The sequence below is a fragment of the Camelus bactrianus genome, chromosome 19 (genome assembly GCF_048773025.1).
Source record: "Camelus bactrianus isolate YW-2024 breed Bactrian camel chromosome 19, ASM4877302v1, whole genome shotgun sequence".
In the NCBI taxonomy this organism is placed as follows: Eukaryota; Metazoa; Chordata; class Mammalia; order Artiodactyla; family Camelidae; genus Camelus; species Camelus bactrianus.
Genome location: NC_133557.1, coordinates 46,692,606 through 46,836,784, shown reverse-complemented (window position 1 = coordinate 46,836,784; position 144,179 = coordinate 46,692,606). Strand labels below are relative to the sequence as shown.

The 144,179-nt window shown below is 43.1% G+C and overlaps 1 protein-coding gene across 11 annotated transcripts; it reads right to left on the bottom strand.

Annotated features, from left to right (window-relative positions):
• Positions 1-38,136: 38,136 nt before the first annotated feature.
• Positions 38,137-97,192, bottom strand: LOC141574108 (trafficking protein particle complex subunit 9-like). Of its 11 annotated transcripts, none has more exons than XM_074347878.1 (6): positions 97,054-97,192; positions 96,436-96,542; positions 91,791-92,362; positions 66,190-66,414; positions 59,457-59,577; positions 38,137-42,370 (listed from the first exon to the last, which is right to left on the bottom strand). In XM_074347878.1, the coding sequence occupies exons 5-6, from the start codon at positions 59,568-59,570 to the stop codon at positions 42,092-42,094; spliced, it is 393 nt and encodes a 130-aa protein (XP_074203979.1). In that variant the 5' UTR covers positions 59,571-59,577; positions 66,190-66,414; positions 91,791-92,362; positions 96,436-96,542; positions 97,054-97,192; the 3' UTR covers positions 38,137-42,091. The 11 variants fall into 11 exon arrangements, 10 of the variants coding, with proteins under 10 accessions (XP_074203979.1, XP_074203982.1, XP_074203978.1 ...); XM_074347881.1 differs by having other exon boundaries at positions 91,791-92,000; XM_074347877.1 differs by adding an exon at positions 59,881-60,053 and having other exon boundaries at positions 96,436-97,182.
• Between the last annotated feature and the right edge of the window lie 46,987 nt (positions 97,193-144,179).

Sequence of the window (144,179 nt, the reverse complement as noted above, 5' to 3'; positions counted from 1 at the left end):
CCGTGGGGGATGCAGGGCTCTGAGCCCTGGAGGAGTCATCAGCGCAGGTACTTCTCCAAGAAACTGGACTTTAAAGGGAAGAAGAAAGTGTAGAAAGTATCAGAGAGCAATACAGGGCCGTGAGAGAGGGTTGGGCGAGGGTTAGTTTTGTTTTACAGTGGGGGTTTCTGGCCTTGCTGAGTTGTTAGGCCTTTGCTCTTTTTGGTCTTTGTTCCAAAAGCTTTTAAGAAAGTTCTTCTCACATAAATATCTGAACAGATTAAATCATGTTGGGTTATTTCTGGTGTTTTATTTTTTAACTAAAAAATTATCTGGAATTTATTTTAATGTCAAAAGTGAGGACACTGTACCAGGTCTTCCAATGATTTAGCTAATTACTCCAGTACTTGAATCCACTGACTTGAAGTGTCAGTTTTATAATATTACTAACATCTCATAAATATCCATGTCTATTCTTGAAATGGATTCTATTTCATTCATACTCTCAGTGCACTATTTCTATACTGTTTCCATGACCATAGATTAATACCTCCTAGACTTGGTCCTATTTTATCCTTTTCCAGAATGTCCCTAATACTACAAATTCAAACATCCCTCTTCATTATTTTATTTCTATATTTGTGTGTATATCTGGAAGAACTTTAGGATCACCTTTCAGATTTTTTTCTTAAATCCATTTGGGATTATTAACTAAATTTGCATTCAGATTCTAAATTTATTTTGGAGAAAACATGTTCTATGTCCCCCAAACTTGAGTCTGCCCAGTGAAGAATATGCTGCATTCTACTGTTCATTCAATCATCATTTTTTTTCTTTTATTAAGTTATATATCAGAATCACCTTAACATTTATCATTAATTTATTTCTGAATAGTCTATGCCTTTGTTGTCATTATAAATGATATCTTTTCTGGGTTTTGAACTGAGTTGATTGCTAATAAAGTCTTAATTTCTGGCTTCTCTTGAATAAGAAGATCTGACAGTGTGGGGCCCTTTTTCCAATATGGTGACTGTGAGCAGTGCGTTTCCTTAGGATGTCCACTTGCCAATTTGCCAGTGGCTGCACCCACTCCACACATTTCTGCTACTTACCTGCCCCCTGTAGGCAGATGAGCTCGTGTAGGGTTAGGTGGGTTATGGACACAGGTACTGACATCACTGCTGCCACGCTGCTGACCCTGTGGCGTCACTAACTCTGGTTCTTGCTCTCTGACCTCACTGAATATGACAGCTACTTTTGGGCTGTGGAACTGCTGCGTCTCTCCAGCACTGTCTGCTTTTCTGCAACACACCCCTGCCTCTCAGGTCAGAAGCAAATGTCAGCTTCTCCTACCCATCAACCCCATCCACAGTCTTGCCATTCCTGGACAGAGTGGTCCCTATCCCTCGACTGATCTGTAACCCTAAAGGGAGTATAAATTTGCCTCTCATCCACTGTCTTAGTTACATACCTGTGCTAGTTTACTTTAAAGGTCTGCCAGTTAGGAGGGGTGGGTCTAAAAGTCTTTTAGATCTCTGGCCTTATCATTTCTAACCTCTCTCCCACACCATGGAACAGCTTACCGCGGATCTCTGCTGCCCCATCTGTAGCAATGCCCTGTAAGTTACAGGCAGAGAGACAAGAACTTCTAAGCCACCACCATAACTTTGACTTCCTGTGACCACACAGACCATAGAAATATCAAGATAAAAATTCCTGAAGAAGGATATTTTCCTTATGAAGACACTTTAATTGCATACCTTTCTGTGACTTGTAATAACTTCATAGACCCTCTGAATGGGCTGCATTCACCTTCCCAGACTCAAGGGAGCTTGCTCACTTGCTTATTTTCAGTGTATTTCCTCCAACATTCTCTATGCATAGCTTTCCCAAAGGTACATTTCTTATTTCTATTTAAATTGTTAGATACATCTACAATATTATTTTTTTAATCCTCAATTACAAATTATCTTCCACGATTGTGTATTTTCAACGCTGAGAGTGAATAATATGCTTCAAGATTCGCAAGTTTATTACCAGCAAATAACTATGGTTGGTTAAAGATTTTTAAGTATGTTATTCCTACTAAGGGTATATACGTGAAAGAAACAGGTTGTAATTAGTCTTCTTCCCAGAGATTTTATATTTGCCTTTTGTTTTGATTATTTCACTGTTGAACATTATTATTACCATGAATGTCTTTTCTCTTTGGGATTTAGTTCGCCATTTGCCCCTCTCTCTTTACAGGAGTAAAGGAATTTATGTTGTCCTTCCATCCACCCACCACTCCGTGTTGTGTGTCCATTTCTTCAACAGGTATTCAGTTTGGGTTCACCACCTTATTTGTGGCCTCTTTCCAGTGGCCCCTCTGTTGGCTCTGGAGAACAATATATTGGAAATCAGAGTGGATACGTGGAAACTTGAATACCCAGTATAGACGCATGGTGCCAGAAAAAGCCCAGGACATCCCAGCGTGGCAGCCCACCATGCAAGGAACAGCAATTCTGGCTGTGGTGGACCAATGCGAGTAAAAAGGCTTCATGGGGTGAAGACCTTGAAAAGTCCAAAAATGCATTAGCGTTGCTTCCTAAGGTATCCAGGGTTGGGTATTGTTTAATATGAGAGGGAGATGCTAACACGGTCATCATTATCAACAACATAGTTGTTGTAACTGTAATTGTTATTATTTTTAATGTATTTTCTTTATAATTGTTATTTGTGACTTACAAGAGCTCTTAAAGAGGCAGTTGTTAAGAAGTGCGGCCATTATACTGTTGCTGAAGTGTTAATTCAGTAGAAGCATGGTAATAGTATTAATAACTACTCACTCTTTTGATCCTCACATGACTGTAAAGGTTACCCAGCAGTGCTTGTATAATGGAGATAGAAATCTATCCGTTTAAGAGTTTGTAGAACCTAAAATAAGAGCAGTCATTCCACCGTATTTTACCATATATTCCAGACTATCAGTTTAAAGTAGGAACTACCTGATGAGGCCATATAAACCCTTTGTGGATCCCCAATTATTCATTACCTTCCTGGTCCCCTGGGGCAGAAGTTCTTCCAGAAGGCGGTCCCATCTCTCCTCCCCACCCCACTCTTGGCCTTTGCTACACACTGTTGGTCATTAGCTAAGCATCCTCATGTCCTGCATGTGTCTGAGCTGTGAGGGAACAGAACTCAGCTGTTTACAAACTGTATTGACTATGATCAGTCTGAACAGCCTCTCTCCTTCCCTGCCCACACCCACACAGGGCAACAGGGGGCTCACAACAACAGCGATTCCCATGCCAGCCCATCAGGGAACCTTCTTCCCTAGAAATATTCTTACAACCAGGGCTGTTTCCTCCCTTACTTCACTGCCAGTTTCACTCCCAGGTTACAGTCCCCAACAAACGGCTATCCCAGTTTGAATTACTTAATCAAGTCACATTGACCCTGAGTACCTGGCATTTTCCTATGAGCACTCATAGAAACAGAACAGGGCCTGGCAGTGGCTGTGGGCCAAGTTCCTTGGTGAGGGGACTTGCTGGGTCCTTCAGGTTCTGGAGTCAGGCCCGAGCTTAGCTCCCAGCACGGCGCCTTCCCATCTCCATTATTTCGGGCCAGTCTTCAACAGTTCAGAGATTCTTTTAATCATCTGCAAACAGAATAATTCCCTGCCGCATATTTTAAGACTGTTATGTACCACAAAGGGTTCTTAGGGAATTCAGTGAGTCAATGCACAGAAGTCACACAACCTGGTCCTCAGGGAATGTTAGTTATCTTCATTATGCACCATCGATAAAATTGGCTGCACAGACTTGGCCAGGTATCAAAGCTACAGGCACAAGAATTTGACAATGTGTCACTGTCTGGATCATAGTCACAATTTTACACAGTAAAACAAGCTACCTGGGACCACCCAGCTGTCAGCCCACCCGACTCCCCACCCCAAGAACCCTCAATTTATCTGATTTGCTTGCTACCCCTACTTTTTGAAGAAAGTTGGCAAATCACACACAGTCAATGACTGCTAGGTTATGTCCATTCCCATTCACTCAAATTGCCCCATTTTCAGTATCCACTGTGCTGCAAAACATAAACTAATGTTCAGAAATATGACAACAAGGCCTTTCCCGTTCCACGGTCAGAGAAGTATGAATCTGTCATGTTTAATATGCCATATGACACTAAGCAAGGCAGGAAAAAAGGCTCCTGTGCTTTAAGAAAATTTTTAGCAATGACGTTTGAAACTAAAAGTGTTTTTGTTTGACCTTCAGCTAACCAGAAAATTCAATTGACACCTATTACCCATTACTCAGGTGTCCTGTTTTGATGGTATTAGGCACTTTTTCCTCATCTCCCCAGTATGGTTTGCTCCATCAGCACAGATGGAGTGTCTCCAAGGCTGCACTGTGTGCTGGGGCGTGTGTGTGCACACATGTGCCCCCACTGATTGGTGCCACTGATTCATATCCAGGAGTTGTTCTGCCTTATAACTCAAGCATTGCTTTATTATATCCTAGAAAACTGCTTTTAGATCATTGATTGAACTATAGACCATCCTCTTGCCCACATTAGGAAGTGACATCTTCCAAGACACAGGTCCTGTGTGCTTGTATATATGTATAAGTAAGAATAAAATATGTATGTCATCCCCACACATATTTAATTTGTGCCTTCCCAATTGAATGTGCACAGTAAAGGCTAACTTCCCATAACAGGAGAACTTTTAGGAAGAAAGAAGAAGGAATTAGCCACCAGGGAGAAGACAGGACATCAAGCAGGAGTTTGGTATAAAATCATTTATTCTAAAGCTGCTCTGGTTCAATAAATAAGTGGAATTGACATTGTTGTATCATGCCAGAGCCTCTGCTATTGAAGACCGGTTTTAATTTATTTGATATAAGTGGAAAATTGTGTCAGAACAGCATGGGAAATGAAGCACACTGCATCTATCTTTACTCCTGAAGTGTGTCTCAGAGCTGATCAGTTTTGAGGAAAATTATCTTGTCTGGAGACAATAGAATTATTTTTATTGTTGGAATTTTTTTAGCTTCCAGAAGCACATCTGCAGGTGATTCTGTAAAAGTCTAGAGTTGACTTAAATAGCAGGAAATTTTAGCCTATTGAAATCAGGAGAAGTGAAATATTTTTGCCTACCGCCACCACCACCACCACCACCAGGCAAGCACGTGTACACCCAGAGAGATTTCACATCAGAGGGAATGACAAAGCTGGTCCTGTTACCGAGGCCAAACTTGTTCTGCTCAGTGAACAACAGTGATAAATAAATAAATCAGGAGATGAGGTTTTGGGGCAAGGAATAGTAACTTTATTCAGAAAGCTGGCAGACCAAGAAGATGGGGGACTAATGTCCTGGAGAATCATCTTGCCCAAGTCAGAATTCAGGCTCCTTTTAAACTAAAAAGGGGAGGGGGTGTGGTTTGCTGTGCCAACTTCTTGCTGCAGGCATTCTTTGTTCTTGCAGCCATCCATGTGTGTCAGGTCATGTTGTCCCTGTAAACCTCCAACAAAACAAAAGTTATTCTCTGTTTTGCAACTTGCCATCCCTGCAGAAGTGCAGAAGTGCTAACATCCTTAAAGGTCAGAGCCCCGAGAGTAGGCTTTCCTGTAGGTTTTAGGCTAAAGGCAACGTTGTTTTACAAAAGGTGCAGAGCCAGGAAGATTAAGCCTGGAAAACAGGGCACAGTGCTTCAAACTGAAGGAACAGATCCAATGTGGCGTCAGATTTGTTTTCTATTACAGTTCGAGTTTGGGGAAATTTTGCAGTAGAAAATCCCCTCAGTTGTTTTTCTTGCTTTTCCTGAGATCGTGTTTGTTGGCTTAAGGTCTCACGGTGTCTTAACCGTATGTTCAGATGAATACTATTAAAATCGTATGGAGCAGAAAACATATCTGTTCTGCTTCAAAAAATGACTGAAACATTTAGCTTTGTTTATTCCCATAGAATTTGGATTGAATCTATTCTCGACTTTCTTCTTTCTTCAAACCAGTTTTTTACTGGAGGGTTTAAAGCCCAAAATAAAGAATTTTGGAGAAGACTCATGTAATTCATAAAAGCTTTACATCCGAATTTAAGACTGACCCATATTTATACTTTTAATCAAGGAACACAATAAACTTTGTTAGTCGATCATTTATGACGATTTTAACTTTGTCCATGTAATCTTTTAGAAGTTGAGAGGCTTAGACACTTGATCTAACAAAACAGGTATCATTGCTTGACTCTGTGAATGAAACAATCCCAGTATAGATTCCTGCTAGTATATTTTATTAAAAATAATAAAGAATCCTTGCTCTCCAATAAAGCAACAGACAGAAGCACATACTGAGTGTTTAAAATAAATCAGACTATGGGTTAACTTATCTAAACAAGTCAAGATAGTATAGGGAAAAAACTATGAACATGAAGGAAAATATATATTCTGCAATTAGTATTCTATTTTTAAGAAGTAAGTGATAAAATAACCCTTAATTTTTAAATCATTTATCTACAAAGGAGTTATATAAAGCCAACATATTTTCATAAGTGTCAAATATACAAAAGGGCTATATAAATCTACATTATTCAAGATTAAATTATACCAAATAGATCTCCAAGGTTGATTGATTTTCATGATATTTCTAATTTCTGAAAATATAATTTACATATAACATATCCAAGCAGCTCTTGATTTATGCACAGTACCCTCGTCTACAGTTATTCTTACTGAACATAAAAAATGTAATAGGCAAGGTTCAGGCCCTTGCTTTTGAACTGCCACTAGATTTCTGGATATTCCCTTAGGTTAAAGACCAAAAGTACAGTAACTATTCTACTTTAAAGCAGTTGCTCAAAGACTTAAAAATATTCAATATCTATATCCAGTTACAGGAAAGAATTAAGTTTTCTGAATCTTAAAAAAAAAAGAAATATAATGGTTAAAATGAAATTCTGTCATGTCTGTGGACTATAAATATAAAGGCTCTAAATTAATGCTCCCTTTGGTGTATTCATCCCAGCATAGGCAATGATCATCGCTTTCACATTCCCTTTATGCTGGATAAACGAACGCCTCCGCACATGCTCAATTCTGAGAGTTGAATGTGCATGAAAGCCATCAATCACTTAGCTTGTTGGGAACACACTGCTTAGTTTCAGTGGGAATTTACAATACATACATATATATGGGGAGGTACTAGCTGCAACTCAGTTTTTCAGTGAAAACTGCATGAACTTCAAACTGGCACTAGGAAACATACTGAGAAATCAGTGTAAGTGTTTCAAGTGATATCTATTCTCTTTATGTTAGATGAACGAACGTCTCTACACATGCACAATTCTGAGAGTTAAGTGTGTGTGAAAGCCGTCAATCACCTAGTTTGTTGGGAACACACAGTTTCTTTTCATTGGGAAACTATAATACATACATATATAAAGGGAAGTACTAACTCCAACTCGATTTTACTTTGAAAACTGCATGAAATTCAAACCGGCTCTAGGAAAGTTACTGAGAAAACTGAATAAGTGATTCTATTGCAACCCATTCTCTTGAAGCTTTATGATCGAACGCCTCTACACATGCTCAGTTCTGTGATCTGCATGTGTGTGAAATCCATCAGTCACATAGCTTGCTATGAACAGTTTCTTTTGAGGGGGAACTACACCACATACATATATATGGGGAGGTACTAGCTCCAACTCGGTTTTACCGTGAAAACTGGATGAACTTCAAGCCGGCACTAGGAAATATACTGAGAAACGAGAGCAAGTGTTTCTGCTAAGACCAATTTCCTTTATGCCAAATGAACGAACACCTCCTCAGATGTTCAGTTCTTAGGGATGAGTGTGTGTGAAAGACTTCTATCAATTAGCTTGTAGGGAACACACAGTTTCTTTGAGAGGGGAACTACACTACATATATATATATATGGGGAGGTACAAGCTCCATCACAGTTTAAACCGGCAGTAGGAAACATACTGAGAAATCAAAGTGTTTCTAGTGCTTCCTATTCCCTTTATGCTAGATGAACGAACGTCTCTCCACATGCTCAGTTCTGAGAGTTAAGTGTGTGTGTTAGAGGTTATTCACCTAGATTGTTGGGAACACACAGATACTTTTCAGCAGGAAACTACAATACATACATATATATGATGAAGTGCTCCCTCCAAAAATGTTTTACAGTGAAAACTGCATGAAATTCAAACCGGCACTAGGAAACAAACTGAGAAATCAGAGCATGTGTTTCTACTGCAAACCATTTCCTTTATGCTAGATGAAAGAACGTCTCTCCATATGCTCAGTTCTGAGACTTGAATGTGTGCAAAAGCCAACTATCACTTAACTTGTAGGAAACACACAGTTTATTTTGATTTGGGAACTACACTACACACATATATATGGGGAAGTACTAGCCCCACTCGGTTTTACAGTGGAAACTGCATGAAATACAAACAGGCGCTAGGAAACATTCTGAGAAATCAGAGTAAGTGTTACAAGTACTTCCTATTCTCTTTATGCTAGATAAACGAAACTCTCTTCACATGAAAAATTCTGAGAGTTAAATGTGGTGAATGCCGTCAAACACCTAGCATGTTGGGAACACACAGTTTCTTTTGAGTGGGAAACTACACTACATACATATATAAGGGGATGTACTAGCTCAAACTCGGTTTTACAGTGAAAACTGCATGAATTTCAACCCGGCACTAGGAAATATAGTGAGAAACCAGAATATGTGTTTCTTCTGTAATCCATCACCTTTATGCTTGATGAAAAAAGTCTCTCCACATGCTAGGTTCTGAGAGTTGAATGTGTGCAAAATCCAACTATCACTTAACTTGTAGGAAACACACAGTTTCTTTTGAGTGGGGTACTTCAATACACACATATATATGAGGAGGATCTTGTTCCAAATGGGTTTTACATTGAAAACCGCATGAATATCTAACCGGCACTAGGAAACATATTGAGAAATCAGAGTAAGTGTTTCTAGTGCTCCCTATTCTCTTTTTGCTAGATGAACGTTCGTCTCTCCACTTGCTCAATTTGAGGGTTAGTTGTGTGTGAAAGACTTCAATCATTTAGCTTCTTCGGAACACAGTTTCCTCTCAGTGTGAAACTACACTGCATACATATATATGGTGAGTTACTAGCTCCAACTCGGTATTACATTGAAAACTGCATAAACTTAAAACCGGCTCTAGGAAATATACTGAGAAACTAGAGTAAGTAATTCTACAGCAACCCATTCCCTTTCTGCTAGATGAATGAACGTCTCAACACAAGTTCAGTTCTATGAGTTGAATGTGCGCGAAAGCCATCCATCAATAAGCTTGTAGGGAAAACACAGTTTCTTTTGAGTGGGTAACTACACTACATCCCGATATATGGGGAGGTAGTAGCTCCAACTCGGTTTTACAGTGAAGAATGCATGAACTTCAAACCGGCACTAGGAAACATACAGAGAAATCAGAGTAAGTGTTTCTAGTGCTATCTATACTCCTTATGCTAGATGAAAGATCGTCTCTCCACTTGCTCAATTTGAGGGTTAGTTGTGTGTGAAAGACACCAATCATCAAGCTTCTATGGTACACACACTTTCTTTTCAGTGGGAAACTACACAACATACATATATATGGGGAGGTACAAGCTCCACTCGGTTTTACATTGAAGTCTGCATGAATTTCAAAACGGCACTAGGAAACATACAGGGAATCAGAGTAAATATTTCTAGTGCTAGTTATTCTTTTTTATGCTAGATGAACAAACTCACTCCTCATGATCAATTCTGAGATTCAAGTGATTTTGAAAGCCCAATCACCTAGCTTGTTGGGAACACACAGTTTCTTTTCAGTGGGAAAATACACTACATTCATTCATAAGGTAAGGTACTAGCTCCAAATCTGTTTTACAATAAAAACTGCATGAACTTGAAACCTGCCTTAGGAAACATACTGAGAAACCAGAGAAAGTGTTTCTAATGCAAACCAAACCTTTATGCTAGATGAACGAACGCTTTTCCACATGCTCAGTTCTGAGAGTTGAATGTGTGCAAAAGCTATCTATCAATTATCCTATAGGGAACACACAGTTTGTTTTGAATGGGGAAGTACACTACATACATATAAATGGGGAGGTACTAGCTCCAACTGGGGTTTACAGTGAAAATTGCATGAACTTCAAACCCGCACTAGGAAACATACTGAAAAATCCGAGTAAGTGATTCTAGTGCTAACTATTCTCTTTGTGCTAGATGAACGAATGTCTCTCCACATGCTGTATTCTATGAGTCGAATGTGTGTGAAAGCCTTCAATCACCAAACTTGCTGGGAACACAGAGCTTCTTTTCAGTGGGAAACTACACTACATAAATATATATGGGGAGGAGTAGCTCCAAAATTGTTTAACTGTGATAAATGCATGAAATTCAAACAGGCACTAGGAAACATACTGAGAAAGCAGATTAAGCCATTCTGCTGTAACCCATTCACTTTATGCCAGATGAAAGAATGTCTCTCCACATGTTCAATTCTGTGAGTTTAATGTGGGCAAAAGCCATTTATCACTTATCTTGAAGGAAACAGAGAGTTTCTTTTGAGTGGGGAATAACACTATATGCATATATAAGAGGAGGTACTAGTTCCAAATCTGTTTTACAGTGAAAACTGCCTGAACTTCAAACCGGCACTAGGAAACATACTGGGAAATCAGAGTAAGTGTTTCTAGTGCTCCCTATTCTCTTTTTGCTAGATGAACGAATGACTCTCCATATGCTTAATTCTTAGTTAAGTGAGTGTGAAAGCTCATTCACGTGGCTTGTTTGGAACACACATATTATTTTCAGTTGCAAACTACACTACATACATATATATGGTAACATACTAGCTCCAACTCGTGTTTACAGTGAAAACAGCATGAACTTTGAAACGGTACAAGGAAAATTACTGAGAAACCAGAGTAAGTGTTTCTACTGCAACCCATCCCTTTTATGCTAGATGAGCAAACGTCTCTCCACATGCTCAGTTCTGAGAGTAAAGTGTGTGTGAAAGCCGTCAATCACCTAGCTTGTTGTGAACACACAGTGTATTTTATGTGGGAAACTACATTACATACATATATATTGGTTGGAACTAGCTTCAACTCGGTTTTACAGTGAAAACTGCATGAAATTCAAACCGGCACTAGGAAATATACTGAGAAACCAGAGTAAGTGTTTCTACTGCAACCCATTCCTTTTATGCTAGATGAGCAAACGTCTCTCCACTTGCTCAATTCTGAGAGTTGAATATGTGTTAAACCCGTCAATCAAAAAAATTGATGGGAACACACAGCTTTTATTCAGTGGGTAACTACAATACATACATATATATATGGGGAAGTACTAGCTCCAACTCGGTTTTACATTGAAAACTGCATGAATATCAAAACGGCACTAGAAAAAATACTTAGAAACCGGAGTAAGTGTTTCTACTGCAACCTTTCCTTTTATGCTAGCTGAACGAACGCCTCTCCCTATGCTCAATTCTGAGAGTTGAATGTGTGCAAAAGCCGTAAATCACCTAGCCTGCAGGGAACACACAGTCTCCTTTCAGTGGGAAAACACACTACATACATTTATATGAGGAGGTACTAGCTCTAATTCAGTTTTACAGTGAAAACTGCATGAACATCAAACCGGAGCTAGAAAACATACTGAGATATCGGAGAAAGTGTTACTAGTGCTAAGATTTCTCTTTATGCTAAATGAACGAATCTCTCTACATGCTCAATTCTGAGAGTAAAGTTTTTGAGAAAGCCTTCAATCATAAAGCTCGTTGGGAAAACACAGTTTCCTGTCAGTGGGAAACTGCTCTACATATATATTTATGATGAGGTACTAATTCCAACTCGGTTTTACAGTGAAAACTGCATGAAATTCAAACCGGGACTAGGAAACATACAGAGAAATCAGAGTAAGTGTTTCAACTGCAACCCATTCCCTTTATGCTAGATGATAGAACGCCTCTCCACATGCTCAATAGTGAGAGTTGAATGTGTGCTAAAGCCATCTATCATTTAGCTTGAAGGTAACACACAGTGTCTTCTAAGTGGGGAACTTCACTGTATACCTATATATGGGAAGTTACAAGCTCCAACTCGTTTTAACTGTGAAAACTGCATGAACTTAAAACCAGCACTAAGAAACATACTAAGAAATCGGTGTAAGTGTTTCTACTTCTAGCCATATCATTTATGCTTGATGAGAGAACGTCTCTACACATGCTCAATTCTGATAGTTGAATGTGTGGGAAAGCCCTCAATCACTTAACTTGCTGGGACCACACAGCTTCTTTTCAGTGGGAAACTATACTACACACATATAAATTGGGATGTAATAGCTCCAATTCTATTTTAATTTGAAAAATGCATGAACTTCAAACCGGCACTAGAAAGCATACTGATAAGCCAGAGTAAGTGTTTCTACTACATTAAATTGCCTTTATGCGAGATTAAAGAACGTCTCTCCACATGCTCAATTGTGAGGAATGAATGTGTGCAAAAGCCAACTATCACTTATCTTCTAAGGAACACACAGTATCTCTTGAGTGGGGAACTAAAGTACATATATATATATGAGGAAGTACAAACACCAACTCGGTTTTACTATTAAAACTGCATGAAATTCAAACCGGCACTAGGAAACATACTGAGAAATCAGAGTAACTGTTTCTAATACAATTCATTCCCTTTATGCTGAATGAAGGAACGCCTCGCCAGATGCTTAGTTCTGAGAGTTGAATGTGTCCGAATGCCATCTATCGATTACCTTGAAGGGTACACACAGTTCTTTAGAGTGGGGAACTACCCTACATACATATATATGGGGAGGTACTAGCTCCAAATCGATTTTACACTGGAAACTGCATGAACCTCAAAAAGGCACTAGGAAACATACTGACAAACCAGAGTAAATGTTTCTACTGCTAGCCATTCCATTTATGCCAGATGATTGAACGTCTCTACGCATGCTCAATTCGGAGAGTTGAATGTGTGTGAAAGCCGTCAATCACCTAACTTGCTGGGAACACACATATTCTTATCAGTGGGAAACTACAATACATATATATATATGGGGAGGGACAAGCTCCAACTGTTTCACAGTGAAAACTGCATGAACTTCTTACCAGCATTAGGAAACATACTGAGATCCGAGTAAGTGTTTCTATTGCAAACCATTCCCTTTATGCTAGATTAACGAACGCCTATACACATGCTCATTTCTGAGAGTTGATTGGGTACGAAAGCCACCTATCGCCTAGCTTGCAGGGAACACATAGTTTATTTTGTGGGGAACTGCACCACATACGTTTATATGGGGAGGAACTAGCTCCAACTCAGTTTTTCAGTGAAAATATCATGAACTTCAAACCGGCACTAGGAAACTTACTAAGATAGCAGAGTAAGTGTTTCTAATGCAACCCATTCCCTTTATGCTAGATGAATGAGCGCCACTCACATGCTCAGTTCTGAGAGTTGGAAGTGTGCAAAAGCCATTTATCACTTAGTTGTAGGGAACACATAGTTTCTTTTGAGTGGGGAACTACGCTATAAATATATAAGGGGAGGTACTAGCTCCAAATCTGCTTTACAGTGAAAACTGAATGAACTTCAAACCGGCACTAGGAAACTTACAGAGAAATCAGAGTAAGTGTATTTACTGCTAGCCATTCCATTTATGCTTAATGAAAGAACATCTCTCCACATGCTCAATTCTGAGAGATGAATTTGTGTCAAAGCCATCAATCACCAAACTTGCTAGGAACACACAGGTTCTATTCAGTGGGAAACTACACTACATACACTTATATGGGCAGGTACTCGCTCCAACTCAGTTTTACATTGAAAACTGCATGAACATCAAACTGGCACTAGGAAACATACTGAGAAACCAGAGTATGTGTTTCTACTGCATACCTTTCCCTCTATGCTAGATGAACGAACATCTCCCCATATGCTATATTCTGAGAATTGAATGGGTGTGAAAGCCATCTCTCACTTAGCTTGTAGGGAAAACACAGTTTCTTTTCAGTGGGGAACTACTTTACATATATATATAGGCTGAGGTACTATCTAAAACTCGGTTTTACAGTAAAAACTGCATGAAGTTCAAACTGGCACTAGGAAACATACTGAGAAACCAGAGTAAATGATTCTATTGCAACAAATTCCCTTTATGCTAGATGAATAAACGCCTCTCCTCATGCTCAGTTCTGAGAGTTGAATGTGTGCAAAAGCCACTTATAAATTAACTTGTAGAGAACACACTGATTCTTTTGAGGGGGGAACTACAGTACATAAATATAAATGGGGAATTTCTAGCTCCAACTCGGTTTTACAGTGAAAACTTCATGTGCTTCAAACCACACTAGGAAACATACTGAAATATCAGAGTGTTTCAAGCGCTAACCATTCTCATTATGCTAGATGAACCAAAATATCTACACATGATAAATTCTGATAGTTAAGTGTGGGTGAAAGCCGTCAATAATTTAGATTATTGGGAACACAGATTTTCTTTCCATTGGGAAACAACACTACATACGTTTACATGGGGATGTTCTAACTCTAACTCATTTTGACAGTGAAAACTGCATGAACTTCAAACCGGCACTAGGAAACATACCTAGAAATGAGAGTAATTGTCTCTGATGCTACCTATTCTCTTTAGGCAAGATGCAAGAACGATCACCACATGCTCAATTCTGAGAGTTAAATGTGTGTAAAAGCCATTAATCACCTAGCTTGTTGGGAACACACAGTTTATTTTGAGTGGGGAAATAAAATACATACACATATATCGGGAGATACAAGCTCCAATAAGGTTTTACAGTGAAAATTGCTTGAACTTCAAACCGGCACTAGAAAACACACTGAGAAACCAGAGTAAGTATTTCTTCTGCAACCCATACCTTTTATACTAGAGGAACGAACGCCTCTCCACATGCTCAGTTCTGAGAGTTGAATGTGTGTGAAAGCCATCTATCACTTAGCTTGTAGGGAACACACAGTTTCTTTAGAGAGGGGAAATACCCTACATACATTTATATGATGAGGTACTAGGTCCAACTCGGTTTTACAGTGAAAATTGCATGAACTTCAAAACGTCACTAGGAAACAAACTGGAAATCAGAGTAAGTGTTTCTTGTGCAACCTATTCTCTTTTTGCCGATGAATGAACGTCTCTCCACATGCCCAGTTCTGAAAGTTGAATGTGTGTGAAAGCCATCTGTCAATTAGCTTGTAGGGAACACACAGTTTGTTTTGAGTTGGGAACTACACTACTTTCATATATATGGGGAGGTACTAGCTTCAACTCGATTTTACGGTGAAAACTGCATGAGCTTCAAACCGGCACTAGGAAACATACTGAGAAACCAGAGTAAGTGTTTCTATTGCTTCACATTCCCTTTATGCTAGATAAAAGAACACCTCTCCTCATGCTCAGTTCTGAGGGTTGAATGTCTGTGAAAGCCGTCAATCACATTGCTTGCTGGGAACACACAGTTGCTTTTCTGTGGGAAACTACACTACACACATATATATGGTGAGGTACTAGCTCCACTCGGTTTTACAGGGAAAACTTCATGAAATTCAAACCGGCACTAAAAAACACTGAGAAACCAGAATAAGTGTTTCTACTGCAACCCATTCCGTTTATACTATTTGAACGAAATCCTCTCCATATTCACACTTCTGAGAGTTGAATGTTTGTGAAACCATCTATCACTAAGCTTGCAGGAAACACACAGATTCTTTTGAGCGGGGATCTACACTACATACATATATGTAGGGAAGTACTAGCCCTTACTCAGTTTTAAATTGACAACTGCATGAAATTCAAACCAACACTAGGAAACATAGTGAGATATCAGAGTAAATGTTTCTAGTGCTACCTATACGCTTTATGCTAAATGAACGAACGTCTCTCCACTTGCTGAAATCTGACGGTTATGTGTGTGTGAAAGCCGTCATTCACCTTGCTTGTTGGTATCACACAGTTTCTTTTAAGTGGAAAACTACACTAAATAAATATATATGGGAAGGTACTAGCTCCAACTCGGTTTTACAGTGAAAATTGCATGACCTTCAAGCGGCACTAGGAGACATACTGAGAAATCAGAGTAAGTGTTTCTAGTGCTAACTATTTTCTTTATGCTAGATGAACGATAGTCTCTCCACCTGCTCAATTCTGAGAGATAAGTGTGTGTGAAAGCCATCAATCACCTAGCTTCTTGGAAACACTGTTTCTTTTCATTTGGGAACTACACTATATACAAATATATGGGAAAGAAATAGCTCCAATTCAGTTTTACTGTTAAAACTGCGTGAAATCCATAACCGCAGTAGGAAACATTCTGAGAAAGCAGAGTAAGTGTTTCGAATGCAAACCATTTCTTTATGCTAGATGAACGAAAGTCTTTCCACATGCTCAATTCTGAGACTTCAATGTGTGTGAAGACTGTTAATCACATAGCTTGTTGGGAACACACAGTTTCTTTTGACTGTGTAGTTACAGTACTTACATATATATTGGGAGGTACTAGCTCCTATTTGGTTTTACAGTGAAAACTTTGTGAACATCAAATCGGCACTAGGAATCATAGTGAGTAACCACAGTAAGTGTTTCTATTTCTACATATTCCCTTTTTGCCAGATGAATGAATAACTATGTGTTCCCTAAAAGATAAATTTTAGATGGCTTTTGCAAACATTAAACTCTCAGAACTCAGCAAGTGGAGAGGCGTTCGTTCACCTAGCATGAAGGGAATGGGTTGCAGTAGAAACGCTTACTCTGGTTTCTCAGTTTGTTTCCTAGTGCCGATTTGAAGTTAATGCAGTTTTCATTGTAAAATCGAGTTGGAGATAATACCTCACTATATATATATATATGTAGTGTACTTTCACACAGAAAACAAATACTGTGTTCCCAACAAGCTATAAGATTGACTGATTTCACACACTTAACACTTAAAATTGAGCATGTGAAGAGACCTTCGTTCATTTAGCACAATTAAATGCATTGAAGTATAAACACATACTCTGGTTCTCAGAATGTTTCCTACGACCAGTTTGAAGTTCATGCAGTTTTCACTGTAAAACCGAGTTCGAGCAAGTACTTCCCCATATATATGTATGTACTGTACTTCCCACTCAAAGAAACTGTGTGTACCCTACAAACTAAGTTATAGATGGCTTTGTACACTTTCAACTCTCAGAACTGAGCATGAAAAGAGACGTTCATTCACCCAGGATGAATGGAATGGTTTGCATTAGAAACACTTACTCTGGTATCTCAGTATGTTTCCTAGTGCCAGTTTGAATTTCATGCAATTTTCACTGTAAAACATATTTTCGGCTAGTACCTCCCCATATATATGTATGTGGTGTAGTTTCCCACTGAAAAGAAACTGTGTGTTCCCAACGAGCTAGGTGATGGACGGATTTCACACAAACTTAACCCTCAGAATTGAGCATGTGGAGAGACGTTCGTTTATCTAGCATAGAGAAAAATAAGTAATAGAGACACTTACTCTGATTTCTCATTATATTTCCTAGTGCCGGTTTGAAGTTCATGCAGTTTTCAGTGTAAAACCGAGCTGGAGCTAGTACCTCCCCCTATATATGTATTTAGTGTATTTCCCCACTCAAAAGAACCTGGGTGTTCCCTACAAGCTATGGTAGTGTTGGCGTTTGCACACATTTATCCATCAGAATTGAGCATGTGGAGAGATGTAAGTTCATCTAGCAGAAAGGAAATGGGTTGCAGTAGAAACACTTACACTGTTTTCTCAGTATGTGACATAGTGCTGGCTTGAATTTCTTGCAGTTTTCACTGTAAAAATGAGCTGGAGCTTGTACCTATCCACATATACTTTTGTAGTGTAGTTTCCCACTGAAAAGAAACTGTGTTTCCAACAAGCTAGGAGATTGACGGCTTTCACACACACTTAAATCTCAGAATTGAGCCCATGGAGAGACTATCTTTCTTGTATCATAAAGAGAATAGTTACCACTAGAAACACAATGGTTTCTCAGTATGGTTCCTAGTGCCGGTTTGAAGTTCATGCAGTTTTCAGTGTAAAACCGAGCTGGAGCTAGTAACTCCCCATTTATATGTATGTAGTGTAATTCCCACTTAAAAGAAACTGTGTTTTCCCAACAAGCTAGTTGATTGATGGCTTTCACACACATTCAACCCTCAGAACTAAGCATGTGTAGAGGCGTTCGTTAATCTAGAATAAAGGGAATGGTATGGAATAGAAGCAGTTTCTCTGATTTCTCAGTATGTTTCCTTGTGATGGTTTGAAGTTCATGCAGTTTTCTCTGTAAAACCGAGATGGGGCATTTACCTCCCCATATATATATGTGGTGTAGTTCCCCACTCAAAAGAAACTTTGTGTACCCTACAAGCTAAGTGATAGGTGGCTTTCAAACACATTCAAATCTCAGAACTGTGCATGTGGAGAGGCTTTCGTTCATCTATCATAAATATGGGAATTGTTTGCAGTGGAAACACTTACTCTGCTTTACAGTATGTTTCTTTCTGAGGGTTTGAAGTTTATGCAGTTTTCACTGTAAAACCTTGTTGGAGCTTGTGCATCCCCATAAATATTTTTGTATGGTAGTTCCCCACTCAAAAGACACTATGTGTTCCCAACAAGCTAGGTGATTGACAGCTTTCACACACACTTAAATCTCAAAATTGAACATGTGGAGAGACTTTTATTAATCTAGCTTAAAGAAAAGAGGTAGCACTAGAAACACTTACTCTGATTTCTCAGTATGCTTCCTATGCCAGTTTGAAGTTCATGCAGTTTTTACTGTAAAATCGAGTTGAAGCTAGTACCTCCAAATAAATATTTATGCAGTGTAATTCTCCACTGAAAAGAAATTTTCTGTTCCCAAAAAGCTAGGTGATTAACGTCTTTCACACTCACTCAACACTCAGAATTGAATATGAGTTGAGTCGTTCTTTCATCCAGCATAAATAGAAAACTTAGCAGTTGAAACACTTACTCAGATTTCTCAGTATTTTTCCTAGAGCCTGTTTGAAGCTCATACACTTATCAATTCAAAACACAATTGGAGTTAGTACCTCCCCATATATATGTATGTAGTGTAGTTCCCCACTCAAATAAATCTGTGTGTTCCCTACAAGTTAATTGATATATGGCTTTTGCACACATTCAACTCTCATAACTGAGGATGTGGATAGGCTTTCATTCATCGAGCACAAAGGGAATGGCTGGCAGTAGAAACACTTACTCTGGTTTCTCAGTATGTTTCCTAGTGCTGATTTGAAGTTCATACAATTTTCACTGTATAACCGAGTTGGAGCTAGTACCTCCCCATAAATATGTATGTAGTGTATTTTCCCACTGAACAGAAACTGTGTTTTCCCAACAAGACAGGTAATTGATGACTTTCACACAGTTAACTCTCAGAATGGAGCATGTGGAGAGACGTACATCTTCTAGCTTAAAGGGATTGTTTTGCATTAGGAACAATTACACTGGTTTCTCAGTATGTTTCCAAGTTCCGGTTTGAAGTTCATGCAGGTTTCACTGTAAATCCGAGTTAGAGCTAGTACCTCCCCATATATATTTAATTAGTATAATTCCACACAAAACAATCTGTGTGTTCAAACCAGGCAGGTGATTGACGGCTTTCACACACACTTAACTCTCAGAATTGAGCATGTTGAGAGACGTTCTTTCATCTAGCATAAAGGGAAAGGGTTGCAGTAGAAACACTTTCTCTGATTTCACAGTATATTTCCCTCTGCCGGTTTGAAGTTCATCCAGTTTTCACCACAAAATCGAGTTGGAGTTTATTCCTCCCCATATATATGTATGTAGTGTTTTTGCCCACTTAAAAGTAACTGTCTGTGTCCAAAAAGCTAGGTGATTGAAGGCTTTAACCCTCTCTTTACTCTCAGAATTGAGCATGTGGAGAGACGTTCTTTCATCTAGCATAAAGGGAATGGGTTGCATTACAAACACTGACTCTGGTTTCTCAGCATGTTTCCTAGAGCCGGTTGAAGTTATTGCAGTTTTCACTGTAAATTCATAGAGCTTGTACCTCCCCACATATATGTGAGTAGTGTAGGTTCCCACTGAAAAGGAACTGTGTTTTCCCAACAAGCTAGGTTATTGACAGCTTTCACGCACACTTAAATCTCAGAATTAAGCACGTGGAGAGACGTTCGTTCACCTAGCATAAAGGGAATTGGTAGCAGTAGAAACACTTACTCTGCTTTCTCTGTATGTTTCCTAGTGAAGGTTTGAAATTCATGCAGGTTTCACTGTAAATCCGAGTTAGAGCTAGTACCTCCCCATATATATTTAATTAATATAATTCCACACAAAACAATCTGTGTGTTCAAACCAGATAGGTGATTGACGGCTTTCACACACACTTAACTCTCAGAAGTGAGCATGTTGAGAGACGTTCTTTCATCTAACATAAAGGGAAAGAGTTGCAGTAGAAACACTTTCTCCTATTTCACAGTTTATTTCTTTCTGCCGGTTTGAAGTTCATCCAGTTTTCACCATAAAACCGAGTTGGTCTAGTACCTCCCCATATATATGTATGCAGTGTAGTTTCCCACTGAAAGAAGCTGTGTATTCCCAACAAGCTTGTGATTGATGACTGTTACACACACTTAACTCTCAGAGTTGAGCATGTGGGGAGGCGTTGATTTATCTAACATAAAGGGAATGGGTGGCAGTAGAAACAATTACTCTGGTTTCTCAATATGTTTCCTAATGCAAGTTTGAAGTTGATGCAGTTTTGACTGTAAAATCGCGTTGGAGCTTGTACCTCACTATATATATGTATGTGCTGTAGTTTCCCACTAATAAGAAACTGCCTCTTCCCAACAACCTAGGTGATTAACGGCTTTCACACACACTTAACCCTCAGAATTAAGCAGGTGGTGAGATGTTCGTTCATCTAGCATAAAGGGAATGGGATGCAGTAGAAACACTTACGCTGGTTCCTCAGTATGTTTCCTAGTGCAGGTTTTAAATTCTTGCAGTTTTCACTGTAAAATCAAGTTGGACAAGTACCTCCCCATATATATGTAAGTAGTGCAGTTTCCCACAGAAAAGAAACTGTGTGTTCCCAACAAGCCAGGTGATTGTCGAATTTCACACACACTTAAATCTCAGAATAGAGCACGTGAAGTGACGTACGTTCATCTAGCATAAACGGAATGGATTGCAGTAGAAACACTTACTCTCGTTTCTCATGTTAAAAGTGGTGTGCTGTGGTTAACTGTGTAGGAGCAGTGCCTCCTCTTAGATATGTAAGAAGCGTAGTTTGCCTAGGCCCGAAATTCAGGGTTCCCAACAATTTAGGTGAAGTACGGCTCGAACACACTTTCAGGACTAAGAAGAGAGCGTGTGGAGTTGCGTTCTTTCATCCAGCATAAAAGGTTAACTGACATATAGATAAACATACTCTGATTTCTCAGCTGGTTTCTCAAAGCCTGTTTCAAATAAAAGCGGTTTACAGTACAGAACCTTGTAGGAGCGAGTACCGAGAACCTCCCCTTAGATATGTAGGTAGCTTTGTTCCCCTAGGCAAGAAACTCTGTATTCTCAATACGTTAGGTGACAGACAGCTCCAACACACATTCAGCTCTCAGAACTGTGCGTGTGGGGAGGCGATCTTTCATGCAGCATAAAAGGTTAAGAGACTTATACAAACACTTCTTCTGATTCCTCAGCATGTTTCTCAAAGCTTATTTCAATTAAAAGCGGTTTGCAGTGGAAAACCGCGTTGCTGCTAGTGCGTCCATATAGATTTGTATGTAGCGTAGTTAACCTTGGCCAGAAATTCTGGTTTCTCAAAAATCTAGTTGAAGGAAGGCTACCACACACATACAGTTCTGAAAACTCATCATGTGGAGAGGCGTTCTTTCATCCAGCATCAAAAGTAGAGGGACTTGTAGAAACACTTACTGTGATTTCTCAGCATGTTTCCTAAAGCCGTTTTCAAAGTAAAAGTGGTTTGCAGTTGAAAACCATGTTGGTGCTAGTGCATCCCATTAGATATATAAGTAGCGTAGCTCCACTAGCTCAGAAACTCTGGGTTCCCAACTACTTATTAGAAGAATGGATCCAACACACATTCAGATCTCAGAAGTGAGCATGTGGAGAGGGGTTGTTTCATTCAGCATAAAAGGTTAAATGACATACAGAACAATTACTCTGATCCCTCAGCATGTTCCTCAAAGCCAGTTTCAATTAAAATCGGTTTGCAGTGGAAAGTCGTCTTGGTGCTAGAGCTTTCCCATAGATATGTCTGTACTGTAGTTTCCCTAGTCCAGAAATTCTGGGTTCCCAGCAAGCTAGGTGAAGGACGGCTTCAATACACATAGATTTCTTAAAATTGAGCATGGGGCAGGTGTTCTTTCATCCAGCATAAAAGGTAGAGGGACTTCAAGAAACTTTTCCTCTGATTCCTCAGCATGTTTCTCAAAGCCGGTTTCAATTAAAACCGATTTGCAGTGGTAAGTCGTCTTGGTACTAGTGCGTCCCCATAGATATGTATGTAGTGCAGTTTCCCTAAGCCAGAATTTCTGGATTCCCAACAAGCTAAGTGAAGGATGTCTTCCACACATATACAGTTCTGTAAATTGAGCCTTTGGAGAGGCGTTCTTTCATCCAGCATAAAAGGTAGAGGGGCTTCTACAAACATTTCCTCTGATTTAACAGTATTTTTCCTTAAGCCGGTTTCAAACTAAAAGCGGTGTGCCGTGGAAAACCGTGTTGGAGCAGTGCCTCCCCTTAGATATGTAAGAAGTGTATTTCCCCTAGGCCAGAAATTCAGGATTCCCAACAATTTAGGTGAAGTACGGCTCGAACACTCAGGACTCAGAAGGGAGCGTGTGGAGATGCGTTCTTTCATCCAGCATAAAAGGTTAACTGACATATAGAAAAACTTACTCTGATTTCTCAGCTAGTTTCTCAAAGCCTGTTTCAAGTAAAAGTGGTTTGCAGTGGAGAACCGTGTTGGAGCGAGAACCGAGAACCTCCACTTCGATATGTAGGTAGCGTAGTTCCCCTAGGCAAGAAACTCTGTATTCTCAATAAGTTATGTGAATGACTGCTCCAACACACATTCAGCTTTCAAAACTGTGCGTGCGGTGAGGCATTCTTTCATGCAGCATAAAAGGTTAAGTGACATATAGAAACACTTGTTCTGATTCCTCAGCATGTTTCTCAAAGCCGATTTCAAGTAAAGGCTATTTGCAGTGGAAAACCGTGTTGCTGCTAGTGCGCCCATATAGATATGTAAGCAGCGTAGTTACTCTCGGCCTTAAATTCTGGTTTCCCAAGAAGCTACTTGAAGGAAGGCTACCTCACACATATAGTTCTGAAAACTGATCACGTGGAGATGCGTTCTTTCATCCAGCATCAAAGGTAGAGGGACTTCTAGAAACACTTTCTGTGATTACTCAGCATGTTTCCTAAAGCCGTTTTCAAAGTAAAAGCGGTTTTCATTGGAAAGCCATTTTAGAGCAAGCGCCTACCGTAGATATGTACTTAGAGTATTTCCCCTAGGCCAGAAACACTGGGTTCCAAACAATTTAGCTGTAGTACAGATCGAACACACTTTCAGAACTAAGAAGTGAGCATGTGGAGATATGTTCTTTCATCCAGCATTAAAGGTAGAAGGATTTCTACAAACACATTCTCTGATTTCTCAGCATGTTTCCAAAAGCTGGTATCAAAGTAAAAGCGGTTTGCATTGGAATAAAGTGTTGGAGCATAATCCTCCCCTTACATATGTAAGTAGCGTTGTTTCCCTAGGCCAGAAACTGTGGTTCCCAACAAGTTAGGTGGAGGACGGCTCCAACACACATTCAAATCACGGAAGTGAGCCAGTGGAGAGGTGTTCTTTCATCCAGCATAAAAGGTTAAGTGACATATAGAACACTTACTCTGATTCCTCAGCATATTTCTCAAAGCCTGTTTCAAGTAAAAGCGGTTTGCTGTGGAAAACCATGTTGGTGCTAGTGCGTCCCCATAGATATGTCAGTAGCATATTTTCCCTTGGCCAGAAATTCTGCATTCCCAACAAGCTAAGTGAAGGATGGCTTCCGCACACATACAGTTCTGAAAATTGAGCATGTGGAGAGGCGTTCTATCATCCAGCATAAAAGGTAGAGGGACTTCTAGAAACATTTATTCTCATTCCTCAGCATGTTTCTCAAAGCCGGTTTCAAGTAAAAGTGGTTTGCACTGGAAAACCGTGTTTGTGCTAATGAGTCCCCTTTGATATGTAAGTAGCGTAGGTCCCCTAGGCCAGAAACTCTGGGTTTCCAACAAGCTAGGTGAAGGACGGCTCCAACATGTTTTCAGAACTTAGAAGGGAGCATGTGGAGAGGCATTCTTTCATCAAGCATAAAAGGTTAAGTGACATATAGAAACACTTATTTTGATTCCTCAGCATGTTTCTCTAAACTTGTTTGACGTAAAAACTGTTTGCAGTGTAAAACGCTGTTGGAGCAACTGCCTCCCCTTATATATATAGGTAGTTTAGTGACCCCAAAACAGAAAATCTGTGTTCCCAACAAGGTAGGTAAAGGATGGCTTCCACACACATTCCGTTCCCATGATTGAACATGTGTAGGAGCGTTCCTTTATGTAACCTAAACAGCAAGGCTACATCTCAAGAAATTACCATGATTTCTCAGCATGTTTTCTTGAGTAGGTTTAAAGCTAAAAGCATTTTTCACTCAAAAACCTGGTTAGAGCTTCTTCCTGATGTTATATATATTGGTCGGTAGTGCCCCTAACAACCAAAACTCTGTATTTCCAACAGGGTTGGTCAAGGCTGGCTTCCACACACATTCGGTTTTCTATCCTCCTCACTCTTCTGCTAAGGGAACCATTCAGGTTGTGTATTGTGGAAGCCAAGGAAATTTTTCTCACTTAGGATCAGCCTTGGAGAAAACTGAGGCCTGCTCCTACTTCTTTTCCCTGCTAGATTTCCTCTTGGTGCATTTCCAGATCCTCACGAGTGAGTTCCTTTAACCAAGTAATTATTTCAAACAAAATGAGCAGGTTTCCATAGGGCCATTACTTCTTTTATATTCTTGCTTTTTAATACCTCTCTTCCATCTCTTTATCTCCAGGTGTCTTATTTCTATGTCCTTTGGTTGGGGCTGATGGCTAATCAGCATTAGTGTAGAAATTGTTGCTTGATATTACTGATCTATATTCTTTCCATGGATATTTGATTTATCATTGGACTTTAGGGAACAATGTTTCTTTAAAAAAATTCTGGTAAGTATCTTGTGGGGGATCCTGATTCTCTTGGCCTAGAATTATAATGCTTAATTTCTGACTAAGAGATACTTTCATAGAGCTCAAAATTCCAAAGGTTTGAGTGCCACCACTGTCCTGAAGCCTTTCAAACTTTTCCTTGTGGGCACTCAGAACTCTGTGTGTGTGTGTGTGTGTGTGTGTCCTTCTGGAGTTAGTTTAGTCTGAAATGAGCAAAGGCAAGTACCCACCATTTTACACAAACAACAGACGACTTTCACAATTTTATACCTTTTAAAAATATATGAACTGTAATATTGTAGAATTTTACAAGAGGCAGTGACTTGCAGGACAGTCAGCAATGGAAGCAGAACAGTTGGAGGGACAGCAGGTGCTTTTGCTCAGTGGCTGAAGTCACACAACATCCACGGCCACCTCTGGTTACTCATACATAGTTGGTGCTGTCTGCAGGCTTTCAGGGCTGTGCCCCCTCCCCACCAAATATATATATTAAGAAAAGTGGTGAGCTTCAGTATGAGAAACAATAAAGAATTAGTAGGGGAAATTGAGTTTATTGTTTTTAAGAAGAAAAATTAGCATCCAGGTAGTTTAATTTCAGATCCTAATAGACCGATGTGATGACATTGACAAGGATGTGTAAACATCTGCAAGATCATGGGGCAGGACCGGAGACTCTGAAGCAGCAAGCACCACACACAAACTTCACTGCTGTCCTTGACAGCCTTATAGAATTACTTGATTAAAAAAGGGCCATAGATGTTAAATATTATCATTTAGAGAAAGCAGTTCTTTTGAAATCTTATATACTAATGTAACTGAATTGGATAAAGAAATGGTAAATGTGTAATAAAGTATCCAAAGAGGTAATGATTACTGAAAACACCACAAATTGAAGAGGATCACAGGATAATGTGCTTATATATTTTAATGATCTGGAAGAATCAGCTCAGCAGTGTATTCAAGACATCTAGAGATGATGTCAAATGGGGGTGTCTATGGATAGCATTTTGTGACTGTTAGAGTGAAGGCAATGTCAAGCACGCAAGTTTTGTTTAAAAGCAAAAGGTGAAACAGGGTTCTTTTCAAAAAACTATTGTGTCTGGGGAGAAATCATCAAATCCATGGGTTAAGGAAAGGAAAAAAAACCTAGTGACCACGTGACTGTTTCAGGAGCTGGTAGTAAAATGATAGTTGACAATTGTGTAAATTAGATATGATCCTGATGTCCAACTGACCCAAAGATTTTTAGTCCATGTGCCAAAAATATATCAAGGAATAAACATTGTTCTATGTTTTGTCAGCTCTGTTATCCCCCCATCAACCCTGCATTGTGATTGGGAAACTAAGAACTTCTACTGCAGGGAGGGGGATTTTCAAAAAATGAGTGTCCCCGAACAGAGAAAATAAAGAAAAAGTAGATGTACACTGTAGAGGCACAGGGAGATCTGTTGAGCCAGATGACACTTGCTTTACTGTCAATTATTAGGAGGCGCAGCTTTTTGATGAGTTGGATACCATGTTGCTGCCTTCCTCAAGGTATTGCCCACGGCTCTTGAGAAGGGATGAAGTGGAGCCAAGGAATGAGCCTCCGAATGCCCTTTGCCATGGATGTTGTCTCTATTTTCTACTCTTATGCTTTAGCTTAGACAAGTTGCAGTGTCTTGCCAAGTGAGCTACAGACAGTAAGTGCCTCTTGAAGCACACGGCTCTTTCCTGCTCACTGCAGCAGAGAACCTCTGCATTGGAGCATCCTGAGATGTTATCGGTGGTCATTTTTCATGTTAGGAATCAGTAAGGATGCTATGTCCACATGGATGAGGATGGTAAGATTTCAGTCTCTAAAGTGGTAATGATGGGTTTACCTTTTCACTTAAATAGTCTCACAACAACAAATGCGTGTCTGTTCTGGACCAAGAAGAAACAAGTGTTTGAAAAAGAATAGCTTGAAAGGTCAGTGGGACATGTCAGGCATCCACTTCATGTCTTCAAGTTAGGGTATCAAATATGAGTTTCCTATTTTGATGATACTGACAATTTGTCATGCTCTGTGCCTCATGTATACCAAAGGCTTTCCTAAATAAAATATTTAGAAATGGTATCATTATTGATTTCTGTTAAACAGGGGGAGATGAAGGATTAAAATTAGTCCCTAATGTGCATTGACTTTTTTTAAAGACATCAAATTTATAGAAACATTTTTTAACATTTTTTATTGATTTATAATAATTTTACAATGTTGTGTCAAATTCCAGTGTTCAGCACAATTTTTCAGACATTCATGGACATATACACACTCGTCACATTTTTTTCTCTGTGAATTATCATAACATTTTGTGTATATTTCCCTGTGCTATACAGTGTAATCTTGTTTATCTATTCTACAATTTTGAAATCCCAGTCTATCCCTTCCCACCCTCCACCTCCCTGGCAACCATAAGTCTGTATTCTCTGTCTGTGAGTCTATTTCTGTCCTGTATTTATGCTTTGTTTTTGTTTTTTAGATTCCACATATGAGCGATCTCATATGGTATTTTTCTTTCTCTTTCTGGCTTACTTCACTTAGAATGACATTCTCCAGGAGCATCCATGTTGCTGCAAATGGCATTATGTTGTCGGTTTTTATGGCTGAGTAGTATTCCATTGAATAAATATACCACATCTTCTATATCCAGTCACCTGTTGATGAACATTTAGGCTGTTTCCATGTTTTGGCTATTGTAAATAGTGCTCCTATGAATATTGGGGTGCAGGTGTCATCCTGAAGTAGATTTCCTTCTGGATACAAGCCCAGGAGTGGGATTCCTGGGTCATATGATAAGTCTATTCCTAGTCTTTTGAGGAATCTCCACACTGCTTTCCATAGTGGCTGCAGCAAACTGCATTCCCACCAGCAGTGTAGGAGGGTTCCCCTTTCTCCACAGCCTCTCCAGCATTTGTCATTTGTGAATTTTTGAATGACAGCCATTCAGACTGGTGTGTGATGATACCTCATTGTAGTTTTGATTTGCATTTCTCTGATAATTAGTGATATTGAGCATTTTTTATGTGCTTTTTGATCATTTGTATGTCTAACTTTTGAAGAGTTAAAGTGACAGAAAATTGCAAAGCACCTTCTCCTTATGGTAGGAAAGTGTTGTGTTTTCCTTTTTTGATGAGTGTAACATAGAATCAGTACTAATATTGTTTGTATTGTACTTAGTGTTTACAGAGTGATTCACAGATATTCTCCTATTTCATCTGTACAATGACCTCTGGAAGATAAGATTTCCTAGTTATGCTTTTTAATGTCTATTTCTTAACTCTGTCTAAAAGCAGACTGATTGAGCTCCATTTCCTCAATTTAGAAGGCTGGAGTGATTAATTGTGTCAGAACATTCCAGGAGGCAGAGGAAAGGAAGAGACAGGGGTTCTACACAATGGAAGCCGCTCCTGAAATGATTTGACCAGCAGTCTTATCCATTTTTCCCAAGGCTGGAAACAAAACACAACCCAAGACAAGGAAAATAGGAAGCCCATGTGACTCCAGCCTTGGCAAGTAGAGTCAAGGCTGTCCTCCTGTGCCTTGGAGAGGAGGATGCTATGGGTCTCTGTTCTACAAACTCTGTTTTGCTTTTTCTCCACATTGTCTTGTTTTACTGGCATATGCTGAAACTTGATTTACATTTCATAGCATTAAAACAAAAATCAAGATCTCTTTATCATTTATTAACTATTTGGTAAATAGTTTTTGGTGAATCTTTAACTTTATTATTAGGACTTACCATGGCAATGTACAACCCCTAGTTCCCCAGATAACAGCAGTGGCTTACACATGCTAAAATTGTATTTGCCTCTTACATAAAGAAGTCCAAAAATCGGTACCCCAGGGCCGGTTTGCATGATGGCCCCAGGGTCAGAGAATCAGATTCCTGTTATCTTCAGCCCATCAACATAATGGCCCAAAGTGGCTGCCTGAGGGTCAACCATCAGGTCCACATTCCAGGCAGCAGAGAGGAGGGAAGAAAGGTGCTTCATTTCCTTTTTGGGGTGGTTCTGTGAAGTCACAGGTAGCTTTCCTGCTTTTATCTTGCTTTAGAACAGAGGGCTGAGAGATAGCTTGCTATGAGGTAAGCTCAGCTCAAGACCAGCCATCTCCCTCGAGGGGAGGGGAGGGAGGGGGCGGGGAGAGGCCTCTCATCCTGCACAAGGTATAAGACACCACGATGGGCCACCGGGGGCCTCTGCAGTCTGTCCATTGCTTCAGGCTGCACTGAGCGTTTGGTAACGGTTGAGATTTTCACGTAGAGGTGCGTGTATGCTGGAACAATTGCTCGGTTCATTTAAACTAGTGGCTACCAGAGCACGTTGGAGAACACATTTGTTCTCACCTTCTAGCCAGTGACCCTCCTGCCAGGTTTCTGTCCTGCTGTTCATTTCAACATTATTTTCCAAGACTTCCAGAGGAAATGTAAGCAGCCTGATTCTCAAATGCTTTTCTGTGTGATTCCCTCCTTGTTCTTTGAAGGAACAACAAATTGCCTAGAGAACAGTGGACGAGATGCCAACCCCCATTTCTTTAAAGTTCTGAGATTTGGTGTTATAAAATAGAAGAAAATTCCAGAAACACCCTTAAGAAACTTATTATTTCCTTCAAATGTGATTAGGAACAGCAAAGGACAATATATTTTATAGCACAAATTTTAAGACAACTGAATTGGCAGTAAGTTCACATAATGAAACTTCCAACAAGTCTTTATATTTCTCCTGGAAATTCCTTGGTTCTTGGTGCAAATTTTTAATAATTAATATCAGCTTTCTATTCTTTCTCTTCCTGTAGTTGTTGAGTTAATGTGAAAATAGCTAGTTGTGTCACTGAGAAAGCCTCCTGGTCAGCATTCTAGCTAAACAGCTAGTGTGCGTTTTGGTGGCAGGTGTGCTAAATAGTAGATTTAAGGCACTTGAGGGATGCCCATCACACCAGCACTGTGGGAGCCTATTTCTCACCCACGACCAGGTGAGACTCTCCTTTCCTCCGCTGCCTCACCCAGGCCCCCGCATTCTGGTTCTTTCTCATGACCCATTTTCATAAGGTTCAGCCCTGCACCAGGAGAGCAAGTCTTGGTTTCTCAAAGACCAGGATCTTAGTTCTAGGTTTTCTGTTAAAGGACAGTGTATAAAATCAGGCAAATTGATAGGACTTTTGAGGCCTCAGGATCTCTGCATTTAAAACAAGAACTTAAATTACAATACAATTCTTTTCCACTTTTGAAATTCTAAAGGTCCACAATAGCTTTTTTTAAATTAGCTGAAATTTTTTTTGAATATGTTTTCCTAATATTCACAAATATATCTTAATTTATATTTAAGGTTGCTATATTTAAGAAATGTAATAATTATTTACCTTTAAAAAGGAATTTAAGTCAAGAAATGTTTGATACTGAATGTTTACTATGAGTTCAAGTATGTAAGCTTATTTTTGTGGTACTGTCGATAAACCACACAACGTGAGATTTGTGGGTTAAATTTTATCTGGGGCAAAATGAGGACCAGAGCCCAGGAGTCAGCATCTCAGAGAGCTCAGAAGAACTGCTCTGAAGAGGAGGGGGAGCTCAGCATTATATGTGATTTCAGTGAAGGGGGGATGTGCGATCCAGTACATGTTTAGGCAGAGGCTGCTGCTAGTCGAGGAGCAGGTGTCTCTGTTAATGATTTTAGTGCTTTTCTAGATATGAGGAGATGCAAGAATTTGGGCTCATAAAATTTCCTGAAAATGTCTAACTATCTGAAGCCTTTTCTGCCCAATTTCCCAGAGCACAGAGCGCCCCATTCCTGATGTCCACACTTAACTACTTTCAGAGGGTGTTGAAGGTCAGCAGCTACAGTGGCTCATGACTTAATCAAATCAGAGGCAGATGACAAGTGCCAATTTTTAGTTGACAATATGTATATATTGTAGGAAAAAAATGTTACTTTCCAACCCTACCCGTGTTCTAGTTTTAGTTAGAGATCAACTGATAACTGTTAGATGACTTAGGTCAGACGAGGGGGTGAAGGAGTCATCTCACGAGGCGGCCAGTGCTCTATGCCAGCCTCCTTGATCACATTCAGTTTTCTTTCTTTTCAAACAGCATGCATCTGATTTTATGAAGTTTGGAGCCTGTCCTGAGCACCTGGGGTCTGGAGGTGGCCCTGTTCCTGTGATCTTTGTTTATTCTGTGAATTATGGTGTTAATCTTTATGTGCCCAAGCTTCATCATCATTTCAAAATTAAAGGATTTAAATATGGGAGATGGAAGCCAAGTTCTGGGAATAGATTTTCAGGATAACAGCCAGGATTGGTAAAAAGTAGGGAGAATGGATACAGCCTTTAAAAAAGAAGTTATTTTACAATTTCTGGCAGATAAATTAAAGTGCTTGTTGGGATTCTATCAGGAATGTTTAATTGGGAGACTTACCTCCCATTTTCATGAAATAAAATAATTTTTTTATGTGTTTAGTGCGTACTGTCTGGCAAATAAGTAGCCACTTTGCATATAGTTTTGCCATTTAATCTGTACAAAAATTCCCAGGAGAACACACGTGTCACTGGTGAGGGAACCAAGATCATCCAGGGTAAGTGGCAGGAAGGCAGATGGGCTGGAGGGCTTACCCTCCTTCAGGCTGAGACAGAGACACCAGGGTTTATTGACAAGCATGTTGCTGAAGTGGTTTATTTAATACTTTGCTTCCTTGATGAAGTGGATCTCTTGAAATTGTTTATGTCTGGCTTATCTTCCAGTCTCTCCTCTGCTTCAGGCCTTCTCCTCGTAAGTAGTATGAATTCAGCCTGAACTGATTCAGGAAAATCAGAAAATAAAAAATTTAGCCCACACAAATTTCTAATTAGTACTTGTAATTCAGTACTTCCTAAAACTCTTAGAAAGGCAAGGAAGGTGTGTTACCTCCGGGACTGAGTGCATTTGAAGAGTGAGTAATGTGTGATCTGGTAAAAGCACAGGCTGTATAGACAGAGATCCAGGTTTGGATCCTGGCTCCACGAAGTACTGGAAACATGACCACCCAGAGCCTCAGTTTCTTCATGTGTTAAATGGGCTAAAAGATCTCACCACCAAGCGGTCAGGTCAAAATGAGATGGTACAAGTGACTCTCAGGCAGAATGCTTGGCAAAGAGCTAGTTGTTCTTGCTGCTTTATAATGTCTTCTTAGGTAATTCCATTGTCCATTGGCTTGCAAATACCTCCTCATTTGATTTAAGAAAAATAGCATGCCTTAAGAATTTTAAAAATAAGGAATGAAGATTTACTGAATAATGCTGAGTGTATATTTAGAGGTCATTTATTTAAAAAAAAAGTAGTTCTCTAAATAAGATTTATTCAGTGTGCCTAGAACATGATTCAGCTAAAATTGATTTTCATTTAAATTCTTTTCAGCAATTTTCTGTGATTTTTTTTTTTTTGAATAGTAGTTGAAGTTTTCTGAGAAGGTGTTACATTGTGAAAAGTTTGTTCTAGTAACAATTGATACATTAAATAAATGATTCATATCCCTGGACAGCATAAAGCCCTGCCTATATTATTTTAATATATATAATTTGTGGGGTTAGTTCAATGAAATTATATTGGGTAGAAGTATTTCCCATTTTCATTTTACAGGCAAATAAGATGAGTCATAAGATACTCATTATACAAGAGCAACAGAGGCTGATTAATTCGGGCAAAGGAGGAAAAGGGTGTGGAGAAAAAGTCCTTGATTCTCCAACTGGACACATTATGCGGTGCTGTGCAGCTGAAAGGGTGTTTATTTTGCTTCTAGGTTTTCCTAGGGTTCAGTGAATGTGACTGGAAAGGTCTCTCGGGCAAAGATGTTAATTTAAGAAGGTTGTCATTCTAAATGCTCTTAAGAGGATTAAACAAACTCCACAGCAAGTAAATTAATATGTTTGGAAGGTTTTCCACCCTCATGTAATTTCCAGAAAACAGACATGATTCACTTGCTAAACCAAACACACAGGTATATTAATGAGCCTGGCTCACATGACTGGAAGCACGGAGGGAGCCTCATCTATTGGCGTGGGTTCCGCTGCAGGAACCGCACCTGAAATTTTAATTAGAATTTATTTCCAGCGAGTGCTGCTCCCACGTTTTTCTCCCCAAATTAAAGAAGCGCCTTCCTTGCCTGGCCGTTACTGTGCAGAGCCCCGCGGCTCACACACTTCCCTGCTCATCAGGAGGAAGATGGAGCCAGTTTGCTTAGACACGCTTAGCTACACTCGCAGCGGGGATCATCAGTCTCTTCCGTGTGTTCACCTCCACGTGCAGGGGAGAAAATCGAGTTTTACTGGCGAGAAACGCTAATTGACCACCAGTTGTTTCAGAGGGACTATGATGTTGAAAACTGGAGTCCCTTGCATTTTTATATGTTGGATTCAGACAAACTGCACGGCGACACCACCACTTTAAGTACACCCACCAGGGAGGGTGTCGGAATTTGGATCTGCGTGTTTTAGTTTTCTGATCATGGCACTGGACAGCTTACAGTGTTCTCGCTGGGTTTGGGAGACTGTTTCGGTTGCGATTTATTTGGTTTCCAATAAATTTGCACAGCCGTCACTTTTAGTCGAGTTCTGATGAGTTCAGTTGGGAGGGGCATGTGAAATTGGGGCGGGCAGAGAGGTGCAATGAAAACTAGCCACCGTCTGGTTACCTCTCATTTTTTATGGGCCAAAAATGCTTGTCTGGTTTTCTTTTCTCCTCCATCCATCCCTTCAGGTCAGGGAGTCGTCTTCAAGAATTTCTTCCTAAAATGTAAAGTAATGATGAAGACAGTGTGTTTCTGTGGTTGATTTCATTTGACTTGGGTTCATTTTTCAAGATTTTCTGGTGAGGTTCTTATGAGCTCTTAAAAGTTGGAAGAGCAGCACAACCAAGGAGAGAAAGTCAGAGAAACGAGTCAGTGGCCCCTGTGAGGTCTGGGGGACGAGGGCAGGAGGTGGGGCTGAGGCAGCAACATGGCCTCCCCTGCAGCCCTGAGGGCAACATGTGCATGTAAAGCCAGCGTCTCTTGTCACCTTATATTCTACCAGGACTCCCACTAAAGGAATGCGTGGAGATTTGGGGAGGCCTTACCTATTACCCTCTTGTCAAACATCTTTAATGCTGACTGTATTTATTCAAGATGACACAGAGATCATCTGCAGAGCTTGAGGGAGTGGTGCTTGCTTCCTGTCTTGCCTGCCCCAGGCTCACTCATCAGGCACCTGATTCTTGCAGGCACTGCAGTGCCCTTGGGGGGCGCTCTGCTCCTGGGGGGGTCTCTGCTCCTGTGGGGGGTGCTCTGCTCCTCGGGGAGCTGGGCACGGGAGTGCCCACATTGGAGCCGGTCGCACCAGCGCTGATCCCAATCCACGTGGTGAGCCCTTTGTGTAAATAGTAGAGGTGGGATCCAGAGTCTTCCTTTTTCTACGGAGTTCTCCAGTAAAGCCAACTTGGAGGAAGGAAAGAAAATGCCTACTCTTCCATGGCTGTGTGGTAAGGGTTTAAAGATCACTGGGGAGCACACGTGAGATCTCATCCAGTAAATACTCTGGGGTCTTGATTCTGACTTGTCATGAATTTGGCATTCTCATAATGTAATTTCTCTTAAAATACGTCTAATCAATCATTTTTGTGTGATGGTTATGTGTGCATAAATGTCCTGAAGAAACTGTTGTGGATGGAAATGTGGGCATCAGTGATACCAGAAGGGCTGGTGGCCCTGGGGCCTGCCCGAGCTCCACACCATTTGTTACCAGCAGTCTTTCAGATTGCATCTTATTCCAGAGCTCACCAGGGCTCCCATCTCTCACTATGTGTCTTGAGAGAACATTTGTTCATAGGGGAGGGGACGGGGTGCTTCAAATTCTGGGTTCTGGGGTAACCTGTCCAAAGGTGACACTGGAACAAATCCTTTATTCATGGAGTAATGAAGACCCCCAGTCTCGTGGCTAATTGGGCCTCCCTGTCCTTCTTCATCTGAGGAGCCGGAGGGCCTTGGTAAGGCCCCCAAACCTGTTTTCGGTGAGCTTTCATCCCTATCACACCACCTGGGTTGTCCCGTCTCAGTCACATTACTTTGATTTTTGCAGGTAGGTGTGAATCCTGGACAGTGCCTGGGACTTCCAGGTTTCCCCTACAGTAGGGACACTGAAGAATGTTCACCCCACAAGGTGTGTTCGTGGGCCTCGAGGACAAGTAGGGACTCACAGACAGATGTCTTCATGGGTGGCGTTCAGGCTTGAGTCTTGGAAGAACAGAGATTCCGTTTCTGATGTAACCGTGAACTTGAGGGAGGAATTCGGGAAGGTCTGATGCAATTGAGGTTAAAAATATTATATGGTTTTTATTGTTAGCAGTACTGGTTTTTCACCCTTAGACCCAGTCCCCCTGTTTATAATAAATATTTTGTAACCTTCCTTTTTTGGTGCCCGGAAGTGAACATCATAGAAAATGTAACCTAACTATAAATATGATAAACAAATAGACAGGTTGATGGAAAGATGGAGTACCTAAATTCTTATATTATGGGGTATTTTATATTCTATGCTAATTAGTGACCTCTCAGGACAAAAGGCACATACAAAGGAAGTCACTTCTAATAAACTATTTTTCCAAGCCTTACCTAACTGGGAAACAAGTGGCTTCACAATGTTAGAGCACCTCCCAGGTCCCCGGGGAAAACTCCTTGTCAGAGTTACACTTGCTGAGGGTGTCCTGTGCCAAGTGCAAGCAAATGCGGTTCGGAAGCTGCCCGGGGGGGGGCTGACTCCTGGTATTCCTTCTCCGTCGCAGCTGTGAGGGAGCCTTGCCTTTCCTGACCACAACCAGAGAGGCGATTTTGAATCTCTGAAAACGGCCATACCAGTGTATATCACAACCCCCACAAGATATGTTGAATAAAGTAGAAAACTTTAAGTGTCTCCTTTAGGATGGAAATAGGATATAAGACAAATCATGAATTAAAAAATTCTAATGCCCGAATAAGTGCTACATTACACTGGCTGCATTATTAGGTTAGGCAACTTCATTTCCACTTTTCATAACACATCTTATAGTTAGATTTTATTTATCTTTTTTTTTCCCTAAAGAAAAAAAAAAATCATTTGATGAGTTCTTCTGTCAGAGGTGACGAGCAGAGAACAAGTGTAAAACCGGGAATCGTGTTGCTGGTCAGTCTAAGATCAGCTCCGTCTCTGCACAGATCTTCTTAACTCATTTTACTGCACTTTTTGGAATTACCTTCTCACTTGGAAAAACCCCTGTGTCAGTTAGATTTGTTAGTAAAACAATTATTTTTCATACCTAGAGCATCAGTGATGTTTTCAAGATGATAAAAAAAAATGTGCCCATGGCATTTAAACAGTTGCTTGTTCTCGTAATTCATGGCTCACGGTCTCGTATTTGTCACAGCTGGAGAACTGTGTTTTCTTTGTGCAAATTCTCATTGCTTTGGTGACGCAGGGACACGTGTCCTTACTGGATGGAGTATGATAGTAGTTGTTTGCATTCTCTCCCTAAATCTGGAGACCTGTGTTATGTTTCCTGTTAACTTAAAAAATAGGAATATTGTTATTTACCTAAATAGCTAACCTCGCAGCAGTGATGCATATCAAATTGGTCCAAATAGGAATTCCAATATTAAATGAGACAGTAATTTCACAACCCACTGTTCCAAAAATTTGGATTGATGGTTCAATTATACCAGGGACATTAGCTGTTTTGATTGAATCAATCATTGCTTTCTTCAATAAAAGTTTCCATTCCATCTGCTCTTTTGTTTTATTTTTCTTCAAAGTTTCATTTGCTTTCCTTCCCAAATATATATGATTTTTGATTTTGTCTTTGAAAATCATTGCTGGTTTTGCTACCCCATGCTGGAGAGGAAGCCTTGTGACTGTTTTATAATCACTGGTTTCAAGGTTGTATGAGTGCTTAATGCCACCTTGCAGGTGTGTGGAGACCTAATGAAGTGTGTACATAAAGGTCTTAGTCTATACTGAGTGCAGGGTTAGTGTTAGCAGCTGTCATCAGTATCATAATTAATCCATTACAATCATCCTCTGTTTATCAGTGTTATCTTCCTAACGTCTCCAGGAGAGGAAACGTAGTATTCTAAAAGCAAATCTTTGCCAAACTTTTAGTCAGTTCAACACATTTAAAGCTTTGCTGTAATAGGACTGTGTGCCTGGTATCCCTACTTCTGCTCCTTCTGACCCAGGATGCAGTCTCCACGGCTGATGATCCACAAGACACTGGATTCTTGATCCCATGGCTCTGTGTGTTCTGGGACATCTGGGGACTTCAGCACTGTTTTAGGGGCTTTAGGTCCCACCTCTTCATAGCATTGCTGAGATGAGATCTGTGGGTTCACCTTCATTCTTGAGTGTACGGTGCATTTTTTCTAGAACCAACACACGCCACCGTGGCAGCACTGCTTTGACCAAGTGCTGGGACAGCGAGTGCTTGTCAATTCTTGGGTTTAAAATTTTCTGTTCTAATTTCTAAAATGGGGTATATTGACAGATACACTCCATGTAAATAGAAGCAACTTGAAAACTGGGGTTTTCAGCAACTTCTAAGAGCATAAATATTCCTGAGGCAGCTAACCTTCCTCCCAACAAGTGAGGAGCAAGCAGACAAGTCCTGGGTGCCCGTGGGGGCCAAGCTCTGCAGCCCAGGCTGCTCACTGAGGAGCAAGGAGAAAAACTTAAAAACCTACTTCCATGTGGTCTTTCACAGAATCTCAGAACTGAACGATTTAATATCTAAAGAGGGGTGATTATTTTTTAATAAATTATGTTAATTTTTTCCTTTTTCAGTTTTATTAGGTAGAATTATTACAGTTCAACTCCACATATACGTATTACATTTAAATACATGTATACAGTATACTGTATTTGTTTAGTTTACATATATGTACTAATTATTGTTTCTAAGAACAGATTAGAGCTTTATATTTTTAAACTTACATAGTTACCAGGGGAATAAAGCCAACTGCAAAATAATAATAAACAGAATATGGTAATCCAATCACAAAGAACAGTCAGATGTGCTTACACATATTCAAGAAATCAAAATAATAATTGGCTCATTTGTGGCCTTATTATTATTGCCATATTTAGATTCCTCATAAATGAAGTCATATGGCATTTTTCTTTCTCTTTCCACCACACTTCACTTAGAATGACAGTCTTCAGGTCCATCCATGCTGCTGCAAATGGCATCTTTTATGGCTGAGTAGTATTCCACATATGTATGTATCACCTCTTCTTTATCCAGTCACGTGCTGATGGACATTTGTGTTGTTTCCATGTTTCTTGTTCTATGTCCCTTCTGGCAACAATTACTAATTTTAAATATTTTCCACCTTAAAATCCTTCCTGAAGGAGATGTGGTAACAGGAATCAAAAACAGTTACAGCACAGGGTTGTGTGTGATGGGCCCTGGGGGCTTGGTAGAAAGGTTGGCAGAAAGGATTTCAGATTCTGATCAAAAGATTCCTCTGCTTGTAGCCCTGCTGACCGCCTCTCTCACTGCCTGCCCTATAAGTCTGACCAGGCCTGTGAATCCCACTGTATTCTGCACAAATTTTGTCCAATTGGTGTCATCCAGCAGGTACCTTACGTGAGGCACCTAAGCCCCTGTGTTGGTTTCTTCCATCCTTAACTTCCTTGGGAGCCAGGGCTGTCTCATTGCCCCAAGGATCCCTAATGCCTAGTGAGATGCCTGATACAGCTGGTACTTAATGAGCACATGAGTCAAATGGAAAAAGCTGATAAAAGAAAAGGCCCCCATTTTTCAGACATGCCTACTTGAGTACATAGGGCAAAATGAAATGACTTCTGGGATTGCTGTAAAGTACTTTAACAAAGGACAAATAAAAGAAAAAAGGTCTCAATAAACGAAATATGGAAAAGTTTGTGAAGTCCTTAATCTGGGTGATGGGCTTATTGTACTATACTTATTGATGTATACTTAAGTTATTATATAATTTTACTATCATTAGCTGAATAGCAAGTATTAATATGTATTAATTGAAATCCTTAGAGCTGACCAAACTTACCCCACACAAAAAACTTAAAGTCCTAGTAGTCTGTCTTACAGAAATCTTTTCCCACAAAGACAGGAAAAACGGAAAAGACAGATCCGTGAAGTATTTCCACGTTGTCAAAAGACCAAAGACCGACACAAAAGAGATGGTAAAAGATAAAGAGGATGAAATCAATGTCCGGAAAACCTAGCTAACAATCCTAAATGGCCCAACTTAACTAACCTCATCACTGCTGCATCAAGAATGGGGCAAATAGCACCTAGTGGACTTTTTTTAAATAAATAAATAATGATCCAGTTCCTACCACAGGAAATTATGATAAGACTGGGTATAAGTTCTAACACCAAATAGTGTGCAAATCATAATTTCTACTTGATTCAAACTGCTTCTTCTGAATCTGAATCTTTTAATTCTTAAGACACATTTTTGGCATATGACCTAGTGATAAAATTTTCAACTCTCTTGTATTCAAAAAGTTCACCAATGTGAGAGTTTATTACATCAACTATTGCTTTTTGGGAAACCCATGTGCCTTGTTACTCTTTTTTGTAAGATTTCCTGTGGAAAATTCAATCCTTCATTCAGGAAAAGACTGAGCAAAAGGTCTGATGGAAAACCTTCATACACTGCAACACAACAAAATGAAAATGATAGTGAGCAGGACGTGAAGCCGTCAGACACACACAGTGCATGGTTGTGTTCCTGCCTCGAGATTCTGTAATCAGCGGGGAAAATGTGCATTTCCAGAAATAGACATAAACAATTTTCAGGTCCTGAGAACACAATTTTCCTTTCAGGGTTTAATGGGCTTCCATTTAATTCTAAGAGATATGTTTAAAACAACAGAACAACAGCTGAGATAGGGTTTACAGTAACTTTTATGTCTTAGTGAAAGAAAAGGCAGCTGATAGTTATCATTTTTACTTTATTTGATCTCACTCTCTTACTTTACCTCCCCAACCTCTTCCGCAAAATGATGGTGAACATCCCCTCCTGGGTCAGAAGGCTAAGTAGAAAGTACCAATCATATGGAGGTGTGCTTTGTTGTTTTATTTTTCAACAGAAACATGTTTCATTCATGTGATTTAATAATTAAGATCAAGAAACAAACTCTATTCAATAAATGGTAACCAACACATGTTGTCAGATTTGCTCATCAGGTTTGGCCCCATGTTACACACATTTACATGGACATCTGCCATGTGCTGTCATGGGACATGGTGAGTGGGGACAGGGTCTCTGCTCTCACAGGGCACACAGCCTGGTGGGTGAGGCGGTGTTCAATCTTTGCCCTTTTTTTTAATGTACTTACAAATTATGGGAAATGCTATTTAAAAAGAACAAAATGAGTCAATGAAAGTGAAAAATACAAGGACTGTATTTAGGCTGAAGGAAGACAGGGAACCTCTTTGAAGAGCTGACACCCCACTGAGACCCAAAGAACAGCTCCGGTGCTGCAGGTGAAGGGCAGGGACACACTGATAAAGGGCTGATATCCAGAATATACCAAACTCTTTTTAACTCAACAAGAAGAATGTATAACCTGATTAAAAAATGAGCAAAATGCCTGAACACACACCTCATCAAAGAAGAAATCTGGATGCCAAAGAAGTCTATGGAAAGATGCTCCACAGCATCTTGTCATCAAGGGGATGCAGACTGAAACAGTGAGGTACCACTGCATACCTGTCAGAACTATCAAAACGCAGAACACTGACAATACTGAATGCTGGTGAGGATGTGGAGCGACAAGAATTCTCATGCATTGCTGGTGGGAATGTAAAATGACCCAGATACATTGGAAAACGGTCTGGCAATTTTTTACAAAACTAAACGTACTCCTAACATATGATCCGGCAACTGTGCTAATTGGTGTTTACTCGACGAAATGGAAACATTTCCACACACAAATCTGCATACAGATGTTAATAGCATCTTTATTCATAATCACCAGAACTCAGAAGCAACTAAGCTGTTCTTCAATAGGTGAGTGGATAAATAAACTGTGGTCCAGCCAGAAAATGGACTATTATTTTGTGCTAAAATGAAATGAGCTATCAAGGCATGGAAAGACATGGAGGAACCTTAAATGCATATTACTAAGTGAAAGAAGCCATTCTGGGAAGGTTCTGCAACTGTCTGATTCCAACTGTATGGTGTTCTGGGAAAGGCAAAACCACAGAGACTAAAAGATCAGTGGCTGTCAGAGGCTAGAGGGAAAGGAGCAATGAATGAGGTGCAGCACAGAGCATTTTTAGGGTCACTAAGACAGACTACTCTGTATGATGCTGTGCCGGTGGATACGTGTCATTGTAAATCTGTCCAAACCCACAGAGTGCACACCACCAAGTGTGAATCCTAGTGTCAAGTATGGGCTCTGGGTGACGATGACGTGTCAGTGCAGGATCACCCATTGTCAAAAATGCACGCTCTGGTGCAGGTGTCAATAGTGAGGAGGCTGTGGGGACAAACTGCAGTTCATACACACAATCCGGCCCCAGCCACCTCTGTGAATAAAGCTCTGTGGGTGTGTGGATTGTCCGGCTGCTCTGGCGTCTGAACAGCAGAGCTGAGCAGCTGCACCAGAGATCAGGATGCTTGCAGACCCTGAAATATTTACTCCCAAGCCCTTGACAGAAAAAGTCTGCTGAGCCCTGTTCTACACGAATCAGAATTCACCCTGATGAGACAGGACAGCAGGGCCCAAACCAGGCATTGTTAACTGGACTGAAGCGATGTTTTAGTTCCAACACCTTTGCTGAATTCCTGCAGATCCAGCGACAGAATGTAGCCAGGAAGCGTCTGCAGAAGGAGTCGGGAGCAGGCCTTCCCGCCAGGCTCCGGGATGCCGGGGGCCGCGCGCTGCACGGGGGCCACCCGCTTGAAGAAGGCGGACTTGCAGTGGCAGCCGATCAACTCATAGAGCTCGGAGAGGATGCTGCACCGCTGAATTCTCTCCTCGGAACGCTGAAGCACAGGGAGAAATGCAGCAAGCGTCTGAACGAAACATGTAAGTGAAAAAAGACACGTAAAAAAGGTTTTCCCGTAAAACAGAGACCTGATGACACAGGAAGGAAGAGGAAGGCTGACTTAGTGCACTGACGGGACCGCATGCAGAAACGCAGGGAAGCAGCGCTGTGAAGAGGCTCCAGACCCCCTCTGGGCCCCACCTCTCCACGTTCAGCCTGTCCTTCTACTAGAAAGACCCGTGTTCCCTGAAACAGAGGAATCTGCTATCTAAACATGAGACACAGAGAAGGGAAAGAGGAAAAGGAAGGGAAAGTAAAGGAACAACAGTTCATCTAGACCCTAGGGTTTGGGTGGGACTTTCACCAAACACACAACTTCTCAAAGCACAGAGCACACAGTGAGAGGCTGACAGAGTGACTGCGACTTCTGCTCCTTAAGCACCAGCTACCTGCCAGCACATGCTGCGCCCCTTACTGAATCATTACAATCATCTCAGAAACTATTACTACCCCGGCTCACAGGCAAGGAAATCTGAAACTCGGGGAGGAATTATTATCATCCTGTACAAATCCCACGGCCCAGAAGTGTCAGAGCCTCCGGCAGACCCTGGACTAAAATGCTCCTCATCACCACGTGCCCTGAGCTTCAGGCTGAGGCCACGTCAGGTCTGCCTTGGCCCAGAGCACGAATCTGTGGGAGTGCTCCCACTCGAAGTGCCAGGCCAAGACCCTCAGGAACCTATGAAAAGAAACCAAATCCCCAAACTCATTTCCAACCCACTGCCCTGTCTGGAAGGACTGCTCGGCACATCTGCACTGTCACCTGTGCACAGGCTGAGCAAGGGGCCCAGACAGTGACGTGACGTCCCAGTGGAAGTGGCTCGGAGACCGATTCATCACAGGACAGACTCTCCCGTCTTCCAACGTTAACTCTCCATTCCACTTCCAACTGGAAAGTAAGTTTATACTTGTTTTCCTCTCCAAGAAACAAAGAGAGTGGTAACATCAGCAGGAAACTCAAGATAGAGGAAGAGTCTCCTGGCCATTTGGAAGGATAGGCCGGGGAGGGAACAGAGATAGGAATCAGGAAGACCCGTGTTCCAGTCCAAAGTCTGCACGTCACTCGCTTTGACACCTTCCTTATTAATACAGGTGATAAAATCTAATTATGATTGTTGGGAAAATTAAGTGAAATAACGAATACCATTAGCATAGGTCTAAAATCCTCCATGAGTGTTCAAGAAATGGACGTAATCATGGTTAGTTACTGTCTGCCAAGTCTTGGGTGCTAAGCCCACATCAGCCAGCCAGAGATGTGCCAGAGAATGCCTCAGCAGCCAGCAGCCTTCTCCAACTTGGGAACTCAGTTCTGAAGAACAGGCAGTGGTGGATGCTTTAGAACACTCTGGAGGTAGCACTCCAGTGATGACTTTAAAAAGCTGGGGAGAATTTTGGGGACCATACATTTCAAGTACAGAAAACACACTCTGTGTTTACCCACATTCATCTCTAGCCATGATGACTCAGAGAGGAAATACATATTCAAATGTACACCAATTTCCCACATAAGTGCATCAAAACAATTTGGAAAGAATGTAACTTTCTTCTCTAGATCACACAGCAGGGATTACAAGGTTTGTACTGACAGCCCTACTTGTGAAACATCTGCTAACATAACTGGGTCCACTATCAGTCATCATCATTCAAAGAGAAGGATTGAAAAGAACAAAGCCAAGCTGATACCCTCTGGTCTTTTGATGGGTTATGATGTCACAGAGGAGACGGACAGGTCAACAAGGAAACACTCTGCCGTGATCACGGAGCCGGGGAACGGGAGGGGCGGCAAGATGTATGATGCAACCGCAGCTGTGCCCTCACTTCTAGGCAGGTACATAAAGTCACCTCGGCAAGGTGTCAAACGCTTGTGCCCACGTCCTCATCACATGACATGTATTAAAGAGAAATTAAAACCTATAAACAGCCAATACCCTTGGTGGGTACACCGTCCAAAGAGCAAAGTCACAGTTTGACAACTGGCCATCTCGGTTCCCTGGGATTCATTCTTGGAGAACCTTAAAAACCACTCTTCTGTCCTCAAGAAGTGCTGCCTAATTGTCCTATATTTGGCTCAGGGTTGGAGCACTTTCATGTGGACTTCAACGTCTGCACACATTTGACTGTCTTTCTCCAGGTTCACTTGTCCATTCTGAAGAGGCCTGAGCTAAGTCCATCCTCCTTAAGATCCATTCCCTCCAGTGACAACTCATTGAGCCTGCAATTAAAAGCCAACTGAACAAGACTGTCTTCAGCTAAAAATGTCACCCACCCTTCACTGCTTTCTTAATCTCCTCTCCTGGCTAATTGCAACAGACTAACACCTCCCCCCATCAAGCTCCCCAACTATGTCAGTGTGTCTCCCCAAACAGAAAGTAAGGTCCATAAAAGAGGAGACAACTCCATAGTCACCTCTGAATTCCTAGCATATAATAATATCAATAAATAGAACTATGATTATGGCTTCTTTCCTTTAAAACCTTTTTGGCAAGTTAAATGAGACCTTGGAAGAGAGGTGTTTGCGGTTCAGTATCTTGATCCACAAGACTGTGGAGGCCTTTTTTGGAATGGCTGTTCACTGATTCATTCAAAACACAACTTCTCATTCCAGGAGGAGCTGTGCTTTTCTGCCAGGAGTTTGTGGTCATTCTCATGCCAGAACAGCTTTAAACTAAATCCTTACTTTGAACTTGTTATTTTTCCCCTCTTCCAACAAAATGGACTTTCCTCACTTTCTTGCCTTGAGGAATGTTTTTCTTTTTTGTTTTCCAATTCACCCTTTGGTAAAGCAGGCTTCTCAGGATGGGCTTGGCCTTACATAGGATCAGCCACCCAACTCCCAGTGTGAGAGGCCTGGGGCTCACCTCCTGCCCTCCTGTCAGGGCAACTGAAACTCAGTTCAGGAGACAACCGGCCCCCCAGGGCTTCTAAGGCTTGCTTACCTCCCAGAATCCCTGCTTTCTGGTTTGTCTTGGCTTCTGAGGATTTCCCCTCACTTTCTTGACAATTAGCTGAGCAGCTTGAAAGATGAGGAAGGAAGGTTTCATTTCTTAATCATCATTTTAAGGAATTTGTGTAATGAAGGTTTTCACGAGATTCTAGAACCCTCCATTGCCGAGACAGAAAACACACTAGATATTTCCTAAATTTAAGTATCATGTGCATTTTTTCTTTCCTTTTGTTTTCTTAACTGCTAACAGACATTTTTTCTTAATTAACAAAAAAATAAGGCCCCAAATAGGATAGAGCCTTGCAGGGGCATACAAAATTAAAGGGCAAAGACAGAAAAATGATCAATACTCTACAGAGTAAATAAAATACATACACTATGGATCAGATCAGCAATTCTCAGTAACAGCTAATTGAAACATGACCATGAGGTAAAATGTCTCTCCTGTCAGGAGATGGCCAACCGAAAATAGAATTAAAACAACGAACTAAAATTCTAAGTCTGGCAAGGTATAGAAGGCTACCAGCTAAATGTGTCTTCTTCTGGAAAAGAGGGAGGCTCACCAGCCCTTTTACTGTGGAGCCTGAGCCCAGGGGAGGGCGGTGAAGTGAGCTCTGTAAGTACCCAATTAGCAAAGTAAGTGATGAATTAAGAGACGTGAGCTTTGATGACAGAGATGATACTAGTATTCACTTGTCCTGTAAAGTATGTCTTCACGTTCAGTGATCAATACCTCGGGGTCCTCAGGGATTGAGATTATAGGAAAATGCACAGCCTGGGCCAAGACCTCCTCTGTGTGCTCGTGACATTGCACTTAGATGTCTCATGGGCACCTCCAACTCTACCTGCACAGAGCTGACTTCACGGTGCTCCTCCCATAGCCGTCCTGCCCAGGGCCCCTGGTCTGGGCAAGGTCTCCCTGCTTCTCCCAGCTCAGGCCCATCACTCACAGATGTGAATGGACCCCTCCTTCAGGGCTCAGATTTCCTCAGTCACCGAGTCTCACCAACCACACCTACACTACCAGGTACTCACTGGCACTCACTCAGCACTGACTCTGTGCTGGGGACCACGCTGCACACTGTGCACACGTTATCTCACTGGATCTCCACAGCAGTCCTGGGAAGTCGGTACATCACTGCTTTAATTGATTAGATAAATTGTTTCACTTCCTTGAGTGCGTCATCCAAAGTGAAACGGCTACTGAGCCACAAACATGGGACTGAAAACCACTTGAAAATTGAACACTGCTACACCTCGCAGCCACCCTACTCTGACTCATCACATCACCTCCTGCCGAGCCTTCTAAATGTTTCCAAGTATTCTACAAGACAAAAGTGATTTACGAGAGCAAACCACTCCCCTACTTAAAATCTGTCAATGACGGTCCACTGCCCTTAGGAGAAAGCCCCACCGGGCCTGAGCACAGCCCAACGGCCCAGCATCCTCGTTCCCTGTGCAGCCGCACTGCCTCACCCACCACGTAACTCTACACGTGCCATGTCCAGGACAGGGATGCTGACTCCGTACAACCCAGGGCTCATCTCAATCGAACAATGATCACCCTCTTCAGTGGTCACCCTCTTCATTGCTGACTCTCAGAAAAATGTTTTCTCTGGATAAATCAATATCTTTTTCCTTACAACTTCCAGTCATTGATAATAAGCTCCCCCCGAAAGAGAGAAGACCTAATTCTCTGTCTCCTTATCTATAAAGTGAGAATAACAAGGAAATATGTGAAGTTTTAAGAGAAATAATATTCATGTGAGGCTGAGGGACAATTCTCAACATACAGTAAGCACTCAATATGTGCTTACTTAATATTAATAAGAATAGATTCCATTCCAGCAACCTTAAATCAATGCTTTATGGCTTTGTCCAACAGACTACAAACTGTTGGACGAACCCCTTTGAGCAGATCAGCACAAGCACACTGGGAGAGGTAAGCGCTGGCTCCAGTTACAGCTGCAGCCAACCAGCACTACGGGGCGGGGGCAGTTTGCTCAAACTCTTACACGTTGTTTGAGCATTTAGTTGTAGTAATTGATTAAAGATAGGTGTTCTTTATTCAAAGCTCCTGAAACATAAATCTTCAATGATTGATGGAAATTAGGTTTCAAGTACAACACTCTCACTAGAAATTATTTGAAAATGAGTCTTAGCTCCTCTGCACATCAAAAGGGCATGCTCTCAATGTATCTGACTAAATACACCGAAAGTGTTATTTAAAAGAAATTAAGATGAAACCATCCTGAATAAGCTCTCAGTATCATCTGCACAAAGCCCCACCCAAGGGTCTCATTTCTCACTTCCACATACTTGTTCAGGTAGCTTAACCTCAGTCTTGGTTTCTTATAACATGGGGGTGGGAAGAGTTGTGGATAGATTTATGTAGCAAATATAAACCTAGGGTATTTGCTGTGTAGGAATCCTAGAAATAAACAAATTGATATATAGTCCCACCCTTAAGAAACTCAGCCTTTCCATTTACAACAGCATTAAAAGTAAAATGAGAGATACATTAAATAAAAATTTACAAGATTTGTGCATTTAACATTTTGAAGTATCACCAAAAAACTTAAAAGATCTACATATATGGAAGACATCCCATGTTCATGGAATGGTAGACAATATTGTTAAAAACGTTAAAACTCCCCAAAGTGATCTACAAATTCAATGGAATCCCTATCAAAATTCAAGCTGACTTCTTTGGAAAAATTGAAAAACTGATCCCAAAATTCATATGGAAATGCAAGGGACCCAGGTCAGCCAAAACAATCTTGAAAAAGAAGAGCAAAGTTGGAGGACTCACTTTAAAGGTTACTACAAATCTATAGTACTCAAGTCAGTATGGTACTGGCATAAGGTTGGATACATAAACCTATGAGACACAATAAAAAATCCAGGGGAAAAAAAACTTACATTTACAGTCAGTTTTCCACAAGGGTGCCAAAAACACTCCATTGAAAGAATAGTCTATTCAACAAATGGTGAAGGGACACCTGGGTATCTGCAGGCAAAAGAATGAATCTGGAATCTGGACCCCCTCCCATTATCTATAACAAATAAAAATTAATTCAAAATTGATCACAGACAATAATGTAAAAACTAAACCTATAAACTTTCTAAAAGTAGGCAGTATAAATCTTTGTGGTCCTAAGATAATATATTGTTTCCTAGATACAATAACAAGAACACAAGTAATAGAAAAGAAAAACAGATAAACTGGACTTCATGAAAATTAAAACCTTTTTATTGCAAAGGACATCACTAAGAAAGTGAAATGACAGGGGAAGGGGGTAGCTCAAGTGATAGACTGCGTGCTTGCGGGGAGCTGCCTCAAAACTGAGGGTCGAGCACTCAGGGGTTAACAACCCTGTTTGCAAGACATAGCCCTGGGAAACTTGCTCTGCAAGGATTCCCTGTCCCGCCACCCCACCTTAAAGATTGTAGATTAACAGGTGTTTGTCCTGGAAGAGGATCTGGACTTTGTTCCTTGCCCAAGGAAGACAAGATAAGGAAAGCATGACATCTTAACTTTATGACTACAATAAATATGTCCAAAACTGCATTGTAAAAGATCCTGAGGCACACTATGTAATCCTCCTTGGTATCCAATGTTTTTTCTCCTTAAGCATTATAAAAAGGATTGCTGAATAAACCACGGCGGCGGCGGTGTCTGGTCTTTGCCTCGGCAAGATGCAAGACCCGTCCCTCTCGATCCCATTCTTTGTGTGTGTGTCTGTTCTTTTTTCCTAGTTGTGGTGACCGCGTCTTCGGACCTGTTCATTTTGCCGGCTGGCTCCGGCACGTGCTTAGCAAAAAAATAAAATAAATGAATAAATCTAATTACCTCCCCTATAAAGAAATTGTTTTAATGTTTAAAAAAAGTAAAGTGAAATGACAATCTGCAGAATAGGAGAAAAATCTTGCAATGCATGTATCTAATAAGAGACTAGAATCCAGGATATATAACAAATGCTTACAACTGAACAATACAAAGAAAATCTACCCAATTTTTAAATTTGCCAAGGATTTAAATAGATACACAATTGGCCAATAAGCATATGAAAAGATGCTCAGCATCACTACCCAAATCAAAATCAAAGTGAAATCTCATTTGACACCCACTAGGATGGTTATAATCAAAACATGGACAATAACAAGTGTCAGTCAGGAGGCAGAGAAATGGGAACCCTCATGTGCAGCCAGTGGAAAGGGACAATTGTGCCAGTTCTTTGGAAAAGTCTGGTGTTTCCTCAGAAGGTTAGAATTATCATTTGGCTCAGCAATTCCACTCTTACATATACAGTCATCCCTCAGTATCCTCGGGGGGGTTGGTTTCAGGAACCCACCACCCTGGATTCCATAATCCAAGGATGTTCGAGTCCCTTTACAACCAGCCATCTGGATCCATGAAGTGGAAACTACAGATATGGCGGGCCAACTGTACAGCCAACAGAATGAAAACATATTCTCACAAAAACTTGCACATCAATATTCATAGCAGTATTATTCAGAGTAGCTAAACAATATCCATCCATCAATGAATGGATAAACAAAATTATTAAGAACTGTCCCACAAACTTTTGGTCATTGAATCTTTGACAAAGGAGGTGAGAACATAAAATGGAGTAAAGACAGCCTCTTCTGCAAATGGTGTAGGGAAAGCTGGACAGCTGCATGTAAATCAATGAAGTTAGACTACTCCCTCACAGCATAAACAAAAATAAATTCAAAATGGCTTAAAGACTTAAACATGTAGACAAGACACTATAAACCTCTTAGAAGAAAACATAGGCAAAACATCTGACATACATCTCAACAATGTTTTCCAAGAGCAGTCTACCCAAGCAATAGAAATAAAAGCAAAAATATACAAGTGGGATCTAATTAAACTTACAAGATTTTGCACAGCAAAGGAAACAATAAGCAAAACAAAAAGACAACCTATGGAATGGGAGAAAATATTTGCAATAAATGAGACTGACAAGGGCTTAATTCCCAGAATATATAAACAGCTTTTACACTTAATAAGAAAGAAAAACACACAATTGAATCCAAAAATGGGCAGAAGACCTAAACAAACATTTCTCCAATGGAGACATACAAATGGCCAATAGGCACATGAAAAAATGCTCAATATCATTATCAGAGAAATGCAAATCAAAACTACAATCAAGTATCACCTGACACCAGTCAGAATAGCCATCATTCAGAAGTTCACAAACAATAAATGCTGGAGAGGATGTGGAGAAAATGGAATCCTCCTACACTGTGGTGGGAATGCAGTTTGGTGGAGCCATTGTGAAAAACAGTATGAAGATTCCTCAAACACAGTATGGAGATTCCTCAAAAGGCAAAAAATTGACTTCAGACATGACCCAGCAATCCCACTCCTGGGCATATATACAGAAGGAACCCTAATTCAATAATACACCTGCGCCCCAATGTTCAAAGCAGCACTATTTACAATAGCCAAGACATGGAGACAACATAAATGTCCACTGACAGATGACTGGATAAAGAGGTTATAGTATATTTATACAATAGACTATTACTCAGTCATAAAAAATAATAAAATAATGCCATTTGCAGCAACATGAATGGACCTGGAGAATGTCACTCTAAGAGAAGTAAGCCAAAAAGAGGAAGAAAAATACCATATGAGATCACTTATATGTGGAATCTAAAAAAAAAATAAATAAATAAAAAATAAAGACAAACTTATTTACAGAACAGAAACAGACACAGAGACATAGAAAGCAAACTATAGTTACCAGAGGGGAGAGGGTGGGGGAAAGGGATAAATTGGGAGTTCAAGATTTGCAGATACTGACTATGTATAGAATAAACAGCAAGTTTATACTGTATAGCACAGGGAAATATATTTAATATCTTATAGTAACATGTTTAAAAAGAATATGAAAGTGAATACATGTATGTTCCTATATAACTGAAGTGTGCTATACACAAGAAACTGATGCAACATTATAAACTGACTAGACTTCAATGAAAATATTTTTAAATAGACCAACAATGAAAAAAAAAAGAAAAAGGATAATTATCAAACCAAAAGAATAAAGTACTGATTCAGGCTACAACATGGATGAACCTTGAAACATTATGCTAAAATAAGCCAGACAGAAAAGGGCAAATACTGCCGTTTTAAGTGAAGTGTATCTAAGCATTCATTGTACTAGTCCTGTAAATTTTCCAGAGATTTGAAGTCTATGAAAATAAAAATAAAGTGTATTATTCATTAAAAAACATAAAACAATTCCTCACAGGAGGGCTTTAATTATTAAATGCAGAAATGCATGTAAAACTCTTGGAACAACACTTTGCATGGCCACAGACAGTCACTGCTGTCACTGCCACTCAAGGTTGTGCCAGCGCTGATGAGAGCTGTCTCCACTCGCTCCCCTGCAGACAGGAGTGAGGGCCTGGGCTCTGACAGGCAGGGTGACTGTGAATCTGGGTCAGACACAGCCACGCCCCAGACTCTGCGATACCCAACATTCTTATACAAACTGCTCCATGTAACATAAACACGCTACAGGGATGTATCTTACAACACAGGGAATATAGCCAATGTTTTACAATAACTATAAATGGAGCATAACATTAAAAATTGTGAATCTATTGTACACCTGAAACATATCATATTGTAAATCAGCTATACCTTTATAAAAAATCAAAAAATAATTTAAAATTGTTATCACTTTAGTATTCAATTCGGTTTTTAAGTAACTACTAAACAGCTTAGAATGTATAAGAGCATTTAAGTGTGACAAGTTTGTTTACATATTTATTTACTTTCAGCCTCCTGCTAAAAGAGAAATTAAACAAATTTTTAAACACAGCTTAGCAACCGTAACAACAAAAAGACAAATGTGAGAGTGAAGAGAAAATAGAGATTCAATACTTAGATGAAACCAGGGGGAGGTAAAGTTATAAAAATGTATGCCTTGAAGTCAGGGTAAGTGTTAAAGGCCGACTAGAAATTCAGCTGTAAGATTCTTGGCAGTTAAAGCAAAAAGATGATGGGGTGGGTGGTAGAGCTCGGTGGTGGAGCCTGTGTTAAGGTGCACGGAGTCCTGGGTTCAAGCCCCAGAGCCTCCACTAACAGATAAATGCACCTAATTACCTACCCCCCCAAAAGAACTCCAAAGAAAAGAAAAAGAGAAATTTCTTTCCTAAAAAGAACCTGATATTAAATGTAGATTAAATACTTTAAAAAAAAGAAAAATAGAAAAAGACGAGTGACAGAAGCCATAACGCCCATGAGATTAATCTGCGGTGGCTGCTGGCACGTCCCCATGTCCCACATGGGAGAATCTGAAACATCCTTCTCACCACTCAGAGTCATCCTCAGCCCACCCCACCCCTCCCCCTGCTAAATAAGGAGCACAGGCAGGGCCCAGCTTTGCTCTCTCTGTGTCATCACAGTGAGAAAGGACAGAAAGGGGCAGAGCACAGCCATTCAAGGAAGGCCACAGCAATTAACATCAAAATGGTGAAGGATTCAACCCCCAATAGGCCTTGAGGCTCAGGATGAAGAGATTTAATTTCTAGCAGATCTTGAGCTTCACTATACACCCATTGTACTAGTAACATGGTGAATAACATGCCCCCAGGCACCATGGCCGTCCCAAGGCTAGCCACAAAAGGTCAAAGGGTGGGAAATGGCCAACTCTCTGGGAATCCCAGCCCCTTCCACTTAGGCTGGTCCTTCTACTTATTAGCATATGAAGCCACCAAGCCCATGAAAACAAGCAACACAGCGCCGCCTCACAGTCACCCCTCTCTTTCCCTCTTTGGAGAAGGCCCAAACTCTGTGGAGTGTGTACCTACTTTTAATCTGAGCACCCAAACCCCACACCATGTGGCCTTTCTCTTGCCTTTCAACGTATCTCTCTGAATAAATCTACCTTTACTCAACAGTGGCTTGCTCTTGAATTCTTTCCTGCACGAAGCCAAGGACCCACATCTGGTGGAGCACATCCCAGGGTCTCAACCAAAGCCTGGGACACAGCCCTTCTCATGCCCCACGTTTTTTTTTCTTGTATGAACAGGACTGGGTTGTGAAGGGAGCTCTGAGGCCCCAGCTAAGGGACAGAAGCAGCCCCCAGGGCTCGAATTGGCTGGCAGCCACTCCCACAGCAGGGGCCTGGGGTCTGCCCTGTTCTCTGTGGTTCCCTGTTGTGCTGACTCCCCAAAAAGAGAGCGTTCTCCCTAGGCCTGTCCCCACAAAACCCTTCACTCCAAAATACAAGCACATCATGTCACATTCCTTTTGTTCAACCAGGAAATTTTCAGCCCACTTTTTCCTTCCCCAGTAAAGAACCTAAATGTCCTCCCTCCCATCCCACCACTTCTTTCTTTGTGAGAACTCTGCACTCCCCACACACCATCCTGAACGCTGGTGCTTTGCTGGCTGGGACCGAGATATTTCAGTCTCACACAGCCTGCGTCCTTTCACTTTCCCCTTTCTACCTTAAAAAAGCCTTTCCTGAGTCTCCCACCCCTCTGATTCTGAACTTCACAAAGTGCTGAGTTTGCAGTCACTGTGTGCATACCTCCCAGTTTTGGCTAGGTTTCCTTCACAAGATCTTCATTAAGGAGCTGCATCAAGAAGTTTAAAGAGGCTATTACATCTGAGAGGAGGAGCCTGAATGATATTTAAATGGCTTTGAAGAGTTAACCAGTGATAGAGAGGTCGCAGGTTCTAGTCAACAGTGTCATAAGGCAAAATGTCCTTCAAAGGCTCAGAGTGGTTTCTGAACACATAGTCGGCAGGGAGGAGGTGCCAGGCAGTGAGTGGGGTGAGTGACACAGGGTACGCTCCCCCAGCTGGGGAAGTATTGGATTTTTTTCTAGTTTTCCAAATAATTTCTTAGTACCTTTTTCTCCTATTGTCACATACCATTTCCTATGAATTAAGAAAATCAATGTCGGTCATTTGGGCCACTTGGGAGAAGCTACACGATGCCATTCACAGGGCTGGGACATGAGAGCCACACCAGTCTAGGTTGAAAGACCAGTGGGGGTATTTCCAAGGTAATCACGGGCATGCAGCAAACTCCCAAGCTTCAATGACCTCATCTCAAAGGTGGGGCCAGTAAAACTACCGAGCAAAGTGCGTGATGACTATGGCTGACATCTGTTTATTAGGTAAGTGCCAGTGACAGCTGCCGCTTAATGGGGAATGAGTATGATCAACGAGGCCCAGTCTACCTGGTCACACGCGCCCTGCCTTCCTGCCTTGGTGCAGCAGCAGAGCTTGCTTAGCTGAGATGAACGCCCCCAGAGCAGCCCTGAAGGGAAAGCTCCCAGCTCTGCATGGTGAGGCGTGTTCCTTTCCTTGTCAGAGCTGATCACATCTTGCAGTTGTCTGTTTTTATGTTTATCCCTTTAGTACCTGCCTCCCCTCCGGAGTTTTGCTAAAGCAGCACAGGGCCAGGTGTTTCTTGCTGCCTACTGGATATTCTGGGCTGGGAGACAGTCGAACCCACGGCTGGCTCTGGGGCTGAATGGAGAGGGCAGAGACCCCAGGGGCCCATGGTGAACCGAGGCCCCTGCACCCAAAATTATGGTCTGACTTTGGGCAAATTACACAGTCTTCTTTACCTTGAGATTCCTCATCTGTCCATGAAAATAACTGCCCATGGCACACAGAGTTACAAGGATTAAAGGAAATCACCAAATTCACAACCTGTTCAAGGGGCTACCAGTGCGTCCTCAACAGACACTTGCTGCCTTTATGGCTCTGACACACGCCAAGAGGGGCGGCCGCACACAGTGAACACTGCTAAGTGCCAGTGTGTTAAGTGCTTCATGTGTTTTATAGTACTGTTTACAACTTACAACAGACCCAGGAAGAAACGAACATTATCATGCCCATTTCACAGATTCACCAACAGGTTAAGGGAGGTTACATACTAGTCCAAAGCCCTATGGTGAGGAAATGGCGATATAAACCTGAATCTGGGCCCAGGCCTGGGCTCCATCTCTCTCCCATCAGCCTGACCACTTGCCTATGAAATCCACCTGTCCAATCCACAAGTTTGCAGCAGGCCAGCTCTTAAATGCAATGTGTGACACCTCTTGTCAATGTTGGTTAATTACCATAAACTGCTCTCAGAAAGTGCTACAGAAAAGACAGGTGGACCCACATCACTGCCCACAAAGAAGAGGAATTCTGCCTTGCCTTCTCCTGTAATGTGCAGAACCCCTTCCCTACACCACCAAATCATTTTGTATGCTTCACCTGTGTTTATGTTTGCACATGGCTTATTAAAGTAGAAGGTACCTGCAGTAATTCCATCTCGGTTCCTTTCCAAGTTCCCAGATTATCCATAATCAGTCTGTGAACGAAAATACTACAATGTGAATGAAAATACTACAACCATGTCAGTAAAAAAAGAATGCTGAAACCAAGTCATCAGTGGCTGCCGCCACACCCCAGCGAGGACAAGCCTGCAGCCCAGCCTCTCAGCCACTCACAGTGGTGCCCTCTGAGCAGACTCAGAATAAGAAAGGACAGGATACTTGCCCTAGATAGCTAGGTGCTTGTCAAAGGAATGAATTCAATGACCTAAATGTTTGCTTCCTCCCATACATAGAAAAACACTAAATTCTTGAACTTGAGATACCTGTCTTTCTTTAGATAACAAGCAATATTTTATTGTTCCAACTACCTGGTCTTTGTTGTAAAGCTCCTATATATCCTAGCTCCTCCCCTACGTCTTGGGAGCAGTCCCTCAGAGTGATCTGAGAGGCTGTCATCCCGGATCGAGTCCTCCCGCCAAATAAAACATAACTCTTAACTGTTAGGCTGCACGTTTATTTCAATCAAGTCCCAGAATAGACACAACTCATCAATTCTGTAATGGAACACACTGGATCAGGAACCAAAAGCGTGTTCTAGTGCAGAAAAACTACAGGTCCCTCTTTCTTCCTGTCATTATAAAATCCCACCGGAACTCATTACTTTGCTGTCTACTCACCTGGCAACCAAACTCAGAGAAGAGTCACCTCAGCTGATTGCCCTGCTGGGGAGGAAACCCTGCAGCAGCATGGGCGGGCTGTCTGCCCTCCCACATGCTCTGCTGACCTCTAGTGTCCTCCGTGGAGACCAGGCCAACAGAGCTGTTCCCAACAGCTGCAAACTCCCATATATTAAATAAAAGCATTTTATTTTATACGGTATGTTACGTATATACCCATCTCTGAAAACAGCTTCGCCAGAAGCCCAAATTTCAACATTAATCTGCAAAGGCAATTCCAGTCACCAAGGGAAAGCAAGTCTTAAGAGGATGCTAAGTCCTCCAAAGTCCTTTCCACGAAGACCGTCAACCAAACTGCCTGCAGCTCTGCAGCTGCAGGCGGCTACATGTCTGTTTTTAAAGCAACCCCTTCCTGCCCTCGGGCGCTACAATGTCCCTCTACGCCCTCCCATCTCAGGTTAAGAGCAGCCGCTGCAGAACCTTGCAGGGCAGCACTGACAGGACTGGACACAGAGGATCAGAGCTAAACTAAGCCTTCTGATGACACGAGCTTGTCACTCTGTCACTTTACAGATGAACATATATATAGAGAGAGGTGGGGTGATATTGCTCAAAGTCACACAGCTAATAAGTGGCAAAGTCTATAACTCTGCTCATCCCTCCGGCGTGAAGTCCCAGCTGGGACGCCCACAGGGTTCTCTTATGCCTGCCTGACCAGTCCTTTCCTGTCACTCATGACCCACCACAGAGTCTGACCCTAGCCTCCATTTTCAGCATGTTTTCCCTCCAGTTTCTCGGAACAAGACTGCTCGGACCACTGTATGACTTCTGGCTCCCCGAACCCTCCGTGATCAGGCTGGTCTTGCCTGTGCATCCAGCACCCTGCTCAGAGGCTCTTCCTCCCCTGCAGGAGGACGTTTCCACTCTCCGCAGTGACACCCCCTCAGGGGAGCCCTCCTCTCGCCCTCAGCATGGCAGGTGTCCCAGGCCACATCCCGAGCTGCCCCATTAGGACTGCGTGTTCCCAGGTCTGCTAGTCAGACCAGCAGCCTCAGAAACAGGGATTATGCCCAGGTCACCCTGCAAACCTACTGCCCGCCTCACAGCCCCCAGCCAGCAGGTCACCTGGAAGTCACACCAAGTGCCCCACCCAATCCAGAAGTCTCTTCATTTGCCAGCACCGCTGATGACTGGTTTCCAACCTTTGGTATCTTTCGCACAAAACAGCAGCTTCCACTGTGAAGCGGGGGGTTTTTGCTTCTGCTCCCCATCCTTACTGGAAACATCAAGGGAAACCAAAAGGCCTTTTCTTAACTCATTTCTGATGACACCTTCCCACCCACAATACTCACATGCTCAAGAGCTTTGGGTCCACTTGGTTTTGTTTCCCTTATGCTAAGTGGCTCAAAACACTGCGGGATTCTGTCTCTTTTGAGGGTATTTGTTGTACTCAGTTTATCGGCTTTAATCTGATTTTGTCTCTCTCCTCAGTATCCCTAGCAGTTGCCACTTCTTACTCCCTTCAGCTGCAACACTCCCAACATCTAGTCTAGGAAATCAGCTGTGATGAGGAGCCCGGGGGCAGTCACAGAAGATGGAACTAAGGCACAGAGAGGCGAAATAATTTGCCCAAGAAGATCAGCTACAACCCCAACAGTGTATGTCACGTCCCTCTGTTTAACGCTTATGCTAAACAAGTTAACTTTTTATAGATTATAGTTATAAACGGATGAGGTATCAAAATACATACAAGGACACACATCAACACTAAGATGTTCATTAACTCCACTATTTTGTTTCTATTTATTCTATTTCTATTAAAAAAATTAAGAACCTCTGCAGTCAATATAGAAAAATGTTCATGGGTTTTAAATCCAGAATATAGAGGTGTAAGTGTATCATTACTCATACTTATTTGTATGTTCACAAGACAAAATTATTTGAAGGTCTCTCTCCCCTCCCCCTACTCACTACTGGCTCTCACCTGAGCTCCCAGACCACACATCTAACAGCCTTTCACTTTACCCACGGCTGAACTCATCAGTTTTCCCCCAGATCTCCCTCTGCAGCTTTCCCTCCTCAGAGCACAGCAGGACCATCATTTACCTCATTAATCCACCCAGAAACCTGGGCCTTACTCCATCCTACCTTCACAGACATCATTCATCCTTTCCTTTTTACCATCTAAACATGCCTTCAATCTGTTCGCTTTTTCCCACTGACCGTCCCAACGCTCAGGTGGAAGCCACCAACACTGCCCACCTGGACTCACGAGTCTCCCAAGTGGCCCCACAGCCGCTCTCCCCTACTTGAGACAAATGGGATTGTGTCACTCCCCTGCTTTTAAGGCTCTTTTCAAACCCACTCTTCTTAGAATTCCAAGTTCTTCACCTGGTGAAGGTGTTTGCCATGAAACTGTCAGCTCACGGAGGGCAGGATCTACCCTCTCCCCTCGACCCTGCCCTCTGGCACAGCGCCAGCTCGGGAGGACCTGCTGAGCAACACCAACCTGTATTCTAACCCTGGTCTTGAGTTCTTAGCAAACTGCTTCACCTATCCATACAAATCCAAGGTAGATTAGAAAGATTTTAGATGTTGAGCAAGAATTTTGATTTGGGTATTTTGCACTAGCAACCTGCAAGTACATGTTCTAATGATTCTGTCTTCTTAAAACCACACTCAGATTTAAGTAGTATTTGTGGAATGTCTTCGGAGTAAAAGGGACTGTACTTTTACAGACTTTATGTTTTATAACATGAACAACCCGGACACGGTCACAAATGGAACCACCCCACAAGTGACAGAAGACAGGTGAGAGGCATAAAGCAACAGGTCAGAAAGATGGTAAGAGCAAAGTTGTTTCTCCAACCCTCCAAAAAATTCCTGAACGAACCGAAAATTCTGAATTTTGAAAGTAAAAGACTATCATATAAAGAAATAAAATAAATAATCCTCTTCATCAGGGTTTCAAGATCTGACTCCAGAATGTTTAGCATGCCATACTGAATCCTAGCACAGAAAAATCAGATGGACTAGTGGTGAGTAAGCTCCAGGAAAACTGCAGTAATTCCTCCACTTGTAAAAGGACATACACTCACCTGTCGAAGGTGAAAGTAAACCGCATTCTGGAGAAATTCGGAAGCTTCCAGGCTCCGCTTCCAGGATGACAAGGACACGGACAGCTTCAAAGCATGCTTCTGAGTCACCGGCATTCTTACACTGCAGGGGGAAAAGGAGGCCCCCAGTCAAGAACAGAGATGTTCCTGTCATGTCTCACAGGCCGTGCCTCGGGGACTCAGTGCCCTGCAGCAACCCGACCCCAGGTGAGGACCCGCAGCGTGGCCCACCCAAGCAGGAGGGGCACTGTGCTTGAGAAAGCCCATCCCCGATGGGGGCAAGAGGTGCTGGTGGGGTTGTGTGAACCTATAAATGCTCACAGAATTACACCTGCGTACATTCAAGTGATACAATCAAGAGTAGCAGGCTATTTCACAAAATTTAAATTGTCAGTGGAAATGTTACCATTCCTTTCCGCTTGTCCCCTGCACTCTGAGACAGGCTTAGGCTCTCTCACACTTGCACCTCTGATGCAATAGCTGTGAATTTATTTTACTTTGTTGCAAGTGTCCTCTCTTAACACAGTCGGATGTCTTCCTGAATCTCTCCCTGAGTTCCTTGCTCCTGCTCCTCAGATCCTAAGATAAAGGACAAGTGAATACACATGACCAGAAAAGGCACTGTGGACTTGACCGAAGTCCTTAGTGAGTGCTGATGTGAGTGCTGCCCACCCCTTACCTTTGATTCTCAAATTTCTGCCCATGGTGACATCCAGAGAGGAGAGCGTCCTGGGCCAATTAAAAGCTGTGTGGCTTGGGCGCGGGGACAGGTGCAGGAGCTGTTTCCGGAGCCGGGTCCCTCCCCACCTCTGCTCCCCTCTCTCCCGAGGCCCCGATGCCAAGCCCCCAGGCTACTTGATCTTCTCTCCTTCTCTCCTACTCTACTCCAAACCCTTTTCCTCTTCCTTTTTTCCCTAATTATCCCCAGCTGCAGTGAGTTTTCAATCACAGTATCTGAAAAAATTTCCTGTAGCTGAAAAAGGGGTCTCCAGAGGTCAATGCCCATATGCTGGTTCCTGCAGAGAGCCTCTGGCTAGGGGGACCCTCACCAACACTCACAGGGCATCAGACATGTTGCAGGGTCGGCCACCCCCAACAAGAGTTTGCTGTGACCCCAAGGCCAGCACAGCATCCCTGCTTATAAAAATATAGTCTGCCCACTTATCAGTTATTAAGAAGCAAAAAATACAAAATTGCTCATGTTTCTTACTAAAATTATTTATGAAGCGGAAAAAGAAATTGTAATAGAAAAGAACAAATTTGTCCCCATGTTAGATCTATTCCCTTGGCTCTAAATCTGTACCCTGTTTTCTAGGCTCAGACTCGCTAGCTTTGCACGATTTGTAAAAGAAAGTTGCCTTTAGCCTGAAATCTACAGAAGAGCCTATTCTCCGGGCCCTGACCTTTAAGGATGTTAGCTCTTCTGCACTTATGTAGAGATGACAAGTTGCAAAATACAGAATAACCTTTGTTTTCTTGGAGATTTTACAGGGGCACCATGATTTGACCCACATGGACAGCTGCAAGAACAGAGGGTTCCAAGGACAAACAATTCATACAGCAAGAAGTTTGCAACAACCAACCACACCACCGCCCCTTTTTAGTATAAAAGGAGACTGAATTCTGACTTGGGGAACAGGTTTCTCCAGGACATCAGTCTGCCATCTTCTGGGTCTACCAGCTTTGCAAATAAAGTCACTATTCCTTCCTCCAACACCTCATCTCCCGATTTATTGGCCTGCCATGCGGCGAGCAGAACGAATTTGGACTCGGTAACAAAATGACTGCATTGGAGGTAGTATGTCACCACTGTTTCCAATATGTAACATGTACATCATTTATGATCTAGTGCAAATAATTCATCAAAGACAACCACAAAAAGAAACTATACTCACCTAGCTATCAACAACCTGTCAATTTTATATGCTGTTTAACAACACAACTGAAAAACCTACATAGGGAGTTGATTCCATGGAAATAAAATTATTTCTACTCCTTCAAAACTTTTTCTTTTCTTTTCTATTTTATTTCATTTTGTTTATTGAAAGGAAAATAAAAGTCAAATCATTTTATTTCACGTATTTTGTTATAGCTACATATTTTAAATACTACAAAGGGATTAAAATTGCAATAAAAATTGTTCATATATTACTACAAAGATATATACACAATCAATGGGGATTAGGAAAGGAATGGACATTTACTAAAAATCCACTGCACATCCACTGCACAGTCTTTTACCAGCATATTCTGGAATATAAGCTCTATGATCAAGGGGGCCCCACCCCCATTCTCACTGCCAAGTCCCTTAGTAATCAACTACCAAAGCACCAGCATAGAACCATGCAATCAGTATTTTAGGAACAAATGAGGGAACTAGCTCATTCAATTCTAAAACAAAAACCATAAAATAAATACTGAAATTATTTACAGATAAAGAAGATTGGACCCCAAAAAAGTAAAGTTTCTTCCCCAATGTCACAAAGCTAATAACTGGTAAAGGCAAGATTTGAACTCATCTGCCTGATTCTAAAACCAAAGGTGGAAATCCCATTCGACTGTGGAGGGTCCAGCAGCACAGCCTATCACCCTATCTTTGTCCAGATCTAGCCTTAGATAGCCTGAGACAGCACCCCATTCCTATGGAACTCGAGGGCAAATGATAACAATAAGGATTTTATATCCAGTAGTTTCTTAGATCTCATTTATATAAAGTGTCAGCAGAAAAACTCTGGGAAATATGAGTGGGTCCAGAGCTTTTTGCTGATTAGAAACTCAATCTATCAGGACAGAGTGACCTTCCCATGAGAGGCCACATGGACATAAACTAAAGTGAGCAATTAAAACTAGCAAGATCCTGGAATTCAAGTAAGAAGGATCCCTGCCATCCCCCACCCAGTTGTCTCTTCATCTGCATGGACACGAAGACAGAAGACCAAGGTTCTTGTCCACGTTACACTATCATGGATTCTCACCCATAAAAAGTTACGACTCTATGCTGTCTTAAGTCCTTTCCAACTCAAATATGATGACACCAATATCTTAGCAGAATATCTATGTCTCCACTTCCTCTCTTCTAATAGGAGAATATTTCTATGGACACAAAGCAGAAATCCAACTAAAAAAAACCATGCACGAAGCCAGGCGAAATTCTGCTTAAGAGACTTTGCTCTCACGCTCAGTGAATGAAAACTCAGAAAAAGTGGTCCTTCTCCCTCAGCAAGTGGGAGGTAGCCTGATTGTGTGTGTGTGTGTGTGTGTGTAAATCAAATATATTCAAGTCTGGGATGTGTACATATTTTTTTTTAATGTCACTGTCATTTCATGGGGATGAGTCAACGTTTAAAGTAATTTGAATCTAGTGTTCTGAGAGAGTCTCAGACTCTTTTGGTGGAGGAGGTGAAAGGGGAAAGTAAAGGAGGAAAGAGGTAAATGAAGCAAAGGAGTAAGAATACTGCTAGGGAAAGGCAAGACATTAATTTTGTTCCTACTTGCAGCACATACAAATTAGGGACTGGCTTTCCCCCGATGTCTTGTCGAGCACTGAGTTGCAGAAGAGGCAACAGCCCATTTCTCACTGAGCTTGTGACTGTATGTGGCATTTTATGTACAAGTCATTTACCCTGATCAAACACTCTAGCAGCAGGCTGTAATTCTCCTGTTTTGAGAGACAAGAAAACAGGAGTTCAAAGAGGGTGTATAACTTGATAAAAGTCAGAGGACCAGTAAACAAAAAAGGATGAATTCAAACTCAGATCTGAATGCAGAGTCTGCTCTTCCCATTCCGAGGACTGGAAAATCCTTAACACACAGGCTCCCCAGCTCCCCTGCAGTGTTCCTGACACCAAGCATTTCCCATGGCAGTGGTCTCCAGTTCTCACAGACACAGCGCTCTGTGCAGCCAATGACCTTCATCGGACCTTGATCATCTACCTGCCACGCCCACCAGGCTTCACCATACAGGCAGGAAAGCTGGCTTTCAAGTGCATACAAAGCCACCCCTGGGCTAACCTGGGCTCTTCTGGGGCTTCTCTAGCCTAAAGGCAGCCATGAAACTGCTCACAGTTTGTACATGAGCCACACTACCTCTCTCCATCTGTCTCCCAACCTATACTACTTAGCTATGACCATTTTGATAATCTTGGAAACAAATTTTTAAAAACAGAAAAGAAAGGATTCTGGAACAAGTACTTAATACTTACGATTTTAAGTGACAAGTTACAAAGTGAGTATTTACAAACCGAATCTGTCTTTCTAGATGTCAGTTTTAAGCAATTAAAAAGTAGCAAAAAAATTCTCACTTACAAAATTAACAAAAACATAAACAATAATCTGGAATAAATTCAAAAATAATGCCCATGTTCTAAATGGAGAAACTACAGGACTGTACTGAGGGGTAAAGTAAGAGGTGTGAATGTAGAGACATCAACATATTGCACGGAGGAAAGCAGTTTTGTATGATGTAAGTTCTCCTAAGAATAATTAAAAACTTACTAAAACATTCCATAAAAACGCCAATGTGATTTTTTTTAACTTGAACAAAATATTTTAGAATTCTTCAGGAATAATAAAGTCATAATACTAGCCAAGAAAATTTGGTATGGAAGAAAAGAATCAAAAAAAAAAATCAGACTGCCAGTTATTAAATAAACTTTTACAATATGTAAGATATGTTGCTGGAGTAAGAAAGGGAGATTGACAGAAGGGAACCATGAGCTCAAAAAGAGACTCTAGTGTATGTAAGTATTTTGTACAGGTGGGATTTCAACTCAAAGAGAAAAGTATGACTTCAATAATTGTCCTGGGACAATCAGAGAATCACCTGGAAAGAATAAATTCTATTCCTGTCATAATGACCACAAGATAAATTAGACAGTGATGTAAATATTAAAAAGTACTAATAACAGCAAATACAACTCTTTGCTCATATTAACTCAACTTACCCTCACTATAACAAGTACTATTATCATCTCCATCTTAGAGATTAAAAAAACCTACAGAAGAGATTTATTCCATTATAAAAAAAAGTATTTCTAAGAATAATGCCAAAGATAAAACCCATAAGGAAGACATTTACTATCTTAAGAATATTTTGGGCCACAACAAAAATAAAAAACCTACTGAACAAGATGAAAGGCAAGAAATGACAAGAAAAAGCTCTGTGATACATATTGATGAAGACAAGAAGTTAATATTCATAACATACAAAGAGCTGTCACAAAGCAACCAGAAGCTTCCTCACTTAAATGTGTGCAAAGGACAAAAGGGATCATTCATTTTTAAGAAGTCAAATGGCTAATGAGTGAAAAATGCTCAATACCTCACTGGTCATCAAATGCAAACTAAAACAATGAAAAAGCACTTTTGCTCATCATATTGGCAAATATTTTTAAACAATATTCTAGCTAGTGTCCATCTGTGGGAGAACAAACTGTGAGGGACCTTTTCAGAGGACGACATGTCAATGGATATGTAAACTCTGGAACACGTGTGTACACACTGACTCAACTCCACTTCTAGGAATCGTTTCCTTTAGAAAAAAAAAAAATCAGTCCAAAAAGATGTACCCATCAGGGCATTCACACAGCACTGTTTACAATGGTGGGAAGAAAAACTGAAGTGAAATCATATCCAGCGATAGAGAATTGGTTACATAAGTAATTCTGCATCTTCTCATTCCACACTGGAGAAGGAATTTCTAGAGTCACTTTAAAGGAACCTGTGATGAATGTAAATGTCACATCCAGGGACTAATATTCCAGAAGTCTTAACTAAAGGAACACTCATACAAGATCACAGGAATGTCTGTACAAGAAGGATGCCAGTCAAACTTCCTTTCTGACAGTGGAAAATGGAGAAAACCTAAGTGTCCACCATCAAGACAATGATGCGGTAAATCACAGCGAGCTGCAGGCTCTGAGGGAGCCTGCGTTTTGCCGTGGTCCAGGGCCTTGTCCACAGCACTTTCCCACCAAAGGTGTCAGTGGACAAGAGACCACACCCGCACATCAGGAGACCCCTCCACTCTATCTGAAAGGACCGGGTGAGTCTGGAGTGGGAGGACGTCTATGATATACCTCTGAGTGAATAAAGTGAGCTGCAGAAAAACATATAGTATCGTCTCATTTTTCAATAAAGCATATGTACACACATGTATACATAGATTTCTCAAATATGTGTATATATATATGTCTGTCATGGGCATAAAGGTCATGAAATATATACACCAAATTTTCAACAGCTTTTACTCTCAGGAAATAAGGGGAAGGGAGGTAGGGCTCTTTCGGTACCACCACAGTTCTCTTTTCAGTATTTCAGTTAAGTATACTTGGAATTTAAAAGTTTATTTAAGTCTGAAGTAAAATGGACGATGCCTCCACAAGACAGAATGCTATACCGCTCATTAAAAATCATGCCAGGGGAGATTGAATATTGTAGAAATACATGCAATAAGCCGAATGGAAAATGGAGGTCTCCACACAGTAAACAGGCACAGAGTGCTCGCTGCTTTTTATGACAGAGGTGATACAACTGACGAAAAGAACAGAAAAAAGATGTTAAATTGTTAATTATTATCTCTGAGTAGCGGGACCAGAATAGCCTCTTTTGCCCCTTTTTTCAGAGTTATTATATTAAGTACACATTATTTTTCATCTGATAAAACATTTTTAGGAAAGTAGTACCACGCATTGGAGGATAATACATGAATACTTACAGAAACAAATAACTAGGGGACACCGCAGCAGCGTCACACAATGTAGAACGGGCGATCCTGAATAACACCGCGCAGTTGCATAAGGACCCACAAAGTGAGAGCACCTGCTGTAACAGGGCATGGCCCGCTTCTATTTATCAGTTGTGTCTTCAGGGCTGAGGGAGTTCTGAGCACGGCCAGTGTCAGTGCTTGTGTCTGGGTGGATGCCACTGGAGGTGAGGGCGCCTGCAAGCCGAGAGGAAGAACAGAAATCATCCTCTGCCTTTTCTGTCTTGTTTCTTTGTTACTTTAAAAGAGAGGCATAAATAAGATAAACTGTGTATCTTCCCTACTGAAATTTCAGTAATGAAACCGTTGTTAAAGCCCTCACAGCTTATATTCTGCCTATAACTGTATTTTCAACAAAGCATCATATTTATTAAATGTTAATTAACTCAGTTAATTAACTCCCTGTTGAAACCTTCTATCAAAGAACATGAAATGCCCTACGGAAAAACACCACGCCTGCAGTGACTAGCTCATGTGTCTTGAAGGCAGTGCAGTCACCCCCACCGTCCCGTGGCCCTGAGCTCCTGATGCTGGTAAGAGACCTCGCTGCCACCTCAGATGGAGAGAAACTCTGAAAGCATTTTCTGAAATCTACAGCACTGACAAAACATAACTGACAAATCCCAGGCTCCTTTGAGGCTGTCATTTTCTGTTTCTGGCCAATCCCCGCCAATGAGCAGAAACACCCCATTCCCGAGCCATGGGACTCACGTGGGAAGGAGTTTTGGAGAAATTTCCAGGTATAGAATGTAACCAACTATACGTAGAACTGTGACAAAAGAAAAGATGAAATACTCTGATTTTGGAAGACACTCAAAATATTCTCCTAAGCCTTAGTAGCTGGAAAGGCTGGGCTTCTCCTAAGCCACTTATTTATTTCACAGCCAGTGAGCATCTCCCACAAAACCTGTTTCCCTGTATCTGCTGGGAGACTCAGGCACACTCTTGCTGTCGATCTTGTAACTCACGGGGCAGAGACGTGTGTCTCACGCCTGCAACCCTCACACAGGCTTGCCTCCTGGCCTCACTGTCCGAACTTGGCCCCATTCTCTCACCTGTTTATTTGGTATCTGTTCTTCTGTAAGCTGCCGAACATGCTTTTTGGAACAAGTCAGAAGAATGAGTGGGTAGATAAATGGACAGATAAACAGGTGAGAGATGGGCAGACAGACTGAGAGACTCCAAGAAAATGGGAACAAAGAAAATTTCCTATGCAAAACCCTCTTCTAGTCAGGGAAGAAAACCACCACAGAGAAGTATGAGAGGCAGGTAGCTTAGGACTGTTTCCTGGATTCCATGAAAAATCACACCAAGAGATGAGAGGGTAGAAATATAAATAATAAAAGAAAAAAGCATGCATGCTTGAAAAATATATCTACAATATGTACTTTCTAAAGAATAGATTCAAATCACCAGGGCTCAATAACATAATCCTTGGGTATTTACAGAAGTGAGAATCCCATCTCCAAACCACAAGGCAGCCTTTTGGAGCACTGAGCGTCTATACCGGGCGGTCATAAAGCCGTCACCGCAAAAGCTATGATATCCTGCACTTTCGAGGAACGAGCAGCTGTGCTCGGGCTGCCCATGCGCGTCATTTACACCCCACAGCACCTCTACGGGGGGGGGACGCCTAGCGAGCCCCGTCTCTGCAGGACAGAAAACAAGTCCTGGAGAGGCTAAGCCGACATACCAGTTCTCCATCTCACAGGACTGGTCACTTCAGAGCAGGACTCGAACTCGGACCCACGTTTGTAACCACGGTATTACCATGATTTGTGTGCTTTTTGTGTGTATAATACATTTGTTTCTGGCATGAAAGGATATTTAATAAATGATCTGTTGTCTTGTCTATCTCATTATCTCACAATCAATCTTTATACTGTTGAATTGTACTCTTTTCCCCTGGAGAAAGGAACAGAAAGAGCGGGGGTCAGAATGAGGTGGGGCTCCATTTTTATCTGATACCTCACTTCTACCAAGTCCCCAACCAGGGAGAAGGAGCAAATGTTCTCTTCATCTTTTAAAGAGAGGTCTCCACTGATGGTGACTTACTCAACTCCAAAACCAAGACTGGGGGTAGGGCACATGCAGCAACCAGAGCAGTATCACCTATAGGAAGGCGAAAAGAGCTCACGGGAAGGCTCATGGTGTCAGCCTGATTTAATTTCATTCGATAAAGCAATACCACACTCTAAAAACACAAGCATACAATGGATTTGCTCTTTCTTGACATCTAGCAAGTTTCCACAGCCCACATGTAACATTATCGTGAACCAGTGAAAGGAAGTCTACAGACAGGGAAAATCAATGCCACAGGCTGGCAGTTTAAGAAGGGAAAGGGCATAGTTAAGAAGTGGGGAAAGGCTGGCAAAATCAATCATCACAAGGACTCTCAAGCATCATCCAACAATCATATAATCATTCATTCGAGAGAGTTACTGAGGTCCTATTTTGTGCAAGATTGTACAGAGGGCGAAGCAAGAGCACAGTGACCATGATGGCAGCAAGTGGCGGGGCTCAAACACTTCTGATCCCGGTACCTTGCACACTTGTCCTCAGTATAAAGTCAAAGGAAAAAAAAAGTAAAATAATACTCTGTAAACTCAAGGCATTGTTGAAAAAATTTATAGAAGACCTAAATACCTGGACAGACACACCACGCACATTCCTGGATGAGAAGACAGCGCTCTTGGAATGGCAGTGCTCCACAGAGCGATCCGTATATTCAACTAGGTCTCGATCACAGTCCCAGCGGGCTTCCCTGCAGAAACTGACTAGCTGCTGCTACAATTCATATGGGAATTCGAGGGTCTCAGTAACCATAACGTATTTGAAAAAGAAGAACAACGTGAGAGGACTTGTAATTCTCAGTTTCAAACCTTACAACTGTATCTACAGGTGAGATTAGAGGCCATTTTTAAGTTATTACTGTGTTTATCCTTATTTTCTAAATTCTCTACAATGAATATAACTGTTACAATAAGAAAAATAAAAAGTAAGTTATCTTTTAAAACATGCACACCAATTCATTCATTGGGAAAAAAATATTTTAACTATAAGGAGGTAAACAAATGTCTAGTGAAAAAGAACTTCTTAAAAACAAGAGTGCATTTACATTTTTCATAAGTTGAAAACTGAAAAGCATGAACACATCAAGTTTCTAGGGAGACTGATGCAATTTATTAATAGTAATTTTCAAAAATTCTAATTTAACAATGAAAACTCAAGAAAGGGAAAATCATGATTGACAGCCAACTGCAAACACATGGAGAGCAAAGGCCTAGAAATCACAGTTCCTTTAACTCTGCTACTAACTCAATAGGAGAGGAAATTCCTCACTGAGGGGACAGTGGAACCCCATGCATAAGACAGCATACACAGTACAAACTGCACTAGACACGGGGGTGATTTTCTTAGAATTCTAAAGTTACAACATTGCTGTAAAACTATAAAAACACTGACAGACAGATTAAAACACACAGTCATATATATTATATATAAATATATGAAGTCTGCTCCCATGTTGCATAGAAATACAAACAGATTTGTTCATTTATGGGCACTGATTACTTTATCCCAGGTAGAATATTTCAACTAAAACAAATAATCAATAATACACTCCTCTTGTCAAATCTAGTTGATAAGTTTCTCTGCTATGTAACCATAATGTGTCTAAGATAGATCTAAAATTAGTGAAAAAAATCTTTGTATGGTTTGTTGAACTCTTCTCAAAATTCTAAGCTTAAGTTTAAAATAGATCTGAGCAGTATTTCTATATTATCTTTTCCCTCGTGAAATGAACAACACAGTCTGTTGTCAAAATTCTGTCCTTACAATGATTCACAAGCACCGTATCCTAACAAACTGCTGGACAGCAAGGTACTATCCAGACACTGTGACCAAACAAATGAAACACAAGGAAGACAGTGACCCTATTCTGGAGGGCTTATAATCTGTGTCAACTCCGGGGTTTTTATTTGATTGATTTGATTGGTTAGCAAAATAAAATCAATCAAGTACTTTCTTCTTTGAGCATTCTGTAAGTCATGACTCTGTTTTTAGTGTCATGAGCAGGAAAGACTTAAGCATGACTTGATTAGGTCAATTAGCAACAATCATCACTGGAGAGTGAGTAATAAAGAAGTAAACTGATAGCAATGCTTCTGCCTGCATGAGACCTAAAATAAACCTACGCTGACCTCTGCAAGGAAAATGAGGAGATGAGGTCCCCAATGAGAAAAAAAAAAAAAAAAAAAAACAAGGAATCTAAAAAGGAAAGACTTTTTCATTAACGATTGCAGAAAGGAGTGAAGCATGGTGGGGAAGACCACAGACGCTGGGGACAAACATGAGGGTCTGAACTCCCACAGCACTGGGTAGCTGTGACACTGATAAGTCAGTGAAATTTTCTGGATCTCAGTCTCCTATCCATAGACTGGGGTCAACAACAGCACCCATCTCCTAGAACGGTCCTAAGAATTAAGTTATTTTATATATAAAAGTTTAAATAAAATACCTCAGATTTTAAATATTACCCCAAAAGCACAAGGAACAAAGAAAACAGAGATAAATTGGAGTTCATCAAAATTTAAAACTTTGCTTCAAAGGACACCATCCAGAAAGTGAAAAAAACAACACACAGAAGAAAAATTTTTTCAAATCATTTATCTGATTAGGAATTTGTATCTCCAAATTAAAAGAAAAATTCCTACAACTCAACAATAAAAAGGCAAGTCAATTAAAAAATGAATAAAGGATCTGAAAAGATATTTTTCAGGGAAAATATACAAATGGCCAATAAGCACAGTGAAACGATGTTCAATATCATTAGCTGTAATTGAAATCAAGTCAAAACCACTAGGAGAAACCGCTTCACACTCACTACAATAGGTTATAATCAAAAAAAGAGTAACAAGCACTAATGAGGACACAGAGGAAGAAGAGCACGCAGCCCTTGCTGGTGAGGATGTAACATAGCGTTGCCAATTTGGAAAACAACCTGGCAGGTCCTCAGAGAGTTGAACACTTGGTTTCTGAATGACACAGAAATTCTGCTTACTGGGCACACACGTAAGAGAACTGAAAACAAATGTCCACATTAAAACTCCTACAGGAATGTTCACGGCACCATTACTCATCACAGCCAAAAAGCAGAAAGAACCCAAATGTGAAATGTTACAGAAACGACAGGCCAGTCAAGAAACAAGCACCACTCGGAGGGTTGGAGTACTCAGATGTATTACGCCGGCGTGCTCTGAGAGGCTTCTGCTCCGAAGCTCTGAGCACCTTCAACACAAGTGCATGAGCTTTTATACAGTAAAGTACAATCTCGGGGTATTCGGCCAATAGGCATGGAACAGCTTTAGCAGCATTATCATCACAAAGGTGGAGGCAGGGAGGCAGCAAACCAACATTCCAAAGCCAGATATGTATCTTTGAAAACCCAGCTGGATAGCAAAAATCATGAACAGCTAACCAACACTAATTAACCTAGATTTACAAGTTAGTCTAGCAGAACTCATATCAGTATTCCAATACTTAGATTTGTGAGTTATATTGTTAGCCCAGCCCAGCCTCTCCTTCACATTCCTAGACCTGTGAGTTATCTTGTTAGACCAGCCCAGCTTTTCCTTCACACTATCACCTGATGAATGGGTAAACAGAAGGGCCCATCCATGCAGTGGAATATTATTCAGCAATAGCAAAGCATACAGTACTTTCCCAGGCCACAACATGGACAAACACTGAAAATGTTACTCCGTGTGAAAGAAATCAGTCACAATAGATGGTTACATTTACATGTAATGTCCAGCACAGGCAAATCCACAGAGAGAGATGAGTGGCTCCCTGGGGCTGGGGGAGGATGGGGAAGATGGGAATGACTGCTTATGGGTACGGGGCTTCCTGTTGGGGGGATGAAAATGTTCTAAGATTGACTGGGATGCACAATTCTCGGCATAGAGTAAAAACCGCTGTACATTTTAATGGGTGAATTGCATTAAAACTGTTAAGAACAAAAGCACCTCGGGCCAATACCTTCCCATAGTAAATGCAAATTGCTAACTTTTATTACAGGAAGAAGAAACTGCCCTCAGCACAAAAGCAGGAGATCAGCAAATATGAGTTAACTGAAATTGGACAAGAGCACTTCACTTGAAACACTTGCTGAGTGTACACGAAATATTCAGAAATGACAAGGAAAATCAGTGTGACATCACGAAGAAACATTCTGCTTCAAATGTAGATCAAGGATTCGGCAAGTCCCGCTGCTAAAAATGACCAGATAAGAAACCTGGTTCTTAAAACAAGCACCAGAGCCAACAAAGAAATGGTGGTGAGGAAAGCAGGCAGCCGAAAATCTGGAACACTTTGCAACAAATAATTTCTCCACTGAAAATTAAAAATAAGATGAAAGTGATGCAATGCTGTGTTGACCTCACGTGAATGGGCTTCCTCTGGTGCTCGACAGTTCTGTAACCCTGAATGAGAGACTCAGAAGAATCAGCATGGCTCCTGGGAGTCCCCAGGTGACTGCCCACCAGCACTCTGACCACCATCATATCTGCCAGGGCTGAACTGCAGAGAAGAGACCAACTTCTGAAAGGCAGAGGAAATGTTGACAAGGGAGAAAAGGCTGTGGTCAGTCCTGGGACAGAGGCCCTGTGAGCAGAGGCCAGAAGGCTGCAGGTGAACTGGATTGGCCCTGGAGCAGGAAGGGACCATGGGGGAGCAGATCTCAATTCTCTTCTCTCTCTCCCTCTGGTAGGAGAGATAAAGCCTGCATCCTTCTCACCTGGAACTGTGGGTTCTGGCTGGCAGAAATCTTGCCGACACGGAATGAATTACTCAAGACTGTGGAAAAAGTCAAGAAAGCGAGAGGGAGTAGGGAGCCAGCTCCACAATCCTCTCAAATGCTCCCATATTTATTGTGTATAATCAAAGGAAAAAGTCATGAACAGTTGTGTGATAGTAAACAGGAACTTGGGGAAAGACAGGATGAGACAGAGATTGTAGAATCCACAATGAGTATAAAGGCTTAGTTTACCTTTAGGGAAGTCATGGGGAGAGGGAACAAGATACATCCTTTAGATATGTTCATTACAAAGCAGACCACCAGACCAGCCAGGTCCTTGTTTTGGGGATAATAGACTATCTAACAGCACGCACGCCCAGCGTTTATAGCTGATGGCCTGGGTCATTGCTTTGCAATGAGCAGAGTGCTATCTAAAACCTCAACTATGCAAGCAAGGCATTGTCTCTGCATTTTACAGCAAGGAGACAAGAGTGAGGATGCACAGGTGCCTGCTTGCAAAGCAGTTACTAAGCACATTTTTCTTCTTAAAGTTGACAGGAGGCTGGGTTCTGTTACAATTTGTTAACCCAATCATGGACTCCCACATGGAACCATTATGGAGGACACCCTAGGATGACAAATCCTGGCTCTGGGTCTTTTCCTGCCAGCTTCAGCCACTCTAGCAGGGTCTAGACACATCCCTGAATAACGATCCCACAGAACCACCCACACTCTTAATTCCTGGCGCTTGAAAGTTAATTTTAACTCTACACAACTTAACGCAGAAAACTTTCAGAAATAAAAGATATAATATTCTTTTTATATCTCATCATAGGACTGATTTTTCTGATTGCTCTAAGCTGCTTCTACTTGGTAAAGCACCTAATTCTGCAGGTGAATTCAGTACTTTCCATTGGGCATAACTAGCCAGTCTGGGCTCTCTGACTTCTATTGGTCAAATACCGATACATCTAATTGATTTCATTGTTCATCGGTTTCAGCCTGGAGGTGAGGGAGTTTCACTCTGTTCCTCAGCCCACCCTCAACTCTTTTCTCATCAGCAGCTCATGCCTCCTGAAAACAAAACAAAGCATTTGTTTCCCTTCTACACTTTCCACAAACCCAACAGGAAACAACAGCCTAGAGAAAGAATTCGACACAAATGTTAAAACAAAAATCTACAAACCTGAAGCAACTCCATCTCCAAATCATGATACACAATGACATGAAAGTAAGGGTGTCAGGCACAAAGCATGCGTGAGCCTGACCACCTGATTTCTATTCTTCAAAGGAAGGAAGGTTTTCATATTTTTTATTATCACTCTTTTTCATTGTTTCTGATTAAGACAAAAAATAGTTTATGAAATAATTAAGCACTGCAATAAGAGATTTTTGCTGTATTATTTACAGAAGGCATTCAGAGAGGATAGGAAAACCCAACTCTGTAAAAAATGCAAAATTTATTCCCCTGTTAAGAACATGTATACAAAATGCAACCGAGAATTCAAATTCATGTGGAGAGGAGCAAAAGGCACAGAATCAAAGCAAAGTCATTACTATGAGTCAATTCAAAATTCACTGGACAAACATGATCAATTCACTCAAAGAATTTTAAAGGCACACTGCAAACCATTCACTTAATGATCTGCAGGCTAGAGGAAGAATTTCCCTCTTTAACAGACAACATAAATCAATAGGGTGCCCCACCAAACAAGAACCAAACAACAATCAGTTTTTTAACAGTTCTGATAAATCAGCATGTTCTAAAGATCAAAATCCAGAAATTTTAAACATTCATTCACAACACAATGAAACAAGCATTTAAAAAAAAAAAAAAAACCCCAAAGAAACTAAGCACATTGATCATGTACATTAGATCAATGAGAACTTCTTGTACCGCTGGAAGAAATAACAGGCTTTGACCTTTTATTTGAAAAATAAAACTACTTTTAAAGATAACTGCTAAAACATTTCATCATTCATATTGCCTTGAAAAATCTGAGGCACTTGTATCTGATCAGAAAAGCAATTCTGAGTAATAGTATGTTACAATTCAGTGCCAGTTTGCATTAGAAGAAAAAAGAAAAGCTACTGTTTCTCATATCCTGCACAAAGTGTGAAGGGCCTCCCTGCCGCTTTCTCCTCCCATTTTCTAAGCTCATGCTCCCCAACACTTCTGAAACAAGTATGAGAACCTCATATTCCCACCAATATGCCAAATGACAAAAGAATATCAATTTATTTGTGTAAATATATGCCTACACCTTGAACTGGAGGAGAAAGGAATCAGAAGCCTATATGGAACTTATTTCTACTTTCCTGAAATCACACACACACACACAGACAGACACATACACACTGAATTGCTGGGCACTTCACAAGCTTGGGACTTCAGCTTCTAGAAGATAACTCTGTAGTTAGTTTAAAATACAAAACTGTCAGCTTTTGAAAGACTTGATCATCTGCTAACCCATCCAAATATCAACGAGACCCAATTAGCCTTCTCTGCAGAATGTAATTTCCCATGATGGCAAAACAGACCCTAAGAAATACTGGATCCAAGACTCGTGTTTATCAATAGCTATGATCGTTTTTAAGTACATTAACAGATTCAGAAATGTATGTCCCAACAATTATTCTTATAGAAATAGCATATGTATTCAATTGTCTATACAGAAAATAGGTCCCAGGATGGTGTTTAAGAGCTATTTTGTGTATTGCAATATTTATTTTTAAGTGCAGACAAGGAGGGTGGGTATTACTCAGTTGTAGAGCACCTGTTTAGCATGCACAAGGTCCTGTCTTCAATCCCCAGTACCTTCAAAAAATAAATTAAAATAAGTGCTTATTTAAAAATAAGAATAAAGTTATAAAAAGAAATGAATGCAGACTAAAAACCACTACAATTTAGGAGACAAAATTATAATAAAAAAGAAGAGTTTCTATCAAATATTGACTATATGCCAAACACAGTGACAACCACAAATCACACCTGACAACCATCACGTGTGATTCTCAGCAACCCTATTAAGTAGACACGGATGAGGAACCCTGCACTGCGGATGAGGAGACGGAGCTCGGAGGAGCAGGGGACGCTGACCGTCCTGCTCCCCGTGACACCACGTCAGCCCAGGGCAAGCGCTGACAGTGCTGCACTGAGGGGACACCCAGCTGCATGGAACCTTGGGGGACTGGGGAGACCCAGAAAACACTCAAAACTATTCACTGAAAAACCAGCTCAAATATATTACATTGTGCCACATCCTTTAAACAGGGAACATGACTGAGACCTTTCTGATGCCTCCGTGTCCTTTCTGCCATCATCAATTATTTGCCCTCTCAGTGCGACCAGTAATGAACTGGACCCCAAATGAAGTGCACTGAGATTGCAGAGCTTTTAAAGCTGCTTTATGAAGTTTGTAAGACTCTGTCTATGCCTCACACAGACGGTCATCCATCACTTCTCACCGGTGTGGATGTACCACCTGAAATCACTCCTTTCTGCTTTTTAAAATCCCTTCATCTAATCCAGACTTTTCAACAGCAAAGAAGCAGCTCAACCAGAAACAGTGGACAGCTTTTCACCAAACGGACTTGAACAGCCCTTCGGAATACCTGGAAGCCCTTTTCTTCTATTAAACCCATTTCTAGGTACTTCATCGTTTTCTGATTGGTGGACTTGGCCTCTGACTGCCCTACTCAAAGAGCTCCCAGCCTCACATCCGGGGGTGGGAGAGGACCCTGCTGTTGGAGGAAATCAGTGAGGAAGGCGGACATCCTCCAGCCAGGTCTGCACGGGTAGAATTGCCACAACGTGCTCAGAAATTATACTGTCAGCACCCCTGGGCTCCCATGGACTGGTTTCACATTAACCAAACTCATGAGAGACTGATGCAAGAAAACCAGAAATTTAATTTATTAATGTAACAGGAGAAATGAAACTATGAACCAGACTGAAATATCAGAGTTCAACCATGAGTACATTTTCTCCTCAACGGCCCAACCACGGGCAGGCAGTCACATGGCAAGCGTGGACAGAAGCAGAGCAGGAAGGGTTTCTAGATTAACTCAATGGACTAAATTTCTGTTATATGAACAGATCTGCTGCCTGGAAGACAATTAAAGCCAATCACTGTTCACTCTCCATGGACAGTGGCTGAGACATGACTGTGAGCACCTGTATAACTCTCCTTTCCCTGTCCTTTCTGGGCTAACTGATGCACAGAAGTACAGAGATCCAGGGATGCAGATACCTCTAAACACCCAAAGCCCATCCATGGGAGCCTGGAAACCAGACAGCCAGGGTTTAAATACCAGCTCTGCCACTTACTAGTTCTGTGACCTTGGCCAACTTACTTACCCTCTGTGTGCCTCAATTTCGACACTGTAAAACTGGGATAACAATCAAACCTTCCTTACTCACTTGTTGTGAAGATTGAAGGATTCATTTCCGTAAAACGCTCAGAAAAGAGTGTAGCAAATTTTTGGTGCTCAACAAATGTCAATTTAATATGAAAGTGATTTACAAGTCTCCCTTCTAATCATCTTCTGTGTTTCCTGGCTAGTCTAAGTCCCAAAGGAAATCCTTATTTCCCCTTTTATAAATTCTTGGGGAGCACCTTTCTGTTCCATCCCACTACCTGTTTAAACTGAGGGAGGGGATGCCTCCTCCCCACTCCTCTGGGCCATGGAGAGTGCTTCTCCCTTCACACCCCTGACCCCTGGCCCATGGCAAGCCCTCCTCACACTAACAGATTGAGGTGTGAGTCCGGGGAGACAAGCAGGGCATATGAAACCTTTCCTTTCCCTCTATTGTTGGCCACCCTTGGGAAGCATCCGGGATACTCAGCTCCATGGCAGGACAGCCCTGTGCATGATGGGGCTGATCCTCTCAAGGTAAGGCTCTCTGTGGCCCAGAGCTACCTGGGACTGTGTGAGTCTCTACTTCTGAGACACAGTATAATGACACCAATTTTCCCACAGCCCTGAATTTCATTGAGAACGTGGCTTCATCAGTAATAAGGGAGACATTTATTGCCTGCCTGCTCTTCTGTGTCATCTCAGTTGGCTGCTGGAGAAAACATGTGTATAAGTATTGGGTCCCCTTAAGCCCCAACATATATGAAGTAACAAAAAATTCTGTGGCTTAACATTGGTTCAGGGACACTGTGTAACGGTCCTGACTTCTGATGCTAAATTATGTGTAGAGGAACTACGGAAACTCCTAAAATATCTTTCATCATAAAACCATCTTTTCTTATTTTCCTGTTTCTTAGTAATTGCCAAAGACTGTAAAGTGATGGCTTCATAAAAAACAGGAGCTAAAGTTTATGAGCCCTCTTGACATACCCATTGTACTAAACACTTTACATAATTTTTAATTCTCACAATTCTACAAAGCAGATATGAGTGTCCCCATCTCACAGACGAGGGAAAAACTCAGAAGAAACTGACTCAGGCTCACGTGGCTCAGTGGCAACAAGTTCACGCAAACCCAAGTCAAAAAACTACACCCCTTCCTATATGTACCAAATCACCTCCCACCAATTAATACACAGCGGCGGGGTCAATACTCAGAGAACTCAGTACACTTTTCAGCTTTAAGGTGCTCCAGAGGCCGCTTCTAGGTCTTTTATAAAATCCTGGCTCACTGGTTTCTAATACTGGAAGAAAAGTCCGATTTTGCCATTGTTTGCACAGCAAGTCTGAAATGTTCACACGAGATGACAGAATAAAATCAAGATATAAGCAGAATAATTTTTCCAGTTAGACAGACATAATGGACATTTTGCTATCCTGAAGCATTAAACAAAGGAATCAAAATAAAATAATGTTGTTTAAGCCTTCTTTTACAAACAGGAAAATTAAGACTGTAAGAAGGTGCAACAGCGCCACCTATGGCTAAAAAGACCTTCCAGGCTGCCGGGAAAGATGCAACACAAAAATTGCCTGTTGGATCAGAAACAATAATCAGGTAACTAAAAGCTTACATAGCACATACTGCACTTTGCTTCGGGGAAGGGAGGTGTATTCAGTATTTAATCTGATATTGCTAATACTCCTGAGTATAAAGAAAATACATAGGCTCATGGAAACTCATCTTAGAAGAGGAAAGAATCCAGTCCAGCCACTTCATTTTACAGGAGAGGAGACTGAGACCTGGGAACTGTCCTCCTGGCAATCAGAAGCAAAGCTCTCCTAGGCCTCATGTCTTGCACTGTAGCAAAAGCCAACAGATCTGTACTAGGCCTATATTCATAAAAGTCACGCCTGTATTTTTCCAACAGTAGGTAATCTAAGTATCTTGCAAAATACTTCTCAAAGAGCCCGGAAATCATACATTTATTGAAATAAAAAAAATCACTAATTTACATATTAAAACAGCATGAGCTTTATTCTCTCTATTAAAAAAGTGACATGTCAAATCAATGTTTTGATATTTTGAAACCTATTAAAAGTGCAGAAAAAAAGTCAAAATTTTCTTTAATCACAAAAGAGAGAAGCTTATTCCCTGAAAATGATAAATGGATTTTTCTAAACTTAATGGTTCTGGTCAGATTCCTACGAATTTAAATGTCTGAGTGGATGGTTACACAGCAACATGAATTCTGAGTTGTAACAACACACATTCTGTGTAAATAATCTTCAAGGCCGTCTGCTTAAGGCAATTTATCTAGTCCCTATCTCACTAGAATGATACAGATTTCATTAAAACTTCATACTGCACACACACACACACACAAAAAACCCTGAATCCCTTTTACTTTAAGACATATTCATATATTCATATATATACACATTGAATATGCATCAGAAATAAGCCACCCTCTTTAGTATTCAGAGTTCATCCTTCTAAACTATCTGTTATTGTGAAAGCACATTTTTATTAAGAACCTCTTGGGTGCTTTGTATACAAGGAGTCTAACACTCACAGTCAGACATGGTAAATGGCATCACTCAAACTTCACAAATGAGGAAATGTACTTAAGCCATGAAAACAACTTACATATTCATCATCAGGAAAGAAAAGAGTAAAGATTTTACATTCAATATTTACTGACAAACTTTTCCTCCATACTAAGACTACATAAAACCACTTCAGTCTGTAGAATTTTCAGTCAATAAGCACCACTAGAGAAAACCAGGCAACATCATTAGCAATGGCTGGAATTTCAAAGCCCACTCCTCTTTTGCACTATAATCATTTTTAATGTTTTGTTTTTAGTGCTTACACAGCACTAAAATAAAGAAAATATAAACTTTTTAAGTCATTACCTGAGAATGAAACATTTGTGAAAATGTACAATTTTAATTTATGCCACTCTGTCTCACATTCTCACTGGTGTCTCTCCTTTGAAGGCCTCATCAGGCTGAGGTCACTAAAATCGGTCATTTACGGACTCACAGGTGTCCAGGAAACCACTCAACGGGAGGCTGATTAGAGGAGCAATTGAGAATGCATCCTGTGCAGCCTGGGTTCCAGCCCTGAGCCTGCCGCCACCAGCTGCGTGTGATTTGGGACAAGCTGCCCCATGTCTCAATCCCTCAGCTGCAAAAAAGGAGACACTGTTACCTACCCTCAAACACCTGCTATGAAGTAAAATATGAGGAAAGCATTTTAGTCTTTGGTAGGTGCCCACTCAGAGCAAGCTTCGTCATTATGATGATGAGGATTACTTTTAATTAATTAAGCTAGACCAAAAAGTAGAAATCACCATAAAGGAGAAACATTTTAAGTCAATGAGCATTTCCTTTTGGATGGATTGCAGAATATTCTATTGATTTTTTTAATAAACCAAGTTTTGTCCATTAATTATAGATTTACAGGTTCATGGACAAGTCTCCAGAAAAAGAATTAGAGCCCTCTAACCTCTGAATACTAAGAAAGTAAAGTTTAAAAAAAAATTATGGGGGAAATTATACCTCAGTTGGGAGAGTATGTGCTCAGCATCCATGAGACCCTCAGTTCACTCCCCAGTAACTCCATTTAAAAACTTTTTTTTTTTTTTAAGAAATGGAGAATTAAAGCAGAAAGATGGAGGACTACAGAATTTTTTTATTTAGAGACTCAACTCAGATTTAAGATGGGGAAAAAAATATCCATTTCTCAGAGGAAATCTTGAGAACAATGTAAATCGGATCTGAGATGTCTAGTCTTTTAACATTATTCATGAATTCATATTACCAAGTCTTAAAACTACCTGATAACCCACAGTGGTGATAGTGATCGTAACAGCTGCCAACACGGATCGAGCTCTGGCTAGGACTGCTCTGTTCTGACATCTCTGCCCCTGAGGCCTCACCAGGCTGAGAGCACTAAATCTGGTCATTCATGAGCATCTCGTGTAAGTCCTCACTTTGTTCTTCTCACTCCCCCCTCACCAGCCCCTCTGAGGGAAGCACTGTTATCATTTTCCCCACCCGCAGATAAGGCCACTGAGGCACAGAAACTAAACCTGCTCCAGGTCACATTGGCATTAAAGGACGTAGTATTTCTGCTGTTTTGCTATTGACAAAGGAATCTGAGATATCAATTCAAGAAAGACTGTTAAATAATCAAGTCTGTCTGGTCTTCACCTCAAAGAGCAGATCCTATAAATTCCTGATGTAGGATGAGGCTGCCGCCACAAACTGACTCAGGTTGAAATTAATATCCAAGATGAAGCAGCGGATACACGTAAATATTCACGATTGTCAACTCCGCTCACTGGTCTGGGCCCTTCACTGCCTGAATGGGGGTGAAATCCCCACCCATGTCAGGGAGGGAAGAGCGGTTCTTCCAGGTCTCACCCAGGCTTCACGGGCTATTTCCCCCCACAGACTGTCCTCAATGATTAAAAAGCTGTCAAGATTTTTACACCATGCAAAACTAAAAGACATTTCTGCAGATGGAGCACTTTCTCAGGCTTAAACCTTTTTTGCCTACACTCAGCAAGGGGGGAAAAAAGATACATGACTCTGCAAAGTCTCTGAGCCTCACCACTCACAGGAGTAGAATGGCCTCAGCACAAGATGACTCTTCACATTGCAGGGTGAGAACAAAATTAAGCCGCCCCCAACAACAGGCACTCCCAGAGACAGCGCTCAGCAGTCTTCTGCACACTCACAGTTGTGCAGCCCTCACCACCATATATTTTTCAGAACACTTCAGCACCCCAAAAGAACACCTCTGTCACTAGCAGTCACTCCCCAACCCCCCTCCACCCAGCCCCTTGCAACCATCACCTGCTCTCTGCCTCTGCATGTGCCTATTCTGGGCATTTCAGATCACTGAAGTCAACAATATGTGGCCGTTTGTGTCTGCTTCCTTTCACTTAACATGCTGTTGTCAAGGCTTGTCCATGCTGAAGTGGTATCAGCATCTCTTTTTTTTTTTTTTTTTTTTTTTTGAAAATGTGAAAGTTTATTAGAAGGTGGTAAATACTATCAAAAAGAGTAGAGAGGAGTATAAGGGATTGGGTTTCAAAGGAAAAAGGGCCCGTTGAGCAGTTAGGGTGGACTTCCAAGAGCAGGTGGCCATTTTCATCTTCCCCTTTATTTTTTTCTTTTTTATTCACTCTTAACTCTGAATAATGTTCCACTACATGGGGATACTACATTCTATTCACCCATTCAGCAGCTATGTATGGACGAGGTCCAGAAGAATGAGTGTAAGAGGTCACTAGCAGGGATGGCATTTAAGCAAAGGGCAAGATGTGCTTTAAAAAAAAAGCCAACAAACAGAGGCACAAGGAAATTCAGAGCATTTCTGAGAAAGTGCATGCTTGCCTCAGCAGGACTGCCGTGCAGGGCTGGGGGGGAGATTGACAGGAGACACAGTGAGGGAGTCACCTGAGAAGATTCCCCACTGCAAGCAGTTCAGCCAATTCTCCTCCCTCATCCTGTATTTTAGAGCCATTTTTTTCTAGGTTTTCTCTTATTTCAAGTAACAGTACTTTAACTAAACATCTGATCATCTGCATCAGATCACCTTACCTCCAAGCAACAGAAAGTCATTCACTGACCGGAGCAGATCCAAGACATAACGGTGATGGTTCAGGGAGTCCTGCAGCATCTTGGCCTGCAGGCACAAACCCCCACATGTGCCCTCATGATGTCCGGAAAGTAAAATGCATGGAAATATCTCACTGCTGGTGCATGACATCTTCCCCAAAATTGCCCCAAAATCATGCTGGCAAAGCACTACTCAACCCTCTCACTACAAAACAATAAAAAAATAAAAAAACTAAGAAGGCAAATTTAGGCTCTTCCATTGAAAACCGGCAACCATCAATGCCAGTATCTGAGCTGGAATTGTCCTGACTTCAAAAACCACTGCGCAGTTACTTTTCAAACGTGATAGACATATATGTATTTCACGTAGATGATATTACAATGGGATTTTTCTTTTCAAAATTTCCAGTTGTAACAGCACAAGAAAGTTTACGTTTCAGCTTTAAAAAAAAAATCAATTATCTTCCACTTTCTTAATTTTGAACCTATTATTATTTTATTAAGGGAGCTATGCTCCATATTATAAACAACTGTTTGGCTTCTGCAAACAAGACTTTTATGACTTCATTATTTCAGAGCAAGCTTTAATGATGCTTTGAGAAGTGGGGCCTGGGGCACTCACTAATAGCTCTTTAAATACTGACAAGGATGTGCTATTAAGTAATGCAAAGGCTCTAACTCCACATCAACTCAGAAACCAAAGAAACTACACCAAAACCTTACTTTATCATTTTTAAATATTCCTATTCTTTTGAATATTAAATTTCTTAAAAGATAAGATTTTTTTTTTTTGAGAAAGCAGCTGTATTAAATTTCCTCTCACCAAGAAAGCAATCTTTATCAAGAATAAAAACCCCTATGGAAACCCAAAAGACGGGACGTTTCTAGCTAAGTGAACATGCAGATCTCAACACAAACATAAATCCTATCAGATCTCACTCGAACGAGCTCAACAAAGTTCTGGGCTACCCTGGAACTTAGCTCTTCTGTTCCATATGTTGGCTGAGCTAAGGTCATCACACAAGGCAGGGAAGGAGAGAAAAGTCCACCTGTCTGCCTCCACCTGTTTTCTTCCAGCCACAAGGCGCCGCTAGAGCGACCCCGCTAACAAGCCCTCCCCATAAGTAAATCCGTCATCCACACTGCCCCTGCCGTCCCCAAGCAGCCCCGATGCCCCTCTCCCACTGGTCACCTCCCAGCCTGTGAAAGGTCTTCTAATGACCCTCCCAGTTGGTGGCACCCTCCCCCTCTTCCCCGCTACACACATGCGCGCACGCGCACACATACACACAGAGCCAGGGCAGCCTTCCCAAAGCACAAATTTGATTACATCACCCCACTTCAAACTCTTCATAGGCCCCCTGGTAGAGTTCTAGCCCCACCCCCAACCCTGCTTGCCCAGCCTCACCTTAGTACCCAGGTCCTCTGTGACCTTAGGGGCTCCCTGACCTGCTGCTACTTCCCACTTGCCTCCAGGCTCCTTTTGACTGTTTCTCAAGGAAGCCTCCCTTCCCTCCAACCTCCGCACTTTGGGTTAGGTGCCCCTGCTGTGTTCCTAGAACATTCTACGCTAAGTCAACTTCTGACACTGCTAAGCTGTCAAGAAGCAAGTACATTTTGCTTACAACTGTGGGTCCACCCCCTCTCCCCTAGACACTCAGAAATGCGTGTGTTATAAAATAAATGAAGGGGTGGGTCTCAAAGGGACAGACAGAGCTGCTCTCGCCCATCCCAACCCCTTCTTTCTGTAGAACATCAGAAGCAAAACCAGGAGTACCTCTCCTGAGGGTCACTTCCTGCTGACACCCTTTACTGCTTCCTCAGTGTCAGTTCTAGTAAAAACCAAACTCCTCCAAAGCCCTCCACCCCCAGGCCCTCTCCAGTGTCCTCCCCGATTCCACACCCCACAAGCCTCTAGACCTCTGCCCGGGCTGCTCCTGCCACCTGAGCCACCCTCTTGACTCCTTCTCCTGGCTGACTCTTACTCTGTCCTCAGGACTGATAATGTCCTTTAGGTCTAGGCTGGGCTCCCTCTACAGCAGCACTGCAAGGCGACCAACTGTTATTTCTCCACCCACTCCTTTGAGACCATGACCTCTTGGAGGCCACATGGGAAAAAGGAGTGAGATGACAAGAGGGGTGGGAAGACCAAAAAGCAAAATCACAGCCCAAGTCCCAAATTCAAGGATTCTGTCTCGGAAAAAATAATAAAATGTTTCATACGTGTGTCATTTGGCTATGATTTTTGTGGCTCATGGAAAGCAAGAGCTTGCTGTTCTACTCCTAAAACCAAGTTACATGCAAAGAAATGTGTATATTCATATCCAAGGGAAACCAGAGCTGCTCAGCAACAGTTTGCAGTTAGAATCCAAAGGAACTTTGATAAAGGCAATCTCTCTCTCTCCTTTTTTTTTTTTTTTTTTTTTGGTATATAGTTTTAGAAGTATCTGTATAACTAAGTGATGGCTACAGCCTATGATTCTGCACTGGAGTGTTTGGGGCTGAGAAAGCCCAGATTACATGCACTGTGTAAATACAACCACACCAACACACTGATAGGCGCCCTAGTGGCTGAGCTGACGTTCCAAAGCAGACAACCTTACTTTGGAAGACAACTCTCAGTAGAAAGTAAGAAATGCAGTGTTCTGTACTCAATTTTATACGTTATATGGGCCATTAACTAATAGTGCATCTTGTCTAATGAAATCCAAAAATAAATTGTCAATGTCGATTATCTCCATCTGACCGTTTTATGCTACCTTTGGATACCAAACCCTCACTCCATACGGAAAGCTCAGGCCTACGCTGCAGCAGAGTTACATCCCACGGAAGAAAGCCGATCAAGGGAGAACTGGAGGGTTTCCCTTCAGAAGCTGCTAAATCTGGTTTTGCACCTGGACATCATTTGCAACCACGTCATCGTCAAAGGAGTAAGACCTTACATCTGTGGGGTGTAAAGCACTGCGGTGCTTCCGAACCATCAAAGAACACTGAGCTTTGTGAAACAGTCCTGAGGCACTTAAATCGCACTTTTTCTGAAAGGCTCCAAAACTGACCCACTTCACCATTCCACGTACAACAGGGAGGTACCGGAATTAGTAGAGAGAACATGCCCTTGAAGTCTGACAAGGCCCTGCTTGAATCCTGCTACAGCATTTACTAGCCGCTAAACGGACCAATTCCTTAACCCCTCTGAGAAGGCTTCCCAATCTGCAAAAGGGGGCTGCCACCGCCCAGCTGGGAGGCATGCTGTGAATGCAACACCCAAGTAGGGCTGCTGACTGGTACCTGACACAGGGTCTGGCTAGTTTCCCTCGGCTGCCCTTCTCCCCCTTTAAACTTGCACTGTTCCCCCTGGTAAGGGTCAAGGCCCCGGGACAGACTGCCCGATTATTCTGTGTATCCCCGGATACATGCCTTACCTTAGGAGGCCAGAAAAAGAACTTTCTCCTCCCCAGTCACTATCAATGTTCTTAAGAATCTGGGTTTTTTAATTCTATTTTGCAGGGAGACTATTTCAGAACTGTCCAACCACCATTCTCCAGGTTGGCTCCTCTCCCAGCTCCCATCCCTTCTCACCTCAAATCTTCTGTCTGATTGCCTTTTGTTCATGGGAAAGTGAGTCCACTAGGGTGGGGACGCCCTAGGCTTCCCTCCCTCCCTCTCTCACAGGTGAGTGTGACTACCTTCTCCCCGCTCCCCACTCCGACTCCAGCTCCTGAGGAGTCTCCCCTCCAGGACCCTGCAGCCTCTGCATCGTCCCAAGACACGCACACGTGGCCACAACCCTCCCTTCAGATTTCTTCCTGGGTGGCCCTGCCCACCCCCCGGCCCCTTAAGGATAAATGGCATTGCTCTGAAAATCCCAAACGTCGCTGACTGACACACCAAAGCTGCATGGTCTGGGCTTTCCTCCAACCCAGGCACAGCCCTGCCCCCCTCAGCCTCAGTCTGCACCTCTCAAGATGAGCTCATCCACCTACACGGCTGTGAACACCAGCTAAAAATGACGACTCCCAACGTGTATCTGTAGTCCGGCTCCTTCACCTGAGCCCCAGGCTCATAGACCCGAGTGCCTCTTTGAAGTCCTAACTTGGATGACAAATGGCATCTTAAAGATGCCTAATGCCCACCATTTACTCTGGAATTCGATTCCTGACAGGTACCTCCCAGGCTCCCCAATTTAGTAACAGCCCCAGCACCTACCTAGGTGTTTGAGGTCACATTCAATTTCCCCTCTTCCCTCCCCCCAGCCCTGCCCTGGAATCAGTCTTGTCATTTCCGTCTCTAAGACCATCTCAAGTCTGGCTCCGCAGGGACCACGACCGGAATGCCATAAGCTCACAACAAGGTGCAGTGAGTCACAGTCCTCCGAAGGGTGCTCCCTGGAGGGGGAGGCATCTCCTGGCACGGGTCACCTCAGAAGGCACTGGATTCTCACAAAGGAGGCCCAGGAGATGGGATTAAATGTTCTCCCGTGGTCTGAACTTCGAATGGCCTGAGGTCTGGGGGAGCTCCTGGTTAGCAGACACACATGTCAGTGAGCAGGTGAGGATGGAGGAACCCAGGCAAAGCTGTCCTCACTCCAACCCCTGGGCTCTCGGGAGCCACGGGAAAGGCCTGTGTCCAGGGCACAGCCCAGCCATCACAGATCCCAGCCTGCATTTGCCAACCCGGACAGCCTTGACCCCTTCTACCTGCGACACTTACTTCTGTGCTGTTCCCCCTGAGAATGTGATGGAGTCTTTCAGAATGTCTGGCCTGTCTCAAGCGAGACCAAGTCAGTGAAGGATGAAGTGTCCACATTTGGACCAGAGCATGAAAGGAGAAACAAGGTCTCATGACCAGCATGATGGTGGTGGCCAAACCCTTCCCCCGGGTGAGATGAAGCAGGGTGGGGGTGAGAATCCAAGGTCCTAGGTCGGTCAAAGCATCTCCCTTCACGGCTGACTGGGGTGTTGGAGTCTCACCACCACAAACTAACGACACGGCCGTCAGTGGTGGACGTCAGCTACAACAGACACACAGTCAGCTATTTACAGCCAACGTGGGTTAAAAGTAAAGGATGGTGCAGGGAGGCCTGCACGGCTGCTGAGGCAAACCACAGACCGGGCTCTGAACGCCCACTGGCTGAAGCAGAGAGGAAGATAAGGTCCTCGTCAGCGGTCCCTGTGTCCACCAGATCCAAGTGAGCCAGGTACTTAGAAGAAGGCCATGTTGTCCTAATACTCAGAAAAAAACAGCCTCGTAAAGGGAACAAAAGAGTGGCATGGATTTTAGACCCGCTTCTGCCCCTTTATGAAGGCAAAGTAAAGTAAATGGCATGGGGAAGGCGAATGCAAAAGAAAACCTGGTGACTGCTTCCTCCAACAGCGCCCCCTGTGGGCTTCTCACCCCCCCAGACGTCCTCGTCCTCCCGGGGACAGCAGACCAGGAAGCACAGTCACGCACATCATACAGCGACGGCCAGGAACCGCGTACCAAGTACAGTTGTGTAAAAGCCAGAATCAAGCAAGGTGCTGCAGACTTTGACTTTCCAAGTGAAAATACCCCATGAAAAAAATCCCTCAGCAGCCGCCTAAATCAATTCGCATCTCAATTCCTCAACAAACAAAATTAATAAGGGCGCATTTGTCACCAAATATAAGGAGGACCAAACAGGTTCCTCAAAACAAGGCTTTTAACATGTATCAAACACCAGTGGATGATGTGCTAACAAAGCAAAAACTCCAAAAAATTAGAAAATAAAAAGATGACTAGGATAATACATGGATGAAGGCAGCTGTTAAGTTTTGCTTTTTAAAGAGATGGAGACAGCACGGAGGGCGATCTGGCTATTTCCAATGCAGGCTGTGCACAGCCCACCTTTTCAGACCCAATGACGTGCTCACAGGGCAGTACAAGAGAAAAAGGAAAAAAGAAAAAGGAAAAGAGGAACAAACAAAAATTAGAAACACACAGGAACAAAAACAACTTCAACAGCATGTACAAGAATTTACGTGAGTGTGATGAGGACAGGGACGCGGGGAAGGTGAGACCCACCCTCACCTCCTGCTCCAGGGAAGGCAGGGGCCTGAGGGGAGCGGCGCTGCCATGGGGACCCCAACGTGGTCAGTGCCCCAAACCAAAACTCCACCTACATGCGTCTAGACAGATTTTGAGCTACAAAATGTGGTCGCATTTCAGGCTGGACATGTTTTCTCACTCCCACCAAAAGTAGCAGGAGAGAATTATGCTCTGCTCCTGCACCAAAGCATTGTTATAAAAATTAATGACCATGGAATAGTAAAAGAAACAATACAGTAAAAGTGACTGGAGGAGAAGGTGTTTGACCCGAGCTCACTGGCCGCATTATCTCACTGACGTTCAGATGCTGGCTGAGCACTTAAGGTACCAGAACAGACAGAATGACCAGGAGAGAGGCTTAATGCGCTGCTGTATTTTGATGCTGAGAGCCATGCCTGGTACACGAGGTTCTGGGTAAACAATGGTGACAGTGTCAACCACTATGCAATAAGCACACTGTCCTGAAATTAGCTACTCAGTCAAATCCCAAGGACAGACTTCAAAAGGCAAAAGCAACCTGGCATTCTCCGGTGAGTCTGCAGACTAAGAGCCAAGCAGTTGCTGAGCAAAAATGTCACCAGTGTCTCCTATGACAAAAGAGGAGGCAATGGCCAGGGGGCTGGGGCAGCGCTCCAGGCTTCCACCGCTCACCCACCAGTCTGTCCAGGGGTAGGTGTTCCCTGCAGACGCTGCAGGTGCTGTGAGCACGTGCAGCCCCACCTTGGTGCATCACCGAGGCACCTAACTCTCCTGATGCTTGGGGCTCAGCAGGAGGTGACAGGTGAACAGAGCCAGCCTGGGAGTGACCCGGTGCTGGCAACTGTGCCCTTGGCAGTGCCCAGGCACCTAAACCTGCCACCTCATCTCCAAGGAGCAGAAGGGGAGCACGGGTGTGTAGATCACAGAGCCCTGTGAGGACAAATATAGTGGCAAGGACATGCCTTGCCCTTTCCTTAAGCCATAGAGGCATGTCTGGTGAGGAAGTGAAAATTCATCCAGAGCCCGCCAGGTACCACACTCAGGTGGGACTCGGGTCCCCTGTGCCTGTCACTCACAGGGTTGGCCTGGACTTTATTTTTGTCAATTCTCTGGTGTCTCCTCCTCCAACTTACCAACAACCAGAAAGTAGGGTCTGACCTTAGGTAAGTTCAAGAATCTCGGAGCACAGCCTCCACAGCGGGCCCGGCAGCACGTGCCAGGTCCTCTGACCGTCACCTGTGAGACCGCCATGAGTGCTCTCCAGCAAGAGGAAAGCAGGCTCAGGTCCTGAGGCTTGAGGCCTTGGTGACACAGCTTCCCTCACGCTCCCCAGCAAAGGGGACCACCTCTCGGCAAAGGCATCTCGCCCTCTTCTGCCCGAGGGACGGCACGAGGGCTACTCAGGGAAACAGAGCAGAGGGTGGGGGAGGTAGAAAGCCCAGAAGAGCTCGTCTGCAATTCCAAGGCAAAGTGGGGCCGTTGACCTAATCACAAGGACAAAGTGACAGCGAACCTTTCCCTGCTCTGTCCCATAATCCGTGACATGCTTTCGCCTGCATAAGGAGCTCATTCGGAAGTCCCTGGCGGTGTTTCTGATGTCCTAACCTGGCATGGTGGCTGTCAGGCAGGGAGAGAGGGACTGAGCCGTGCAGGTGCTGGGCCTGGGAGGCAGGAGACACCGGCTCCACCCACAGCTCAACCAGCACCTCGTTCTGCATCTCGGGATTCAGCATCTCATCTATAAGCAAAGGGATGAGACTGTCCCAGGACAGGCAGTCCAACAGGAATGAAATGATAGCCATGTAAAGAAAGTTTCCCAGTTTCCACATTTAAAAAGGTAAAACAACAACAACAACAACAACAACAACAAAACTAGACACTGATTCTAAGAACAGATCTTAATCTACTGTATGTAAAATACTATCATTTTGACATGTAATCAATATAGAAAGTAACAAGAAAGTGAAGTAGCCAGAAAGAGAAAGAAAATACCCTATGAGATCACTCATATGTGGAATCTAAAAAACAAAAAATAAAACAAACAAACAAACAAAAACAAAGCGTAAATAAAGGACAGAATTAGACTCACAGACAGAGAATACAGACTTGTGGTTACCAGGGGGGTGGAGGGTGGGAAGGGATAGACTGGGATTTCATAATTGTAGAATAGACTACACTGTATAGCACAGGGAAATATACACAAAATGTTATGATAACTCACAGAGAAAAAAATATGACAATGAGTGTGTATATGTCCATGAATAACTGAAAAATTGTGCTGAACACTGGAATTTGACACAACATTGTAAAATGATTATAAATCAATAAAAAATGTTAAAAAAAAAAGAAAGTAACAAGATAGCTTACATTCTTTTTTGTAAACAAGTCTCAGCGTCTGATTTGCATTTGACCTACAACACATCTCAGCTCAGACCAGCCTCCTCCCCAGGGCTCCTAGCGTCAGTGGCTGTGGCTACTTATTGGACAGCAACTCCAGGGGTCCCACCAGGGGTCCTGGCTGAAAAGGGGAAGTGTCCACACTAACCCTAAAAGGATCTCTCTGAACCAAAGGCAGATTCATTTTTAAAAGTCTGAAAACCGGCGGGCTGCACCTCCCTCCTTGGCTGCAAGGCAGCCTTCCTCCTTGCTGATCCCTTTCTGGATGTAGGGAAGGAACCTAGCACACAGCCAGGGCGGATGGGCCTCCAGGTAGACTTACCTGCTGTCTGTGTCCAGTCCCACGAAGTCCTCCTTCTCAAACAGGATGCAGAGGAGGGAGATCTTGTCCCCAGACTTGTCAGGGGCCCCGTCCAGCCACTTGGACTTGAGCGAGATGAAGAGTGACTCAGTGAAGTCCTCAATCCTCTTCTCCACCACCCTTCAGTCCTCGTAGATTGAAGGCCACGTCAGTGTGCGGCTGCTCAGCCACCTCCCCATGCAGCATAAAGACAAAGAGCTGAGAGTCATAGAGCGTGGTGCCATACAGCTCCTCTGCACATGGAGCTTCTAGAATATCTTGGCCAAGAGGTAGTCGGTAATGGTGACAAGGCCCACGACCTTGCGGTGGGTCTGGAAGCCGCTCCACCCATTCTCGGGTGCATAGTGGTGCCTGTAGTGGATACAGAGTGCCCACTGGGAGCCGCACGGGCTGATCTGGCTCACCAAGGATATTCCCTTATAGATGAAAAAGAAATTCTCTCTGAGATGATTCCCACAGGTTGGACCACCACTGGGAGAGTCTGGTGGTTCTCAGCACACTGCATATAGTCAGGGATGATCCTGTTTCAGGCCCTGCCGAGAGGGTAGAGGAGACCAAGGTAGACAATGTGCTGTGGGCTGCGGGCCCCTCTGGGATGAGGTGACCTGGTGTGTACCAGTCAGAAGGCAGGGGAAGCCCAAGCAAAGCCAAGGGTACAGTTTGTCCTCAGAGTCTGCACATGGCTACCATAGCTCAGATCACATTACCCAGCTCTTGATCTAGGCTTCCAGCCCCTGAAGAAAAGGACCATTTCTTGTTTTCTGTTTCCAACACCTAGCCAGGCCCTGATGCAAAGTCAGTGCTCAAAAAATGCTGAATAAAGGAATTAATAAAGGAACTGCTTCCCCAACAATATAATGAAAAGAACCACAGTGGGATCAAAAGACCTGGATTTCAACTTAATTTACTTGAACTCCTAAGCTGCAGAATAATGGATAAGAAAACTTGCCTTGGGGAGGAGGGTACAGTTCAGTGGTAGAGCACATGCTTAGCATGCATGAGGTCCTTGTTTCAATCCCCAGTACCTCCATTTAAAAAAATGAAACAAATAAATAAATCTAATTACCCCCCTCAAAAAATAATTTTTAATTCAATATTCAAAAAACCACCTTGCAATTGACACAAAATTGTAAACTTGACTATACTCCAATTAAAAAAAAAATCCTTGCCTTACAAGAATATATCTGGATTATGGAAGTTTGCAAATGTAAAATGCCTAGGGTACCACCCACATAAAAAGGGGGGTCTGTACAAGTCCCTCCTTTATAAGCTATATTTCCTTTGGGGGGTTTTATAACCTCAAGCTAATTTTCTCAGGTTAAAAAAAGAAAACATTACCTGATTCTCAGTACTGCTGAAGAATTAGATAGCCCTATGAAAGCATCTGACCTGCAGAAGTTACTCAATAAATGTTTATTGAATGAATGAATAAACAAGCAAGTGAATGCTTCCCCCTGCCACAGACCACCATAATGGTACTGCCTGGAAATCTCAAGCCCATGTTCCACTCCTGGACTCTACACTAACCGTGTGGGTGACCTGGGCAGGCCTATGTGATTCTCGAAACCCCAGTTTAATCATGAATAGAAATAAGGGTAATTACACAAACCTCAAAATGTTAGTGAGTCAATCATAAATTGTACCCCAACTTTGCAAGTTGAAACCATTAAGGAAAATTGGGCAGAGTCTCTTTCCATATTATCAGTTACAACTGCATGGTGATCTACATTACATCTCAAAATAAAAAGTCTAATTATTTTTAAAGAGGCTATTGAGATTAAATGAGCTCACTGTCTCAAATAAGGAACACACAGTAAAAATAGGACAATGCCCAGCCCATGAGATACACTCAGTAAAATTCCCAGTGAACCCACTGGTCCCTCCAACTTCACAGCACATGGATGGGTACTCGTGGCCAGAGGCCACTGCACCTGAAGCTAACAAAGCTAATGGTGCCCACTTCCAAGAGCCCCTGCCATGGCCCTGGGTCTAATTTTGTATTTGTAACTTTGTTTTCTTTTTCTTAAGTAGGAACCTCCAATTGCATAGCATTCAGGTCACCGAAAATCTGACCACAGAGATCATGACAGCAGCCCTCCTTGGTGAAACAATAAAATGAAAAGTCATTTCCACAAGACCTCTGTGTAATTCTAATGGGGAGCTTAATCCTGGACTGAGATAAAGAGGCCTGAGGAGGAGGGGCAATCTGGGGTATGCAGACCCAGGGGCCACCTGTCCCATGATGGACCTTAGACACAACCCGCCCTTCCAGGAACTTCAAAATACACACAGAGTGCTATGGACAAGATTTTTTTTTTTTTAATAAATCCCTGACTCCCTAACAGGTCTTGTTTCTGCTGAGACACAAATGGCTTATGTGTATAATATTTCACAAAAACCCTAAAATATCATCACCCTAATTTGACACATGAAGAAACTGAGGGAAAGAGGTTTATCACATTGTGCAAGATTAGAGAGAGGACACGTCAGACACTGTATTTAAACCCGAGACTCTGTTCCAGTGCTCACACTAGAAAGTGTGACATACTGCCCCTCTCCTGCCATCTCCCTGCAATAAATCTCTGAAGAGTCTTTTCTGTGCCACCTAGAATCACAATCACATCAACTTTCCACAAATAGCTATGTCACTCCTTGGAGGACGTATCAAAATCTGAAGGGTTGGGATGGGAGGAGAGATTTGGGTTTTCTGTTTCTCAAAAGGAGACATGGCTTTAAAAGAAACTGAAAAGCACTTATCTAATCTAAGCCCTCATGGTGCAGAGAAGGAAATGAAGGCCCAAAAGAGATGAGGAAAGGTATTTATTAACAAATATTGCCTCAGCTCAGCACCAAGCCAGCCCTGGGCACTGCTGGGGAAGGATCTGGAAGGCCTAGGAGAATGAATGTTAGAAAAAGGAAAGAGAAGAAGCATACAAGGCCCTGTCTCTACACCGCCACACCATGAAGTTCCACCAAATTGTCCAGTATGGGTGTGGCCAACATTAAGGTGGGCTAAACAGGTTATAGAAACTGAACCACAGTGGAAATTCCAAACTTCTCTATGTTTTTTCCCAGTTCAAGCATGAGCTCAGCAGGCCCTCCGTGCCAGTCACTAGACAAGGCCCAGAGTTCTCCCAAATACAGATCCCTATTAACACATGTGCAAACCACATACAGGCCCACCAGAAGAAAAACGCCCACAGATAAGATGGAATTACTGAAACTGAAAGCAGCCAACCAGCATATATTACTAGCAAAAACGGTGCTGCTAGAAATAGACTCATGGACATAGAAAACAAACTGTGGTTAGCAGGCAGGAAAGGGTGGAGGGACAGATTAGGCATTTGGGATTAACAGATACACATTTATAAATATAAAATAAATGACAAGGAGCTTCTGTGCAGCACAGGGACATATATTCAATTTCTTATTGTTGTACTAAAGACAGTACAGTTGTACTGAAAACAATCTGAAAAATATGTGTGTACATATGCATACGTATAACTGAATCACTGCTGTACACCTGAAACTAACACTGTAAATTGACTACACTTCAATAAAAAATAATTTTAAAAAAATTAGTAAAAATAAAAGCAACACCATGAAAAAAATAAAAGGACGCTGTAATCCCCTTAGCTGTAGGTGGTGAACTCTGGTTACAAGCACCAAGTCTACTGGATCACTCCAGCACTGGCTGTCACTCTTTCTGACCATCAGGGAGTCACTTGGCTTCACTGAGATTATTTTTCTCTTTTGTGAAAGGCTACAGTTGCAACTAACGATGTATAGAATCTCATCATTCACAGACCCAACAATTAGGACTTCCCATGGGCCAGACTCTGGATAGATGAAAAGATAGGGTCCCAGATACATTCATGGGTAGAAGAAGTTTATGCCTAAAGACATTAATTCTTCCTCTTTTAATATACAGACTCAATGCAATTCTGATTAGAATTCCTACCAGATTTTTCATGGAGTGTAACAAGTTAACTTATGGTCAGGAACAGCCAAGAAATTTCTTTAGAACCACCACTCAGGAGGGGAGGATAAGTCATTCATTTCCACTGTTCTTACTGAAGTGATGACAACGTTCTGGAATAATAATTGTTGCACCACTGTGAATATACTAAAAGCTGCTGAATTGTACCATTTAAATGGATGGCCTTAATGGTGTGTGAACAATATCACAATAAAGCTGTTCTATGAAAAAGTATTTCTTGACAACTATTTTTCCCTCTATACTACTAGTCTGCCCCACAATTTAAGAAAAACAAACAAAAACAAAACAAAACAAAACAAAACAAAGATTTGCCAGGAGATCGTTAAGACTGCAATATTCCAGGATCTCCAAAATACCTCTGATGGTGATGCTCCTGTTAACAAACACTAGCTGGGCTGGACTAGTTAGGGACTATAACTGTCTTTTTAAAATCGACGGTTACATGTTTCACCCTGGGAGGGGGAGGATGGAGGATGTCGCAGCGTCATGCCTTCAGCTCATTTTTAACTGAACCAAGCCCTGCTTTCAACACTGTAATCCCTCACACTATAAAAACATGTGACATCAACAAACATCCCCATCCTAACACCAGAAAAAGGTACTTACCTGGGGCAGAAACACTGAAGGAGGAGACAGAAGCACTCTCAGCACTGGCTCTCCCTTTTCCCGACTCCACCAGGAGAAGCTGGGCTTTACAGCTGGAGGGTCTCAGCCTGGGGAAACAGCACCCACGCCGCTGAGCTGGACCTTGGGGAGCGGGAAAGGGAAAGGAGGGCAGCCCCGGGGTCGCGGGGCAGGGAAAGCGGCGGGGGGCGCGGGCTGCAGCCCTGCTTAGAGGCCAGTCCCAGCCTCAGCCCCCACCCCCGCCCGGTCCGCAGACCCCGCCGGCCCAGGACACAGCCCGCCCAGGGGCGGGGACGGGTTGCTGGGCGAGGAGAGGAAACCCGGGAGGGGAGGACTCGCGGGCGGGAGAGGGGAAGGGGACGCCGGCCGTGGACTGAGGGGAGCCCGGCTGGGGCGAGAGGCGGCAGGTGAGGGCGCGGCGGGGACGGGGGTGGCCGGGCCCCCGGCAGGTGCCAACCTGGCCCTGGACAGGTGTGGCCGGTGCACCAGGGCAGGTGGCCCAGGTAGAGGGGGGCTGGCTTTAGCCCCTCAGCTGGACAGGCTCTGGCTCACACCCTTGCGGGCTGTGACACGCGGACCCCCTTCCTCGGAACACTGCACCTTGCATTTCCGCAGCTGGAGGCCCCGGCTCGGGGCAGGAGCCAAAGGCCTACCGGGCGACAGAGCCTAGCAGACTATGGGGCCGATCCCCAGCTCGGAGTTGGAGCTTTGAACTCGCGGTCCAGCTGGCACTGACCTGCACATGCGCAGGAGGGCCAGCGAGCCGCTCTGGGTTCTAGGGAGGGAGAAAATGGGAGGGGGAGGGGAGGAGGGGAAAAGTGCAGGGAGAGAGATGGACAGAAGGAGGAGAAGGGAGGGATCTGGAGGGGGTGGGGGAGTAGCAGAGATGGAGAGAAAAAGCTTTACCTCTGGGGGCACTCCGAAGGAGGCGGCAGTCCTGCCTCTGCACCCCTCTCTAACCCTTCAAGGCCTGCAGCTCAGATTTTACCTCCCTTGTCCAGCCCCTCAGCCGAGGCCCCTGTAGAACCCCTACGGGGACCACAACCATTGCCCCCACGCGGAGCTGGGTTTCCTGTAGCTCTGGGAACAAAGCACCCTCAGGTGTTGTCGCTCAGAACTTCCTTGGGAACAGTATAATTTCCCCTTTTACAGGCTGGGAAACAGGCAGGCATGATCTCTGCCTTAGCTGCACTTTCCCAGGTTTTGGGCTGGCGGAGAGTGGGAGGTACAAGTTCAGAGCCCCAGACGGAGCAGACTGCCTGAGTGTTGGTGCATAGTCCCCATCCCTCCAGGGTAAACCACTCCCCACCCTTGGGGGCCCATAAAGGGGTCACAGTAGGCCCCTGGGTGTGGGAGAGCTGTCCTCAGTTCCAGCGCCCAGCTTGCTAGGTAGATAGGAGTGTTACCGTGTTCAAACTCATTCTCCTTAATGCAGGGCAAGCCAATAAATCCGGAGACCAGGTGTTGGGGCTTGGAATAGCAAGTTTCTGTAGACCTACATGGCAAACTAATGCCCTGGAGAACCATCTCCCCAAGTCAGAATTCAGGCTCCTTTCCTACTTGCTTGGTTGTTGCAAGCTTCTTGGTGTAGGAATTCTTGTTAGAATCCTTTGTTCTTGCAGCTGTCCACCTGGGTCAGATCCCTGTAAATCTCCAACAAAACAAATGTTATTTTCTATTCCGCAACTTGTTATCTTTATATAAATGGAAAAGTGTTAATATCCTTAAAGGCCAGAGACTTCAGAATAGGCTCTCCTGTGTATTTCAGGCTCTAGGCAACACTGTTTTGCAAAAGATACAGAACCAGCAAGACTAAGCCTAGGAAACAGGGCACAGGGTTAAAGTCAAAGGAACAGATGTAATATGGAGTCAGATTTGTTCTTTTCTATTATCGGGGCAAAAGCCACTTGAGGATTTAAATCCCTTTAAGTTAAAAATAAGTAAAGCTTTAAAGGAACTTACATACATAGGTGGGAATATGCATAGCATATTTGGAAAAGCACACAAAGGATTATAAACAGTGGCATCTCCAGGGAGGGCTGAGAGAACAGAGGATGAGGGAAAACTTCTTTCATTTGCGTATTTTTGTGCTGTTTGAATTTTTTAACCATATGCATGTATTTCTTTTTCAGTTAAAAAAAAAGTGTAATTGAGCAAAGGAGTAACTAGCTCAGCAAATACAGCAGCCATGGGAAAACTGAGCCATCACTTTTGCTTTAAGCCAGGAAGGAGTTATTGACTCTCTCCTACATGCCCAGTGCTGTTTTATAACATTTTTATTATTTATATTTTTCATTATATAATAACATGCTATCCCTCACCCCTGACAAGAGCTGGTGGAAAACCAATTGAGTTTTCATTGAGTTGCTTTCCAAGGAGTAGAAATGAGTTATAAACAGAACATATCTTCAGGGCAAAAAAGGCGGAGTGGTTTTCCAGCAGGCCAGACAGCTATGAAGGGTTTTCAATAGAGGCGCCCAGAGGCTGAGAAAGAAAGCCTCCAGGACCCTACAAAAAGCTGCCCAAAGTGCCTTTTCCATGGAACTACTGAAATAGGAAAGAACAAATCTGACTCCATATTAGATCTGTTCCTTTGACCTTAACCCTGTGCCCTGTTTCCTAGGTTTAGTCTTGTTGGTTCTACACCTTTTGTAAAACAATGATGCCTAGAGCATGAAATATACAGGAGACCCTATTCTCAAGGCTCTGACTTTGAAGGATATTAACACTTTTCCATTTATATAAAGATAACAAGTTACAGAATAGAAAATAACATTTGCTTTGTTGGAGGTTTACAGGGATCTGACCCAGGCGGATAGCTGCCAGTATAAAGGATTCTAACAACAAAGAATTCCTACACCAAGTTTGCAACAACAAGGCATTCCCGCTTCCCCTTTTTAATATAAAAAGAGCCTGAATTCTGACTTGGGAAGATGGTTCTCCAAGACATTAGTCTGCCATCTTCTCAGCTGGCTTTCTGAATTAAAATCTCTATTTCTTGCCCCAAAACCTGGTCTCCTGATTTATTGGCCTGTAATGCACGAGCAGAACAAGTTTAGACTCAATAACACAAACATACATTGAAAGCACCCATTTGGTATATTAAATGACCTGCTTCCACTCGTCTTCCTGACATTTTCTTCTCTTGACCACTCCAGCTGTTTAAGAAAAACCTGTCCCTCTGCTCATGTGGACACATTTCCATCTCTAGCCACTACCCTTCCAGATAAGAACTGATGCCAAGAAGGCAATGGAAGTTGCTAAGAGTTATTACCTGGCCAGAAAAGGGCAGAAGTGGGTACGGGCTGATGTTCAGGAGCAGGCTGTGATGCCTGACAAGATGTCATAAGTACGGATAGAGAGCTGGGCACCAAAGAAGCTTCTAATCCTCCATGAGGCACTTGTTGTATAGGAATGAAAAGCCCCAGACTATAGCTCTGATCCCACCACGAGCTTCCTGGGCAAGGCTGGGCAAGTCATTTAAATTCTCTAGGCCCGTCCTGTCCAACATGGGAGCCACCAGCCACATGCAGGATTATGAAGTTATTCTGTAGCCAGACAGAATTATAAATAAACATTTTATTGAAAAGGCTCAGCATGTATAATGTTTAAAAACATTAGTGGTTTTCTTGCCCTAACGAGTTATTTTTCTATGTCTAGCTTTCTGTGATTTGTAACGCCCGTGACTAAAGATACCCTTATAGTGAGGTATTTTGAAACTATAAGTTACTGGACACAATACTCTCATATCACAGTTGAAAAAAATTGACCCACATAAGCAAGGTGATCTGATTTAGTAGTTATGAGCAGGAGCTCTGGGGCCAGCCTGCCTGAGTATAAATTCTCACTCTGCCTCCAGGGGGTTCTGTGTGAATCTTGGACAAAATTATGCTGCTGCTGCTGCTGCTGCTGCTGCTGCTGCTGCTGCTGCTGCTGCTGCTGCTGCTGCTGCTGCTGCTGCTGCTGCTTATTTGTGACTCTTTTTCCTTGCATTTTAAATAGTGAGGAATATGTAGACTCTATCTCCTGCTGCGTTGGCAGGATTAAATGAGTTAACGTATGTGCCGCCCACTTCCCTGGGTTTCAGCATTCTCCAGGGAATTCTCCAGGATTCAGCAATCAGTTCCAAACTCAGAGGCATTCTCTACTGTCTTCGTCAGTCTGGGATGCTGTAACAAATTACCATGGGTTGGGTGGCTTAAACAACCAGCATATTCCTCAAGTTTTGGAGGCTGAGACTTTCAAGGGAAAGGCATCTGGGAGAGGATAGCCTTCATGGCTTGAAGATGACTGTTTTCCCACTATCTTCATGGGCCAGAGAGCAGAGAGAAGCAAGCTCTCTGAGGCCTCTTATAAGGGCACTAATCCCATTCATGAGGGCTCTACTCTCATGACCTCATTTTATCCTACTAATCACCTTCCAAAGGCCCCGCCTCCCAGTACCATCACCCCGGGAGATGGGGTTTCAACATATGGATTTTGAGGGGATGAAAACATTCAGTCCACATATTGGCTAACTCTCCCCAACATGCAATCATCAAACTTATAGCTAATTTCAAAGTAATGCTTATATCTTTCTGCCCATTTCCATTCTTACATCCAGTAACACTGAAGCCCTGTGACATTTTATTCCTTATTTTTCTGGTAGAGATTTAATCGATTCCTCTACTCCAATGCTCTCCTCACACCAAACAATCTGCTTAACAGCCCTATAAGGTAGTTCTTCCTTAAAACACCTTTCCACTGCACCTGGTTGTTTTTTAGGTGTAAATGTCAAAATCCTCTCCACACCCCAGCCTAGACGTTTAATCCCTTACACAACCACTCCTTATGTTACTTTTCTATTGCCACTGTAACAAATTTCCATAAATGTAATAGCTTAAACCAGCACAGATTTATCAGCTTATGGCTGTGGAGATCAGAGATCCAACACAGTTCTCATTGGGCTAAATTCAAGGTACCAGCAGTGTTCCTTCCTTCTGGAGGGTCTAGAAGAGAATGTTTCCTTGTTTTTTGTTTTTTGTTTTTTTCCCCCAGTTTCCAGAGGTCACCCATCTTCCTTAGCTTGTGTCCCATGACTTCTCCATCTTCATGGCCAGCAGCCTTTCTGAACATCGCTCCATGGCTACACCTTCTTTTGACCCTAAACTCAGCTGGGAAATGTCCTCCATTTTTAAGGACCCCTGTGATTACATTGGGCCCACCTTGACAATCCAGGCTACTCATCCTATTGTCTCATCTCAGGGTCCCCTTTTCCCACCCCACTCAGACATTATGTATGTGGCTGTGACACTCACCTTGTGTAACATTTCCTCTCATGAGCAATTTAAATTCAAGACACTTATGAATGGCTTTTTGTTTTTCTTCCTTAGTCTTTCTACATTCAGTACGTCTGGTGAGATTATATGAATCCTGTTTATTTGTGGCCTGGCACTAATCTTTAATAATGTATCATGGGCTTAAAGGGCTAATGGACAATTTAGAAGACAGAAATCCTCTAAGATTTTTGTCCTAAAATATCTGTCATCCCTTTTGCCATGTACAGTAACATGTCACAGGCGGCCCAGCTTCACTCACTTTCTCTTCCTTTCCATTGACTATCCTGTTCCCACGGCTTCCTTCATTCACCACATCAGGATTTCATGACCACATTCTTCTCTAAATGAAATGGATATCTTGCATCTAATGTCTGATAACTGTTCTTATTGTATATGCACACACTGACCTACACGTAAGCCCATCCATCTCTTTATTTTCCTAGAATCTTCCAGAGGAATCAGTTCCATGATGATGATGATGACACTGACAGTGATGACAGGGGCCTCTCAAGGACTCTGATAAAGAGGGAATCAATGAAGAGAGGGAATCATTGGAAAATTGCCCTAGAAACAGGCTTAAAGGTAAATAACTGCTATAGTGTTTAATGAAATTGACTAATATTTAATTATTTTTAAAACTTTATATCACTGTATTTAAATTTTTAAGGGGAATTTTCATTCACCACTAACCAAGAGTCAACTCTAGGACCAAAAACAAAGAGGATTTCTATCTTCTAACAAATTGTCCACTGGCCTTTTAACACATGATCCTTTAAAAAAGATTAGTGCTGGGCTGAAAATAAGCAGGATTCATATAATCTCACCAGACACAGTGAATGTGGAAAGACTAAGGAAGAAAAACAAAAAACCATTCACAACGTCTTGAACCTTATGTTGCTCACAGGAGAAAAGGTTAGCCACGGTGAGCGTCACATCAACATGACGCCTGAGTGGGATGGGGAAGCTGATCTTCCTCATCAGACATTTATGCTGATTTGTTAGATGCCAACACAATTTCCTCATTGGATTTGCTTCTAATAGGTATGGAAGAGTTTAGGCTCTACCAAAAGCAGACTAAACATTTTCCCCTGCTGTCAGGTCTCTGGACTGAATGTCTCCACAAGAAGGATATGATTATGTTTCATAGGGAATTCTTCCTGAGAAACAACAGGCTTTTCGAGGGCAGAACTGCAGGTCCCCCCATGGAGGGCTGGAGGAGGGCTAGAAGGGTCACTGGAAATACAGCAGTTCAGATACTGCTGCTCAGGCAGTCAAAGACAGCATTGCTATCTCTAAGGATATGATATTCTCCCAAAAGATCTGTGACTGAAGGTGCATGTGAACACTAAGCAGGTTGTTAAAACACAGCAGCACATAATTTGCATCACAACTCAATTACAGCATGTTTTGATATTTGGAAAATAATTAGCCAATTTTTTTTGAAAGTGCAGCAGTAGCAATAGAAAGAAAAAAGACTGAACCATCTTGGAGACAACAGTCAATAAACAATTCTAAATCTGCAGGATTCCTTGACAATATGCAAGCAATGAGCTAGATGTCTGCTGCATATACCTCTTACTGCAGGGCTCACTCCTGCAAAGCACAGAACTAGTTTTCTCAGCAGACAGAGGGAACCAAGTCAAGATTCCTAATCTTGAGAGATTTACTATATGGCAGGAAAGATCAGACAAGTACATACAGCCAAACATGAATAAATGCAATCAAACATTGTGAAATGTGAATGAAGCACAGGAGAAAGAGAAATTTCTTTCACCTGGGATCTAGAGAGACTTCTTCAGAAAATGTGGTTTTGGAGATGGCCAAAGAGATGGGTAGAATTTTGGCAGAACAGGATGTAAGGAATTTAAAAACTGATTCTAAAATTCATATAAAAATGCAAAGGATCCCAAATATCCAAAACAACTTTAAACAAGAAAAACAAAGTTGGAAGACTTACACTATCTGATTTTCAGACTTTTTTTTGGTAAAGCTACAATAGAATGCATGGTATTGGTGTAAAAACAGCAAAATAGAATAAAGGAACACAATAGAATGTTCAGAACTAAACCAACACTTATATGGACAATTTATTATCAAAAAGGATGCAGTGGAGGAAGGATCTTTTCAACAAATAGTGCTGGAAAAATTAGTGATATGCAAAAAAACAAAAGAACTTTGACCCATATCTCACAAAATACACAAAAAATAACTCAAAATGGATCATAGATATTAAAAGGAAATCTAAAACCATAAAACAGCTAGGAGAAAAAACATAGGCTTAAGCTTTATGACCTTGGGTTTGGCAAATATTTCTTTGCTATGACACCAAAAGTATAACCTATTTAAAAAAAAAACTTATATAGTGAACTTTATCAAAATGAAGACTCTTCAAAGCTCTTCTAAACACTGCTAAGCAAATGAAAAGACAAGCCATCGACAGAAAATATTTGCAGATCATATATCTGATAAAGGCCTTGTTATGGAAACGACAGGCCAGCCAAGAAACAAGCACCACTCAGAGGGTTGGAGTACTCAGATGTATTACACCGGAGGGCTCAGAGGGGCTCCTGCTCCAAAGCTCTGAGCACCTCCAAGACGTGTGCATGAGGTTTTATAGGGTAAAGAACAAGCTTGGGGTATTCAGCCAATAGGCATGGAACAGCTTTAGCAGCATCATTATCACAAAAGTGGAGGCAGGGAGGCAGCAAGCCAACATTCCAAAGCCAGATATATCTCTTTGAAAATCCAGCTGGCTAGCAAAAAACATGAACAGCAAACCAACACTAATTAACTTAGATTTACGAGTTAGTCCAGCAGAACTCAGATCAGTATTCTGATACTTAGATTTGTGAGTTATCTTGTTAGCCCAGCCCAGCCTCTCCCTCACATTCCTAGACTTGTGAGTTATCTTGTTAGACCAGCCCGGCTTTTCCTTCAAATTCCCCCCTCTTGATGTTTTCACAACCCTAGTTGGAGTACGCATCATCACTTATCTGTTGCAGGGGCTCATAATTGGAGGCTAACATCTGAAGTTTTATAGCCTCTATCCGCCCACTGACAAAGCAGGTCAGGAAGTTTAGGACATAGGACCCAAATAGCAGAACTGCAAAAATCAGGAGCAAAGTACCTATGAACAGTGCCAGTCAGGAGCTCCAACCCCAGAGGCCTGTCCATGGGTTCTTATCTAAAATACGTGTTCTCTTTTCCACTCGGTCTTGTAACTCTTGAACCACCCCTCTGACAATTCCTGATTGATTGGCATAAAAACAGCACTCTTTGTTTAGGAAGAGGCATAGTCCCCCCTCTTTGGCTGTGAGTAGGTCCAGACCCCTCCTGTTTTGTAAGACCACCTCGGCCAGAGAGTCGATTTGATTTTGCAGAGTTCCCAGGGTTTCTGCTATTCATTGGAGATTGTGGCTGAATTCACCTTTAAGGTGATAATAGTAATAAAAGGAAGAGGCTATGCCACCGATTCCTGTCCCTATGTTCCAGTCAGGTGGGGTGGCGCTAGCTAGCCCCACTGCTAGTACGCAGACTGGTATAGCAAACAAGGAAAGAGGCAAGGGAGCACAAAAGAAATACATTTAACAGCTTCGTTGAGCTTTCCTCAAGCTTCGGCCGTGCATTGACTAGCCAGCATTCGGGTGTGGCTAGAGCAGGGCTTGTCAATACTTTTCTGGTCCCTCTTGATCTTGATCTTGAGCGGGTCTCCCGGGACACTCTCAATTTTTCAAAGACCCTCTGTCTGAGGTGAAGTCGCTCTCTTAACCCTGGAGTGGTGGATCAAAGGGATGATTCCTGTAACTTTAACAGCTGTAGGGGTAGCTAATACCACTAAATATGGTCCCTTCCATGTTGGTTTGAGAGGTTCCTTTTTCCAATCCTTCACCCATACTTGGTCACCTCGTTTACGGGGATGCACTTGGACCCTTAATGAAAAGAGGATTCTCTCTATTACCCAACCCCAAACTTCTCATAGTACTTGTCCTAGTCCCCACAGTTGTTGTTGGAGCCCGAAGTTTCCTATTTCTGGGGTGGGATTTCCCATCCTGACTAAAGGTAGAGGTCGCCCATCGAGTATTTCAAAGGGAAAGTACCCAATATTAAATCTTGGGGTGCATCTTATTCGCAACAGAGCCAGGGGTAAAATGTCCACCCAGGGTAGCTGGGTTTCTTGGCTGATTTTAGCTATCATTTGTTTTAGAGTTCTGTTCATTCATTCTACCTTCCCTGAGCTTTGAGGCCGGTATGCTGTGTGCAGGTTAAAGCGGATGATCAGTGCCTTTGCCACTTGCTGTACAATTTCCGCCACAAAGGCGGGTCCATTGTCAGACATGATGGAGGTAGGCATTCCAAATTGAGGGATAACATCCCTGAGAGCCTTTGTCACTTCTCTTGCTTTCTCTGTCCTGGTGGGTTAGGCCTCTACCCACCCTGTGAAGGTGTAGACGAAAACCAGCAGGTACTTATATCCCTTACTGGGCCTAAGTTCAGTAAAGTCCACTTCTAAATCTTCGAAGGGAGCCAATCCGCATCATTGTATTCCCATTGGCCCAGTGAGCCCTTGTTTTGGATTGTTTTGTGCACAGAGCAAGCAGCGTTGGGAGAGTGATGTGCATAGAGTAGGGAGATGAGAAATTAGGAAATATCGCTTTAAAAGGGCCTCCAAAGCCGTTTTTCCCATATGTGTGGCTTCGTGTTGTTGTTGGACTAGATGAGAAGCTAGTCGTTCTGGGATGAAAACCCTTCCATCCGTCATGATCCACCATCCGTCGTTTCCTTTCTTTCCTTGTTCAGCCTGTGCCCACTTGTTTTCATCGTGGCTATATTCTGGGGCAGTGAGTAGCTCTGGCGCTGCCATAACTTTAATTACTGAGTGTTCCCAGGCGGCTGCCTCTCTTGCCTTTGATCAGCCAACCTGTTCCCCTGGCTCACAGGGTCATTTCCTTTTTGGTGTCCCTTACAGTGAATAACGCCATCTGTCACTAGATGGCCCACTATTTGACAGGATTGTGGTTGGCAGAAATGGCGGGCAGTTGAATCCCCAGTAGCCCCTAAAATAGTCGCCTTTTTCTTTGTCAGGGGTGCTACAGGTTGGGTCACCACAGAATACTCTGCTCCTGTGTCTACCATAAAATTCATTGGTTGGCCTCCTATAAACATCTTGACCTTGGGCTCCCGGGGGCCCAGGGGCAGGGAGTCCGGTCTCTCCTTCTCTGAGTCGACCCCAGCCTGTCCGATGTGATTACTGGCTGGTGGCTCCAGCTGATAAGTAGGCCTTTTGAGGGGTGCTCTCTTTCCATCCTTTCTGTTTAGGCACTCGTTCTTCCAGTGTCCAGTCTCCCGGCAGTATGCGCACTTGTCTTGTCTCAGGGGCATCCATGGTTCGGGTCCCCTCTTCCGGGATGGTGCAGGATTCTGGCTGAAGCTTGTTTTCCCCAGGGCTGCTGCAAGGAGTGCGGCTTTCTGCTTCATTCGCTGGTCTGCCTCCCATTGTGCTTCCCGTTCTTGGTTTACAAAACTTTGTTTGCTACTTCAGGCAGCAGTGTAGCATTCATCCCTGCGAATCCATCCAGTTTTAGGAGTTTCTGGCATATATCTGGGTATGATTGGGCTACGAAGGCAGTGTTGACCATCTGCTGGTTCTCTTGGGCCTCAGGATCAAAAGAAGTGTAGACTCGGAATGCTTCACACAGTCTCTCATAGAAGTCAATGGGGGTTTCGTCTGGCCTTTGGGTCACCGTGGTCATTTTAGACATGTTAGTTGGCTTCTTGGCTCCCGCTCTTAGCACTTGTAGGATGGCCTCCCGGTACTCACGCAGCGCTTCTCTTCCTTTTTGGGTGTTAAAGTCCCAATCTGGTCTGGTGTCGGGGGCATGTGTCATGGCCCATCTCTCTACATCCATTGTGTCCCCAGGGGCTCGGCCCTGCAGCCATTTTCGTGCTTCAATGAGAATTCTTCTCCTCTCCTCCGTATTGAAAAGAGTCAGAAGCAGCTGGCAGACATCTTCCCAGGTGGGCTGATGAGAATAGAAGATAGACTCTAGGCGTTCAATCATAGCCTGCGTCTTGACAGCCTGATTACAGTTGTCACATACCACCAAGTAGAAATCATTGTGGGCTGGACAGAGACCAAATATTCACATGTCTTTGTGACAGAGCTCTATTACTATCCCAGCATCGCTTCGGGACAGGGCATGGGCCGGCGCTCCCCGATAGTTGCCATGGAGGAGGCGGTGGCAGAGGTGGAGGCGGTGCCAGGGATGCGGGGGCTGCCGCTGCTGTTGTTGCCGGGAGGCTGTGGTCGCTGCTCCATCCTCTGCCACTTGGCGTGGCTCCGCTTGACTTCTTCTGTGGCCCGCTCTGACACTTTTCACTCCTTTTCTTTGGAGGGCAGGCCAAAAATCCTGACTGGTTTACCAGTGGCTCTTTATCTGCTATTATTGTGGAAGCTCTTCTTCTTAATTTTGTTTAGACCATAATGTGATTGAAATGCCTGCAGTTTTTGAGAGTAGGAAGGAGTATGATGGTGCCAATTGAGAAGGGCTGTAGTGCTAAAGGGTTGGTAGCAGAGTACGGGGTGCCTGGGCTGAACAGTCCTGTTTTCCCCAACTTGTTGTGGCCCTTGTGTCTCCCGCAGGGGCATTTGGAGGGCCGGTGGTGCTGGCCTTCTGGCTTGTGCTGACCAGAGTCTCCTTTCTATCAGCTCAGGCTTGGGGCTGGGCTCTGCCTCTGGGTCCTCAGGTTGGGGAGGTGTTGGTGCCCCGGGGACATACGGAGGGGGCAGGCACATTTTGTCCTCTGCATCTCCCTGGAAAATAGGTTTTTCTCTGGGTGTCTTTTTGGCCTGGACCGGCTGAGCTGCTAATATCTTGCATTGCCCAAGTCCATTTGAGCAGAACTGAATCCATGGGGGTAAAGTCTGGGTGATATTCAGCCAGGAGTCAATGTAAGGGAATTGATCTGGGTGGCCTGGGGTTCCAGTGATTATTCGATAGACTGCTCACACTGTTGCTAGGTCCAGAGTTCCTCCTGAGGGCCACCGGTCTCCAAAGGCCGGCCATTCAAGCACACAAAGTGCAGAGCCTGCCAGGGGTCATTCGAATTCCATAGTCTCCTGAGAATCCCTTTTTGAAATTCTTAATCATGCAGTCTAGAGTGGTGGGTTTCGACTTAGAGCCTCCCATTCTTTTTAGATGTTTAAGGATAATAGATCTGTTGTTTTAGATATTTGGGAAGGTAGCCGTTATATCTTTTCCTTCTTCATTCTTCAAAACACCGGAGTTCCCAGAGAGACTGCTCTCTTGCTGGGTCTATGAGTTGTTTGAAGGCTAATTTGGTCAGGGAGTCTGGGTTCCAGTCACAGCTGATGTCTCTGGAGCTCAAGGCCTCAAGCAGTTCCAGGGACTTTCTTCATTAAATCCTCTCTATATCCTGAACTAACGTAACAGGGGCAAGGGACTGACAGCAGGTGGTAAAACAAATGGACTAGAAAAGGGATCTCCAAGGCTGGGTGAGCCCTGTCCTGAAGGAAATCGTCTTTTAACTTGAGTCCTGGGGGTCTAAGGCTAGTCAAAAGGGGCACTATTTGGGTCAGTTCAGTAGGGGAACAATAAGTCTTGGGTGTTCTGTGACAGAATCAGGTGGGAGACTTTCTCAAAGAAATAGCATCCTAGCCTCCGAGGGCAAAGGGGCATTGACTCATTGGCTGTCTATGTCCTTTTCCCTCCCAGTGTAGCCACCCTGTGCCGGTGTCGCAGATATGACGAGGGTTTTCGCTGTGTCGGCCTGGCCGCTCCCCTCGTGGGGACGAAGGTGCCTCTTAGCTTTGGTGGGTCAGTATAAGTCGCTGACTCCGTTCGGGACCCTGAGGGGCCGATACCACCCTGAGCCGTATGAGGTAACCACAAAACTGCAGATTGGGACTCACTCGAATTCCATAGCAGAATGCTGTGGAGCTACAAACTCGAGCCTGATCGCATGCTTCACAGGCCGCTCACTCACTCACACACACACACACACACACACACACACACACACACACACACACACAGAGGTTAACAACAGTCCTCCCACCAATACCAATATCCTGTTTCCTGTAGGAGGGGATCTGCCTCCTCTTCTGTCCACTGGGACAGGACCTGATTCGTGACCTGATTCCCCCGCCTGAAATACCATCAGACGGAGAGTCTGTAGGAGGGGATCAGCCTCCTCTTCTGCCCAATGGGACATGACCTGATTCCTCCCGGGGGTTCCTACCTTGTCCGGACAGCCACCTGGTTAGTCTGTCCATCCCTCCATGGAATCTGGCTCTGGTTGTACTCCAGCCACCCGGGGGGCCGAGTTGCCATCACGAAGGAGAACCCGGAATACCGTCTGGCGGCGCCACCTCGTTCGCTGCCAGAATCCCGTCCCTCGGTCGGCCGGAGCCACCAGTCCAGTGGCTCAATGGGCCGGCGTGGTTGTATCTCGCTGGGGCCTCCAGAAATGTTACAGAAATGACAGGCAAGCCAAGAAACAAGCACCACTCAGAGGGTTGGAGTACTCAGATATATTATGCCAGAGGGCTCAGAGGGGCTTCTGCTCCGAAGCTTTGAGCACCTCCAAGGCGTGTGCATGAGGTTTTATAGGATAAAGTACAAGCTTGGGTTATTCGGCCAATAGGCATGGAACAGCTTTAGCAGCATCATTATCACAAAAGTGGAGGCAGGGAGGCAGCAAACCAACATTCCAAAGCCGGATATATCTCTTTGAAAATCTAGCTGGCTAGCAAAAAAGAAAAAGCATGAACAAGGAATCAGCAAACCAACACTAATTAACTTTGATTTACAAATTAGTCCAGCAGAACTCAGATCAGTATTCCAATACTTAGATTTGTGAGTTATCTTGTTAGCCCAGCCCATCCTCTCCTTCACATTCCTAGACTTGTGATTTATCTTGTTAGACCAGCCTGGCTTTTCCTTCACAGTCTCTCTTTGCATCTGATCCAGAATAACTAACTGTCAAGACTCAGTAATAAAGCAAACACCTGAATGAATGAGTGAGGCCAGAAAACACACTTCACTAAAGATATCCAGATGAATAATAAGCATATGAAAAGATGTGGATTAAAGATACCATTAGTTTTTAGGGAAATGCTTTTAAAAGCCACAGTGAGATACTAGTACAAATACATACTAGAATGAATACGATTATAAAGGCCGACCTCACAAAGTGCTGGCAAGGAATTAGAGCAACCAGAAGTCATATATACAACGAGGAATTTACAATAATACATTTTGGAAAAATGTTTAGCAGTTTCTTTAAAAAAGGTAAACATCTATCTACATATGACCCAGACATTCCTCATCTGGGTGCTTTAGAAAATAAAAGCATTTGTCCATACAAAGACTTGTAACCAAATATTCATTGCAAATTTATTTATAATAGCCAAAGTTGTAAATAATCCAGGCATCCATCAACAAGTAAATGGAGAAACAAATGATGGTCTATCCAAACACTGCTCACAATAAACTATTCAGTAAAAACTCAGCTCTAAACAATACTCTGCTATAAGAAAAATAAACTATTAATACAGCAACACAGATGACTCTCAAAATAATTACGCTGAATGAAAGAAGTCAGACAAAATAGAGTAGATACTGCATGAATCCATTCACACAAGGATCTTGAAAATGCAAACCAATATGTTGTGACAGAAAGCAGACCAATGGTTTCCAGGGCAAGAGATGGGGAGGGAGGGAGGAACAGCAAAAGGTAGGAGAGAAGTTTTGTGGGTGATGGGTATGTTCACTGTCTTGAGTGTGGTCATGTTTTCTTGGGAATATACTTATGTCAAAATGTATTAAGTTGTACACTTTAAATATGTGAAAATTATTTTGCAAGTACACCTCAAAGCTGTTTTAAGAAAAAAGGCACTTCAGTCCTGACCCACCTCAGGGCCTGTTTGGAGTGAAATGATCAGTCCCTCACCCTGTCTGCCTGATGGGAAGGTTGAAAACCTCTCACGGAAGATAACATATGGATTTTTCATTCACAATGTCTGCCATGTAATAAAGAATTTCTAGACATGCAACATGTCAAGACTATATGACGGATAATATGAGAATAAGAAACATTAAGCAATGGATGCAAACCCCCAGGTGTTGTAGGCATCAGAGTTAACAATAAAGGCTATAAAATAATCATTTTTAATATATTCAAGAAAATGAGGAAATGATGGGAAAATAGATAACAGGATAAAGACTTTCACCAGAGAAATATACTGGAATGTATTTTTAAGGAAAATCAAACAGATACTCTAGAACTGAAGCTTTCAGTTCTAGAAACAGGTTAACACAGCTAATTTGGATCCCTTTTAAGTAAAACTTTCAGTAATGTTGGATAAAATACAACAACAAAAGTAATACAGAGCTAACTGTGGAGAGAGAAGTTCTCAGGTGACAATACAAAGAGGACACTTAAAGCCAGAATGGTAATCTTGTGAGCTGATGCCACCGCACCCTGGAGGGAAGGGGCTTTAATCTGCACATAAATAGGGATACAATGTCCATTTAGAATAAAGGATCCATACCAGATGTAGAAGAGTCTTCCTTTATAGAAACCTATGCATAAGACGTACTGGAAGACTTGCCTCTTCACTGAAAGGGAGACTCAAAGTTCTCCACGTGTGCACACAAGAAAGGGGTGAAAGAACTGGTTCTCTAGGGAAAAAAAAAAGTCTCCTTTAAAAAAAAATCTAATCTCCAAGACCCTGCTTCATATGAATATGGAATCCAGGTTGATATTCCACTTAAGATTCAGGAATTCCCAAGCCAAAAAATATAATAATTCCAGATTGATCAAATCACCTGGAGCCTTAGGATAACCAACACAAATTGTTCTCTAGGAAAACTTTAAAAACCAAGATGTAAGGGACAATCATAGGAAAAAAATTGTACTCACTAAAGAGAAGCTCACACAAATCTACATACACACAGACACACAAATAAAAACAGAAGGAAATAAGTGGCCACAGGGTAGAAAGAGCTAACCATAAAACACAGGATGGTCAATATTCCAGAGCCTAAAATTATGAAACAATCTAAGAGAGAGCATAAAATAAGTATGACTGAATCATTAAAAAATAAAATGAATCATATATAACATAATGAAAAATGAAGACATCATGAAAAATAAAACATCAATTCTTTAAAGAACTAAACAGAACTTATGGAAACAAAATACAGATAACATTTGGTATACAAAATTATATGTGTGGGTTAAATAACATTTAACCTTCAATATCTAGGGTGTTCCTTAAAATTCAAGAGTAATCTCTAAAATAATTGTTTAAAAAGAGAATAAAAATAAAGAAGTCAAAATGAAGCATGCAAAATAGGCCAGTCACTATTCTGTGTTCTTCATCTATTTTATCACTTAATGCTCACAGACTTTGAGGGGGATAGTACCACTTTTTGTATATGAAGAAAGTGAGTCTCAACGGGCTTACATATCCTGGTTACATGGTTAGCAAGGGAGGGAACCAAGCCCAGATAGGCTGTCTCTAGACGCCATGCTCTTAACCATGACTGCAAGGTATAAAACAGGCAGGAGAAAAGCAGAGCAAAGCAAATAGAAATCACAAAACAAGATGCCAGAAATAAAACATCATCGCTAATCACAATGTATTCAGATGAAATAAATAATGAGTTAAAAGATTTACAGGTTTCATTTGTTTACCCGAAACAAAGCAAAATTAAAACTTAAAACTGGTTGAAAGCTTAAAAGAGCAACAGAAAGAGGTCAAAAGTTAGAGCCAGAAAAAACAGACACCTGAGAAATACTAACCAACAGAAAGGGAATCACTCAAGCCACCCTCAGGTTCATAGGTACTTGAAACCCACCTTGATCTGACACTTACCAGCTCTGTGCCTGAGCGAAACACTCAATCCCCCGGAACCTTTGTTCACTCACCTGTGAATATAATAATGGTCCCTCCCTCTATCCGGCCAATTTCTATTGACTGCAGTGTCCCAGGTACTGGTCAAGCCACCAGAGATCCATCGGTGAACAAATAAGTATCCTTTTCCTTGCAGGACTGAGGAGGAGCAGAACATAAACTACAGTCATAACAGTCAGGTGACTTGTATGGTATTCTAGAAGGTGATAGAAAGAGTATGATCAGGGAGTGGGGGGTTCTGGGGCAGAGATAAGGGGAAGGCAGTTTCCAGTTTAAAATGAGATGGCCAGAGTTGACCTCACTGAGGACCATGAGAAGGGGGTGTTATTTGCTGGGCTTCCTTTAACACAGCACCGCACACTGGGTGACGTGAACCACAGAGGCTCATTGTCACACAGCTCCAAGGGCTGGGAGTCTGCAGGCAGGATGTCAGCAGGACAGGTTCCTTCTGAGGGCTGGGAGGGAAAGGCTGGTCCAGGCCTCTCTCCTTGGCTTGGAGACGACCGTCTTCTCTCCACATCTCATCACGTCATCTCCCATGTACACGTGTCTCTGTGTCCACATTGCCCCTTTTTATAAGGACACAAGTCATACTGGATTAGGGCCCACTCTAATGACCTCATCTTAACCAATGACATCTGCAACAACACTATTTCCTAATGAGGTCATGTTCTGTAGTCCTGGGGATTAGGACTTCAGCATATGAGTTGGACAGAGACTGGCCAGGGCAACAGCCCTGTGGGTGCATGTCTGAAGTTCCCAAGGGCCAGCAGGGAGCCCAGTGCAGCTGAAGGGAGTGATCCAGGAAGAAAATAGGAGATGAGCTCAGCTTGGGGAGGGGGGAGGAAAGCTCTGAGTTCACTGAAAGGACTCTCGCTTCTTCACTGAGTGAAATGAGAATCCATTGTAAGATTTTGAGCAGAGAAGTATCACACCCTGGGTCTCACCCACGCCTGACTTAGGTGATGAGGATGAAAATGTTGAGGACTTTTGAGCTGAAAATAGTTAGACTACATATTGGACTTTGAGTTGATGGCATAGTAAATGAGACTCTGAAGTGTGTTGGGATGAGGTGGATGCATTTTGCATGTGGGATGGACATGAATCTGTGGGGCCAAAGGGAAGAATGTGGTAGAACAATGAATCTCCAATATGTCCACGGTCTGATCCCTAGAACCTGTGAATATGTCACTGTGTGTGGTAAAAGGGACTCTGCAGGTGTGACTCTTAAGGACCTTGGGATGGGAGATCACTGTGGGTAAGCAAACGACATCACGAAGATCCTTATGGGAGAGAAGCAGGACTGTCAGAGACAGAGATGTGGAGTAGCAGGAGAGGTCACAGTGACACATGGCCCTGGGCCAAGGCATGTGAGAAACCTCTACAAGCTGGGAAAGGCAGGTATTGTATAGAACGTAGCCCTGACCACACATTGGTTTTAGCCCAGTGACATTGATTTTGTCACCCTTTGTTACAACAGCAATAGGAAATGAACTCAGGAACAAACATGAACGTGAACCACAGGCTGCCTGCTGTGCTGGTAGGAAGTTCTTGGTCTCTGACCCAGGAGGGAGTCTCCTGTCCCCTGGCAGCATCCACAAAACTGCATCTTGTTAACTTGTTAGCTTGCAAGAGGGGTCAAATATTAGACCCTGCACAGTTCTTGACATTTTGTTAATAAAAATGATGGTAACATCATGGGTATTTTTCCACCTTTTAAATACCCTTCAGTCTTCTAATAAAGCTATTTCTAAATAAGAGACCATGTAAATAGTTTTGAATCTTTAATAATAAATAACCTTACCCGCCCCCTGGCCGCACCGTGCCTGCCTCCCATGAGCAAGCTGACCTGGAGAAGGGCTTCCGGCTTCTTGGGCAGCAGGCCGCTCCCAGGCCATGCCGCGGGGTAGGGCAGAGCACACCCTAATAGCACAGCCCCCGCTCCCCTCCTCAGCAAGCTGAGTGGGACTGGTGTATCTGGTGTGAATGAAAATACTGCAACCATATCAGTAAACAATGCTGAAACCAGTTCATCAGCGGTTGTCGCCACCCCCCAGTGAGGACAGGCCTGAAGCCCAGCCTCTGCAACCACTCACAATGGTCCCCTCTGAGGGGACTCAGAATAAGAAAGGACAGGATACTGGCCCTAGATAGCTAGATGCTTGTCAAAGGAATGAATTCAATGAGTCCAAATGTTTGCTTCCTCTCATAAATTTAGAAAGGCACTAAATTCTTTAACTCTATATGCCTGGTTCTCTTTAGATAACAAGCAATCTTTAATTTTTCCAACTACCAGGTCTTTGTTATAAAGCTCCTATATATCCTAGCTCCTCTACTTCTTCGGAGCAGTTCCTCAGAGCAATCTCGCCTCCAATAGGTGCAACTGGTGTTCCAGGTTCTTGTCCCATCCCAGAAAGAATTCAGAGACAAGACTTAGAGGTTAAAAAGGTAAAGTGAGGATTTATTAAAGGATGGATAGTACACTCTCAGGGGAGAGCGGGCAGGCTCAGGGGGAGCAGCTGCCCTGAGTTTCTTTGGCAAGCTAGTTACATAGGGTGTAAAAATGAATGGGCAGAATATTCATTGGGGAGGGAAGAGTTTGGGGTCATTATTCCCTGATTATCATCCCAATTCCACCTTCCCAAACGGAGGAGGGATTTTTGTCCTTATTTAGTCTGGATCGGAAGTGTGGTGGCATTGGTGCATGATGGGCACTTCTGATCTGCAAGGCTAATTTTATTGAAATGAGGGCATATGAGTAAAAGGTTACATTCGGACACTGGAAATTCCTGCCTTTTCTGACCTTTCTTTTTTGGTTTCCAGGCCAAAAGGTGTGGCCCCTTATCAGCCCAAAGATTCCAGCTTTTCTTTGCCCAGGAATCCCTGCTGCTCACATGATGTGTGGTTTCCTGCATTTGGCCTGTGCCCCTCCTTTCTGCCCAATTCCTGCCATTTGGTCTGTGTCCCCCTTTCTCTGCTCATATCTAGCTATCTGCCTGCTCTAACAATCTGAGGGGCTGTCATCCCTCCTCGAGTCCTTCCATCAAATAAAACATAACTCTCAACTTTAAGGCTGCACATTTATTTCAGTCGACAGTTTTGGTGACCACAAAGGGACCCAGAGCAGACTTCTCTCCTTCACTTGAACTCTCCGAGGAACTGCAGCTTTGGTACGAGCAGCGGCCCTTTGTGCCCATGCACCTACTCGGGGAGTCCAGAGGAATTTGGGTGAGTCTCTCCTGGTTCTCGGATCTCCCATATTAGTTGATCCTGAGTTTTATTTAGCTGTGTATCCAGGTACCTGGCCCTCCAGTTGAAAGATATTGGGGGGAAATACCCACCCAGTGGAGACATGCTGGATGGGGCCTGGTTGAAAGATACCAGGGAAATACCCACCCAGTGGAGACTCCACGGGTGGGGCTGGTTGAAAGATACAAGGGAAATACCCTCTCAGTGGAGATGCCCTGGGTGGAGCCTGGTTAAAAAATACTGGGGTCTGGGCTGAGTAGTTAGGTAAGAGGCTGGTCGAACACTTTCCTCAATTTGGCTACCTCCATTGAATTTGTCAGGATAAAAGTAAAACTCTTAGGAGGAACCTTTCAACTCCAAAAATAAGACCCTCCTCCTGGCTGGTAACAGCTTTCTCGGTTGTCTGAGAAACTTGCAGGAGTGGCAGAGGCAAAGACCTCATGCCATGCAGTTGTCCCTGCTGGAAAACCTACTAGCGATTTTATTCTGACAACCCGATCTTAGAATGGGGAATAGAACTTTCAAAACAAAAGAAAAAGAAATGACAGATTGCCAGCCTCCAACTAATACCCCAGCCAGGTTTATGTACATAACTTATGGCTTTAATTGGGAATTAATATATATGTTAATTAAAATAACTAGCCAGGCCTGATAAAAAAATTTTTTTTGGAATTCTGGCCTTATAAAAACAAAAGCCCCTTTAAGGAGAAGTTGGATTTCTATTCCTGTGTCCTTGAAATGTAAACGTTTTATCTTTCTCTCGGTGTTTTGTGTGTGTGTGTGTATGTATATATGTGTTTCCTTTTTTTTAAAGGAAAACTTTGACTCTGCCCCACAAAAGGTACAAATATTGTGTACATATGGTGGCCAAGCAAATAAATTGGGATTCTCAACAATCCTTTGATTGTATCAACTCTCAGGCATTTTGCCATCTTAACCCTTGTTGTATCAGCCTGGACCACAAAGGCCTTTAGCTTTTGGGGAGTAAACTTTTGAATTTTATTTACGGAATACCTCCACTCTCATGTGGAAAAGCCTCTTCATCTTATTGGTTTAAATTCACTATATATATATATATATTAATTGATGGCCATATGATGGATCCTTTAATTTGGAAAAACTTCTAAACTGGTGAAAGTTAAAAGAGCTCTCATTATAAACAGCTGTTTTATTGGTACCTATTAAAATCAATCAAGTTTAAAGGTGGAAATATATATCTAATGGTTAACCTAAGAACTTAGTTAAAAAAAAAAAAAACCCATTTGGAAAGCTACATTCGTGTTCTCCCTTTCCCCTCAATGGGTTTTAGAGATGCTAATAAAAACATTAGAATAATTAATGTTAATTAGGTTGAGTAACTGGAAAAAAGAATGTGAAAATGTCAAAAGATTTTTTTCTTAATGAGAAAAAAATTAATAAGGGACTTATCCCAAATGGATAAATATTTTTAGATGGTTATTTTGAATGGGATAAATAAAATGGACATTTTTGGATTAACATACAAGGTTTTGATACTACACTACATAAAATTAAAAAAAAAAAAAAAAAAGCCAAAGAAATCACCTACTGGTCCCCAACATTAAAGTTCAAACAAGTGCGCTTTATTTACCCCAGTTTAAAATGTATATATTTATAGGGCTGAAAAATATATATATATAGACTGAGATACTTGATCAATGATTGGGGCAACCAATTAATCAAATTAAAAATTGACAAGAGCCTAAGTCCTTTGGCTCAAACTTGAGAATCCCAGAGACTTCTATATAAAATTAGATAAAGTGGACAAGAAATAAAAGAAAAAGGCTTCTGTCACTCCTTCTAGAAATAAGAATTATTGATTAAACCTGATGAATATTAAAGTTAAAGGTATAAGAGGTAATAAAATTGAGATAAAAGTTTGCAAAATTGGTATATTTAAATGGGCTTTATATAAACCTCTTTTGCTTAATTATGTTGTGGGATAGATATGTTTCAATGGAAAAACGCTTCCCCTTCTTGGTATTATAAGGCTGGGCACATATCTGTCCCTCAGAAAATATTAATTAAACAAACTAAAGGAAACCAATAGAGTTGCCTAAGCCATCCAATATAAAGTAAAACTAAAAACTAATATTCAGGGGCTAATAAAAAATAAGAGATTTACCCTGGATTTAACTTATAACTCAGGAAAAAGAGACCTTACTAAATGCCTTCTGCAAGCTTTGGAAGACGTGATAAACTAAGCCTTAAAGTCTTAAAACATGGAATTCTTTGTTTACAGCTCTTCTCACTGATACTGAAAAGCAAATTAAGGAGATACAATTGGGCCTAAGTGACAGACCAGTTTTTTAGGGAACTGGAAGCAACTGTCTTTGTCTTGCAGATCAGAAATGTAAATACAGCACACAATGACCTAAGAAAGAGCCTAATTATTCCAATGAGATAAAACCTTAAGGCCAAAGAAAGTTTTGGCATTTTAGAACTCAGACTCTGACAAGTCCTTCAGACATTGTCAAGAAATCTTAAATGTCTTTTTCATAAACAGTAAGCCTTAGTGATTTGAGGAAGCAAATTCAGCTTACTCCAACTGTTATTTATAAGCAGTAAATTTATATTGTAATACCTAACTGATAAGTAAGTTCTAAAGTGAAGCTATGAGATCTCTAGCTTTTGTCTGTTTATAAGTCTGTGTACACATTATAGATATGAGATATTTCTACTGCTAAAAAAAAAGTCAAAATCAAAGATCTCTGCTTAATTGACTTAAAAATAAGAGCTTACAAATTAAATATTTCTAAAATAAAAGCTGACCAAATTGACTATCATGTTCACGTTAACTGTAAAATATTCAATATTAAGTTAATACGTGGTATTAAGTTTAGTTTAAGTTTGTTCTAATTAATATAGACATCTTTAGAGTCACCAATATTAAGCATAAAACTTTTACTGTACCTAGGTTTAATGAAAGTCAAATAAGATCCTACTATAACTGTTACAGATTTGTCAAAAAAACTAGTAATGTGTGATAAAACTCTAAGTAAATTAAATGCAAATGAGATGAGACCTTTTGGGTAAATTCTTTAAAAATATATTTTTAGAAATGTATGCTTAAGACAATCTCTGTAAATATTTGGTGTCTTTAAATTCTAGAGTTGTGGTAAATTAAGTTAAATGATGGGAATTTATTAAATAGCTATGCCATTTTCAGATAAAGTAAGATTGAAATATGAATTACTTAACATTTGACTTCCTCTTACAGAGAAACTAAAGGTGTTTAGAAATAATAAATGGTTGGTGCCACCCTGAAATATTCTCTGCTATTAAGGGAAACATCTCAGTATCCTAGGAAAGTAAGGTGAATATGTAAAGGAAGATATAAGGAATGGAATTATATTTTGTTAATGGGAAATAGTGATTTTGTCCTAAAGCTGGTTACTTCTGAATGAAAGGGAAAATAAGGGGCAAAATAATCTGAGTATAGAAAGTTGTGGAAGGCTTGTGGAAGAGGAACTCTCAGGAAAGAGTTTTGTACATGGTTGGGATTGGCTAAATTTAGAATCAATTTGGTCAAAGTAAATGAATCTTAAAAGTAAGCTGGTACAAGACGAGATTTGGTTTTCTCTCTCTGTCATGAGTACAAAGTTTTCTTAAAATGTTAATCTGCCTTCAGCAACAGATTATAAATTTTCTTTTGCCCCTTAACTGATTTGTTCTGCATTTACCTTTGAAATAGTTTCTTGTTAATGAATAAGTAATATTTCACAGTAATCTATACTTTTATCTGACCAAGTGTTTTGAAACCTTTTAACAAACTTCCCAAATATCAATTTCTAATTAAAGTTCTTTTGACCTCCAGTTAACTTTGGGATGCTACAGAGGGACCCCTGAAACATCCCAAAGAGACTTTAAAGTAGTAAGTTTCATTTGGTATGTTAAGTAACATGGGAAGTATTGTCAAATGAATAATAAATCTTCCTAGGTTATATTGTATGAGAAAATATTAATATAGATATTCTAGAAATTATATGGAATCCCTAAAATCCTGGTATATCTGAAATGTTACCAGTCACAATTCTGGTTATTGTGACCAGGTTTCTTTATCGATTACAGTGTAATGGTGTTTAAGCATGCCTTTAAATCTTTTGTCATTTATACACAGTTATTGTTTTATTCTGATGATTTTGCAAAAATCTTCAAGGAGACTTACTGGTTTCTAATAAATTTCAAACTATAGCACTGAACTAAACTGGGTAAGAAATTTTAAAGGTCTGATGAAAACTCTGATTTCATAAAACTGTTAACAAAAGGATTAGTTACATGGGACTGAGTACACTGATGAATATGGTTATAATTTTTTATTTTGTCTGAAATATTACTGGCTTTTAATCTGTTTCCCAGACATAAAGAAACTCTTCTCCTTAAGCTAATTAGAATTCACAGCAATTTGATAAATCATACCTATGTAAGCAGACTTGGAACAGTTATCTTTTCTCTCTATCTGGTCCCTCCAGACTGGAAAGCCTTAGGTCCCCAGGGGCTCTATCAGATAAATTAGAATGATCATCTCCTAACAGGTATAGGAATCTCAAGGTGTTTTAAGGACCTTAAAGATGAAAGAATTTACCTAAATCTGTAAGGCAAAAATCTATGACAAACCCTTGATGTGATTTTCCTGGCCTTAGAAAACCTTATTAACATTGTAGCCTGAGACTCATTAAAAATTCCAACAAGGACAATTTAAAAGAGCCTATATGATTAAATAATCAGACTTAACTTTAAACAAATTAATTTTGATTTGGCTATATTTGATACAAATGAAGGTAACTTTAGAGAGAAAAAGATGATATTTTAGTGGATATTAAACTTTAGTTTTGTTAATTGAGGTCTATATTTACTAAGACACCTCCCAGATCATTCCTTGCTGTTACGCTACATTGCTGCAAAGTTTAATTGAATTATTAAAAGGATACTCTAGATTTGTCTCTGAAGCTCAGTAATCTTTCCTTGGATGAAGGTCTGATGCCCCATCACCTGCAACCAGGGGATTATACACACTGGAACAGGCATGACTTAAAGAATTATCTCCAACCTGAATGGAAGGACCCCTTATCAGATACACTTAACTAGACCATACACAGCAAAGCTGAAGGAAACTGGCTTTTGGATTCATTTCCAGTCAGAAAGAGCCCCTGCACTGGGCTGGCCTATAGAGTACTGCTCACCTTAAAACAATGTTCAAATGGAGAAGAAGCTACCAGGCCTGGATGAGAAGAAGATGGCATCTGAGTTAGACAGCTGACTGGAGACACTGGACCAGGCCTGTATACCAATTACTTTGATAATTTCTCCTACCTTTGATTATGAACTAATCCAATTGTTAGGTTCATGGTAAATTACCTCTATCTAGTACTTCTGTGTTACCTTGGTGGGTTTTCCTACTCCAAGGCTCTAACTAGATAGCCCTCAGAAAATTTATTCTAAAAAGAAATGATAGCTCTGTTTAGGCCACTATTGACATTACGAGGTGGGAGACCTCCCCTGGCCAATTAACAATATCTGCTCTGAGCCTGACCATGAATGTGAATTTTCTTATAAGATCACTCAAGCTCAGTCAGAAACACAAGCAAATTTTTAACCCAAATATGTATTCTCAACTATTAAATCCTTACTCGTGACTTTATTAACGTTACTAGCTGTATTACTGATACCCTGACTATTTTATAAGATTGTGGTCTCTTACATTTCCCACTGTGTAACTAGGCCTCCAACAAGATTGATGATAGCTAACCATCTTGAGGGAAAAGATAAATCTATAACCCTGCATAGAATAATTGTAATAGTGTGATTCTAGTTATGGGAATGAGCAATGAGGGGTAAACATTTCCTTGCTCATAATAGACTAGTAAGACAGGTGATCCAGAGAAATTTTACGATCAACAGGGCCTGATTCAAAAACTAGCACTTTGAGTGGCACGTCAAACCGATTCTTCACTTGATCTAGGAATGAGCCTTCCTAGCACCCTGGGACAAAATTGGTCATGAAATGTCTCCCAAAATATTGGTCGACTTTAGGACCAAGGAGTACTGTAAATGAAAATACTACAACCTTATCAGCAAACAATCCTGAAACCAAGGCATTACTGGATGTCGCCACACCCTAGTGAGGACAGGTCTGCAGCCAGGCCTCTGCAGCCACTCACAATGGTGCCCTCTGAGGGGACTCAGAATAAGGAAGTACAAAATAAAACGCCCTAGGTAGCTAGATGGTTGTCAAAGGAATGAATTCAATGAGTCCAAATATTTGCTTCCTCCCATACATAGAATAGCACTAAATTCTTGAACTTGAGATGCCTGGTTCTCTTTAGGTAACAAGTAATCTTTCCTTGTTCTATCTACCTGGTCTCTGTTGTAAAGCATCTATATATCCTAGGTCCTCCCCTACCCCTTCTGAGCAGTCCCTCAGATCCATGTGAGGGGCTGTCATCCCGGCTCGAGTCCTCCCTTCAAATAAAAAGTAACTCTCAACTTTTAGGCTGTGCATTTATTTCAGTCAACACCAGCGACCTGGGGCAGCAGAGGCTGCTCCCAGGCCTGGCTGCCAAGGAGGCGGAAGCTAATCCTCCAGCTCAACAGGGGCAGCGCTACTCTCCCCCTCTGCCACTGCCACCGCCCCTGACCTAACCGTCCAGACTCCCAGGAGCAAGCTTACCTGGAGTCCGATGTCCAACAAATCTCCGGCAGCCAAGGCCACCCCCAGGCTGGGCTGCAGGGAAGAGAAGAAATCGACTGCCTTCCCCGGGCAGCCCCGTCCCGTCACCACCACAGTCCCAAATGCATCGCACCCACCTGCAGGGGTCAGGCTGACTGCGCGGATGTGCGCCTGCCTTCTGATCCTCTCCACGTGCCTTAGCACCTCCCTGCACCCCTGCACTCCTGCAACCCTTGCACTCTCTGCACTCCTGCACCCCTGCACTCCTGCAACCCCTGCACCCCTGCATTCCTGGAAATCCCTGAACTCCTGGCACCCCTGCATCCCTGCACTGCCTGCACCCTCCACAGTCCCTGCACCCTGGCATCACTTACACCTTTGCACCGCCTACAGTCCTGTGCCCCTGCATGTCCCACAAACCAACACTTGGGCCTGTGGCAGAGCCTCTGCTGTTGCACCAGTGCAAAGGGACTCATCCTTCCCAGTACATGATGCATAAGTGGACCTCTGGGGTTGGCTGCAGGAAGGTACATGTTCCCAGTCAGTAGCCTGGGCCACTAGGGTGGTCTCTGTGAGGTCACCCAGGATGGGCTCAGAGATGCTGTTCTCCGGGAAGAGAGGAGTTGAAACCGGTCTTGAGGGCACAGCTGTGCTCACCAGGCCATCCACACTTCATGTTTTGCACAGGGCTTCGGGGAAGCTAAATGGACCCGGCCAAGTAAGGCCTGCTGTGCGCCCACCTCAGTCCTGGGCTCTGAAGCAGACAGACTGGCTCCTACTCTCAAGGCCCAGTTTGGGGGCCTGAATGGTCCCTTGGAAGGAAACCATTAGTGAGGAATTCCTCCAAGGACCTGCCTTCAGAGTTTACAACAAGGTGTGCTGGCCGCTCCTACTCCCCAGACTCGGGGTGAAGGTGTATTATTGATCAGCACATCCCCCAGTGGCCCAGCTCCCCAGCTTGGCTGCCTAGAGGGGGCCAGGGGAATACATAAGGCCAGGACACTCAGGAAGAGCACAGAGGCCCTGCCCTCTCCCCTCTGCACTTGTAAACCCTTCCCCAAATATCAAGGCATCGGACAGAGTGCAGCCACCACAATAAGGAGATGCTCCCATCTCTTCACTCACTCCTGTCGGTTCACTTACGTGCTGAGCATCCACTGAGTCACAGGACACAGCACACAGGACGGCCAATGGTACAGGCTTGGTCCTTCCCCCTGGATCCTGTTCAATCTGATGGAAGAATGATCACTCATAAACAGTTTCTCAAAAGGATACAGAGACCGAAGACAAACTGCAGAGTGAATCAAATTTTAAAATATATATGAAAATCACCCAGTCTCCTCACCTAAGATTAACAGCATTAAGCAAAAAGATCTTGCCTTTGATCACCAAGGAAGTGGTCACCCCCTCTCAGGAAGAAAGGAGAGTTATTCTTTAAGCAGGACACAGAAGTGCTCCATTGGATTGGACCAGGGCCTCTGCATTCATTCAGCAAATTTGTATAAGCTCCTACTATGTATGGGAATCTAGTAACTAGACTCGTTCCCAAGGCTCTTGGGCTTTATCAGTCAACAAAATAGACACAACTCCCCATCACTGGGGGCTCAGAGTTTTAGTACAGGAAACAGGCAGCATGTTGGAGGTAACAAGAGCTTGGAAAAATTTAAAAAAAAAGAGTAATATGAGCAAACTCAGGTGATGGTGGTTGGGTGGGATGCAGGCAGGAGGAAATAAGGCAATCCTGGTGGATCTCATGGAGTAATGGACTTGAAGCAGAATAGACCCGGAGGAAGAAGGAAGAGCCGGAGCCAGAGGCCCCAAGAGTGATGGGGAGAGTGTGGGCGGAGAGGCAGGGCACGTTGGGTCCTGGAGGCCTTTGTGACAACTTTGGCTCCTAGTGAAATGGTGACCTGTTTAGTGAGTTTTGAGAGGAGGGGTGATGTAGTCCAATTTATGCTTTTGTTTTGGGTTTTTTTGGGGGGAAACATTTTAATGAAGGTGCTGGGGATTGAACCCAGGACTTCATGCATGCTAAGCATGTGGTTTACCACTGAGCTACACCCACCCCCTCAATGTAAGCTTTTAAAGGCTTCCACTGACTCTGTGGATGAGAGATTGTAGGAAAGCAAAGATGGAAGTAGGAGGCTATTGGTGTCCAGGAAGGGGCTGAAGGTGGCTCCTAGGAGGGCGGGGAGCAGGGAGCAGGTGATTAATAAAGACAGAGTAGCCAGAATTTTCTAACAAGCTGGATTTGCTGTGTGTGTGTAAGAGGAAGAAAGAGAAAGAACATGGTTCCAACATCTGGACCTGGACAATGGGAGGGATGTCCTCTCCATCCACAGGGGATGGACAAGGTGGGGCTGAACAGGTGGAAAGGGGCTGGAATCAGCTCAGTTCTTCAATGTCATGGTTAAGGGGTCTATTAGATATTGTCACAGAAATGCCTAATAGGTAGAGGACTCTGGGTTTGTTTGTTTGTTTGTTTTTTCTCTAACACTTAAAAAATATAATTTAAATGTATTAATTGTATTATGTGAATGAATTTGGAATTTTACTTCATGCCAATGTATATGTTATATATAGCCAAGTGGAAAATGTATCAGAAAAGGGGAGAAATGAGGGCTTTCACATAAACTGACTGTCCATAACGTAGGTAAAATTTCAATAAAACCAGTCTTCTGTGCAAAAACCTCATCTCGGTGTTACACAAAAATAAATGAAAAAGGACTGTGTTGATGTATCATTATTTCATGTTACCTAATAGCCCCAAACAAACACACTGTTTAACTATGAGTCTTGTAGAAATATTATTTGCTTTATTCACATAAATACAGAAATGCAGAAAGGTTCTAAGGTAGAATAAGCATCTTAGTGGAAATAATAGATTTGAGCATTTTACATGATATATATGGACTGATTCAAAATTTGGGAAAATAAGTTACATAGTAGAGCATATATATGAATGTGAAAGCAAGATGAATGAAAGAAAAAGAATATGAATCTCAGGGAGAGAGGTCCAGATACAAAGGGCAAAGTAGGGAGTTTTGGACAAATCGAGAAATTGATGGCATGTCAATTTCTAAGGCTGGTTGCTTCCACCAAAGGAATAGCATAGAGAGAGAGGAGAGACCCAGGACCCAACCCTGGGGCACACCCACAGTAAATATTTGGAAAAAAGAGGAAACGTCAAAGGACCAGCCAGTGGGCTGAAAGCAGAAAGCAGACAGAACGATGGACTGGAGTCCCAGTAAAGGAGGAACGCGGGGGAGGAGGGATGGAAAAGCTGGGTCAAATGCTGCCGAGGGGCCACGCATGATAAGGACTGAAAACTGACCACTATATTTAGCAATGTGGGGTCACTGATGACCTTGATAGAGCAGTTTCCATAGAACGAGGGATCAGGGGAAAAGCCAGAGTGAGTGTAAAAGGGGATGGCTCAAAAGAAGATGCAGACAGTGAGTTTAAACAACTCCTTAAAGATTTGCTGCAAAGACAAAGGGTGGCAATTGGTGGGGGTGACTTAGGGTCAAGGAGTGCTGTTTGTTTCATTTAAGAGGATGGACGTTTATATACTGACAGGAGCCAACAAATAGGAGAACAAAATCTATGAGGTAGAGAGAGAGGATGGTTGTGGGAGTGACAGCCCGGAGAAGATGGGAGGGATGGGGCCCTGGGGACTCTTGGAGGAACTGGCTTTTGATGTCACCTGTAATAAGAGGTGGGGCAGAGAGAGTGAGGTCACACATTAGAAAGTGAGCTGGGAGTTGCTGGTGAAAGTTCTCTTCTGTTGGCTTCAGTTTGCTTGGTCAAAGTAGAAAAGTAACCTTACCAGCTGAGGAACGAGGAGGAAGAGTTACTGGAGCCACGAGCAGAAGATATGAAAGAGCCTTCAGGGAGAATGGGACAGTGAACAGAGCAGTGGGAGATGGGGAGTGTGCTCCCAGAAAGTTACATTTTATCTCTGAGGTCCCCATATATGTGATGTGTGACTACCCTTCCTGCTGTCTACGAAATAAAAATTAAGTATGGTCAGTGAAAATGCTACTTCATTCTAAGAGGCTGCCTGTTTCTCAGGAATGGTCATCTTAAACTGCAAACATTACAAAAAATGTTGAAAAGTTGAACTTGTGTACCTAAAGACCCACTATTTTCTATAAATCTGGCTTCTATTTAGTTCCCCTATCAATAACACATAACTGATACTGCCTAGGATGGAGGTACACTGATGCTAAAAAGGAAATGAGATCTGAATCATTTTCCTAAATTCCATGGCTTCCTTAATATCTAATCCCCCTTGGAACTTCGGGATGTCCAGTATAAGAGGGGAGAAACAGTTTGAGAAAATCCCTGCTCAGAATTACACAACACAACCTCAGCTCAGAAGTACACAGTCATAAAAGATTTTAGAAGCAAAACTCCGTAACTACTCTTAAAGAATTTTGCAAACATGGGCCTGCCCAGATGTTTCCAAACTGGAAAGGTACTCCAATCACTTGCCCGGTACTGGGACCAGAGGCTGGCCAGCCTTTTCTGTAAAAGCCAGAGAGTAAATATTTTCAGTTTTGCAGATCATTTTGTTGTAACCATGCAGGTCTGCAATAAGAAAGTGAAGAGCACTGGGAGACAGGAAACAAATGGGCATGCCCACACCCTCCCTTCCACTCAGGGCAGCTTCTCTGTGGTGGGTAGCTTTGCCACAATCACTTGTTTCTTTGTTTCCATTGGTTTCTTTGTTTCCACCTTACTTGTCAAGCTCAGAACTTCAAGTAAGCCTGGTCCTTCAGCATCCATGCAGAGAGAAGGCTGAGCAGGGGTGGGGACCCCACCTGACAGAGAAGAGAGATTGCTTGTCACCATGACATGAGACAATCACACCTTCCGGGGTGAAAGGGAACAAAGACAAGGGAGGGGCACAGCAGTGGGACCCCTGGGTCACCTGCCAGGCTTGCTCTCCCTCCACAGCCACCCTGTGGGCCTGGGGGGTGTTGGGCCTCAGCTACAGTGATTTGGCTGAGGGGACTCAGGATAAAGGACCCTCCACCTCCTCACCGGCTTCCAAAAGCATCCTCTCTAAGTCCACCCTCTGAGTTTCTGGAACTCAGCTGGAAGAATACACGATCCATGATCCAGTCCGATCCAGGGTCCAAGTCAAACAAGGCAGGGGTCACGTGGGGTTGTAACCCTGTGCTCATTGGGCGGGGTCTCCTTGCAAATCGGCTGAAGTCCCAGTTCTGCCTCATTCCCAGGAGGAACACCAGACCTCCTCCTCCTCTGTCTGTTCTTCCCTTGAGGCTGTTGTCCTGGAGGGATGCGGAGTCCTTGAACCTGGGACTCCAAACATAAATATGCAGCCTGTTCAATAAAATAAATTATGCACTTTTTGATATTTGCCAGCGTTTTAACTCCAGAAAGCCTGTGGGACTCCTTCTCACTGTCTCCTGTGCCCCCACCACCTGGCGGCCCTCTGCTCTCGGAAACATGATTTCCCACAACTGCACCCTGTCTCCCAGCTGGTCAGAGGGGAGTCTCCCACAAAGACACAGGTGTTTGTGAGGATCCTGTCCCCAAGCAGAAAGCCCACTCCTGGAGCCACGGACAGGGAGCTGACCTCCTGAGCTGCTCAGCTCTAATTCAGAGCCTAAACTGGGGACCCCGAACATAGCTGAATGACTTTCTGAGTCACCTGGGCTGGAGGGGCCTGATTTTTCTTTCCAGGAATGGATGTAGCACAGTCTCCATTTTCAGGACTGACTTTCATGATGGATCTAGTTCTCCCCACTGCACCCCAGGAGGGAGAGGACCTTCCACCCCACAGGTTGGAAACCCAGCCCAGGGGAGTTCTGAAGCACTGCATAGCTGCCAGGTCCAGCATCCCTGCAGAGTGGCCACTGTCCCTGAATGAGCCCCCTCCCTGGGCCTTCCCTTTCCCGGCACGACCACACCCCAGGCTGTGCCAGAGCTCTGGGGCTCTGTGTGTCCAGGGCACACAGGCAGGATCAGAGCCAGGTGCCCACTGGGCCCCAAGGGGAAGAGATCTGCCTCTGCATCAGGAGGTGACCCCACATGGCTGGTAGGACAGTGCCTCACCACGCTCTCACTATGGACCTCCAGGAGCCCTGGGAGCAGTTTCCCTGCAGATGTAATGAGCCATCATCAGGAGGGCAGGCCCCTCTTTGGGCAGACCATCCTGCAGTGCTGGGCCCACGTGCTGACCACAGGAATCTGCACACCCCCAGAAAACCACCAGGCAGCCTCGACTTGGTCACTTGGTGGCCTGGGTCCCACAGGCTCCTTGGCCATCCCATTAGTGTGGTCCTGGCAGGCATGGTCTTCAGGTCCTCCTGTTAAGAAATCCTGGGTTTCTGTTGTCACAGAGCCCACACCAGAAGGTTCCATCTTGCAGTGACCCCCACAGTGATCAGCTCCCCTGTGCATGTCCAGGGACAAATGACAGGACTTTATTGCTGGGTATCATGATGAACAAGGGGGTAGGATTCCATACTAAGTCCAGCATCCTGGTAACTCACTCTGCACCCCAAAAAGCATCCATGAGAAATGTGTGTATTGGGGTGTCTGCACCCCCAGGAGAGCTGCTCCTCAGGGCTCCTGGGACCCTCTAACCCCTCTCAGGGTTCTCAAAGCCTAGGTCTAAATTTCCACCTCCCTCCTTGGGTGGATGGCTGCCCGTGTCTCGTGGTCAGAGGTCACTTAACTGCACAACTTGGCATGTTCTCAGGGCTCATCCTCCTCCCCTGCACCTGACCCCTGAGATGTTCCTACTGACCCTTGGCAGCCTGTGTGGGGCTAGGTGGCCATAATTCTGCCCCTTCCCTCTCCTCCTCTGCCCCCACCCCTGGGGCCATCCACAGATGGGCTGGGAGGTGCTTATAAATGGACACAACTAGACAAAGCAGAGTCCCCCCCAGGAAGCACATCTGCTCTCTTCCCTGAAGAGGACCCCACAGCCCCACACCACCTCCTGGTGGTCTGCTCAGGATATAGTCTCCCAGTTCTGAGCAAGGCCTCTCCCTGGAATCCTTGCTTCCAGAAGAGTCTCTCTGTCTCTCTTTGGAGTTTAGAGTTGTTCCCGTACCCCTGCCCACCAGGGTGCTCAGCACTGAAACTTCAGAGACCTGGTGATACAAGGAAGAGATGTGGCCCCAAGTCTTACAGGACACACCTGCTGGGACCCCAGGACAAAGGGCCATCCTCTTGCCTTCTCAGGTGTGGATACTTTGGTTATTTTTGCAGGAAGCCCGACTGGGCAGTGGGGCTCAGAGCAGTTCTTGGGGCTCCCTGGGCAGGGAAGACTTGGGCCACGTGGCCTTGCCTGGTTGCCCTGCTGGGCCAGCTCTAAAAATCCCCAGCTCCTCTGGCTGTGGCTGGAGGGTCCCCAAGCCTCAAGGTGGGCCTGATTCTCTCTGCCTCCACTGCCTCTGAAGCCGAGCTGGCGTGAGCAAAGAGCGCTCTTGCCCTCTTGTGGCCAATATGCCACAGGTGGACGCTGCATGGAGCTGGAGGGAGAGGTAGCATTTGCTCAGATGTGAGTGGTTAGGCAACTTGACACCCTGTCAACTAGCCTTAAACATTGGAAAGAGGAATTTCCTGGGAAAGATGGAAGTTACTTTCAGTTATTTGTCTAAAGATTTCTTTTTTTTTTTTTCTTTAAGACTCATAAAACCTCTCCCAGGTCATTCCTGGTAAGGACCATAATCCAGGGATCAATCAGGAAATGAAGGAGGAGAGGGGTGGGGGTAGGGGAGAGAGGAGGGGAGATCAGAGCCCACAGAGAGGAGATGCCCCTCCCTGGGGTCACACACTGGGCAGTGGCTGCTGACACCCAGCGGGGCTCTCCTGTTCTCAGACCCCTTTCATCTGGGGGGTGTTTCCAAAAGAAACAATGGTTGAAGGGCCATGGAGGACACCTAGGCCTCCCAGAATGGACAGTGGGAGCAAAGTCACCATGCTGGCCCTGGGCTCTGGACCCGGACCTGAAGTGGAGACCACAGGTCTTCTGAGAAGCAACTCCCAGTGTGTTTGGAGCTGTTTCAGGCTCTGTCCCAGCTGGAGGGTGCAACTCCCAACCTCCAGCAGAAGGAGCGAGCCCCCCTCCAGGTAGTGTTGCCTTTGTTGGGGAACAGTGATCTTTGGTTGTGGGATGTTTTGTGGCTCTCTCTAAAAACTGCTTTGGCTTCAGTTTGCATCCCAGTCACCAGTTACTGGGCAACAGAAAAAGCATACCCTACATCCCTTTGCGCTCATATCTTCCCAAAAGAGCAAGTATTTGCCCATGAAAATGCCAGCTGCTCTTCTAAGGCCCCCCAAATGCCCAGCAGTGTAGGAGGTGCACTCTTGAGCACGGACAGGAGGATATGGGCCAGTGGTCCTTGGCATGGCTTGGCATGGCCTGGCATGTCAGCAGTGCTGTGGCTGTGTGGCAGGGAGGGCCGTGAAGGGAATCCTGTTTGAAGGGCCTCTGTGCACCCCTGCATTATGGACTGAGGAACTACAAAGGCTCCAGGCATCCTAATGGGTTAAATACAGCCCCCACCCTCGGGATGGAGCCACCTAGAGCTCAGTACCTCTAACAGAGACAGTGCCAGGCGTGGGCGGAGGTCACGGGACACTCCGGGAGCAGGGGCGGTGGTGCTGGGGAAGGAAGGGGGTGAAGTGAAGGATGGGGAGAGCAGGGCCCCTTGCTCTGGGGTGAGGGTTCTTGAAGAGACCACAGAGCATGGCTCACACCATCCCCACCCCATACCCCAAATTCCTAGCCCGGCCAACACAGAGACCGCTCTGCGCCCTCTCATCGTGGTTCTCCCGTGAGACCGCACCCAGCCCGGCATCTGGTACCCCCCGCCCAGATGGCCTCCTGTCCTACCTTCTCTCTTGGGACAGACTTTGTCTTCTTGGAATCTGTCCAGCAGCACGAATTCAAGGCCCACAGAGGGCCTGGCGGATCTGCACTTCAGGTGCCCTACCAAGCCAGCCTTGCGGGCCTGGGCTCAGTCCTCTAGCTTGCCCACCCGCAGTCCGGGTCAACGACCGGTGCAAGCGGAGGCAGAGGAGCCCAGGCTGAGACCCTCGTTGCCGACCTGTGAGGGTGCCCTCGCCCCACTGCCCCGCCCACCGGTGGCAGCCCCGCCCAAGCCTCCAGCCGGCACAACCTGCGGGTGAGGACGTCCGCGCGACCCCGTCCGCCCAGGCCCCGCGCAGCTCCCCCATAAGCCTCGCCCCCGTCACGGCCCCTCCTCCGCCCCCGTTGGCTCCGCACGTTCTGCCCCTGGGACATCCAGCCTCGGGAGGACGCTCGACGCAAGCGCTTGGGGAGGGCCCCGTGGCGTTGCCATGGCTACGGGCGCCGTGATCCGCAATGCCGGCGTGAGCTTCCAGGGCGGTGCACGGTGTCCTGTAGCTGTCCGCGGTCTTGGCGGTGTTTGCTGCTGGGGGCAGCGGCTTGGCCACAGGCCTCGGCCTCGGGCGACGAGTTCTGGCCTGGTCAGTCGGTGGCCGACATCCTGTCGGGGGCGGCGTCCCACAGACGGTAAACGTGAGTCCTAGCAGTCCGCGGGGCCGGTGGGCAGGGACCGGGGTGGGGGTGGCGGCTGTGGAGGGGCTGTGGTGCGGGGGAGCGGGTTAGGGCTGGTGGGACAGGGCTGGGGCAGAGCCTCGGGCTGTCCTCCCCCTCCCGCGCTGGGGCCGGGAGCGCGAGTCCTGGTCGCCCTGGGCAGCCCTGGCCTCCCAGAGTCCCCGGAAAGGCCCCGGGCCTTGCTCGTGTTTAGAAAAGCCGGAGATTCAAATTTTGGAGTGGGGTGGTTTATCAGCCTTGCTTATCAGCAGGGAAATTTTAGTTCCAACCAGATATTGGTTCTTTCAGTAAACCTTAGGAATAAGACACCAGGGTCAGTGCTGATTAGCAGTTATCGAGGGCTTGACTCAAAATAGACTGCGGGGTGTAGGGATGGTAGATGGGACCCTCCCTCTCGAGGTTGGCAGTCTTCTGGGATTAGAGGCCCCAGATGAGGATTGCATCCTCATCTGCAGTAACAGAGGTTGTGGGGAACACTAAAACAGAGAAGGGAGGGGTGTGGTGGCAGTAACTCATTACAGAAGCCAGGACCGTTGTCTGGCTATTGTGTAAGGGAGTCTTGCCTAGGATAGGGTGGCAGTTATCAAAGTGTGTCCAAGGGCCCCTGAGGTACAAGACCATTTTCGTAGAAATGCCAGGATGTCACCTGCTTTTTGCACTCTTGCTCTCCCTAGTTTCCTGTGGGGTTTTCCAGGGAAAACCTGGCCTGTGATATCACAAAACAGGGAATGCAGAGGCAGATAGGAGAATTCAGCTCTCACCAGTCCAAAAAGAGATTTGCAGAAATAATAATCACTGTTATTCTTCTCACTAATGATTTTTGTTTTGAAAAATATACTTATTTTTTGTTTCAGAGTATTAATGGTAACATGTAGTAGGTTGTTATTATTTTTAAGTGAATTAATACATTTTTTAAAGTTCTTATTTAACTTCCAACACAGGAACTATTGACAGATTTAACCCACATAAACAGCAGCCTTTTGGAGTCCTCAGTAATTGTTAAGAGTGTACAGGGGTCTGTAGACCAAGAAGTTTGAGAGCCCCTGGAGAACGGGTGCTCAGGTGCTAGTCAGGTGTTTAGCTGGTGTTAAACAGATGCCAAGATGTCTTCTGCATCTACTCCCGGACTCCAAGTAATTGGTCACATGGAGATGGGTGGGCAGTGCCTCCACTTACAAACCGGAAGCTGCTGAATGTGCCTGGAGTCCAGGCCATAGGCTGTGGGTGTGGATCAGGGTTTCCTGTGCAGAGGCCTGGCCCTGAAGGACCACTCTCCTTTGCTCACTGCCAGGTACCTTCTGTGCGACGTCAACTCCCCAAAGGGCCTCAGCCTCCACAGGGACGTCGGCATCCACATCGCCTTCCTCCTGAAGACCCTGCTGAAGATGGAGGAGTCGGTGCTGGTGCTGCCCCCCTGGGGCCGCCTCTACCACTGGCAGGGCCCTGACATCCACCAGGTCTGGATTCCCTGGTATGACGTTTTTGATCTCCCAAGTCTCAACAGAAACATCCCTGACATTGAGTACAAGCATTTCATTGCAGGTGAAGTGATGGTCATTTAACTGGGGTCAGGCAGTTGTTGTTCTGGTTCCAGTGTGACCATCGGTCCATCTTGCTTCGGACCTGAAAGTCTGCCTAGGGACCTGCTCATGTTTCCCACACTGCAGTTGAATTTGGTCTCTCCATAGTTTTTCTCAGGAAATAGATCTGAAGTGTATGACTCTGTGTCCCCTCCCCTCTGAAAACCCTGTCCTCCTGGTGAGATGGAGCTGTTGCCACAAAGGACTTGTCCCAGCAGGACTCTCTCCCTGTGCAGCCAGGGCCGTTCGTATCTGAAGGGAAACACGATGTGTGTGTAGCATGGGCCACGTGCTGGAAGAGATATGTAACCGCCCATCCAATATAATTTGGTCCTGCTCAAGCTTCCCATTTTAATTTTCATAAGAGGGGTGAGTTGAAGATTTTCTTTGAATAAAGATATTTAGAGCTTATCATTGAGTTTTTTTTTATTGAAATGTTGATTTACAGTGTTGTGTTAGCTTCAGGTATACAGCTGTTTTGTTACTTTCAGGTATACAGCATAGTGATTCAGTTGTACAGGTATATAGTCTATTCTTTTTCAGGTTCTTTTCCATTATGGGAAGCAAGAAACTGAGTATTGTTCCCTGTGTTCTACAGTGAATCCTTGTTGTTTGTCTGTTTTACATACAGTAGTTTGTATCCTTTAATCCCCAACTCCTAAGTTTGTTTTCTAAGTCTTGAGTCTGTTTTTGTTTTGTAAATAAATTCATTTGTATCTTTTTAAAAAAATTCCACATATAAGTGATATCATATGATATTTGTCTTTCTCTGTCTGACGTATTTCACTTAGTGTGATAATCTCCAGGTCCATCCATGTTGCTGTAAATGGCATTATTTCCTTCTTTGTTACGACTGAGTAATATTCTGTTATATCTAAATACCACATCTTCTTTATGCAGTCATCTGTTAGTGGACATTTAGGTTGCTTCTATGTCTTGGCTATTGTAAACAGTGCTGCTGTGAACATTCCAGTACAGGTATATTTTTGAATTAAGGTTCCCTCTGGATATATGCCCAAGAGTGGGATTGCTGGATCAAATGATAAGTCTTATTTTAGTCTTTTGTGGAATCTCCATATTGTTTTCCACAATGGCTGCACCAAACAACATTCCCACCAGTGATGTAGGAGGGTTCCCTTTTCTCCACAGCCTCTCCAGCATTTATTGTTTGTGGACTTTTGAATGATGGCTATTCTGACTGGTGTGAGATGATAACTCATTGTAGTTTTGATTTACATTTCTCTGATAATTAGCGATACTGAGCATTTTTTTCATGTGCCTATTGGCCATTTGTATGTCTTCATTGGAGAATTGCTTGTTTAGTTGTTCTGACCATTTTTGGATTGGGTTGTTTATTTTTTTCTTATTAAGTTGTATGAATTGCTTACATAGTCTAGAAATTAAGCCATTGTCAGTCTCATCTTTTGCAAATATGTTCTCCCATTCCATGGGCTGTTTTTTGTTTTGCTTATGGTCTATTGTTGTGCAAAAGTGTATAAGTTTAACTAGGTTCCATTTGTTTACTTTGGCTTTTATTTCTGTTGCTTGGGTAGAATGCCCTGGGAGAACATTGCTGAGATGTATGTCAAATAATGTTTTGCCTATGTTTTCTTCTAGGAGGTTTATTGTATCTTGTCTTATGTTTAAGTCTTTGAGCCATTTTGAGTTTGTTTCTTTTTGTTTTGTTTTGTTTTGTTTTGTGACTGTTTTGTATGCTTTTGATTTGCGGTTATCTTATTTTTCAAGTATGTCAACCCATTACTATATCTATTTCCTTTAGACTGGTAGTCACGTAGGCTCCAACACATCCTAAGAATAATGAAGAAAAAAAAAAAAGAAAGAGAAAAAAATCTATATTTTCTTGCTCCTCTCTCCCATTCTCACCTTTTTTTACTTTGGTGTTCTTTTTCTTTTTTACATCTTCATGTTTATTCTCTTGTAACTTGTTACTGAATTTCCAACTATGGTTTTCCCATTTCTATAGCATCCAGCTTCCTTTCTATTTAGAGTAGAACCATTTAATGTTTCTGTTAGGTTCAATATTGCTGAGTTCTTTTAGTTTTTGCTTTTCTGTGAAATCCTTTATCTCTCCTTCTACTCTAAATGATAGTCTTGCCAGATAATATCCTAGGTTGCATCATTTTCTCATTCAGGACTTTGGATAGATCTCACCGCTCCCTTCTGGCAAGAAATCAGCTGAAAGCCTTATGGGGATTTCTTGTAACTAACTCTTTGTTTTTCTCTTGCTGCCTTTAGAATCATTTCTTTATCTTTAACTTTGGCCATATTAATTATAATATGTCTTGGTGTAGGTCAGGTTGGGTTCTTGTTTGGGACCCTTGTGGTTCCTGTACATGGATATCTGTTTCTTTCTTTAGATTTGGATGGTTTTCAGTCATGCTTTCTTCCAGTACCTTTGAAATCCAGTTTTCTCTTTCTTCTCTTTCTGGGGCCCCTATCATGCGTAGGTTTGTACACTTTATATTATCCCATAGGTCCCATATATTGCTTTCATTGATTTTTGCTTTTCTGTCTGTTGTTCTGATTGGTGAGTTCTGTTATCCTGTGTTCTGAATCACTTATTTGTTCCTCTGCTTTATCTAGTCTGCTTTTGATGACATTTAGCCCAGCTCTTCTATCAGCCATTGAGTTTCCTGTTTTTAATTGGCTCTTATTTATAGTTTGTATTTCCTTTTCATAGTATTCTCTGTCTCTTATTCATAGTCTCTCTTATTTTCCACAGTGTTTTTATCACTCCCTTTTTGAAGTCAAGATCTAGTAGATTGTTGAGGTCTATCTCATCGTTCTTCCCTTCAGGGGACTTCTCTTGTTCTTTAGTTGGGAGTGGTTCCTCTTCTTCATTTTACTTATATTTCTCTGGCTCTGTGAATTTAGGAGTATCAGTTATCTACTGTGGTCTTGAAGGGCTGTTTTAGTTTTTGTTGGTTTTCATTTAAAGTGCGAGTGTTCCTGTGTAGACTGTGCACCTGATAATTTTGTTGTGAGGGCTGTTCCTAGTATTTATGTTTGCTGTGTCTGTCTCCTGTGTCTGTTGGCTGCTGTCCCTTTGATTGGGGGTGTGTTTGATGTTTTGGTGATCAGAGTTTACCCTTATGGTCATTGCTGAGCATGGCCTCCTTTTTTGTTCTGTGGTTGTCACAGCCTTGCCAGGAGCTGAGTCTGCTCCCCTGTGGCTGGAATAGAGGCTGCTAGACCCGTTTCTGAGCTGTGGTGTGTGGCAGGTGTGGTTGGGGTGCTTCAGCTGGGGAGAAGAGTTGCTGAGTGCACCTCCACAGGAGACAGCCCCTGGGACATGCCCTCTGTGGTGGTGTCTGTCACTTTTCATATGGGCTTACAAAGTACCCTTTGTTGACGCTGCCTTTGTTCCCACCTTAGCTGTGGAAATGCTGGCCACCTGCTCTGATGTCTCCCATGTTCTGGGCCCCAGGAACCACCAGTGCAAATCTGTCAGGTGCTAGGACCTACCGTATCAAGCATGCAGGCACACACCTGAATCTGTGGTGTGCTACGGAGTCAGCACAGACACCAGCCTCACCTCCACACACATACGGTAAGCTGGCCTCTTGTAAATCCCCGCACTCACCCCTGCCATGTGCCAGAGCTCCACTCAGTGCCTGTTAGTCCCAGAGGCCTGGATCCACAAAGGGTCCAGAGAGAGCACATCTGCCCTCTCTGCCAGGAGCTATAAACAAATCCCAGTCCCACCTGTGAAACTGCCAGGCCCCCGCCTCTGTGCAGTGGGCCTCAGCCCTCTGCTTGGGGGCCCCACCAGTCTCCAGCAGCCAGTTCCAGCTTGTCCCTGCCAGCTTATATCTAGGGCTGGGGATCATGCCAGTGTCCCTTAGTTCTGTCCACCAAGCAGCTGTCACTTTGTCCTCTGAGCCTCAGAATCTCCACTTCTGTCCCTGCTGACCTCCTGGCTGTAGAGGGGGTGTCCCTGCATCAGTGTGCCTGTCATCCTGCGCCGCTTTCTCCTTGCAGTGCTGGTCCTGCACCAAGTTATTTTTTCTCCCCTGCCTCCGGTTTTGTGAGGATTCTCCTATATTTTGAAATGAGAGACGCTCTGCCCATGTTCAGTAGGTGTTCTTTGCACTTCATTGGTTTTGTAGATGTAATTCTGGGTGTATCTGGGGGAAAGGGCAAGCTTTGAGTCTCTCTACTTCACCATCTTGGCACCTCTCCTAATTTTTCCTTTCTGATATTTTGTCATTAGTATATAGAAGTGCAACAGATTTCTTTGTATTAATTTTGTATCCTGCAACTTTACTGAATTCCTTGATGAGCTCTTGTAATTTTCTGTTTGTGTCTTTCATATTTTCTATATGAGTATTGTGTCATCTGCAAACAGTGACAGTTTTATTACTTCATTTCCAATTTGGATTCCTTTCATTTCTTTTTGTTCTCCAACTGCTGTGGCTAGGAACTCCAAAACTGTGTTGAATAAAAGTGATGATAGAGGGAATCCTTGTCTTGTTCCTGATCTTAGAGAAAATGCTTTCGATTTTTCACCGTTGAGTATGAAGTTAGCTTTGGTTTGTCGTGTATGACTTTTATTATGTTGAGGTATGTCCTATCTGCCCACTTTCTGAAAAGTTTTTATCACAAATAAATGTTGAATTTTGTCTTATGCTTTTCTGCGTCTATTGAGATGATCATATGTTTTTGTACTTCAATTTGTTAATGTGGTGTATCATATTTATTGGTTTGTGGATATTGAAAAATCCTTACATCCCTGGGATAAATCCCACTTGATCATGGTGTCTTATCTTTTAATGTATTGTTGGAGTTGGTTTGCTAGTATTTTGTTGAGGATTTTTGTACTATGTTCATTGGTGATACTGGCCTATAATTTTCTTTTCTGTGATCACTGTCTGGTTTTAGTATGAGAGTGATGGGAAACCACTGTCATTTGACTTGTCTTACCTCGGTAGGTTAGGTGTTACCCTCACTGCTTCACTTTCATTTCTTTAGTTTTTTGAAGTTTGACTATATTGTGTCTTGGAGTAGATTTGTTTGTTCTCTTTAGAATTTTCTGTTTCCTGAATGTGCTGGTTTATGTATTTTGTCAGATTTGGTAACTTTCATCCATTATTTCTTTGAATATTTTTTCAGCCACCTCCTTTGTCCCCTTTTTCTGTGACTCCTTTGAGATGAATATTAGGTCTTTTGTTACTGTCCCAGAGGTCCCCGAGGTTAGTATTTTTCCAGTTTCATTTTGGGAAGTTTTCACTGTTCTTTCTTCATGTTCACTAAGCTTTTCTCTGTCCTCTCCATTTTGATGTTCTTCCCATCTGGTGAGCTTTTTATTTCAGGATGTTTTTGTTTTTGTTTTTTTTTTTTCAGTTCTAAAATTTCTATTTGAATCTTTTTTTATATCTTCTTTTTTCTTTGCTGAGAGTTTCTGTTTTTCATTTCCTCAAGCATGTTTGTAGTTGTTTATTGAATCATTTTTATGATGACTTCTCTAAAATCTTGTTGTCATTTGGTATTGGTGTCTGTTGATTTTGTGTGTTCATTCATTGAGACCATTCTGGTTCTTGGTATGATGAGTGATTTCTGATTGGAACCTGGATATTAAGTATGAGACTCTTTTATGTGGAAATTTTTCTTTTGGCTGGTTTCCCAGGCTATACTTGGCAGAGGAAGGTGAGTACCACCACCTTGATGCTGCCAGGTGGGGTACAACTTCAAGCTCCACACTGTTGGGAGCTTGTTGGGACTCATGGGGGTGGGAGTACCACCTTCCTGCTGTGCAGGAGTTCTGGCTTCTTACTGGGAGAGAGGAATAAAAAAGCTGTTAGTTTTTACTGACTATGTGGATCAAGGTGTGGTGGCATCATGAATTAACAGCTGGCTGAAATCAGAGGTAGAGCTTTCTGCATGGCCTCTCTGACAGCCCAGCCTGGGGTTGGTCCTTCATCACAGCCTGAGAAGGGTGGAAATTTTCAGATTTTTTTTTTTGATGGTTTGCCTGGAGTAGGAGAGTTATTGTATAGTCGTTTTCTTCTCAAGGCTGCCCTCTTCTAATTCTTTGGCCAGAGAGAGCTGACTGTTGCTGGAGTTCACAGTTGTGCCTGTTGGTGTTTCTGGGCCACCTGCATCTCCAGCTCTCAGTGTGGGACACGTGAGGCAAAAAGACAGCCCCAGGTGTTACCTCCATGCCATTCCTGGTCCTGAGTTTCTGCCTCCTTCCTTCTGCCTTCCAGAACCTTCAGATGACTGTTTCACGTGTAACATCCAGGACTTTCAGGGTACTTAGAGGTGGAATAGGGGAAAGTACTTGTCCATCTTCCAAAAAGCAGAGTCCTCACAATTGTTGTTTTAATATCTAGTGTTTATTACAGATAATATATCTAAGTCACATTTTGATAATCAAGATAAACATACTAAGGTTTATAGACAGCTTTCATAGGACACTGGGGTATTTTGTATGATCTGTATTCATAAATTTGTCCCTTTGATTTCTGGCTTTGTATCTTATTTCACTGGCTAAAACTGATCAATGTAGCTGTCTGCTCCTAAGGTAATGTTTATCATGGCCTGAGGCTTGAGGGCTGGGTTTGAAGTTGGATGTGGATTTCAGGCAGTATCTTTATGATGTCTGTGATCCTTTGTCCCAGGTTGTTTGCTGTTTTTATTTTTAATCAAGTTTGGGTGTTTGATCTTCCCAGATGGCTGTTATGTTTCCTGTGGGAAAGGATGTGTGCTTTGGTCTTGGTTATTAATGTGGGTTAGCTTTGACACTATTACTAATCTTGTGGATGGAGTTAATGCTGAGCTCTTGGTCAGAAATACAGCCTGCTGTTAGGAACTTCATATGACAATGGTTTATCCAAGTGAAATTACTCTCTCTGTTACATATATATTCCAAGGAAGGCACTTTATGGTTGATGTGGCAGATCTGATTTCTGCAGCCCTCACAACCCGTTAAATGGTCTGCTGTCACTGGTTTGGCCTTCATCCTCCTGAAATAAGATGGTGGGTACAAATCCAGCTGCCACGACTGTATTCCAGAAACATCAGGAAGGAGGGAAGAAGAATAAGCTGTCTGTAAGGAATATCTTAGAGGCTTTCATGACTCTAACCCCTGTCTCCTTGGCCACATCTAACTATAGAGCAGGCTCCACAGTGAAGTTGTCATTTTGTGTTGCCGAGTCCCCCAGTGTGAGTAAGGGGCTAGATTGTGGTGCTAGAGGTGGGGAAGGGATCCGGGAACAGTGGCTGACTCTGATCCCCTGCTGTGGGGCTGGAACCAGAAGGAGAGGAGCCAGGCCAGCCCATGCAGGTGCAGGAGGTGCTGAGTGTGGGTGCACAGACATGCTGGCTCACAGAGGGGCCTGAAGGTGGATCCTGGCATTAGAGTAGAGTGCACGGTGTGGGTAAGGGGTCCAGGGCAAGAGGATTGGGTATGGAGTGAGTCAAAGATGGGCATGGAAAAGGCAGTAGAGGACATGGCCACAACCAGCAAGAGAACCAGAAAGGGCATCTCTGCTATGGCTGACCTCGGCAGCAGCGCTGGCTTTTGTAACCATCTGTGGTGCATCACAATGCCTCCCTGTGACCCCCACAGCCCTTCCAGCCAATCACCAGGCTGCTCTCAGCAGGCTACACCTCCAGCCAATCACCAGGAGGCTCTCACTGTGTCCCTCTGTAATGGAAAAGAACAAATATGACTCCATATTATATCCATTCCTTTGGCTTTAACTATTGTGCACCATTTTCCAGGCTTATTCTTGCTAGCTCTGCACCTTTTGTAAAACAGTGTTGCCTTTAGCCTGAAATACACAGGAGAGCCTATTATCAGGGCTCTGACCTTTAAGGATGTTAGCACTTCTGCACTTACGTAGAGATGGCAAGTTGCAAATAGAGAATTACCTTTGTTTTGTTGGAGATTTACAGGAACACCATGGCCTGTCCCACATGGATGGCTGCAAGAACAAAGATTCCTGCAGAAAGAAGTTTGCAGCAACCAACCATACCATCTCCCCTGTTTTTTCATATAAAAGGAAACCATATTCTGACTGGAGTAGGATGGTTCTCCCAGATAGCCTGCCATCCTCTTGATCTGTCAGCTTTCCAAATAAAGTCGGTATTCCTTGCCCCAACACCTTGTCTCCTGATTTATTGGCCTGTTGTGTGGTGAGCAGAATGAGTTTGGACTCAGTAACAAGTGGGATTTCCAGTCGCTGAAGAGGGCCACCGTGGAAGGGGCCAGCTTCAGTGGCGGGAAAGCAAGAGCAGGCTTTACCTCAGACGAGCGAGGTTTGAGATGCTATTACATGTCAGAATAGGGCTGCCAAATGCACAGTTGGAGATATGGGTCTGGAGTTCAAGAACAAAGTTAGAAGGACAAAGATGGTGACTTGGAGGCTCCTGAATTTCCCTTCTACCACAGAGGCACTGACTACATGGCTATTCATGGAGCAGTTGCCTCTGAGAGAATCCCAGAGCCTGGCTGAGTGATTCCTACACATCAGGTAACAGAAAACACCCCCATCAGAAGGGGTAGGAAAGGCACACCCCCACCATACATCCCACCCCCAGCACAGTGCCCTGCAATTGAGGGGACCCCCAACTCCCAGCTTCTCCCTGTGGAGCAAGGGGTCTAAACTGAACAACACCCCCCCCAGCTTTAAGACTTCCATCCAAGGGACGAGATCCAAGGACACTGAGATATGAAAGTCAGCAGGGCCTGTGTCCACCAGTCCCACAGGAATGCAGCAAACAGGGAACCAGTAGGCGCACCAGCACCCGCTGGGCTACTCGCCGAGGCCCCAGCTCAGAGGTTGCAGGTAGAAATGCCATCTTCCCTCTTCCACTTCCCTGGAGGGGGTTTGGTTGAAGACTTTGCAAAGGGCTGCCTGGGGCCCAGCATCTAATTAGCACACAACCAGGTGCCAGCTGTGACCCTCCCAGAGCCCTGCCTTCTCCCTCTGGTTCACTCCAACAGTAAACCAAGCATCCCCCTGGAAGGAGCTTGTCCACACATCTAGTGCCCCAGCTTTTATACCTGCCATTTGAGGGATGGGTCCCCAATCACCCGGGTTTGGTATCCTGCAGGAATTACACTCCGGAGTCTCACAGGACTGAAACAAAGATGGACTTTTTAAATGGACACAGGAATACCCCCCAGCTACACCCCACACCTCAGCATGGAGTGAGCAAGTGAAAACACTCATCTCCCAGTTTCTCCATAGAAAGGCCTTCATTACATACTTTCTCAGTCCTGTCTGAGGGTCCAACTTCCAATTAACCTACATTTAGGTGCTGACTGAGAGTTTCCCCTTTGGAAAACTGATGGGTCTTGGGAGCCACTAAAAGCAAAGATAGCAGCTTGGAC

Bases quoted from the DNA above. Each gene is read 5' to 3' on its own strand.
- LOC141574108 (XM_074347878.1), bottom strand. From the start codon at position 59,570: ATGCCGGTGACTCAGAAGCATGCTTTGAAGCTGTCCGTGTCCTTGTCA. The intron at 42,371-59,456 runs GTGAGTGTATGT...TGTTTCGTTCAG, and splicing joins TTTACTTTCACCTTCGACAG to ACGCTTGCTGCATTTCTCCC.